This window comes from Sapajus apella, unplaced genomic scaffold (genome assembly GCF_009761245.1).
Source record: "Sapajus apella isolate SASKATOON/1434 unplaced genomic scaffold, GSC_monkey_1.0 scaffold214, whole genome shotgun sequence".
Taxonomy (NCBI): Eukaryota; Metazoa; Chordata; class Mammalia; order Primates; family Cebidae; genus Sapajus; species Sapajus apella.
Window position 1 is genome coordinate 431,089 of NW_022437154.1, and position 143,427 is coordinate 574,515.

Genomic DNA, 143,427 nt, shown 5'->3' on the forward strand with positions numbered 1-143,427 from the left:
CAGGTGTGAGCCACCATGCCCAGCTACTATAGGGTAATTAATGTAAATAAGAGTTGCCGGGCGCAGTGGCTCATGCCTGTAATCTCAGTACTTTGGGAGGCAGAGGCAGGCAGATTACCTGAGGTCAGAAATTCGAGACTATGGCCAACATGGTAAAACCCTGTCTTTAAAAACAAACAAACAAAAATTTATATATATATATATAAGAGTTAAGTTCTTATGGCATATTTCTGGTCATTAAAATATCACCAAACCTCTAAATAAAGACCCAAAAAACTTCTAATATTAAACATCAGAATAAATGGAGCTATACATGAATTTAACAAAGAGTAATAAAAACAAGTAGGTAATTACACCACTTTTGGTGAATCAGTGAGTGACAGCTGTCATAGTTATGGGTTAAATCAAGGAACAGGCCAGGAGCTATGGCTCACGCCTGTAATCTCAACACTTTGGGAGGCCAAGGTGGGTGGATCACCTCAGATCAGGAGTTCAAGACCAACTTGGCCAACATGGTGAAACCCTGTCTCTACTAAAAATACAAAAATTAGCCGGGCGTGGTGGCGCATGCCTATAATCCCAGCTACTTGGGAGGCTGAGGTACAAGAATCGCTTGAACTCGGGAGGTGGAGGCTGCAGTAAGCTGAGATCATGCCACTGCACTCCAGCCTGAGTGACAGAGCAAGACTCAGTCTCAAAAAAATAAATAAAAATAATACATAATAAATTAAAAAATAAAATAAAATCAAGAAACAAACGTTTGCAAAGTAAACATTGTAAGAAGCACCTTCTATCACTATGGAGTTGAAGTTCAAAAAGAATCTCAGATCCAAGAGCTTGCTGAGCACTTTCGTACTGCAGTGTATACAGTTGAACATGTGGATGATCATCACATACTTCATGAATTTTTATTTATTTACTTGTTTTATTTACTTATTTATTTACTTGTTTTATTTATTTATTTACATGTTTGTTTGTTTTATTTACTTATTTATTTATTTTTCCCTGAGGCAGAGTCTTGTTCTGTCACCCAGGCTGGAATGCAGCAGCATGATCTCGGCTCACTGCAACCTCCGCCTCCCGAGTTCAAGCAATTCTCCTGCCTCAGCCTCCCAAGTAGCTGGGATTACAGGTGCTGGCCACCATGCCTGGCTATTTTTTGTATTATTAGTAGAGATGGGGTTTCACCATGTTGGCCAGGCTGGTCTCAAACTCCTGACCTTGTGATCCGCCTGCCTTGGCCTCCCAAAGTGCTGGGATTACACGTGTGAGCCACCGCGCCTGGCCAAATTTTTATTTTAAAATAATATGTATTTATTCATCCATTCATTTTCCAACCTGCTTATTCCAGTTCAGGGTGGCAGGTGGCCAGAATCTATCTTGACCCTCAGGATACAAGGTGGGAACCCGCCCTGGACAGAACACGATCTCATCACAGCGTGTGTGCCCTTCCGCCCCTGCCACACACACACCCACACTCATCCTGAGACAATGTAGACGCGCCAATTCACCTCATGCACACATCTTTGGGATGTGTGAGGAAGCCAGAGTATATGGAGAAAACCCAGGCAGATATATAAGAATGTGCAAACTCCATACAGACAGTGGTGGCACCAGGCGGGAATCCATTTTTTTCTCAACATTTTAATGAAACAAAATTGAACATTGAACAAAATTACATTACTTGAGGACCTGCTGTAATTATACTCATAGAAAGTTGCCAAACAAATACAGAGAGGTCCTATGTACCCCCCACCCAGCTTCGTCTAATGGTCACATTTTACACAGCGGCAGCACACCTTTTAAATGTGAGTTTGGTACTTGGAACCATCTAGAAGATTTGGCGGTTCAGACCTTGCCATTGCAAATCTGCTCCATCCAGTCAACAAAGACCTGGTCTTTCCCTCCTCCAGGACTTTGTTCACTCATTGGTACTGCCCAGAAAGCAGTTTACTGCCCAGAGACTCAGGCTGGCATAAGCCAAAATAGAATTTGCTGGAAAGATAGTTCTGGCTGCACCAGAATCTGTGAGAGGCTGGGGAGCAGAGCAGGAGGCAGAACAAGGACTGGGCATCCAGCACGTCTTGACCACGTGCCCAGGATGCCCCACAGTAGGGAATGAATGCCCCACTCCGCATTCTGTTTCTTCCCCCATCCTTTACCATCTCTTTATGAAGCATTTCCACATCACCCTAGCCAGAAATGGCTTTATCCTCCTCTAGCCCACTCCTGCAGCCCTTCCCAGCTGTAATTTCTTAGGGCCAAGCTCTTGGTCTTTGTATAGTTCGTAATATTTAATTATAGTCCATAAGTATAATTTTTTGGAGCCAAGGTTTTGGTCCGTAATATTTGCTGAAAGTGAGAAATCAACAAGACTGTGAATGAATAAATCCTGCCTCAGCGGGCAGTTAATTTTTTTTAAAACAAATCCTTTGATATTCACACATAAAACAGAATGAGGATAAAACTGGTCTTTTTCGGTTTATTTTTCACTCCTCTTCTTAATGGGAGTGTTAAAGCAGTCAGTAAGTGAAATTAGGCTTTTGAAATCACTGACAAAGCTTTTAAGGAGCCCATGAACTTGCAAATAACAGCTACAGAAGGTTTTAATTAGCATCGTGTGAAACAAAAGTCACTTGACCTCCAGGTGCCCTTCTTTAAAAAGTGAGATAATGAGACTGGTCACCTGCCTCGCTCACCGAGGTACTGTGTTCATTAATGAGACAGGTGGTGGCAAGGTGCTGGCACCCCTTTGGATGAGAGAAGGAAAAAGCTCTCCAAATACAAACTGTCATAATGATGGTTCTAGCCAAAGATCCTGTTACATCTAGACTCCCTCTGGTGACCAATTTAGCGCACTGTATATAATGCATTTTGAATTAATTGGTTTCTACAGCTTCTTAGAAGCCTGGGAGTTGTGGATTGGCTGTGGTTTTTACCTTTGCTAAGACGAGGTGAATGTATTCTCCCCTCAGTGGAAGACAATGAATAGTTGCCCTTGGCATCTCTTCAATGCCAGACTCTCTCCACCTTTACATTGGTGGTTGGCCTGCCTCAATACTTTTTCATCTGGAAACCAGTGCTTTCAGCGCTGCTGAGTAGTTTGGGGAATATCACCATCCCCATCTTCAGATCGCCAAAGGGCAGTTGAATGGAAATAATAGTCGATGCATTCTGTTTGGTCCCTGGAAGCAAAGCCAGGACAGGTGAGCACAGGTTTCAGCTCAACATGAAAGAAAACGTCTTTAGGCTGGGCGTGGTGGCCCACGCCTGTAATCCCAGCACTTTGGGAAGCCAAGGTGGGTGGATCACCTGAGGTCAGGAGTTTGAGACCAGCCTGACCAACATGGAGAAACCCCATCTTATTTAATTAAAAAAAAAAAAAGAAAGAAAGAAAACGTCTTCATAGACAGCCCGTCACAAAATGGAACAGGCATCTTGTGGAGGGGGCAGAAGGAACACTCTTACCAGAGACAGAACCTGTGTGGGTCAGGGGTTTCAATTTGTAGACACCTGAATCTGAATTCACTCCAGCCAATCGTATGGTAACAGAAACAAGTTTATAATGATGAATTGATGCTTAGCATCAATTTCATTCTCCATGTGTGCCTTCCTCCACTGAGGAAGCTGGAAAGCTCAGATCTGTATTCCCCTGTAGCAGGATTTGTGGTGTGATTTGGGCTCAGCTGATCAGATGGGCTTGCATGGAACGTGGAAGTGAGGAGGAGGCCGTACTTCCGCTGGGTCTGCTGATTTTTCAGTGGCCCTTGAGAAATTCCAGTGTCCAGTCACTAGCTTTGTGTGTATTAAGAAGCAGAGCATGAGGCATGAACTAGAATAGTAATAGAATAGTAGAATGGCAGGCACGGAGTGACTTCAGCGAGCAGCAGCGCTCGTGATATCTGCTCATGGTGGTGTCCTGGTTGTGACAATTTGCCAAGCTGAGTCTCACCTGCTGTCTTCTCCTTCACACTTTCTGCTAAGTTGCTTCCTTTCTCCGGGCTTTGTGAGAAACAAACTCACCCGTCCAAACCCAAAGAATGGACCCAGAGACCCGGAGATCAGTGAAAGTGAGACTTTTAATGATGGTCTTGCAAGATTGGGTGTCTGATGGGCAGACACACCCAGCACAGTTTTAACCAGCAATTTATCCCCTAGTGAACAGGTCCCTCCCCGGTTCCTCATAGGCTGAGTACCATGGGGTCACAATCTTCCCAGCTGTCACCTATTGGTCGTTGTGTAGGAGCTTTAGGTGTTTTCTTTAGGGGGGCCTTGCTGCATTTTGTTGCAGCCCACAATGCACTGCAATCCTAGTTAGCTCAGGGGCTCTTTTAATATTTGACTTGGCCAGGCGCAGTGGCTCACACTTGTAATCCCAGCACTTTGGGGGGCCGAGGCAGGTGGATCACTTGAGGCCAGGAGTTCGAGACCAGCCTGGCCAACATGGTAAAGTAAAACCTCATCTCTATGAAAAATACAAAAAAAAAAAAAAATTAACCGATCATGGGTGGTGGGCACCTGTAATCCCAGCTACTCGGGAGGCTGAAGTAGGAGAATTGCTTGAACCCAGGAGACGGAGGTTGTAGTGAGCCAAGATCATGCCACTGCACTCCAGCCTGGGCAACAAGAGCAAAGCTCTGTCTCAAAAAAAAAAACAAAAAAACAACAGTATTTGACTTATGACCTAAGTAGCCGGGCAGGCAGTTAAGAATGGACAAAGCAAGCTATTTTGCAGACTAATAAACTTTCATTTTAGACTGAACTTCTTCCGTTCGGGTGAGGTCAACTAAGTTGGGGTGGGGGCGGAGGGTGGTGCACAACAAGCAGGCATCGGCTATCCGAGCAGGGGCCTCGTATATCCTGTTTCTTATGTGGTTTGCTAACCTAAGCCAATTTAAGGCCCTTTGTCTTGGAAACGGACCACTGTATACATTATTTCCTTCAGGCCTCAGTTGCTTCATTTGATAAAAAGGGGTCAGAACACTGTTGCATTCAAGAATCGGCTCCCAGCTTCCTCCCAGGGCTCACCCCTTACAGGGGAAGACATCTGGGATTCAGAGACAGCCTGCAAAGGTCTCTACCTATTCAGAGCAGCTGTTTTTCCAAGTGGAGTCATACTTCCGAATAATCTCACAAACTGCATGGCAGGGCCACATCTTATATAGGCATGGGTTCTAAAGTCAGCACTTCAAGTAAAAATCCTATTTAGTGGCCGGGCGCAGTGGCTCATGTCTGTAATCCAAGCACTTTGGAGGCCAAGGCGGGTGGATCACCTGAGGTCAGGAGTTCAAGACAAGCCTGACCAACATGGTAAAACCCCGTCTTTAAAAAAATTTTTTTAAAAATCCTATTTAGTAAAAATGACCTTGAAAATCCTCTAGGTTCTCTGTATAGTGCATGACAAAATTATCTTCGAATAAGATCCATATAGCCAGCTTTTCCTCCAGTGTAGACAGATACCAGCTTCTTCATCTGAGTACCAGATACAGTGGTGGGCTTGTGTTTTGGGCTGTTTTGTATGAAAAATAGAAAACGTTCAATGCAGCTGGGTGTGGTGGCTCATGCCTGTAATCCCAGCACTTTGGGAGGCCGAGGCAGGCAGATCACTTGAGGTCAGGAGTTCAAGACCGGCCTGGGCAACATGAAAAAACCCCATCTCTACTAAAAATACAAAAAGTAGCCAGGTGTGGTAGCATACAACTGTAGTCCCAGCTATACGGGAAGCTGAGGTGGGAGGATCGCTTAAACTTGGGAGGTGGAGGTTGCAGTGAGCTGAGATCACACCATTGCACTCTAGCCTGACAGAGTGAGACTCTGTCTCAAAAAAAAAAAAAGTTCAATGCTACAGACATACCTGGTGCTGGGAGATAGATGCTCACATTATGAAAGCTTGAGCTGGGGGGCGGGCTGACACAAGGAGCATGTAGGATGTGTAGGGCAGGGCAGGGCTCTGAAAGCTTGAAGGCCAATAGGCTGGGGGAGGGCCTCAAGAGATGGGGCTCGTGGGAGGCAGTGGTGCTGAAGGGTCCTCAGTAGCCCCGCCAGATCCTTCCAACCCAACCTCCCTTCTGCTCAGCAGTGCCTGGTTTGAAAGGGCCCTTCCATGGGTCTGCCAGAAGAGCTGTGAGGAAGGCTCCAATGGTCGTTATCCGTGTTGAGAGAGAAACAGTGACACTGAGGTGTGGAAGACCGGGAGACCCGGGGAAAAAAGGGTGCAGGGTGATGGATGGGTGGGTTTGCCTAGCTGGAGAGGAAGAGGTGGCATTCTGTCATGGGGGATGAGTGGGGGAGAGAATGGAAATGCAGAAACAGATTCTGATGTGGGGAAGCTCGGGGCCTGCTTTCCCTGGACAGCAGATGACTCACTGAGATGACGCAGAAAATCCAGGAAGGTGAGAGGGCTCAGATATCAAGCTAGAGAGTTTATTTATTTATTTGTTTTGAGACTGAGTCTCCCTCTGTCGCCCACGCTGGAGTGGAATGTCACCATTTCAGCTCACTGCAACCTCTGCCTCCTGGGTTCAAGTGACTCTCATGCCTCAGCCTCCCGAGTAGCTGGGATTACTGGCACCCGCTACCATGCCAGGCTAATTTTTGTATTTTTAGTAGAGACAGGGTTTCATCACGTTGGCCAGGCTAGTCTCGAACTCCTGACCTCAAGTGATCCACCTGACTCAGTCTCCCAAAGTGTTGGGATTACAGGCGTGAGCCATTGCGCCTGGCCGAGCTAGAGTTTAGACTGATGCATGGACTGGGAGTTTTGAACAAGAAAGTGGTTGTCATCAATTTGGTGCCTTGGGAAGCTCAGCTGCGCTGTAATAGGTAGAGTCAGGAGGCCAGGGGAAATCCAGCCCCAGATGAGGTGATGACGAAGGCATGGAAAGGGGAACACAGGAGAGGAATGTGGCATGCTGTGAGCTAAGGGACCTGGGAGCCAAACTTCAATTACTTCCATGAAGTGTATGTTGATCTCCCTCCTTTCTGATTGTCAGGATCAAGTCATTACATTTTCAGAGACAAAGCTTCTTGTTTTAAGAACACACAAAGGTATTCTGGGTCCTAAAACTGTAATCACCAGATGGGTTCTTCCTACGTGCTTCACAGACAAAATTGATTCACCAGGACTCTGGCATTGTAGAGAAAGTTAACTGACATGTGGCTGACCCAGACAGAACTAAAGTTATCACTTTTACACCAGTCTTTCTGAAGGCTCAGAGGCTAGGGTTTTTATGGACAACTTAGTGGGCAGGGGGCTAGGGAATGGGTGTTGCTGATTAGCTGGGGATGAAATCGTAGTGGTGTGGAAAGCAGTCCTTGTTCACAGAGCCCGCCTCTGGGTGGGGCCACAGGACCAATTGAGCCATGAGTCCCAAGTCTAGGTAGGCTCAGTCTGGAAAACATCTCAAAAAAATCTAATCTTAGGTTCTACAATAGTGTTGTTATCTACAGGAGCAATAGGAAAGTCTTGTGACCTCTGGCCACACGACCCCTGGGCATTACTGTTCATGTTTCAGGGATTATAGAAATTATACCTACATTCTAGTAGAGTTCAAGCCCCTCTCATATTCTTATGGCTTTTTTTTTTTTTTTTTTTTTTTTTTTTGAGACAGAATCTTGCTCTCTGACTCAGGCTGGAGTGCAGTGGTGTGATCTTGGCTCACTGCAACCTCTGCCTCCCTGGTTCAAGTGATTCTCCTGCCTCAGCCCACTGAGCAGCTGGGATTACAGGCATGTGCCACCACGCCTGGCTAATTTTTGTGTTTTCAGTAGAGATGGGGTTTCACCATGTTGGCCAGGATAGTCTTGAACTCCTGACCTCAAGCCATCTGCCCACCTCCCCATCTTACCCTTCCAAAGTGCTGGGATTACAGATGTGACGCACTGCACCTAGCCTCTTATGGCTTTTCATTAGTCTGACATAGGCTGTTTTCAGTTTGTGAGTGAGGAGTTAGTTTTAGGGAAGGACTATTATCATCTTTGCTTTCAAGTTAAACTATAAATTCTTCCCCAGGTTAACTTGACTTACACCTAGGAATGACCAAGAACAGCCTGGACGTCAGAAGCAAGATGGAGTCAACTATGTCAGATTTCTCTTAGTCATAATTTTGCAAAGGCAGTTTTAAAACTAAAAGAGACAAAGCACGAGGTTATGTGACACCTGACCCAGGAATGAGACACCTTCCCTAGGGCTGTGGGACTCTCCACTGCATGGATTGGAGGAGCCTCAGCTTGTCTGACTTCTGTTTGAGCAGTTTCCACCATCCCTGCTGCCAGCACCACAGAAACACACTCAATGAGGAAAAACCTTTGCAACTTGAAAATTTAAGTGCTCTCTTAACTGAAGTCACAGAGGTGAATATAACCAGAATCAATAGAGGTGTCTTTGCCTCTGATGTTTCCCACTCCAGGTTCAGAGACAAGTGAGTCTCTCTTTGAGCTTGCCTGCAGGTCACTTGATTCATGTGTTTTTTTCAATAAATACTTATTGAACACTTACCATGCGCCAATTCTCAGGACTGGGGATACAGCAGTGAACAAAACAACCAAGTCCCTGCCCTCATGGAGCCTACGTTCTACCAGGAAATAGACAACAGGTAAATGAGTTAAATGTGTAGCATGTGAGACCATGATAATGAAACGGGATAGTTCCCTTGACCTTGATCCCCTTCGTGGGCAGGAACCGGAGTGGCTTGTTTCACTCAGCCCACCACCGCTGGCCACTCCTCGTGAGAGGGAGCATGCAAGCAAATGAGTGCAGGAACCGGAGGGAATTAATGCTGGAACCGGCCGGTCACTCCTTTCTGGGGAGGAGAAGGCTCTGTGCAGCCTGCAGCAGTGTCTAGTCCGTGCCCTCTGGGCACCCAGGTTCTTGTCCAGCATCCAGGAAGAGTCAGGTCACATGAATGGGTTGAAGGGTAGTATATGCTGAGCATCATATTGGGTGATGGCTCTCAGCAGGATGGGAGTTGGAAAGGGGATGGTGCAGGAAGGTGATCTTTCCCCGAAGCCGCACTATCTGAAGTTAGCTGTGTCAATCTATTGTCTCCGTCACTCAGTTAATGCTTCTCTGCTGGCCGCTCAGCCACTTGTATCCCCAGTGCCCAGCAGCCTGCAACCCCGCCAGTCAGCTGCCTGTGTTGCTCTGCCAGCTGAAGTCTTTTTATGGGCACAGGAAAGAGGCAGGGCAGGTCAAACAAACAACAGTTTTGTGGAAAAAGGGGGTCAGCTGTTTTCACTTGAGGCTGCGGCTCCCGGCTTAAGGGTGGAGTTCAGCTGGGAGCCCAGCCATTCTGTATCAGTAAGTGCTATGGAGAGAAATGAAACAGAACAATGAGTATAAGGGGTGGTGGGGTTTGCCATATATGCTGGGTGTTCAAGGAAGACCTCACCGAGCTGGGCAAATTGGAGCAGAGACCCAGTGAAAGTAAAGGAGCAAGCTATGTGGATACCTGGGAGGAGGTACGTGAAGATGCAGAGGCCTAGAGATTGTGCCTGGTGTTCAAGGAACAGAGAAAAGTAAGGAATGAGACTAATGCGGACTGAGCAAGGGATGTAGGCAATGAGGCCAAAGAGGAGGGGTCAGACCAGGACCTTGGAGGCCATTGTGAGGACTTTGACTTTGACACTGAGTAGGATGCAGTTCTGAGCAGAGAATCACATGATCTGCCTTCCACTTTAACATATCCTCTGGCTGTGGTGCTGAGACTAGTTAGGAGGCTCATCATCCAGAGCAGAGATGATGGTGGTCTGGACCAGGACTGTGTATATATACATATGTTTTTTAGAGATCGGATATTGCTCTGACACCCAGGCTGAAGTGCAGTGGTGCAGTCATAACTCCCTACAGCCTTGAACTCCTGACTCAAGTGATTCACCCACCTCAGCCTCCCAAATAGTAAGGACTACAGGTATGTATCACCACACCTGGCTAATTTTTAAATTTTCTTTATTTTTTGTAGAGATGGAGTCTCACTATGTTGCCCAGGCTGATCTCTAACTCTTGGCCTCAAGTGATCCTCAAGCCTCAGCCTCCTAAGTGCTGGAATTACAGGTGTGAGCTACCATGCCCAGTCCAGGATGATATTTATCAGTGGGGAAGGAGTGGATGTTTGTAGGAGGCAGGCCCAGGGCATCTGAAAAAGTCAGATTTTAGTCTTATGGGCTTTAGATGAACGGTCTCCAAAGCAGATGCTCACCCTCAAGCCTGACCCTTCTGGTCCAGTCCCAGCTCTGAAAGAAGGGTGACTGCAATGTTTTGAGTAGGGTCAGATTCATTTGGAATAGATTTCTAATCTAGTAGAATAGCTGCTTTGAGGCTGGGTATGGGGGCTCACCTCTGAAATCTCAGCACCCTGGGAGGCTGAGGTGGGAGGACTGCTTGAGCCCAGGATTTGAGACCAGTCTAGAAAACAAAATTAGCCAGGCTTGGTGGGATACACCTGGCATGTAGTCCCAGCTACTTGGGAGGCTGAGGTGGGAGGATCTCTTGAGCCTGGGAAGTTAAAACTACAGTGAGCTGAGATAGTGCCGCTGCATTCCAACCTGGGCAACAAAGTAAGATCAAACACTAGAACTTATACCTTCTATCTAATTGTATTTTTGTACCCCTTAACCAACCTCCCTTCATTCATCCCCACCCCTCAACTCTCCCCAGTCTTTGGTAACCCTCATTCTACTTTCTACCTCTGTAAGATCTGCATTTTTGGCTCCTGTGTGTGCATGAGAACTTGCGATATTTGTCTCTCTGTGCATGGCTCTGTGAAAGAAAAATAAAAACTTGGGACCCCCAAATAATGACCTCCAGTTTCATCCATGTTGCTATGAATGATAGGGCTGTATTCTTTTTATGGCTGAATAATACTCTATTGTGTATGTATACGACATCTTCTTTATTCGTTCGTCTGTTGATGGACACTGAAACTGATGCCATCATTTGGCTATTGTGAATGGTGCTGCAATAAACATGAGAGTGAAGACGTCTCATTGAATGATAAATTGATTTCCTTTCTCTTGGGCATATACCCAGCAGTGGGACTGCTGAGTTATATGGTAGTCCTATTTTTAGTTTTTTGAGGAAGCTCTGTATTGTTCTCCATAGTGGTTGTACCTACTTACATTCCCACCAACAGGGTACGGGAGCCCCCATTTCTCCACATCCTCACCAGCAGTTGCTATTTTTTATCTTTTTTTTAATCTTTTTTTTTTTTTTTTTTTTTGAGACAGAGTTTCGCTCTTGTTGCCCAGGCTGGAGTGCAATGTCAGGACCTTGGCTCACCGCAACCTCCACCTCCTGGGTTCAAGCGATTCTCCTTCCTCAGCCTCCCAAGTAGCTGGGATTACAGGCATGCGCCACCACAGCCAGGTAATTCTGTATTTTGAGTAGAGATGGGGTTTCTTCATGCTGGTCAGGCTGGTCTCAAACTCCCAACCTCAGGCGATCTGCCCGCCTTGGCCGCCCAAAGTGCTGGGATTACAGGCGTGAGCCACCGTGCCCAGCCTTTTTTATCGTTTAGATAGGCATTTTAACTTGAGTGAGTTGTTATCGAATTATGGTTTTGATTTGCATTTTCCAGATGATTAGTGACATTGATCATTTTTCATATACTTGTTCTTTTGGGAAATGTTTATCAGATCATTTGCCCATTTTTAATTGAATTATTTGCTTTTTGTTATTGAGCTGAGCTTCTTTTATACCTGGTTATTAAATCCTTATCAGATGGATAGTTTGCAGGTCTTTTCTCCCATTCTGTAGGTTGTCTCTGCATTCTGCTGATCGTTTGCTTTGCTGCATGGAAGCCTTTTAGCTTGATACAATTTCGCATGTCTATTTTCGGTCTGGTTTCCTGTGCTTTTGAGGTCTTATCCAAAAAATATTTCCCGACTAATGTCTTGAAGCATTTCTCCAGTGTTTTCTTCTAGCAGTTTCATAGTTCAGGTCTTACATTTACGTCTTTATTCAATTTTGATTTAATTTTCATGTGAGAGACAGGATCTAGTTTCATTCTTCTGCATATAGATGTCCAGTTTTCACAGCACCATTTGTTGAAGAGACTGTCCTTTCCCCAATGTACACTCTTGGCACTTTATCAAAAATCAGTTGGCTATAAATGTGTAGCCTTTGTCGCAGATGACTTGGCTGTAAACCTGCGGGTTTACAACTATCCGGGTTCTCTACTCTGTTCTATTGGTCTATGCATCTATTTTAATGCCAGGACCATGCTATTTGGGTTACTATAGCTTTGTAGTAATATTTCGCTTCGTCTGTCTGTTTGTTTGTTTTTGAGATGGAGTCTTGCTCTGTCGCCCAGGCTGGAGTGCAGTGGTGCCATCTCTGCTCACTGCAACCTCCACCTCCTGGATTCAAGCAGTTCTCCTGTCTGAGCCTTTCGAGTGGGGATTACAGGCATGCACCACCACGTCTGGCTAGTTTTTGTATTTTTAGTAGAAACAGGGTTTCACCATGTTGGCCAGGTTGGTCTCAAACTCCTGACTTCGGGTGATCCCCCCTGCCTCAGCCTTCCAAAGTGCTGGGATTACAGGCGTGAGCCACCGTGCCTAGCCTGTAATAATATTTTGAAGTCAGGTACTATGATGTGTCCAGCTTTGCTAGGGTAACTTTGGCTGTTTGGGATCTTTTGTGGTTCCATATGAATTTTAGGACTTTTTTTCTATTTCTGTAAAGAATATCATTGATATTTTGGTATGCAGAGATCTTTAAACTAAATTTGTTTTTTGTTTTGTTTTTTTTTTTTTTACTTAAAAAATTTGTTAAAATTTCTTTATACTTTTTTTTAAAACAAAGAGACACGGGGTCCCACAATGTTGCCCTGATTGGTCTCAAACTCTTGGCTCAGCAATCCTCCCGTCTCAGCCTAATTTGTTTTAATTTTGTCTTTTGACACTATAAAATGAGTATTCCAATGAGCTGAACAGAGGAGTTTGGCTTTATGGGCAAAAGAGGGCTGATGACAGAAATGGTGAATAAAGAGCAGATTGGTTGTTTCAAAGTTACCTTCCTTGTAAGATAGAAGCGGAAGGGACTTCTTTTTCACACCAGCTAAAACTGACCTGTTTGGGGATTTGACTCCTTCTCTCGATTTCTTGTAAGGTCAGGTAAACAATTTCATTTAGGCTTGGAGGCATGGAGCTTCAGCGTGAGTGACTCCACCCCACAGTCTGTTGGGCCTAGTGCAGGAGCTCAATCCAAACCAATGACCTCCTTTAAATTTTATTTAACACCATAAAGGGAGTTCATTGGCTCATATAACTGAAGAAAATTCCAAAGGAAGTTCTTGTAGAGAACAGGCAAGGTTGGATTCAGAAGCTGAAAGAATGACACCTGGGATCCAGAATTTCTCTCTTTCTTGTCTATCCCTTCCACAGAGAGAGGCTTTATTCTCCAATACCACACAGTGGAGGCCAGACCTCCAAACTCACCCCTGTGGTGGCAAAATGGCTCCAGCAGTTCCAGATGTCAGAACCTTGCTCTCACAACTTGTTGAGGAAAAAAAAAAAAAAACCCTCCCTTTCTCAGAAGCTCCAACAAGTCTTGCTGTGAGTTGTTGCTTCTAATTAGGTTCCATCCCCAATTTCTGATCCAAATGCTGGATCCATGGTGGACCTGTGGATGGGAGCTGAGGAAGAGCTGACTTGCCCAGGGAGTGTGCAGAGTCATGTGGACAGGAGCCACAGGAAATGCCTATCAAATGTCGACGAAGATCCTGACCACCAAGTTTCTGTGTTCAATCACCACTGCCTCCCAGGAACGTCTTCTCTGACTCCTCAAACACATCGTTACTCGCTGTTTACCTCTCATTGTCCCAACTCCCCAAACTAAGGGACAAACTTTATATCCTGGAGCTAGCTAGCCTTATATCCTGTGTCCCAGCCCTTAGCATAGGGTCTGGCTAAGATCAGCCATCAGATCCATGTGTGTTGCTCCATGGGACTGCCCTTTCTTGGCAGGTGAGCCATTTATGAGCTGCTCAAGTTCCACGTTCCTCTGATTCTGTAAGGGAGCTGCCCTGTTGCCCATGCCGCTGGCTAATGTTTCTGAGAAAACACGAGAACTTCACTTGATACAAGGTGTGACCTGTTTTAGATTTAAGCCAGTTTGAGTTGAATGTTTCTTTTACTTACAGCTGAAAACAACCTGATACCATGCCTTCTAGGGGTGTTTGGGGAATTTTTCTTTTTTTTTTTTGACAGGGTGTCATACTGCTGCCCAGGCTGGAGTGCAGTGGTGTGATCTCAGCTCACTGCAACCTCCATCTCCTACATTCAAGAGATTCTCCCACCTCAGCCTCCCCAGCAGCTGGGACTACAGGTGCACGCCACCACACCTGGCTGATTTTTGGATTTTTTTGTAGAGATGGGATTTTATCAAGTTGACCAGGCTGGTCTTGAACTCCTGACCTCAGGTGATCTGCCTGCCTCAGCTTCCCAAAGTGCTGGGATTACACGTAAGGCACTATGCTCATGAGTTAATGTATGTCACGTATTTAACGAGCTTTTTTATCCCCCTTTTTTGAGATGGGGTCTATGCTGTTACCCAAGTTGGAGTCCAGTGGTGCAATCTTGACTCACTACAACCTCCACTTCCTGGGCTCAAGCAATCCTCCCAGCTCAGCCTCCTGAGTAGCTGGGACCACAGGTGTGCACCACCATGCCCAGCTAATTTTTTGTATTTTTGGTAGAAACAGGGTTTCACCATGTTGCCTGGGCTCATCTCCAACTTCTGGGCTCAGGATCTCTGCCGGCCTTGGCCTCCCAAAGGTGTGAGCCGCTGCCCTCTGCCGTAACAAGGTTTAATCGGTGTTAACTATTATTACTTTTACTATCACTTATACTAACGCTATCTATTTGTAAGCTTCTCAAGGGCAGGTCTTCACCTCCTCACTGTTCTGGTATTAGCACATGATACTCAAACGGTGGTTGAAATAAACCAAAGTGTCCAGGCCACTCGTTTACAAGAGTCAAGTTTCCATCAACAGAATTTTAAAATGTAAGTCATGTTTTCAAAATCAGTAGGCTAGCTTGCTATTTACAGGATTCCTGTAGAAAATTATTTTTGAAAGATTAATCATTTTATAATTCAAATCACTTATGCTTCAGTTGTCTGTTGAACAGATGTGGGACTTCTTCCATGCAGAGTCAGGCTTCTTTCACTCATTTATTCATTCACAGGCTTTCTGGAGCCACTGCCATGTGCCAGGGCCTGTGCTAGGCAGTAGGGAGAGAGAGCAAACACCTGGTGCTTGGGTTCAGAAAGTCAGACAAACACAGAATTACTGCATGGCGAGCTAAATGCTGTGAGAGGGAAGCATGGGTGGCTTTGAGGGCAATAAAGAGGGAGCCCAGGGTAGCGGTGGAGGGGAGTTCATAGGAGCAGAAAAACCTTTAAAAAGAGGAGCTTCTGCCAGGCGCGGTGGCTCACGCCTGTAATCTCAGCACTCTGGGAGGCCGAGGCGGGTGGATCACGAGGTCAAGAGATCGAGACCATCCTGGTCAACATGGTGAAACCCCGTCTCTACTAAAAATACAAAAATTCAGCTGGGCATGGTGGCGCGTGCCTGTAATCCCAGCTACTCAGGAGACTGAGGCAGGAGAATTGCCTGAACCCAGGAGGCGGAGGTTGTGGTGAGCCGAGATCGCGCCATCGCACTCCAGCCTGGGTAACAAGAGCGAAACTCCGTCTCAAGAAAAAAAAAAAAAAAAAGAGGAGCTTCTGCTTCTGATTGACAACTAGAAGTTGGCTGATGAATGCGGCAAGGCTTGAAGGAGAATGAGGCTTATTTTTGGGAAATCAAGGTAGTATGAGTTCTGTTTGGGTTCTGTATTAGGGAAGAATGGGGCTTGGGACAAGAGGTAAGACTGGACAGTAGGCGACGATCAGGCCCCAAAAGGCCTTAAAGCCTGGGCTGGAAAGTTATGATTTCATCTGGAAGGTGGTCAGGGAGACTTTGAAGACTTTAAGCAAACATGATCAAATTTGCCTTTCAAAAAGAATATCCTGGTGGAGCAGGTGTGGTGTCTCATGCCTGTAATCCCAGCACTTTGGGAGGCTGAGGCAGGCGTATCCCTTGAGGCCAGGATTTGGAGACCAGCCTGGCTGACATGGCAAAACTCCATCTCTACTCATCTCTAAAAACACAAAAACATTAGCCAGGGGTGGTGGCAATGTGTCTGTAGTCCCAGCTACTTGGGAGACTGAGGCAGGAGAATCACTTGAACCCAGAAGGGGAGTTTGCAGTGAGGTGAGATCGTGCCATTGCACTCTAGCCTGGGCAACAGAGTGAGACTCCGTCTCAAAAAACAAAAACAAAAAAGAGAGAGAATATCCTGGTGGGGTTGTAAAGCGTGATTAGACCAGTGATGAGAGGGTTGCGGGGGCAAGCCTGAAACAGGGAGACCACTTAGGAAATGACTCTTAGGCTGGACCATATAAAATCACCTCTTCTTGTTGTTGAAAATGATCAAATGCCATCAACCTCCTTCCCAACACAATGGTTCAGATAAGAAGTGATTGGAACCCACACCAAGGCAGCAGTAAAAGAGATAAACCAAGAGACCTCAGGAGCTCTAGTCTGATAGGTTTCTTTGATGAGGGGGCATATGAAAGGGCATATGCCTGAATGTGGAAATATAAAATCACAGGCTATAAAAATAATTCTTGAACCTGGAAAGTTAACTTCAACCAGTGAATTTTGCAGCTGAAGCCTGATAGATTCATTCATTTGGGGATAGCCACACAGCAGATTTGGGGCTGGGCTGGGATTGAAACCCAGATTCCTGACTGCTCTACTGCACTGTCTTCAGTGTACCTTGGGTCTTCTAAGAAGGTATTTACATCCACTTCCTGCCATCACAAACTATCTCAAACTGAGAGACTTGAACAATAGAAGTTGATTGTCTCATGGTTCTGGAGCCTTCTGAGAGCCGTGGGAAGAATCTGCTCCAGGCCTGTCTTCTTGGCTTGTAGACCTGCCATCCCGATCTCTGCCTTCATGATCCTACAGCGTTTCTCTCTGTGCGCCGACGCGTCTTCACATGGCCTTTCCCCTGTGTGTCTGTGTGCCTGTTTCTCTTCTTATGAGAACGCCAGTCAGTGGATTAGACCAACCCTGCTCCAGTATGGTTTCATCTTAACTAACTACATCAACAATGACTGTATTTCCAAGTAAGGTCACAGAGACAGGTATTAGGAATTAAACATATTAACTTCTGGGGGGGACACAATTCAACCCGTAACAGTACATTTGAAATTTATGTTCCCGTGTCATTTTTACTAATGGAATTCTTTCTTTTCCCTTAAAAAAGGGAATTGGGGTCTAAGGAATAGGGTGTTTTCTATTTCCATATCTTAACACAGTTCCAAGGACAGTATTTTGCACTGTAAGCCTGCACCAACATTCTTAATCCCCTGCTGGCAATAGACAGGGACATCAGTGAGCTTGTAATTAATATGTGGGCTGGGTGGGGTGGCTTACTCCTGTAATCCCTGCCCTTTGGTCAGAAGTTCAAGACCAACCCAGCAAACATGGTGAAACCCATTTCTACAACAATACAAAAATTAGCCAAGTGTGGTGGCACACACCTGTAATTCCAGCTACTTGGGAGGCTGAGGCAGGAGAATTGCTTGAACCCAGGAGGTAGAGGTTGCACTGAACTGAGATCACACCACTGCACTCCAGCCTGGGCAACAGAGCAAGACTCCATCTCAAAAACAACAACAACAACAACAACAACAAAAACCTTTTAATGTGTGGTCTACTCTCATGGGTAAAGAGAAAAAAACTCTTATCTATATTCCTCTTGACTGGATGGGCAGAACATACAGTTGCCTTCCTTGGATGAGCAATGGTTCTCTTTGATTTCATATGCCAAGGGCTGTTACCCATCTGCTCTCATCTTACCCACAGTCAGGCTCAGCAGTGGCTACAAAAGTCAGCCACAGAATGGCAGGCAATCCTGTTTATCATGCTTTTGATTCTTGAAGACAGGACATTTATTTTGGAACTATCAATAACTAAACAGACTTTCTCTGTGTAGAACTAAAACACGGCCTCACTGAGAACTTAGCTCCTGAGAGGTCGTACTGAGAAGATTTAGAAAGGCCATAGGAGCCTCCAACTCACCCCCTGTAATAACTGAGACCACGTCTAACCACAGAGGCACGGGTGGGTGAAAACATGAAAACATGGGCTCTAGAGCGTCATGGAGGCCAGGCACAGTGGCTCATGCCTGTAATCCAGTATTTTGGGAGGCCTAGGCGGGAGGATCACTTGAGCCCAGGAGTTCAAGACCAGTCTGGGCAACACAGGGAAACCCTGTCTCTACAAAAAAAATTTAAAAGTCAGGTGTGGTGGCACATGCCTCCAGTTCCAGCTACTTGCAGGGCTGAGACAGGAGGATCACTTGAGGCCACGTGGTCAAGGCTGTAGTCAGCTGTGATTGTGTCATTACACTCTAGCCTCAGCGACAGCAAGACCCTGTCTCAAAAGAAAAAAAAAATAGAGTCTCAAGGATCTCGGCTTAAAACTCTGCTCTGATTGTAGGTTAAGAGTTGGCTCTGTTACCAAAAAAAAAAAGGAGGAACTAAGTAAAGGCAGGTGCCTCCTGATATGATGTACCAAGAAGAACCCAACATGGCTAATGTAGCGTACCTACCAAAAATGCATAATTAAGTTTAATCACGAAGAAACAGCAGGGCCAGCCTAAATTAAAGGACATTCCACAAAACAATGGGCCAATACTCTTCAAAAATGTCAATACCATAAAAGAAAGTGAAATGCAAAGGAACTGTTCCAAATTAGAGAAGACTCAACAGATATGACAACTAAATGCAATGCTTTATCCTGGATAGCGTTTTAGATTGGAAAAGAGTTTCTAGAAAGGACGATATTGGGACAATTGACAAAATTTAAATATGAATTCTAAATTATGCCAATGTTTGAATATGGATTATTCATAAAATTTGATGATTCAAATTCATAAACTTTGGATACGGATTGTATTGATACAATTGATTTTATTATATCAATTACATATCCTGAATTCGAGCATTTTTAGTTGACACACGATAAAGTATTTAGGACTGAAAATTCATAATCTCTAAAATTTACTCTGAAATGGTACAAAAAATTAGAATATGAAATAGCTAGGTGCAGTGGCACACACCTGTAGTCCCAGCTACTCTGGAGGCTGAGGTAGGAGGATTGATTGAGTCCAGGAGTTGGAGGCTACAGTGCACTCTGATCTTACCGTGAATACCTACTGCACTCCAGACTGGGCAATACTGTGTCTAAAAAAAAAAAAAAAAAAAAGAAAGAAAGAATGAGGATCTTATCTCTGCAATAGCAGAGAGGGAGAGAGGGACAGACAAAGCAAATGTGGCAAAACGTTAACAGTAAATAAATCAACCTAGTTAAAGTATATATACAGCGTAAGGGTTATTGCCAAGTTAAAATGAGGAAACTGAGGCCAGTATAAGAAAATTAAATGCCAATTTATTCAGCTCCTGGGCGAGGCTCTATGGTCCGGGAAAGGGGCCAGAGAAGTCGTGCCCAACTTCCCAGGGCATGGGGTTTTCTAGCAAGCGAAGGCGATTTCATTGGTTATGGGGAAACAGGATGTGGACGGGGCAGGCTGCTATTGGTAGGCAGGCGGGACTACTGGTAAGTGGGCTGCCCGGGGATGTATGGGGCAGACTGCTATTGGGCAAGTCTGGCAGGGTCTTCCAGCGGTGGGCTGGATGCCGAGTGCATAGTTTAGTGTTGAGTGCAGACTCGGGTGCAGTGTGCAGAGGTGGGTGTAGGGAAGCTACGCGGTGAAGCCAGATGTTGAGTAATGAGCATGGAATGATGACGGAGTTTTCAGGTGCAGAGAGGGATGGACGTGTTCGAGCTCCTGGCAAGGCAACCGGCCTTACATTCTGACCCTTTTGATGATATGGGACGCCGCTTCTTTCTGGCTACTTCCTGCTGAGTAGGGGCGGAGTGGGGAGGTCAGTTGGCTGGTGCCTCAGTTGGTAGTCGGACATAGGGGTGAAGTAGCATTTGGTTTACGGCCACCCTGGAAATTTCCCTTATGCGAGCCTGTAAAAACCTGAGGAAGAAAGGGGCTAGCATTAGCAAGAGACAAACAATGATGATGGGGATCATAATGGGAGCTAGCCAGGTAAGCATGGGGGATTGCCACCAGTCAAGAGAAGAGGCTGGTGCATTCTGCTGTCTTCGGAGGACTTCTTGGAGGCGATTGAGAGTGTTGACATTTTCCTCTACCAGGCCTGTTTCATTGATGTAATAGCAACTCTGCTCCTGAAGAAACAGGCAGGTACCTCCTTTTTCCACCGTTAACAGGTTCAGGGCCCATCAGTTTTGGAGAGTTACCTGAGCTAGTGACATGATTTGTCGTTGGAGGGAGGCCAGAGAGGTGGCTGATGCCTCAATGGCTGCACGGAGCTTGTCCTCTAGCTGAGCAGCAGAAGTGACACTGTAGCTCATTGCTCCGCTTCCTATTCTAGCAGGTGCTAGAGAGGACGCTAAGGAAAGGCCAACTACTATTGAGAGGAAAAACAGCTCATTTGTTTCAGTGAGCACGTGGAGGTGTGATGAGGGATAGGAGCTCAGCTTGCCCGTATAGTTCTAACTGTGGGACTAGAATAACGGGCACACAGGGGAAGGGGAGGGAGGCATTTATGACTTTGGTTAAGGTCCCATTACACCAAAAGCATCCTCCAGGAGGCGTGTAAAGGGAGGACTTTACCTTTACTGTAATTTGCAGCTGGAGCTGCTGGCCATTCCATAGCAGAGAAAGAGATTTTGAGAGTGCACCTTGAACAGCGGGATACCCGTTAAGGTGGTGTCAGGCCCCGTAGGTGATTGGGACAGATTGAACTCTGTTCGGAGGGGAATTGCGGCTAAGGGGGGATTAGTAAGGGAGGCACATAAAAAGCAATTAGTGAAGTTTCTGGCTTTGGTTGAGCCTAACATGTTAACGCCTTGCTGTACTAGTGTTAACCAAGAGAAAGGTTGAGGAGTGTTGTGTGAAGGCCTGAGTGGGTTCGTTAAGGTGGCCTCATTCTGCAGGGTGGTGTTGCCTAATGAGCTGAGTTGGTCTATTCCTACCGGCACAATGCGGGTATAGGACCGGAATATTGGCCATGTGCCACTGGGGTGGCTACCTGCAAACCTGGTGTATATTTTACCTGCAGTTCCCTTTTCCCAGCGGCTGTCCCAGAGATCGTGGATGATAAGGGACACTTCACCTTGGCTGTTAGCAAAGAGCATTTTACTTTTTGGGGTAGTGTCTGTTCTGAAGGTTGTGTGCATAACACAAGTGGCGTATGGGCATCCACCATAGGTAGTGTTCCACCACTGACAGTAGTCTTTCGTTTGGTCACATAGAAAGCAGAGGCCAAAGTTATTCCAGGAGTTTTTAATACTACTGGCCTTTGATTTTGGGAATTCAAATTTTATGGCTGATTGGCAGCCTGCAGGCTGGCAGTCTGCTTGGGCAAGGTATTGGGTTTTAGTGGTAGGGCCTTCTGTCCAGGATTCCTGAAGGTAGAACCGCCAGACATAGTAGGGGGTGGCCTTAAGAGGGGACACTAGAAGGATTGTTAGGAGGAGAATTTGAAGGGTTTAGGAGTCAACGGGTAGGGGCCATGGGTGAGGCGGAGGCGAGTGGGACCCAAGGGTTTGGATCTCCACTGGTTATTTTGGAGGGGAACATGATACCATAGGGCATGACCCAGGAGTTTGGCGGCAGTGGGGGTGGTTAGGATGATAATGTGGGGTCCCGACCACCTGGGCTGCAGAGATCCTGGCTTGAGCTCCCGGAGGAGAACACTGTCGCCTGGTTGGAGAGGTGCTGCCAGGTAGGGATCCTCTGGTCCCGGAACAACGGGGAGAGTACGATCCGCGTGTTCCCTGAATAAATGACGGAGGAGGGAAAGATAGGGGAGGTAGGACACCAGAAGAGGTGGTTGTACTGGGAGATTATGGGAGACCAGAAAAGGTCGGCCTCACAGCAACTCAAAGGGGCTGAGGCCTGTTTGTCCCCGTCGGGTGGCTCGGACCCGGGCTAGAGCAAGGGGCAGGAGTGTGGGCCAAGGGAGTTTTACCTCCATGGTGAGTTTGGCTAAATGATCCTTGAAGATGCTGTGGGTCCGTTCAACTTTACCCGATGACTGAGGGTGGCAGGGGATGTGGAGTTTCCAAGAGATGTTGAGAGACTTGGTGACCAGCTGGACCACCTGAGCTGTAAATGCTGGACCGTTGTCTGACTGGATGGTTACAGGTAAGCCAAAGCGAGGGATGATTTCTTGAATTAAGAGGGAGGCCACCGTATCCGCGGTTTCCCTGGCGATGGGAAAGGCTTCAATCCATCCAGAAAAGGCATCTACAAAGGTTAGGAGGTAGCGGAGTTTTTTGTGAGTGGGCATATGGTAAAATTAATTTGCCAGTCTGGGGCCGGCAGGTTGCCACGCATCTGGTGGGTGGGAAACTGTGGCTTTAAGCTCCCCTGAGGCGAGACCTTGGAGCAGGTAATTCATGCCTTGTGTACCTGTCCAATTGTTGCAGACCTGGTGAGAAAAAGAGGGGCTGCACAAACCACTGTAGCGCCTTGGGCCCAATATGCAAGGATTGGTGGATTTCAGTGATAATTTTTGGGGCCTGTTCCCATGGAAGGACGATCCTGTTATTTAGGAAGATCCAGCCCTGATTAGACTCAGTTCCTCCTCTTAATATGAGGGCCTATTTTTCTGATGGCGAGTAAACCGGCAGCATGGCCGTGGTGAGGAACAGAACTGGAGTGGGGGCTAGCCTGGTACTGGTTAAGAATTTTGCTGCCGCATCTGCCCTTGCATTGCCCCGAGAAACAGCGTCCTGCTGGGCCTGGTGCCCTCGGCAGTGGATGACAGCAACTTCTCTGGGCAGTGCTAGGGCCTGCAGGAGGTTAGAGATTTGGGTGGCATTGATTATGGGGGACCCTTTTGTAGTAAGGAATCCCTGCTCTTTCCAGAGGGCAGCGTGGCAGTGGGTAATAAGAAAAGCATACTTTGAGTCAGTATAGATATTTGCTTGCTTTCCCTTTGCTAGCGTGAGAGCTCGGGTTAAGGCAATGAGTTCTGCCTTTTGTGATGTGGTTCCATCGGGGAGGCGACGTGCCTCGAGGGTGGCTGAGTCTGTGACTACTGCATAGGCTGCTTTTCGCAGCCCCTCGGCTGTCACTACTGAACTCCATCTACCTAAAAGGTAAGGTCTGGGTTGGATAGGGAAGGTCAGACAGGCCCTCCCGAGGTTTAGCAAATGCATCTATTAGTTCAGGGCAGGAATGAGCCGGGGAGGGGGAGTGAGATGGAAGGGGAAGCAAAGTAGACGGGTTGAGTGGAGAGGTAGGATGAAGGCTGACTGAAGGGTTCTCAATAAGGAGTGGGTGGAACTCCCGTACGCGAGAGGGCCCCAGGTGGGCTAGATTTGTGAGAGAGAAGGTCGGTTAGCCGATGGGGAGAGAACACGGCGATGGACTTGCCCAGGGTAAGCTTTAGGGGTTCCTTGGTAAGTTCTGTTGCTGCTCCCAGGGCTCGCAGGCAAGGCTGCCACCCCTTGACTGTAGGGTCAAGTTGTTTTGATAAATAGGCTACAGGATGATATACGGGACCCAGGGGTTGGGTTAAGACTCCAACCGCGATTCCTTGTTTCTCGTCAGTGAACAAGTGGAAGGGGTGGTTAAGATCTGGCAATTGGAGTGGGGGTGCTGTGGACAAGGCAGTTTGTAGGGTTTTAAAAGCTTGTTTTACAACCCCAGGGTAGGAAAGGGGTCTCGTGGGTGTGTCCTTAGCGGCCACATACAGGGGTTTAGCCAGAGTGGCAAAGTTGGGTATCCAATGATGAAAAAAATCCTGCAAATCCTAGAAAAGAGAGGATTTGGTTGGCAGTGTCTGGGGGCTGCAGTGAAAGATGTGCCTGCCAGTGGTCTGTTGTTAGGCTCTTAGTCTTGGGGGTGAGGTGAACACCCAAATAGACTACAGAGGTGACTGACAACTGCGCTTTGGAGGGGGATACCCGGTACCCCAGAGACCCAAGAAAGTTAAGGACGGCAGCAGTATGCTGCCGAGACATGGAGAGGGAGGGGCTACAAAGTAGCAGCTCATCCACATACTGGAGGAGGACACTGGGCTGAAGGGGGCAAGAGCTGAGGTCAGCCGCTAATGCTTGCCCGAAAATGTGGGGCCTGTCTCTAAAGCCCTGGGGCAGGAGTGTCCAGGTTGTTGCGACAGGTTGGTGTCCAGATCGGTCCAGGTGAAGGCAAAGAGGAAGTAAGACTATGGGTGAAGGGGAATGGTAAAGAAGGCGTCCTTGAGGTCAAGAACCGTAAAATGAGAGGTAGTGGAGGGAATATTGGATAGTAGGGTGTAAGGGTTGGGGACCACTGGGTGGAGAGGTACCACTGCCTCATTGATTAGGCATAGGTCTTGAACTAGGCGGTAGTCGCCGGATGGCTTCTGGGCCAGTAGGATAGGAGTATTACAAGGGGAACTGGTGGGGATAAGGAGTCCCTGGGCCAAAAGTCAAGTGATGATAGGTTTTAGACCCTGGTGGTGGTTCTTTGAGATGGGAAACTGAGGACGGGAGGGAAAATGGGTGGGGTCTTTGAGAAACATTTTAACTGGCGCGTGATGTGTGGCCACTACAGGCTTAGAGGTGTCCCATACCAAGGGGTTAACTACCTCAGGAGGGACAGGGGGTTTAGGCAAGGGGTTAAGACCGGGTGCATTACCAGTTAGGAGTAGCAATAGGAGACGGGTGGATGATGGGGTTGACTGTGGGGGCCTGTGAGTTGGAGGGCGGCCCCTAGAGTTTGGAGGATATCTCGTCCTAGCAGGGGAACTGGGCACGAGGGTATGATTAGAAAGGAGTGGGAGAAGGGGTGTCCCTCAAGGTTACAGGCTAAGGGATGAGTCTGGTTGGGACAGGAGGGCTTTCCATCAATTCCCATGACCGAAACCTGGGAAGGTATGCTAGGTCCTGAGTAGGAAGGCAATATAGAATAGGTAGCCCCCATGTCCACCAAGAAGGAAATGGACTTACCGGCTACCTGCATCTACCTCAGCAAGGGTGATGGGGGTCTCCGAGTCGGGGTCGCGTCAGTCGTCCAGGAGGCCAAGGAGCTCTGAAGGGACTGCTTCCTTCAGACCGGCCTGCCCCTCAAATAGAGGTGCAGGGGGTGGGCCTGAAGTCCGGGACGGGTAGTCTACCTTCCAGCGTCCGGCCTGTTTGCAGGTCGGGCAGGGTCCAGGGAGCGGACGCGGACAGGGGCACTGTCGGGCCCAGTGTCCCTCCTGGCCACATTTGAAACAGGGCCTGGGTGGGACCCTCGAAGCAGTCTGGAAGGGCCTTGAGGGGCCCTTCTGGAGGGCTTTTGATGGGCCCCCTACACCAGATTTTGGTGAGCCACTGGCCTCAGGGCTGCTACGAGAGCTTGGGTTTGGAGGCTTACCTGTTGGTGCAGATGGGCCTGGTGGGTGGCCTCAGCCTTTTCCTCTCAGCCATTAAAAACTTTAAATGCCATGTTTACCAGGTCTCATATAGGAGTTTGGGGGCCCTCCTCAGCTTTCTTTAGTTTTTTCCTAATATCTGGTGCTGACTGAGAGATGAAATGGGCTGCTAGGAGGGTAGCCCCCACTAGAGTCTGGGTCTAGTCGGGTATGAAGGACCATAGCATTAGTTAGCTGGTCAAGGAAGGCAGCTGGGTTTTCAGTAGGACCCTGAGTTATTTCCCGCAGTTTATCATAATTAACTACCTTTTGGGCTGCATTCTGCATGCCCGCTAGGAGGCACTGTAACATTTGGTCTTGGCGATGGTGGCCATCTAGGCCAGTTTGATAATCCCAATTAGGGTCAGCCTCAGGGACCGCCGCCGCACCCACGGGCATTTGATTGTTGGTGAGATGTACCTGATCAGTGTGTGCCCGGGCTGCTGTGAGGATGCAGTTACGCTCATCAGGAGTAAGGGTAGAGGACAGAATTACATAAGTGTCATGCCAGGTTAAGTCATGTGCCTAAGTGAGATAGCGAAATTCCCTGGTGTAAGCAGTAGGATTGGCGGAGAATGACCCTAAGCTTTTTTCAATGGTGGACAAATCAGAGAGGAAGAAGGGAACGTGCACTTGGACAACACCCTCTGCTCCGGCCACCTCGCGGAGAGGACAAAGGAGAGGGGTTTTGTCGTTGGGAGTGCAGCACGAGCGAGTGTGAGCACTAACAGGAGAGGCCATGTTAGAACCCAAAGAGGAGGAGCAGGAGGGGGTTGGTGGCCCGCATAAGGCGGGGGATTAGTAGGTTGGGCAGGGGGTAGGGAGAGCTCTTCCGGCAGATTGGGGTTGCAGAAAGAGGAAGAAGTCGGCGAAGGGGCCTAGGCAGGGTGGGGGTGTTTTTGGCCAGAAGTACCTGGGCAGTATCACAGGAGGAGCAGAGGTCGGGGTGAGGGTGGAGATGCCAGAAAGCCTGAATATAGGGAACCTCCGCCTACTTGCTGTTCCTTTGGCAAAAGTTGTCTAAGTCTGTTAGGACATTAAAGTCAAGTGTGCCCTCAAGAAGCCACTTGGACTGGTTGTCCGGAGGATACTATGGCCAGGCCATGGTGGAGAGGAAAAGTAGCTTTTTCTTTCTTTTTTTTCCTTTTTTTTTTTGAGACGGAGTTTCACTCTTGTTACCCAGGCTGGAGTGCAATGGCGCGATCTCGGCTCACCGCAACCTCCGCCTCCCGGGTTCAGGCAATTCTCCTGCCCCAGCCTCCTGAGTCGCTGGGATTACAGGCACGCGCCACCACGCCCAGCTAATTTTTTGTATTTTTAGTAGAGACGGGGTTTCACCATGTTGACCAGGATGGTCTTGATCTCTTGACCTCGTGATCCACCCGCCTCGGCCTCCCAAAGTGCTGGGATTACAGGCTTGAGCCACCGCGCCCAGCGCTTTTTCTTTCTTATAGAAAGGCCCAGTTTGGGTAGATTTTGGACCCGGCATCCTAGTGGCGACTTGGGGTCTGGGCGAGATTCCTGATTACCCATATTTTGCTTTTTGCAGTTAATTAAGGGTGAGTAGTAGACACGGAAAGGTATCATACCCAACATAGGCAGAAAAACTCTTTTCCTGGTGGGGGAGGGGGTGCTGAGAGAACCTACAGGCTGCAATGACTATAATGAGAAAGAAAATAAAAAGGGACAGGGCTAGAGCTATCTGCCACATGGAAGAATCGGAGGTGAAAGAGACAGAACCAGGAAGTGAGGTTTTAGTGGTAGAAGAAGAGTAGAAGGAAAAAGGAGAACACAGTTATTTATAGAGGCAAGAATTCAGTAAAGGTTCCCTATAGCCAGTGGTCTGTTACCCACTGTAGAATATCTGCTACTTTGAGGGAAGCAGGCCTGAACCACTGTATATCGGCTAGTAGGAGACTAACGAAGCTGGCGAATCTACAGTAAAGACAGAACCACATATAGGATTAATGGACAAAGGGTGGGTGCCCTCCAGATGGGAGACCAGTCTGATGCCTTCCCGGCCACATCCCCAAGGGGATGTTTCAGGGCATCTTGGCTAAGATGTACCCATATAACCCCCAGGCCTGGTCACCCCATAACTTTTGGTCCTGAGGTGAATCACCATTATGCCTTATGATGTCCCCGTGGAACCGCGGGTGGAGGCCCACACAAGCCCCATAGCCATTAAGCCGTGGGACTACACATAAACTCACTCACTCATGCACTCACTCCGGAATAGAAAGAGAAACCAAAAGCACCTAGGCGGGAGCTGGCCTGCCAAAGGGCGAGTTTGAGATTGAGAGCCAGGGGTTTGGTTTTAGTCCTGGGCAGAGCCCGGGCTTGTAAATGGGGCTTCTGATCACCCAAACCTCGGCCACTGCTGTGGAGATGATCGGAAGGGCGGTTCAGCATCCTAGGCCAACCCACCTAACACCGGAGACTACGAGAGGGTTCAGGAAGGTGGGGACGTCTCCCTCAGGTTCCTGGCCCTGAGAAACCCCTTACGGGGAGAAGACAAGAGTGTAGGGACATCTCTGCTATGCTCAGGTCCTCGGAACGAGGCCGGGGCCCTGGGCCCACGGCAAGAGACAAGGAGTCCCCGACGCAGCCACGATTACGGGCGGGGAGTCCACAGAGCAGGCAGCGGGAAAGGCTATGAGCAATAGAAGTCTTACCTCATGGCGGAGTGGCTCCTGGTCCGGCCTCGGGTGGAGGAGTCAGTTTCCCCCAGAAGGGGGTCTTACAACTCCTCCCGGGTGTCGGCACCAAATGTAAGGGTTATTGCCAAGTTAAAAAGAGGAAACCGAGGCCAGTATAAGAAAATCAAATGCCAATTTATTCAGCTCCGGGCGAGGTTCTATGGTCCAGGAAAGGGGCCAGAGAAGTCATGCCCAACTTCCCAGGGTGTGGGGTTTTATAGCGAGCGAAGGTGATTTCATTGGTTATGGGGAAACAGGATGTGGACGGGGCAGGCTGCTATTGGTAGGTGGGCGGGATTACCAGTACGTGGGCCGCCCAGGGACGTACGGGGCAGACTGCTATTGGGCAAGTCTGGCGGGGTCTTCCAGCGGCGGGCTGGGTGCCAAGTGCATGGTTTAGTGTTGAGTACAGACTCGGGAGTGGTGTGCAGAGATGGGTGTGGGGAATCTATGTGGCAAAGCCAGATGTTGAGTAATGAGCATGGAATGATGACGTAGTTTTCAGGCACGGAGACGGATGGGCATGTTTGAGCTCCTGGCGAGGCATCGGCCTTACATACAGTATCTTGCAATTCTTCTATATTCTTTATTTTTTTTTCCAAATAAAATGTTTAATTTAAAAAATAGCGATGGGCTGGGTGCAGTGGCTCATGCTCAGCAGTTTGGGATGCTGAGGTAGGCAAACAGCTTGAGCACAGAAGTCGAGACCAGCCTGGGCAACATAGGAAAACCCTGTCTCTACAAAAAAGACCAAAATGATCTGGGTGTGGTGGTGTGCGCCTGTGGTCCCAGCTACTCAGGGGCTGAGGTGGAGGAATCACTTGAGCCCAGGAGATGGAAGCTGCAGTGAGTTGAGATCACCCCACTGCACTCCAACCTGCGTAACTGCTAAAATCTCACTGCAAACGTAACTTGAAAAAAAAAAATAGGCCAGGTGTAGTGGCTCATGCTTGTAATCCAAGCACTTTGGAGGCCAAGGTGGGCGGATCACCTGAGGTCGGGAGTTCAAGACCAGCCTGACCAACATGGCGAAACCCCATCTTTATTTAAAAAAATGAATAATCCATGTTCAAACACAGACACAATTTACATAAGAAAACATATCTTAAGCTTCCATTTGCATAACATTCAAAATAAAGTGCAGGGGATGAGGAAACGGCAGCTTAGAAGGAAAACAGCTGCGGTTATAAAAAGGCAAGGTCAAGGATCATTGGAAATGTTCCATATCTTGACCATAGTGGTGGTCACGCAAAGCCACACGTGAACTAAATGTGCACCTGCATGCATGCACACACACACACCCTACAAAGGAGTACATGTAGAACTGCCTAAATCTGGGTAAGGTGGAATGATTGTATCAATGTCAATTTCCTCATTTTTATATTGTACTATGCTACATGTGGGAAGATTAGGTGAAAAGTATCTTTATTATTTAGTACAGCTACATGTAAATCTACAATTGTCACAAAATAAAAAGGTTTAACAATAGATAAATTTTATGATATTTGAATTAAACCTCAATTAAAACTGTTAAAGCTGACTGAGATGGTGCATGCCTATAGTCCCAGCTACTCGGGAGGCTGAGGTGGGAGAATCCCTTGAGCTCAGGAATTTGACATCAGCCTAGGCAAAATAACTAGACCTCTGTCTTAAAATAAATAAAACTCTCAAAAAGTAAATAAAACTGTTAAAAAAAAAAAAAGTAATGAGTCCAGCCAGAAGGGAACATATCATGACTGTTCCAAGTTAGTTCTTCTCAGTAGAAGCAGGACACTGAGAAAATGGGTATTTTTGGTTGTCACCATCATGGGGCACTTTTGGTATTTAATGAATGTTAATTTGCCTGCATTCTACAGTACAGAATTACACAACAAAGAATCAAACAAGACCCATACTGTCAGATATTCAAGTACGTTAAACATGCCCAGAAACATAAAAACAATAACAATGACTTTGTTTAAAATTATCTGAGCCTAGAGTTTAACCCCATTTGCAAGTGAAAACAAAAGTAATTTGTGTATGGTTTTAATATATATGCATTTTTTTTTTTTTTTTTTTTTGAGATAGAGTCTCGCTCTGTCACCCAGGCTGGAGTACAGTGGTGCAATCTCAGCCCACTGCAACCTCCGCCTCCCAGATTCAAGCGATTCTCCTGCCTCAGCCTCCTGAATAGCTGGGACTACAGGCACACCCCACCATGCTTGGCTAATTTTTTTTTTTTTTTTTTAAGATGGGGTTTCACCATGATGGCCAGGCTGGTCTTGCACTCCTGACCTCAGGTGATCCACCCACCTCGGCCTCCCAAAGTGCTAGGATTATAGGCGTGAGCCACCGCGCCCGGCCTAATTTTTTTTTTTTTTTAGTAGAGATGTGGTTTCACCATGTTGCCCAGGATGGTCTCAATCTTCTGACCTCATGATCCACCTGCCTCGGCCTCCTAAAGTGCTGGGATTACAGGCGTGAGCCACCACACCTGGCCTATATAGAGAATTTTCTAGGAATACTACTATTGTGTAAAAAAAGCAAAGGTTTTATTTCATTTTGTTTTGAACTTTACCAAGAGTTATTTACCATTTCAGAAAATCTCAATAGTGACAACACTTCCGATATTTGAATCACTCACACATTTTCATTGGTCTTTAGAGGAGACCACTCATGATATATATGTACATTTTATACATATGTGCATTTGCCATATATGCATTCATAATACATATTTATGCATGATATGTATGTATATATTGAATGATTATTTTGCAATGTCAGACATAAATAAAAAGTGTTGGGTGGGTGCAGCGGCTTATGCCTGTAATCCCAGCAGTTTGGGAGGCTGAGGTGGGTGGATCACCTGAGGTCAGGACCAGCCTGGGCAACATAGTGAAACCCCATCTCTACTAAAAATACAAAATTAGCCATGCATGGTGGCACATACCTGTAATCCCAGCTACATGGGAGGCTGAGGCAGAAGAATTGCTTGAACCTGGGAGGCAGGAGTTGCAGTGAGTTGAGATTGTACTACTGCACTCCATCCAGCCTGGGCAACAAAAGCAAAACTCTGCCTAAAAAAAAAAAAAAAGTGTTGACCATATTCAGCTGAATATTATCTTTTTTTGAGACAGGGTCTCATTCTGTCACCCAGGTTGTATCGCAGTGGGTTGTAGAGCAGTGGCACAATCATAGCTCACTGTAATCTTGAATTTCTGAGCTCAACTGATCCTCCTGACTCTGTCTCACGGTAGCTGGTATTACAAGCATGCACCACTACCCCTGGCTAACTCTTCTAAATTTTTGTAGAGACAGGGACTCACTATGTTGCTCAGGTTGGTGTCAAACTCAAGCAATCATGCTGCTTTGGTCTTCCAAAGCACTGGGATTACAAGCCTGAGCTACCAACTGTGCCTGGCCCAGTCAAATATTATAGGTCCTATAAAACCAAACTCATTCATTAGAAGTAGATATAAGCATCTGACGACTCAATTTTGTCATCTAATATAGACATGCCTGTGCACCTACATATTGCAATACATATTATTTTCTAATAAATTACTGTCCTATTTTTCTCCTTTATATTACGGTTAGGTCCTTAAATAGATTATTTTATTGTTGTGCATGTAGATTACCTATGAATTTCATGCTGAGATTGCAAAGGAGACGTTACAAAATATAGCAAGGTGAATAAAGGAAATACTCTGGAATTTGGGTTGACAGCGCTTGGGTCAATGATAAAAAGGAGAGGGTAAAGGAGTCAGGTATAATGTGTTGATTTCTGGCTTAGGCAACCAGGTAGATGCCACTATTCACTGATACAGGCAATACAAAAGGAACAGTGGGTTTAAGGAGGGAAAGGATGAGTTAAATTTTGGTGATTTTTAGTTTGAAGTGGCCGTGGGATGTGGAGGCATCCAATGGGTACTAGGATATACACCTCTGGGTTCAGGAGACAGTCTCAGGTTACAGGCAGACTAGGAAGCATCAACATATTAACTAATAACAAGTTAAAGGAAGGGTGAGATGGACCAGGGAAAATTGAGAGAGGGAGGAGGTACAAGGCCAGAGCACTGGGGCACATTTAATGTTCAATACATTATTTTTTGAGACCGGGTCCCGCTGTGTTGCCGAGGTTGGAGTGCAGTGGTGCCGTCATGGCTTGCCACAGCCTCAGCATCCTGGGCCCAAGTGATCCTCCCAGCTTAGCCTCCTGAGTAGCTGAGGCTACAGGTGCATGCCACCATGCCCAGCTAATTTTTAAATTTTTTTTGTAGAGATGGGGGTCTCACTATGTTGCCCTGTTTGGTCTCGAACTTTTCAGCTCAAGCCATCCTCCCACTTTGGCCTCCTAAAGTGCTGGAATTACAGACATGAGCTACTGTGCCCATCCAGTGCCCAGTACATTTACAAGCTGGGCAGAGGAAGAGGCCTGCAGAGGAGCCTGAGATCAAGCACCCTTAGGAGAAGAAAAAAAGTAGAGTCTGAGGTCACAGAAGCTGATAGAAGAATATTTTTCAACAAGGGGAAAGAACCAGTCAAGATTGAGGTATCTGAGATCAGCAAGTGGAGTCATGGCTGACCTTGGCTAAAGGCATTTCTGGGAATGGAAACCAGACTGGAAGAAGATAAGGAGTGGAAGGGAGAGGGCGAGTATGAGCAACTCTTTCTGTTAAGTTGCTGCCCGCAGGAGATAATGCTGGGCAGGTGGAGCACACAGGGGCCGGAGGAGCTGAGGCGGAGGGATGGAGAGGCTTAAGTGTGTTAACTGCGGCAGAGATGGAAGCTACAGGAGTACAAGAAAAAATTCATTCATTCAACAGTTAGTTGAGCGCTTCCCACGGGCCGGATCAGTGTGGCCGCCCCTATTGAGAACAGGCGTGTGGGCCGCCACGTCTGACAAGTTAAGGTAAGGCTTTACCGTTACGGGAAAGTGGCTCTCCTTCAGCTTTTTCTCCTAGGAGTTCCCATTCCGACCCTGATTCCGAAAGACCCCTTGCGGGACCGCGCACACAGCTGGAACTCACGACCCCAATACAAACCTTCAGGCCACAACTAAGTAACGGACCGCTGCCAAGGCCAAACTAGCGACTCCAACGCCACCGCGTGAGCCTCCCCAGCGCTCCGCCCCCGCTCGCGAGAAAAGCGGCGAGGGCGAGAGAAAGCGCCCTCCGGTTAGCTCCGCCCCTTCTCTTTCTTTGTTTTCCTTCCGAAGGTCTCGCGGGAGTTAGGCGACAAATCCCGCAAGCGCAGACCCGGGGCTGGCTCTGCGGCTCTCGCGATATTTGAGCGAGACTGCTTCCTTCCTTCCTCCCTTGCCAGTCCGCCTGTCTTCCTCCCCCTCTTCCCTGCCCGGCCTCCCCCCTCCTTCCCCCGCTGGCCCCCTCCCCGCAGGGATAATATGGTCTCCGGCGATGGACGCCCCAAAAGCAGGTCAGTTTCGGGCCTCCGAGCTGGGTCTGGCAGCTGGAAACGCGCGCTGCCTAGGCGCCGTGTTCCTTGCTTTTCTTGCCTGGAGTCGCTCGGCAGGCGCCCAGGCCCTCGGGGCTCGGGTTGTGCTCCCCTCGGGGCCTGCCTGCTGGGCCGCCCTTTGAGCCCAGGCCGCGGAAGATGGGATTCCCGGTCCCCACCCTCCCGCGCGACCCCCGCAGGACGGGCCGCCCCACCGCTGGTCTTGACCCGCACCCTTCTTTCTCCCATGGCCGCTGTCTGCTGCCAGCGCCTTCCTGGCCCCCGTCAGCAACACCGGGGCAGGGAGAGGCCCACCATCTTCCTCTGCCCGCCCCCCATTGGGGAGCGATGAGGGCGGGGGCCTGCGTCTCCGTGCTTGGGTCTCACGCAGCTGGATGTTGGTTCCACAGCCCAGCCTCAGGCCCCTCGGTCTCTGTGTGTCTCTGGAAGCCGAAGGAGGGGCAGTTAAGGTTGAACATGGGTCAGTCAGTTCCCCGACCATTTATTGCAGCGCTGTCTCCTCCCCCCGTCCACCTCCCTCTGCAAAAAAAGAGAAAAAAATACTGTTCATTCTGAAAATGGGTTGTGCTTGTGTTTCTCTTTTTGGATGAAAGCCTTAACAATGTTGAGGGTCCTGCCCACCCACCGCTATGAGTCTGCACAAAAGATCTGAAGGTTCTTTTCAACCTCAAGGCTGCCTCCCCGCCACTGCCCCCTAGAATGTTGGGAGCTGAGGCATATTCAAATGAGACCCCTGCGTCTTTGAAGTTCAGCTTCAATTCGTGCAAAACCAGAAGGACTTATATCTTTCGGGGAGAATATGCTAATTTCCTAGATATTCTGTTACTTTAATTTTCTGTACTAAACCCTTGTAAGAACCTGAGAAGTTTTTTGTTTTTGTTTATTGAATACTTCGTAAAAATCCATCTTTTGGTTTTTTTTTTAATCAGTCCTTCTAATGCTAATTTTGGAGTTCCCAAATTCCTGTCTCTGCAGTTTTCAAGACATGTCTTTTCCAAAACGTCCCCGTAGATTATTTAAATCATTTTTAGTGTCTCTTTCCAGGTATTGTGTGTTAAAACATTTCTGGAGTGAATTACCTTACTAGTTTTTATTCGACACATTATGATTTAGAGAGATGCCGTCCAGTGTGGTGGATACTAGCCCTTTGTAACTGTAATAAAAATTAAATAAATTAAAAACTCAGTTCCTCAGGCACCATAGCCATCTTTCAGGTGCTCAAGAGCCACACGTGGCTAATGGCTACTTTACCGGACAGCTCAAACTTAGAACATTTGTACCACTGCAGAAAATTCTGTTAGACAGAGCTAGTTTCCAGGTGTTTTCATTCCAGGTATTGTTGCTGTGTTTAATTAAATTTTTTTTTTTCCAGGATACGCCTTTGAGTACCTTATTGAAACATTAAATGACAGTTCACATAAGAAGTTCTTCAATGTATCTAAACTTGGAGGCACCAAGTATGGTAATGTTGTTTTACATTTTCTTGAGTTTGTTTAGTCTCTAATAATTAAAATGCATTTGTTAAACTGAGCTGAAGAAATTTTAAATTTATTTCTACCGTGTTGTAACCGGTACACCTCCACATACCTATACCATTTTAAAAACTCCTCTTGGGAAGAAGATGTACCTTAACTTCTTATTTTAAAATCGAGTTAATTAAACACTAATTTTTTTCCTAAAAGCAACCAGTAATGCAGTTAAAAAATTTTTTTTTCTTATTTTTGTTGGTGACTGGGGTCTTGCTATGTTACCCAGGCTAGTTTTGAACCCCTGGGCTCATATTATCCTCCTGCCTCTGCCTCCCTAAGTGTTGGGATTATACATGTAAGCTACTGTGCCTGGCCTAATGTGATTTTTAGAAGAACCTGACTGACTTTTGATACACTACACCAATTAAATGTATATTTTACTTTCTCTTTTCTTTTTTTTTTTTTTTTTTTTTTTGAGACAAAGTCTTGCTCTGTTGCCCAGGCTGGAGTGCAGTCTCATACAGCCTTGAACTCCTGGGCTAAAGCAATCCTTGCCTCAGCCTCCCACGTAACTAGGCCTAGAGGTGCATGCCAACACACTTGGCTAATTTTTATATTTTTTGTAAAGGTGGGTTCTGTGTTGCTCAGGTCTCAAACCCTGACCTCAAGCGATCCTTTTGCCTCAACCTTTCAAAGTGTTGGGATTACAGGCATGAGCCACTGTGCCTGGCTTATTTTACTTTCTCAAATGAACAGTGCCCACATCTGTTCTTTTTGCCATCTGTTGATTAGGAATTACCAACAGGACCCACTGACTGAGTTGTTCTGCAGCGTTGGGCATTGTTTGCGCCAACCTGCACACCTACAGTTTTGGCAGACATTCTCATTCACCTGATCGGGGTCAAACCTTTCCCTGTGGTCTCAGAAGAGTGACTGTGACTGACCTGCAGGGCATTGATTGGAAGTTTTGACTTTACTGACAGTTGAGTAACTCTCAATTAGGCCAATAGTTTAGAAGACCGATTATTGTTAATGAACTTTTCTGTGACAATGACATGAAAAGATAAATTGAATGCCACATCTATTGTGGTCAGTTTTGGAAGGAGATTTAACCTTGATTATTCTTGCATTATTAAGATTGTTTTTGTGATTTTTCTGTAGATTTTGAGGAATTTAAATATTCTTGACTGCTATGTGTGATATTTTTTGTGTATTGTGAAATACAGATATTTTGGAGTATCTTAGAGAATCCCCATTTTGGAATTAGGTTGTCATTAAGAAATAGTTTGCCAAAATGAGAGCAATATCCTTTACCTTCCATGTTTAGCTGCAATGATTTGTATTGATATGTTTGTTAAAAGAGGTTGGTCATTTTCTTAATGATGTGTGTCTTTCACATTAAGTTTATCCCTTCACTGATGATGAGTTTGCATTAATTTTGAAAACAGCTAGATTGATTGTTTACAAGAATAGTCTTTTTATTTCACTTTTACTTCTCCAAAATAATCTAATGATCCTGGCTTGTAAGTTTTTTAACTCAAATTCCATAGCTTAATAAATTAAAGGAGCACATACGATGTTTTGAAGATTGAGTGTAAATACTTTGTGTATAATCTGTAGAAATGTGCTTACTTGAAAGGTGATTTATATTTTTCAAATTTAGGGAATCAGTAGGAAACTATCAAAAACAACTGTAAAATGCATTGAAAGGGAACAATTGATATAATATGGAAGTTAAATTTTCTCTGAGAAATAAGCTGTCATGGGCATTTGTGTATAACTTTACAGAGTATGTCCGTACTTAACATTATTCCAGAATTACCAGTTTTTATAACCATGATAAATGTAATAGAATAACTGTGAATATAAAGAATTTCAAAACAGAAAGCTGGTTTTTATTTATGTGCGGTCAGTACCCTGGTTTTTGTTTTTATTTTATTTTATTTTAGTTATTTTTTTGAGACAGGATCTAGCTCTGTCACCCAGGCTGGAGTGCAGCAGTGTGATCTCAGCTTACTGCAACCTCCGCCTCCTGTGTTCAAGCGATTCTCGTGCCTCAGCCTCCCAAGTAGCTGGGACTGCAGGTGTGCATCACCCGCCCAGCTAGTTGTAGAGAAGGGGTTTTACCATGTTGGCCAGGCTGGTCTCAAACTCCTGACCTCAAGTGATCCCACCCACCTCAACCTCCCAAAGTGCTAGAATTATAGTAGTGAGCCACTGTGCCCGGCCCCTCTTGGTTTTTTAATAGAATGATTATTATGAGAAGTAATTAATAATTACTTAAGTAATTTCCTAGTTATTAAGAAGGAGTAAAATTTGGAGAATTGACTTTGAAAGAAAGGAACAACTTAGATAGAAAGTATTTTGCTTGTTTACCCTTAGAACAAAAAATACTTACTGCATTTTTGTAGGGATCAGATTGAATTGCCTCCTAGAAATATGCTTACAAGAGGACATTGCTTTGGTAGTCACCAAGGTTCAGAGCCAGTCTTCTCTGCCCTCATTCCCATTTTGTTGCCTGCCATGTTGAGAGTGACTGCTCTAACGAGTAACAATTAATGAAGAGAATGGCATCTATCCCTCATAAATGTTGCAGAGTAAAGATAATTAAGAAACATTGTTCTAAGCTCCATGCTAACTGTATCAGGGATCCCTACAGCTGCAAGGAACTGAAAACCTGCTGTCCAATGACTTTAAGAAATATGAGTTTATTTTTCTTACATAACAAGATCGACAGACTAGGGCTATGCAGCACCAATTTCAGCAAGGATCAAGGCTTGTCCTGTCTTACCATTTTGTTTTTATTCTTTCGGTTGCATCTCCAGGCATTATGTCCATGCTCCAAGCAGCTGGAGGGGCAAAACAAAAGAAAAAGCCCTCTCCAGGGGCTTTTGCCTCTTTGGCCAGAGTATCAGTGGCCACTCTTATCTTCAGGAAGGCTGAAAGGTGGAGTAATCATGATCTTCTCTTATCCATGAGAGATATGTTCCAAGACCCCCAGTAGACGCCTGAAACTATGGGTAGTACCAAACCGTGTATATATATACTCGTTGGTGTATATGTATTTTCCTATACATACATACCTATGATCAAACTTAATTTATAAATTAGGCACAGTAGAGATTAACAGTAGCTAATAATAAAATAGAACAGTTATAATATCATACTGTAATAAAAGTTACGTGAATGTGGTCTTTTTCTCTCTCTAAATACCTTATTGTGCTGTACTACAGGTAACTGAAACCACAAAAAGCCAAACCACAGATGAGATGAGAGTACTGTATTTTATCTCTACAGCTTTTACAACAGAGAAAGGAAAGGGAGAAGTGGTTGGGAGTGGGTGGTGAGTGAACCAGCCTAGACTGTCTGCCTTACCAACCTGATGCCCTCTCTTCTGACTTTTGATAGAGTTCAACACAGATTATTTGATTTCTGCTTTTTTACTGCCGTTTTATCCTTTTGCTTCCCAAATTTAGACTCAAGGTATCTCTGGGAATGGGCACGTCTTAGACATTGATTACATTTTGATCTTGCATGATTTCGCTAGTGGGAATCTCTTGTCTTTTTGTTTGTTTGTTTTTGAGATAGAATCTCACTGTGTCACCTAGGCTGGAATACAGTGGCGTGATCTTGGCTCACTGCCACCTCTGCCTCCAGGATTCAAGCAATTCTCATGCCTCAGCCTCCCAAGTAGCTGGTACTTACAGGTGTGCACCACCACGTCCAGCTGATGTTTTATTTTTAGCTGAGATGGAGTTTCACTATATTGACCAGGCTGGTCTCAAACTCCTAACCTCAAGCAATCCTCCTGTCTTGGCCCCCCAAAGTGCCGGGATTACAGATATGAACTACTGCACTCAGCCAGTTGTGGGGAATGTTTTTAATATTCTGGAGCTGCCTGTCTGGTGCTCCAATTTGTTAACTAGAAACATCATGTAGTCAAAATCTAGGTAGTCTCAAATGTAGATATTGAGTAACTCCTTAAAAAAAAATTATAAAGCTGGGGGACTCACTGTCATCCTGGTTGGAGTGCTGTGACATGATGATAGCTCACTGCAGCCTCAACTCCTGAGGTCAAGAGATCCTCCTGCCTTACCCTCCCAAGTAGCTGATTTGGGTGACTCTTAAGTAGATTTCTAAATTCAAAACTATCGCTATTTTTACAGAGAGGAGAAATCAGTGTTGTCTAGAGTAGTGAGAGGCTGCTTTCTGAAGGAATTGAGACTTGAATTGCTGTTAAACAGAGGATATGTGTGATGGAGGACAGTCAACACCAGACAATTAGAATGAACAGCATAATGGAAACATGAATGACTATGTTGAATGAAGGGGAAGATAGTGGGGAGACTGGCCTGGCTGGAGTGAAAGGTTGATTTTAGAGAGTACCTATTATTGGCAACAGGGCCTCTGGTGGTGTAAAGACCCCAGATTCCCTTCTTTAAGTCTTCTCATTCACCCTTTCTTTTTTTCTTCCTGTCTGCTTGCTTTTTTAACCACAGTACTGCTTAGTCCTACAATAGAGCTGGGACTTATTGTCCAAATCCTACCTTGCAGCCTTTGAAAGAAAATCTTGTATTTAATTTTTTAGGAGAGTTTTTATTGTTTATAAGAATCACAGGAAGACAAGAACATTGCAGACAGTACAGAAAGTCTCATTTTTATGTGTATACAAAAATACATGCAGATATGCTCCTTTTAATGAAAATAGGGTATATGTTGTTTTGTAACCCTTTTTTCAGTTAATTTATCATGAACATCTTTCCATGTCATTGAATACAGGTGTCCCTTGCTATCTGAATCTATTTGGTTTCTGAGTCAAGGAGCATGAGCTCAGGCAGAAAGGGATACCTGAACTTCTCTACAGCTTCTAATATCTGCACAGTATTGCCTGTATGAATGCATTAAGGTTTAGTTAACAGACCTTTGAATACTGTGGCTGATGGTAACTTTTCTCTATTTACAAATAAAGCTTTGTGCTAATACTTGCATTTTTGTGCAGGCTTGTTATTACATAGAATTGTTGGGCTGAAAGTATGTATTCCCTCCACCCCATCACACGCTTTTATTTTATTTATTTATTTATTTTTGAGATGGAGTCTTGCTCTGTCACCCAGGCTGGAGTGCAGTGGTGCAATCTTAGCTCATTGCAACCTCTGCCTCCTGGGTTCAAGTGATTCTTCTGCCTCAGTCTCCCTAGTAGCTGAGATTACAGGCCTCTGCCATCATACCCTGCTAATTTTTGTATTTTTAGTAGAGACGGGGTTTTGCCATGCCGGCCAGGCTGGTGTTAGAACTCCTGACCTCAGATGATCCACCCGCCTCCGCCTCTCAAAGTTGTGGGATTACAGGTTTGAGCCACCATGCCCTGCCCAGTTGCGGTCTTTACCTTGGACTATAAGGAACAAAAATACTCAAGTAAAAAATATGTTGCAGTTTCCAGACATCCAAAGACAAGAAAGCATAGTCAAGTTTCATGGGAACCAGAATTTCTAAGCCAGAGGCGGTGTTCTGTTTGCCACTTGAAGGCTGCCTGGTTTATTTTCTGTTTCTTTTTGAATATTTATTCTTCCATCTCTACAGCCTACTTTACTCACTCATTTTTGTATAATGCCCGATATGGCCACTGCGGACCATTCTTGTATGTTATGCCTGGATTACCATCCAGTTAAGACTCTCTCTCTAGATGACTCTTGCTTGTTTTGTTTTGTTTTTTCCCTCAGGGTCTTGCTGTTACCCAGACTGGAATGCAGTGGTTCGATCATGGCTCACTGCAGCCTGGACCTCCCAGGCTCAAGTGATCCTCCTATGTCAGTCTCCCAAGTAGTTGGGACTACAGGCACATGCCATCATGCCTGGCTAAATTTTAAATGTTTTGTAGGTACAGGGTCTCCCTATGTTGCCTAGGCTGGTCTTGAATACTCGCCTCAAATGATCCTCCTGCCTCAGTTTCCCAAAGTGCTGGGGTTACAGGTGTATCCATTGTGTCCGGCTCACCTGATGTTTTAACCTGTTTTGACTGCACTTGTCAGGAGTCTATTGCTGGTCCGGTTATCTTGCTGAAAGAGACACAGATCTGTTCATCTTGTCTCTTATGTGGGCTCTTGAAAAGACTGGGTTGGATAAGCAATGAAATTGTTTGTAATTTGTACACATAGTACATAACTTTCTAAGGATTGCCTTTACCTAACATCATTCTACTAGTCCAGGTACAACCGTGTACTCACCAACCCTCCACATTTTACCTTTGCTTTTATTGCCAACTTTACTCTAGATTAGGCCCTTTTGGTTCTAAGGAACAGACACTAGTTCAAGTGAAGAGGGATTTATTGTAATGATACAGCGCTCCCAGGCCAGTGAAATGTGGCTGTCTCTCAAGAAAATTGTGGTGGCCCAGAATTAAGGAAATTCTTTATTGTTTTCACTCAGTACCTTCAGATTTCTGCCCTGTTCCACTCTCTTTCTTCCTCCACCTAACTATACACAAGGCTTCTCAGCCCACTCACTTTGTACATGGCCTCAAATAGCAACTTCAGTCCCTAGTTTAGCTCTTAACACCTTTCCAGTTTAGTGTCTCTGTGTCCTGATTACACAGTTCTGAGAGGTGATTCTAATTGGCCCCAGTGTCTCCTTTTTTACAAGACTTTTGGTCATTAGCCTGCCAGGGGAATGGCTTCTGCTTCGCTGCTGTAGCCAAGGAGGCCACAGGACACTGAGAACAGCCCATTCCATGGGTAGCAGTTTGGACAGGCACCATGAGGGACATCTGCTGTATTATGTTAGCAGATAATGCAGTTTACATGCTTGCCAGTAGTGAATGAGAAGAATATGTGTTTCTGCACCTTCGTCAATAGTAGATATTTCTTGTTTGCTGAACTTCTGTTAGTGAAGTAAGTGAAGAAAAAAAATCTTTTTTCTTCTTTTTTGTTCTACATTAAATTGGGGAGTTTATTTTGAAGAGTTGAAGGAAATAAGGAAATTGACAGGATCTGATTGTGTGGTCAGATCAGACTCTTCGTTCTCTTCAGCAGGCATGTGTAGAGCCCATGATTCTGACTTAGCTAATTTTCCCTATTTCTGTTTTCCTTCCCTTTTTTTTTTTTTTTGAGACAGGGTCTCTCTCTGTTACTCAAGCTGGGATTCAGTGGTGTAGTCATAGCTCATGCATCCTTGACCTCCTGGGCTCAAGAGATCCTCCCACCTCAGCCTCCCACTACAAGCAGGTACCACTATACCTGGCTAGCTTTATTTTCTTTTTTTTTGAGACAGAGTCTCACTCTGTCTCCCAGACTGGAGTTTAGTCTCGGCTTACTGCAACCTCTACCTCCCAGGTTCAAGTGATTCTCCTGGCTCAGCCACCCAAGTAGCCGGGATTACAGGTGTGTGCCACCACACCCTGCTGATTTTTGTATTTTTAGTAGAGATGGGGTTTTACCATGTTGGCCAGGCTGGTCTCAAGCTCTGACCTCAGGTGATGCACTCACCTCGGCCTCTTTTTTTTTTTTAATCTTTTGTAGAGATGGGTGGGCTGACCCACCACGCCCAGCCTTGTTTTTTTCCAGTCTTTTGTAGAGATGGGAGTCTCCTGAGCTCAAGTGGTCTTCCTGCCTTGGCCTCCCAGAGTGCTAGGATTATAGGTGTGAGCCACCATGCCTGGCCCATTATTTTGCTTTTCTTTTTCTCTCAGTTTCTGTTTGTTTCCGTCTGTTTTCTGCCTTATCCCTAAGTCAAGTTCTGTTAGGCATGTCATTTGTGCTTGACTACTCCCTGTGCTACTGGCCAGACTCTAGATTGGTTGTCTGTTGGAAGGCTGGCTCCAGGTCCCAGCCATTCATGCCAGCGTGGCAAGGCTACCCAGAGCCCACCAGCAACTGGTGTAAAAGGAACTCCTTGCAAAGACGGCTGTGATATAGGCATTCTGAGAACCTGACAGTAAACGTGAAAAAAAAAAATCTTATGCAGGAATCCGTTTTTTTTCAGCGTCCTCAGACTCTCAATGGCAATGTATGTATGTATTTATTTGAGACAGTCACTCCGTCACCCCAGCTGGAGTGCAGTGGCGTAATCTCGGGTCACTGTGACCTCTGCCTCCCAAGTTCAAGTGATTCTCTTGCCTCAGTCACTTGAGTAGCTGATGTTACAGGTGTGGGCCACCATGCCCAGCTGATTTTTATATTTTTAGTAGAGATGTGGTTTCACCATGTTGGCCGGGTTGGTCTCGAGCTCCTGGCCTCAAGTGATCTGCCCGCCTCAACCTCCCAAAGTTCTGGGATTACAGGCATGAGCCACTGCACTGGGCCCAATGGCAATATATTTAAAAAGAGGAGAAAAAAAGGTCAGAGTTTGTTTATTTATTTGTTTGAAGAGACGATGTCTTGTTCTGTGGAGGTCAGACTTTCTTTATTGGAAATCAGCCCTATCCCACCTGGTTCTGGTCGGAGACAGAAACACTTCTTTGACTCTAGTCAGACATGGTCATGGGTTAGTCTTGTTGCCGGGTCTGATGGGATTACAGGGCCTTCTAGAACAGCTTCCTAATCTTTTCTCCAGGCTCCTAGCCTTCAGGAGGATTAGCTTTACCCTGTAGCTATGTTAGCTGGTTCCTGCTCTGGTCTCCTAGCCCTCTTTCCCCGTCTAGACTCCAAAGATACAGTCTCTTTGGGGCTTTTGGCAGGCCTAGAGAACCTGTGGCTTCAGAGTCTTTTCCCCTTCCTTCTGACTGATGGGTTTCCCTGTCACATTTAGTTATCCAAAGCCTGCTTACTAGAGTACTGATACTCCCCATGGGTAATTTCTTCACTACTGCTCGAACCTGGAATTTTCCATTTTTACAAATATCAACGCCCTTTTACTTCACTATGCTGCTTTGTGATAAGCAGGGAATATAGTTTTAGATCTACCTTATACAGATAAGGAAACCGAGGTGGAAAATACAAGTAATTTGCCTAAGGTCACAACATATTTTATTATCTTCTGATTTCAAGACCAATGCCTTTTCTCTCCAATACATTCTATTTCCCAGTTGAGTAGTGTAATAATGTGCTAGTATTTGTTGAGTGTGTATTTACTGTATCCAGTTCTATAAGGCCAAGGTTCCGCAATTAATTGCCATTACCTACTAAGTGGTGGGACAGAAGCATGAACAAAAATCTTGATTCCAAAACCTATGCTTGTAAAAACCTAGTACCGCAGGGGTTGCAAGCTCATGCTTATAGGGACCAGGGAGGCAACATAAACAAGTGAAATGCTCTAGTGGGAATTGTGTGGCAAACAGGAAGGCACATATCCTGTATAGAGAGGTAGGTGCTTACAAAGTTCCAGCAGAAGTATAAGGTTGGTATTGTAAAGTTTTCTGATTTTTTTTTTTTTTTTTTTTGACTGGGAGTGGTGGCTCACACTTGTAATCCTAGCACTTTGGGAGGCTATGATGGGAGGATTGCTTGAGGGCAGGAGTTCAAGGCCCGCATGGTCAACATAGTGAGACACCATCTCTTATTACTATTAAAATTTACATTTTTTATATTTTATTGAAAAAAGTTTAAAAACAAAATAGGGAAAAGTTTTCTGATTTTTGCCTTGAGAAGCCAGAAGTTTGGATTTTCATGTGAAAGGTGTTTTAAATGTTGGCAGTTAAATTTAAAATGTTAAAACTCTGCAGAACAAGTAAAACATGTCTGTAGGCTAGCAGACATGAGACAGAGTTTGTGACCTCTGTGGAGAGATACACTGTATTTTCTAATCTTTGCAGCAGCTGTTTAGCCTTGAATAGTAGAACCTGCAGTCTTGGGAGCCTGCATTTGTCTTTCATCAGATGCTTCCCATATACAATAGTGGACCTCAGCGTTTTTTTGTTTTTTTTTCAGAGCCTGAACCACTTATTGGATCTTCCACTAAGTTACTATTCAGAAGGATATTTATTGTTACCAGATTATTTCAGAAGTGTGATAAAACAAATTATTAACCTGTTTAAATTGCCAGCATCCTGGTTCCTCCATGGTGTTTTTGATTACCTATCCTTAAAGGGTTAGCTTTATAGATTCATAGAATTCTAGACATTCCTGATTAGAAGAGGCAGATGTAATTCAGTCAATTTTTTTTATTTGTTGCGGGAGTCTCTCAACACCATTTAATTCATTCAGCTAATATTTCTTGAGGACTTACATATTTCTAGCAAATGAAAGATGGCTAAGATAGTATCTGTGCTAAAGCAAATAACACAGTTTAGTAATGGGGACGTACATGGAAAATATGTGTGAAGTACAGTACTATGTTTGTTGTAGCAATTTGGGTCCATTCAGGAGATAGAAACCACATAGTAGGTTAAACCCCATAGTAGGTTAAACAGAAGAAGCTTACTATACATAATTATTAACTGTAAGAATAATTGTAATATAGGGAAACTGTGTATGGTACTGTAGGTCTAAGGGAGAATACCCAAGGAAGGACAAACTTGGAAGAGGTTCAGAACTCACTGGAGTAGGTGTGGGTTGGGCCACAGATAACAGAGAGGTATGCTGGTTTTGGCCAGGTTGGAGCTGGTCTGGATTGCTGGGTACCCTCTGGAGTACAGGCAGGGGATCTGATGATGAGCAACCAGCAGTGTGGGCGTGCCTTGGGAAGACAAATGCTGTTAGGCGGCAAGAGCCCTTCAGAGCTCACGGGCCATGTGGGGGCTTATAGAAGGAGGGACAGTTCAATGTGTGACCTTCCAGTCAGCTTACAGATGGAGTCCGTGGGCTGTCAGGGCAGTAGGCCTTCTTTACGGGAGTGTCTCAGTCCAGGTACTGGCACAGACAGGAGACCTTAGAGCATATAGCCATAGAGGGACTCCGGCTCCCATGTTGGGAGGGTTGTGGTGATATTAACACGTGTGTGTGTGTGTGTGTGTGTGTGTGTGTGTGTGTGTGTGTATACAATGTAATGGTGTCCACATTTGGAAGTTCTACATAACTTGATAAACTCTTATTTCTCAAAGACCTATAATGTAATGAGCAGACTGGCAGAAGCTTATTTCATTCTAATCTTGCTCTGTTGCCCAGGATGGAGTGTAATGGCGCTATCTCGGCTTACTGCAACATCCACCTCCCAGGCTCAAACAATTCTCCTGCGTCAGCCTCCCAAGTAGCTGGGATTATAGGCATCCACCACCACACCCAGCTAAGTTTTTATATTTTTAGTAGAGGCGGGGATTCACCATGTTGGCCAGTCTGGTCTCAAACCCCTGACCTCAGATGATCCACCCACCTTGGCCTCCCAAAGTGCTGGAATTACAGGCGTGAGCCACTGTGCCGAGCTTTCATTCACTTTTGAGAAACTTTTTGCCAAATACACACATTTGAATAGCTATAGTTCATCACTTCTTTCAAGTAAAAAACAATGTTCTTTGAAAAACAAAAGGCTATTTTAGCCTGCAGCTCAACCGTACAAGAGGTTTTCTTGCAAGCAACTGTTGTACTTTGGTATTGAGCAGAAATACTATACAAATATTTTCATTTTTCTCACACAGAATATTAAGACTTGACCTCCTCAATTGAGATAGTGAACAGTTTTTCTGCTTTGTAGGGACATTTTTAAGTGAAACTGGTATTTTGTGTGATTATAATAAACAATATGAATACTCAGGGTAAGTATCCCTAATCTGAAAATCTGAAATCTGAAACTTTTTGAGCATCAAGCTCAAAGGAAATGCTCATTGGAGCACTCTGGAGTTTTTTTTTTTCTTTCTTTCTTTCTTTCTTTTTTTGTTTAAGATGGAGTTTTACTCTTATTGCCCAGGCTGGAGTGCAATGGCACGGTCTCGGCTCACTGCAACCTCCTCCTCCGGGGTTCAAGCGATTCTCCTGCCTCAGCCTCCCTAGTAGCTGGGACTACAGGTGTGAGCTACCGTACCTGACAGGGTTTCACCGTGTTGACCAGGTTGGTCTCAAACTCCTCTGGTGATCCACTCACCTTGGCCTCCCAAAGTGCTGGGATTATAGGCGTGAGCCACCACACCTGGTGGATTTTGGATTTATGGATTAGGGATACTCAGCCCGAAGTGCAGTTTGGTGGAACCTAAGTGAGAGATGATGTAGTGGTGATTTAGACTAGCTTTTTTTTTTTTTTTGAGACAGAGTTTCACTCTTGTTACCCAGGCTGGAGTGCAATGGCGCGATCTCGGCCCACCGCAACCTCCGCCTCCCGGGTTCAGGCAATTCTCCTGCCTCAGCCTCCTGAGTAGCTGGGATTACAGGCACGCGCCACCATGCCCAGCTGATTTTTTGTATTTTTAGTAGAGATGGGGTTTCACCATGTTGACCAGGATGGTCTCGATCTCTTGACCTCGTGATCCACCCACCTCGGCCTCCCAAAGTACTGGGATTACAGGCGTGAGTCACCGCGCGCGGCCCCTTAGACTAGCTTTAATGGTGATGGTGATAGAAGACAAAAAGATTCGGGAGAGGCATTGGGGAAGGTGCCTCGACCTTTTGGAATAAACATCTGGATGAATGGTGGTGCTATTTACTACACTAGGGGATGGAAGATGAGGTGATGATAAGGGGAAGGGGCAGAGGGGAAATCACCGAGTTCAAGTCTTAGGTACTAGTGAATTTGGGAACATAACCAGTATTAAAGTAACTTTGTTCAGGAGGAATTAGGCATGTGGTTTTGGAGCTTAGAAGACAGACTTGGACTGCAGAAAATATTTTTGAATTATTATTGTAGATGTCGTGAAAATTGAAGCCATAGGAGCAGTGGCACTCCCTGAAGGAAACAGTATAGAGTAAGAAAAAAAAGTGAGCCTCAAAATGAACTCTGAGGAACTCCAATTTAAAGATCAGATAAAGGAGTAGAGGTTAACAAGGAAAATGGGGCTACCCGGAAGTGTTAAGAACTACAAAGGAGGCTTGGCTCAGCCTGGTGGCTCATGCCTGTAATCTCAGAACTTTGGGAGGCTGAAGCGAGACGATCTTTTGGGCCCAGGAGTTCAAGACCAGCATGGGCAACATAGTGGGACCCCATCTCTATTTAAAATAAAAAAAAAACAAACCTATAAAGGATTTAAAATTTTACCTTCCTTGCAAGTTAACAAGTTAGCCTGACATAGTTTCATGTGTGTTGGCAGAAAGGCACCTGACTCTTGGGTCAGGGACGATGGACAAGTTTATTACTCACAGCAAAGCATTATCCTTAATACTGGTATTTCTGTTGGTTTCCCAAGCTCTAGTTTCTGTAGGGTAATGTTTAAGAAGGCCAGGTAACACCTGCATACACAGGGGTTGTGTCACAGAAAAGGAACTATGGTTTAGGAAACCCAAGTCTTTTATAATAGGTAGTAAGCATGCTTGCTCTTTGCTCCAGAGAGACATGCTATTGTATATTCCAAGACTATTCAGTATATAGACATCTCTGAAAAAAAAAGTCTGGAACAAAGGCAGTCATTGCCTCTCTTCACAAGTCTTGAAGAAATGTGAGATGGGAGACATGGAAAATTGTCTTCCAGCAATATGTTAGAAAGAAAACTGGATGATGGTGCTATGGAACTGAGTAGAAAGAGTATTTCAAAAATTAGGTAATTAGCTCTGTTGAATATTGCTACAGGGTTACTGGGACTCTAGCTAGACCTGCTTCATTCGTGTTTAAGGATAGAAATCATATTGATTAGGGCTGAGGTGAAGGGAAGGTAGTAAAGTGGACACTGAAAATACAGAGAATTTGACGAAAGCAGAACTTCTTTTGTCACCTGGGGCTGAGAGCTGTTTAAGTGTTAATGGGAAGAAACCAATTGAATTGCAGACCAGTTTGCAAAAAGAGGAGAGAGGAAATGACTGATGACTCTTGGGTCCTAAAATGGTTAATGGGAATAGGATGCAAAACTCCTATAGAGAAGTTATTTAGTAGGAGGAAGTCTGCAGCTCCCTTAACTGGTGAAGGGGTGAATCCCGAGGCAGCAAGGCTTGTGGGTATAGTAGGAGGAAGTTGAGGTAGGAACTGTTAGTTTCTATTTATCAGTTAGTTGGGAAGTGGGGCTATGTCCTGTAGGAGATAAATAAGGATTAAATTTTAAGGAGAGTGGATGAAAATAAGAATCAATTGATATGGAGTGTGGAAATGTTGGGATTTCTGGGTGAATAGTGAGGACCTGATCGAGATTATAATCATGTATTTACCTTGGTACCAGTTTCTCTGCGTTGACGTTTTAGGAATTTTTTTCCTCATTCTTCCTCCTCTACATAAAACTTAAAATAAAACCACAACAAACTACCATTCATACCCATTAGAATGGGTGTTATATAAAAGATTGGCAATGACAAATGTTGGGGAAGATATGGAGAAATGGGAAGCCTCATACATTGCTAGTGAGAATGTAAAATAGTGCAGCCAGTTTGGGAAACAGTTTGGCAGTTTCTTAAAAAGTTAAACATAAATTTACCATGTGACCCAGTAATTTCATTCGTAAATATCTACACAAGAAAAATGAAAACATTCCATAAAGCTTTTCAAATGATCTGAGCAGCATTATTCATAGCTGAAAATTGAAAACAAACTGAATGCCCTGCAATGGGTAATGAGTAGGCAAAAATTTGATATGCAATGGAATACTATCTGGCAATAAAAAGAAATTGACTATAGGTAACTGCTACAACATGGATGAACTGTAAAAAGCAGGCTCAGTGAAAAAAACACAGACAGGAAACCCAGGTCTTTTATAATGGGTAGTAAGCATGCTTGCTCTTTGCTCCAGAGCAAGATGCTATGAAATGCCCAGGGAAAGCAAAGAGTAGATTGGTGGTTTCTTGAGTTAGAGAGGAAAGGGAGAGGGACTAACAATAGCATGAGAGATCTCTTGGGATGATGAAAATGTTCTAAAACTGATTTATGATATTGATTGTACAACTTGGTAAACTTTCGTTACAAAAATCGCTAAATCATACATTTGGAAAGGGTGAATTATAAGATATATACAATATGCCTCAGTAAACTTACGGTTGATTTGATTTGGTTTATTTATTTATTTAGAGACAGGGTCTTACTCTGTCTGTCGCCCAGGCTGGAGTGCAGTGGCCTGATCACGGCTCACTGCAGCCTTGACCTCCTGGGCTCAAGTGATCCTCCTGCTTCATTCAGCCTCATGAGTAGCTAGGACCACAGGTGCATACCACTGTACCCAGTGAATTTTTCATTTTCTTGTAGAGATGATCTTGTAACGTTACCCAGGTTGTGTGAATTCCTAGGGTCAAGTGATCCTCTTGCCTCAGCCTCCCAAAGTGCTGGGATTACAGGCATGAGCCACTGTGCCCAGCCAGTAAAGTTAGTTTTAGAAAAGAGGGAATAGTTCTTGTGCAGGGAAGTGACTTGGAGTGGACCAGTTTGCAGAGTGCAGGGGTGGGGAAAACAGGATTGGTGTTTTCTTGGGCAAATAGGATAAAAGAATAAAATGGCAATAAATGTAGGGTTTGGGGAAGTGAGAGATTGAACCGCATTGACCCTAACTAAGTAAGGAAAGCATGGATTATCTGGTGCTGACAAGTAAGGAGAAAATCCCCACAGTATTGAAGAACAGATGTGGTGAGAGTGGGGATCAGAGAGGTTCTGAAGTTTAGGGAACTTGCAAGATGGTATAGGTGGAGTATGAGAGTGTATGTAGAGGTGAGATGGGGAGAGTAGGGGGGAAGACAGGGAACAAATGGGCCTTCCTGAACTTTATACCTGTTCGAAAGTGGAGACGTAGAATTAATATTGAAAAACAAACCAAGGCCAGGCATGATGTCTTCTGCTTTTAATCCCAGCAGTTTGGAAGGTCAAGGTTGTAGGAGTGCTTGAGGCCAGGAGTTGGAGACCAGCTTGGGCAGCATAGGGAGATCCCATCTCTATTTAAAAAAAGAAAAAACTGGAGCATGTGTCCATTTTTCACATCTTCTGGTTTACTCTCTATTGTTGTAACTCTTCTACTGGAATTCACTGGCTGCAGTGGTGTGCACCTGTGGTCCTAGCTACTCATGAGGCTGAAGCAGGAGGATCACTTGAGCCCAGGAGGTCAAGGCTGCAGTGAGCCGTGATCAGGCCACTGCACTCCAGAACAGATCTACCTGTAGGTTTAATTTAAGGGTTAACTGGAATAATTTATATAAAGCACCTCTGTATCTGCCCCTTAGTCCTAAATAAACAATTGCAGATGTTATTGTTGGAAAAGTTGAGGAAAAGCATATTTGTTATCTTACTGAATAACAGATTAAACCAAGTGCAACAGTACATAGATTTATGATGGTCAGGTTCTGTAGGTCAGGAATTTGCAGTGGCTTAGTTGAATAGCTCTGGCTCAAGGCCTCACTCACATGGTGCTCCCTGATGATGGAGAGGCTTCAGTTCTTTTCGACATGGGCCTCACCTTAGTACTGCTCAGTAGTCTCATAACAGGCTGCTGGCCTCTCACCGAGTAATCTAAGAGAGGAAGGCTGAAGCCAAAATACTTTCATAGCCTGGCTTTGGAAGGCACACACTGTCATCTCTGCCATACTCTCGTGGTCAGACAAGCAGAACTGATTTCAGTACAGATTATATGAGAGCATGATGACCAGAAGGCAAGTATTAGTGGTATCATCTTGGAGATTGGCTTCCACAGGGAGAAATACGTTTTTTTTTTGCTTTGAGAGAGAGTGGCATATTTATTTGCATCTTTCCTGGCAGTAGGTCTCTAGTCATTACTTTTACAAATTTATACAAATTTGAGATAGTTGGTGCTTCTTCATGACAAAATGTCCAGTTAACATTTGTGAGGCCAGGTGCAGTGGCTCATGCCTGTAATCCCAGTACTTTGGGAAGCCAAGGTGGGAGGATTGCTTGAGCCCAGGAATTTGAGACCACCCTGGGCAACTTGGCGAAACCCCATCTCTACAAAAAAAATTACAAAAATCATCTGGACATGGTGGTGTGCACCTGTAGCTCAGCTACTCTGGAGGCTGAGGTGGGAGGATTGCCTGAGCCCAGGAGGTCAAGGTTGCAGTGAACCATGATCATACCACTGCACTCTAGCTTGGGCGACAGAGCAAGGCCTTGTCTTAAAAATAAAATAAAATAAAATACATTTGTGATTAGTGTTTTCTCATAGCACTCTTACTTGATAACTGCTTTTTAATTTTTAACTAAGAGTTTTTTAAAACCCCACTTGTTTGGTTGTAACCAAAACAGTAGCCTTTTGCCCTGTACCCAATTTCTACTTCCCAGAGAATACTATTCTCAGTTCCCTTGAATGTCTCTTCTTGTAACTTCCTCCATGTTGTTAAATTGCCCTGCTTATACTGCTGTTTCTTGATTGTCCGATTTTAGAGTTTAGTAGTTTTGTAGTGTGAAAATGATAATTTGGCACTTTTGTATATTTATGCGACTCACAATTTTTGGTGGAATCGATGTTCAGTGTTTGTATTATTAGGATTATAAATATTCTTAGTTAATCCGTGTAGTAAATGATGATTGTATCTCATCTCTCATACAACTTTGTTTTTTTCCTGGAATTAATGGATTGTCTTTTTTTTGTTTGTTTAGTTTTTTTAAATGTCCTCATAAATAAATCATCTCTGAACTCTTCAAAAGAATGAAATTCCTCCTCCTGGTATGATCATGTAATCTATCGGCTATTTTCTTTCTTCTGTTGGTGACGTCCTATCTGGACTTTATCTTCTGCTCCACCTGGGAGTGACTGCGTTATAGCTTGCACAGCCATTGTCATAGAAGAGTCTGCTCTCTCTTGTTTTGGAGACTTTGCAAGATTTAGTGGTTTTCTATTTTTTGTTTACTCTCCAGTTTTATAGAGCATATCCTCCACTAGCTTCCTAAGAAAGGATGCCTGAGAAATACATTTTTGAGACTTTGCTTGATTAATTGATAGTTTTCCTGTGTATAAATTTCTTGATTGGAAATTATTTTCATTTGGAATTTTGAAGGCATTGATTGTTCCATTGTCTGCTAGCTTTTAACACTCCTCCTGAGAAATCCCAGGCAATCCTGATTCCTAATCTTTGTTTCTGCTTGGCTTTCCACCCATGTAGACATTTAAGTTTCAGCTGTCTCTCCTTTGTTCTGCTCAATCCATTAGCAGTCATCTGTCTAGTAATACTTCCTGTTTTCCAAAATTTTGTTGGCTTTGCCTCCCTCTGTCTTTTTTTCTAGTGGGTTTATAACTTTTATAAACAAAAAATATTCCTGAGGTTGTTTTTCCATAATAATTATCTAAATAAAAGATTAATCTTGTATATAATTTCTGTGATAATATTTTCCTTCTTATTACTTCCAAATGTTCTATTTAAAAATTTCCCCTGTAATTCCCCTTGGTTTGGGGGGCTTCTTTTGTTTCTGATTGAGGCAAGGATGGAAACTAGTATCAATTAAGTGCCAAGTATTTATTGTAATTTGAGAGCTTTACGTGTACTAACTAGATAGATGAGGTAAGAAAGATACTCTTCACATCTCTGTTAGGTAGCTGACAATTCCATTTTAGTGAGAAAATGTATCAACTTAGTCACTTTCCAAAGGTCATACTTGTAGTAAATAACATACAGACTTTGAATCTAGTATTTCTGTTACTGTAGTCCTTTTTCTACTTTGCTTATAACTTTATCAGTCTTTGTGTGTGAAAATTTTATGTGTGAAAGAGGGAGGTACATAACGCTGAGTGAACCCTAAGGTAAACTGTGGAGTTGGGGTGATTATGATATGTTATGTTGATGTAAGTCAATCAATTATAGTAAATATACAGCTCTGAATATTGATCGTGTGGGAGGCTGTGCATGTGTAGGGTAAGGGACATGTGGGAAATCTCTATACCTTTCTCTCAATTTTGCTGTGAACCTACAACTGCTCTAAAAAAAAAAAAATTAAGTCTCATTATGTTGGCCAGACTAGTCTCAAACGCCTCACCTCAGATGATTCTCCAGCCTCGCCTCCCATAGTGCTAGGATTGTAAGCATGAGCCACTGCTCCCTGCTGGTCATCACACTTTCTCAGCGGTGTTTTCACTGCTTACCCCATCTAAGAGTGCCATTGTCTATCCTGAACCTTGCTCACTTCCCTTATAGCACCTGCTGTTTCTAAATATTTGTTTACTTGTTTGTGGTCCAGATCTCCCGGTAGGCTCCAACTTCGTAAGAGCAGATACCATGTCTCATTTGTTCACCTAGTGCTGGAATGTACTAGAAAAGTCAGTAAATATATTCATTTTAGTGTTGTTTTTTTTAAGACAGGGTCTCATTCCCATCACCCAGGCTGGAGTGCAGTGGCAGGATCAGCGTTGACTTCCCAGGCTCAGGTGATTCTCCCACCTCAGCCTCCCAAGTAGCTGGAGCCACAGGCATGAGTCAGCACGCCTGGCCAGTTTATGGGTTTCCACCTTGTTACCCAGACTACTCTTGATCTCTTGGGCTTAAGCAATCCCCCTGCCTCGGCCTCCCAAAGTGCTGGAATTACAGGTGTGCACCACCATGCCTGGCCAATAGGTATATTCTTAATGGGGGAAAAAAAGTAGGGCAAGAATAGTCTTATCCCCAGCATGTAATTATCAGCCATTTTTCAGCATTTTGCCAATCTTTTGTTTCATATATTCTACCAGTTTTAACCTGTAAATATTCTTCCATATGCATAGCTGATGCATGAAAGGACATTTAAAAAATCGCAGTGCCATTGTTATACCTAACAAAATTAGTAATCTCTTAATATAATCTTTTTTTTTTTTCTTGCTCTGTTGCCCAGGCTGGAGTGCAGTGGCACTGTCTCAGCTCAGAGCAGCCTCTCCCTCCCGGATTCAAGCGATTCTCGAGCCTCAGCCTCCTGAATAGCTTGGATTACAGGCGCATGCCACCACACCTGGCTAATTTTTGTATTTTTAATAGAGACGAAGCTTCACCATGTTGGCCAGGCTGGTCTGGAACTCCTGATCTCAAGTAATCCACCCGCCTCAGCCTCCCAAAGTGTAGGGATTACAGGTGGTGAGTCACTGAATATAATCTGAAACTGTGTTCACATTCGGATTTTTCTGGTTGCCTCAAAAAATACATTTTTACATTTGGTTGGTTCAGACAGTATCCAGATAGGGCCAACACATAGTATTGGGTTATGTCTTTTAAGTTTCTTTTAAAAAGTCTGTAATGGTGTCCTCTCCTTTTTCTATGCCCTTTTTATGTTGAAAAAACTGGATTCTTTATCCTATAGAATGTCCCACATTCTAGATTTGGCTGATAGCTTCTTTGGGGTTTCATTTTACTTTACTACTATCCCCGGTATTTCCTGTTAACTGGAAGTTAGAGCTAGATGTTTAATTAGATTCAGGTTTATTTATATACGTATTTTTGCAAGAACACGTCCTGTTTAGTACATGTAGTTTTTTGTTTCATCAGGAGGCAGATATCTCTAATATCTTATTGGGGCGATGCTAAGTGGGTATGAGTGTTACCAGCTTGCAAGTTTCCCATCCACAAAATCCTAATGATTTTAGCACCCATTTGTGATCCTTCTCTAGATTCATTATTTCATTAGGTGTTGCACATTAGGGATCTTTCAAATAACATAATTTCTTCCACATTTACTAACTGCGATTCTTATATAACAAAGTACTTTCTCTATTTGGTTACCTGAAATAAGGAAAGATAATATTAACTATTGATTTTCCCCCTTTACTTGTCAGTTTTCAGAGTAATGAGTTGATGCCTTAGCAACTTTCATTGGTGATCAATGAAAGGTTTTTTAAGAGTCACTGTGATCTAAGAGCTATTTATATATTTGATGGATTTTGGTGAATCATAGTTATTCCTCATTCTGATGCTCAAATTGACCCATTAGTGTCCCCATTAGTCTTTGATAACCTCTTTGGTTTCAGGCACAAGGTGTCCCAGGCTCATTTTGTACATACCCTTCTCCAGACTACAATCAGCCGTTTTTCTCTGAAAAACTGTTTTGTTGTGTGTGTGTAGGAAATAGTATTTAGAAACAACAAACAGTTGTTAAGGGTTTGTTACTGTTGGGTTGTTATTCTAGGCATTTCCAGTGACAGAGCTAGGAAAAATACCTATTTTTCAGGAAGAGAAAAATAAATCTTGAGTTCCTATCCACGTTTACAATTGAAATGTAAGGACTTTTTTTTTTCTTTTAACTTGGCTACTGTGATTTTTTTTTTCCAGATTTAAAAAATAAGCTTTATTTTAAAAAATTTAACGTGCATTATTGGAAACTGAAACAAGAAATGAGGAACAAAGTCATCCGCAATCATAAGCAGTTTGACATGCCCTTCTAGGTCTTATGTGTATATACATAACATCCAATTTTATGTGATTGAGATCATACAGTGTGTGTTGCGCTTTTTCACATATCGTGAACCTTTATCAGCTCAGAACCCCAAAGCTATCTTCTGCTCTTCAGCTGCCACCTGTTGAATAAGTCCTGATACATGCTATCTAGGTGGGTTAACAGTTCCATGTTCAAGGTGCATCTTTTCTATCAATTATAGCAAGATATTTACAAATTGGCTAACTCACTAGCTCTGCTTTTTATCATACATTGTCAACTCAGGACATCTATAAAGCATAGATGTTGCAAAATAAAGAATGAACTTTGTCCATAATAAACAGATGCTTTACCAAAAATGCACTTAGAGACCTGTGGTTAAAATCTAAAACCTGTCCTCTGGGTATGGAGACGTTAGCAGAGAGCCTCACCCTTCACCCTTTCCCTCTTCTGTCATTTCAGTGACTAAGCACAGTACTACATCTAGCTCTACAAGGTTGGTTAACAATACCACTCCCAGGGGACAGGCCTCCCTGAAAACCAACAAAAGTGTGTTTAAAAATGGATTTTTTACTGCCGCTACTTTTAACATACTTTGAGCATTAGGACTTGTTTATCCTTTAAACAGAGCAGTATTAACTAAATTACACATATAGAACAATGGTTGGACAATCTGAACTAATATAACTCACAGGAACGGAAGTCCTCGCTGCCCCCTTCCCCGCCCCACCCCACCCCACCCACTTAGCATTTTCTCCAAGACTTCAGCTTTAACAATTCCATTCCCAAACTGCAAACGTTCTTGTGAAATAACAACAACAAAAAACTACATAGTGTTACTTTAGCTCTCATTAGCTACTTTGATTTTATACTTGTATACTCTTAAATTAAACCACAGTAACAAAAAGTACTTATTTGCTTGCTGCTTATTACACAAATCACAGCCTCATAATAGCAGCACTAATGACTGAATATACTTTTCTTTCTTTGTGATTCTTTTTGTACTTAGTACCAATAATGTACTCCTGATAAGGAGGTACAGTTGAAATACTGTGTGAGATATATGCTTATCTTTTCAGTTTATCCTATCGTTGTTGCTTTTTATTGAAATATACATGCTAATATATTTTAAAAATTATGTATCGTAATATACAGTTGGTGGTCTTAGGTTTGATTATTTTAAAATGATATATTATTGATATATTTTTAAACTCCCTTTCTTACAGGGAAGTTAGTGTATTATAAATACTGTTCTGCCATGCTTTTTCTCTTACATTCTGGAGCTCACTCTTTATCAGCATGTAACTCTTCATTCCTTTAAACAGTTGCATGGTTAGCCATCATGTGGATTACAGTGATTTATTCAACTAACTGTGTATTAATTCAGCCTTCTCTTTAAATCCTAAATAAACACTTTTGTGTGGCACAACCTGGTGTGAGAATTAAATATGACTGAATATTTAAAAATATTGAAATCACTTTCTGAGTTGTGTCCTTAAGGTAATTAATGAATCAGTTTTTGTGAAATGAATTTTACTTACCCAAGCATTCCAATTTACTTTTAAACTTCAGTCGTTTTTATGGAAATATTTTAAATTTATTACAGACTTTTATGCAGTTTAATCATTTTCTTTTTGCCATACTAGAGGATGTCGACATTATTGAATTGAATTCTGATATTCTGTGCCCTTTAGTTTTTCTGTGAATTCCTCGAATGTCAGTATTTCTCATGGTTACAGTATGATATTCCTAAATTAATGCAGCTCTTGTGTGAAGGTTTCTCTCTCTGCTTTTTTCAGGGCTTTGAGCTTATGTATAGGAAAGTCAATTAGAAAAATTGTGCCTAATTAGAAAAATTAGAAAAATTTACCTGATGTTAACATGAATGGTGTCATCCTCTAGTTTGTTAGACTAAAAATGAATAGTTGAAGTTGAGAAGACAGTACATCTTTGTCTTTATCTGACTTTTTACAATGGCATGTTTTCATAATATATAGGTGTGACTGCTTGCTTGTTAATAGTAATATTTTCTTGAATCAGATGCTCTGCCTTACTCAATACGGGTTCTGCTGGAAGCTGCTGTACGAAATTGTGATGGCTTTTTCATGAAGAAGGAAGATGTTATGAACATTTTAGACTGGAAAACCAAACAAAGCAATGTTGAAGTGCCCTTTTTCCCTGCCCGTGTTCTTCTTCAAGATTTTACGTGAGTAATGAGTTTATTTTTTGTGAACAAATTCTCAGTGTGTTTCCTTTTTAAAATTCAGACTCCTTGGTTGGGGGAGTTGTTCACAACTGTAATCTCAGCACTTTGGAAGGCCAAGGCAGGAAGATCACTTGAGCCCGGGGGTTTGCAATCAGTATGGGCAAGTATGTACAAAAATAAAAAAATTTAAAAAATTAGCCAAATATGGTGGTGCATGCCTGTAGTCCCAGCTACTCTGGAGGCTGAGGTGGGAAGATCACTTGAGCACAGTAAGTTGAGGCAGCAGTGAGCCGTGGTCACACCACTGCACTCCAGCCTGGGGTGACAGTGCAAGACCCTGTCTCTAAAAATAAAAACTAAGAATTCAGACTCCCTTTTGGAGGGCTGTGTTTTTTAATTTTAAGGTTAGTTTATAAACTTAAATTTTGCCCTTTCTAAACTGAAGCAATTCATTAAAAATTAGATACCTGTTTTACATATCATTTATTCAAAAACTGCTTTTGCTTAACTACCTTCTTATGAGCTCTACATAACCGACAAGTTTCTCAAAAATGGAAACTTGATTTTATTTTGAGGTAGAGTCTCACTCTGTCACCTCAGCCAGAGTGCAGTGATGCCGTGGTAGTTCACTGCAGCCTCAACCTCCTGGGCTCAAGCAATCCTTCTGCCTCTGCCTCCCAAAGCTCTGGGATTACAGGCGTGAGCCACTCTGCCCAGCCATAAAAACTTGACTTTTTGATTATCTATCTCAACCCACCTATTTCTTTCTAAGTCTTTTTTGTCATAGTAAATGGCAGCATACACTCCCATTTGTTTAGGCTTCAAACCTAGGAGTTAGCCTTGATTTTTCTGTTTCTTTAGTACCCTCTAAGCAGTCTATCAGCAAGCTCTGTCAGTGCTACCTTTGAAGTATATCTCGTGTCCAATTATGACACAATCGTAGTTCACTGCAGCATCGACCTCCTGGGCTCAAGCTGTTATTGTATGCAGCTCTTATAGTACTTATGATACTATTCTGTAATCATTACTTTATCTTCTCTAAAAGTTTTCTGAGAACCAGAACTATGTTACTTGGCCTTGTACCATTGGCGTCTAGCACATTGAAGGCATTTGATAAATGCTTGTTATATTGTTGGCTGGATAGATGGGTGGATGAATGTAAAATGGCAAAAGCTACTATGGATAGTTTGGGGGGAACACGAAGGTACTGGGGGAGAGGGGCTGGAGCTGGGGAAAGGGGAGGGTGCATCAAAAAAAAACACAAGGCAGAAGAGAGTTCCACAGACACTTTCCTTGAAGTTCACTTATGCCTTCAAAAATTCTCTCTTATTTTTGGCACCTTTGCCCGAGTAATTCAGTTCTCAGATAATGTTTAATGTTAATTCTCGTTAAACCAGGATAACTCCTAACTTTAGATAATAAGTACGTTATGAAAAACGAATGTAAACTAGACAGGGATACTTTTTAAATATGAAAATGAAAAAGTACATATTATTTTTTAAGTATGTATAAAAAACAATTCGAATTATAATTTAACCATTCCTTATTTTTTAGTGGAATACCGGCAATGGTGGATTTTGCTGCTATGAGGGAGGCAGTGAAAACTCTTGGAGGTGATCCTAAGAAAGTCCATCCTGCTTGTCCAACAGATCTGACAGTTGACCATTCTTTACAAATTGACTTCAGTAAATGGTACTTCAATACAGATGTTTATAGACAGCCATGCAAGTTGATTGGCTGGAAATGTGTCATGTAGAGGAAAAGGATTAGAGATGATTTATGGCAGAGAAAAGCATGCAACTTTAGTGTTGGCTAGTATGTAAAAGGGACAACTGGTAAAAAGTTTATGGAATGGTGGCTTGTTTTGTATTTAGTCTGTTTAAAGTTATTTTCATATTTGTGTATTTCTGCTGCCATTTTAGAACCTGCCTTTTGGAGCGAACCTCTGAATTCAGGCTTTGTTTCCTCTTTGTTTTTTAACCTACAGTACTTGTCTTTCAGAAAGAATCCAAAGATGTGAGCCATGAATGTTTTTAATTATTTGATGATTAAAAACTTTGAGCTCACTAAAGCTGTATTTTCCTTCCACTGAAATAAGTTTCCTGTATTTATAAGGCTCCTTTGACCAAGACCAAACTAGAGAAGACATATTCCTGTTGCCATAAATTAACTTTTTAAAAACATTCCCTACAGTAGCGGAATAAGACTGCAATTTTTTATAGCCCGTGGGAGAGATTTTGCCCTCTAGATAAACTGTAGCTCTAAATTTCTTTTAAGTTGTTAGGGGGGGAAAAAGTCTTATTTCAGTACTTGCTAGAAGTTATTTAAATTGGTAGAGTATATGAAAATGGTTTTACTGGACGCTTAGAATTATGTTTTCATTTCTTACCTGTTTTTCTTTTTTTCATAATCTGAGATTTGCCTTTGAAACCTGAGTCAAATGATATATTAGCATTCAAACATCATTTACTTCCATATAGCATTCCTAGTGTGCATTTTTTTAAGTGTGCATTTTTAAAAATTTCTGTCACTTTTAAATGGCTTTATTTTGTTTTCTTTTTGGAATGACAGTGCAATACAGAATGCGCCAAACCCTGGAGGTGGTGACCTGCAGAAAGCAGGAAAGCTCTCTCCACTTAAAGTGCAGCCTAAGAAGCTTCCCTGCAGAGGCCAGACTACCTGCCGAGGATCTTGTGATTCTGGAGAACTAGGCCGAAACTCAGGAACATTTTCTTCACAGATTGAGAATACACCCATCCTGTGTCCTTTTCATTTGCAACCAGTGCCTGAGTATGAGATTGTTTTTCTTAATGTTGATTAATATCAGGTTATTTTGCAGTTAAGAAAATCACGTACATTCTCCTTCCCACTCAATTGCTATTATGTTACCTTCACACTATGTACTGGAATTGAATTTATTTTTATATGTATTTCCTGTTATTCTAAAAGAAGTAAATTTAGTGAACATGATGATCTCCAAGTATCATTCTCTCTTTCTGTTACTAACAAAGCAAACCTTTCTTAAGATTTATCTGTAAATATAATTCATCTTTTTGACGATTATAAGCAGAAAAATGGGGTTTCATTTTAGTACATTTGTACCATTCATTAATACTAATGACTAATACTCATTAGTCATTCTCTGTTTATAGTTTTAGCATTTTTTTTTCCCTACTAGGGGTTTCTTATCTTATTGTATTTAGAGCGCTATGTTGGCCCGGCGTAGTGGCTCACACCTGTAATCCTAGCACTTTGGGAGGCCAGAGCAGGTGGATCACTTGAGCTTAGGAGTTTGAGACCAGCCTGGGCAACATGGTGAAACCCCATCTCCACAAAAACTTACCCGGGTGTGATGTCATGCACCTGTGGTCCCAGCTGCTCAGGAGGCTGAGGCAGGAGAATCTCTTGAACCTAGGAGGTGGAGGGTTGCAGTGAGCCAAGATCACGCCACTGTACTGCAGCATGGGCATGGCAGAGTGAGACTCTTGAGAAAAGAGTTCTGTCCTAGGATTTGGCTAGATTTCCTAATAGGTAAATTTTTTAAAATAAGAAAAAGAGTTCTATGGCCAGGTGCAGTGACACATTCCTGTAATTTCAGAACTTTGGGAGGCTGAGGCAGGCAGATCACCTGAGGCCAGGAGTTCCAGACCAGCTTGGCAAACATGACGAAACACCATCTCTGCTAAAAACACAAAATTAGCCAGGCATGCTGGCAGGGACCTGTAATCTCAGATACTCTAGAGGGTGAGGCATGAGAATTGCTTGTACCAGGAGGCAGAGATCATAGTGAGCTGAGATCACACACACCGCACTCCAGCCTGGGTGACAGAGCAAGACTCTAGAAAGAAAGAAAAGAAAAGAGTTCTATGGCTTCTTGAAAAATATACTATAAAGTTTCCAAAGTCTTATTTTTATTTATTTATTTTTAGAGACAGGGTCTTACTATGTTGTTGCCCATGCTGGTCTCAAACTCTTGGGCTCAAGTCATCTGCCTGCCTTGGCCTTCCAAAGTGGGGTTTGGTTTGGTTTAGTTTGGTTTGGCTTTGAGACAGAGTCTCATTCTGTTACCTGGGCTGGAGTGCAATGGCATGATCATGGCTCACCACAGTCTTGACCTCTTGGACTTAGGTGATCCTTCCACCTCAGCTTCCCAAGTAGCTGGAACCTCAGGCATGCATTACCATGCCTGGCTAATTTTCTGTGTAGACAAGCGGTGTCACTATGTTGCCCAGACTGGTGTTGAACTCCTGGCCTCAAGTGATACTTCTGCCTTGACTGTCCAAAGTGCTGGGATTATAGGCATGAGCCACTGTGCCCAGCCATATTTTTTTTTTTTTTTTTTTTGAGATAGGGGTCTCTCTTTGTCACCCAGGCTGGGAGTGCAGTGGCATCATCTATAGCCCACTGCAGCCTCCAACTCCTGGGCTTAAATGATCCTCCTACCTTAGCCTCCAGAGTAGCTGGTACTACAGGCACACACTACCATGTCTGACTAATTTTATCTTCCTTTTTTGAGGGTAGAGATGGGATCTCACTATGCTGCTCAGGCTGGTCTTAAACAGACCTCACTCATGCAGTCCTCCCACTTTGGCCTCCCAAAGTGCTGGGACTGCAAGCATGAGGCACTCCACCTGGTCCTTTTAAAAATGTATTTACTTACACTTTAGTTTTTAAAAAGTTTAACACATTTAGGATTTAGAGTAGCTAAGAGTAATGGCCATTGAGTTATCCTAAGTACCAAGTAATATGTTAATTCCTTTGTCCCTGCCTGGATCTTCCAAGATCTGCCTACTTCTAAAAATTTGGGGCTATAATTTTAAGAGCACACTTAAAATTTGTGTGCTCTTTCTAAGGATTCAGTATAATCTGTGAGTCTTTTGCCATAACATTTTGGCAGTTTATGTAATTGTTCCTGTTGCCTAGTTGTCCTGGTTGTTAGGGAGCATGCTGACTTTTGAGATTAACACCTCTTATACATAAATTAATTTTCTGAAAAGGAAGATGTATTGATTCAAAATCATTGATGTCTTTAGCTTTTGTTTATAACTGGCAGATTGTAAGTGCTTTGTGCTATGTTTTTATTTCTAAAAATCTAATCTGGTGTAACATTTCCCCATAATTTTGACTCTTAAAGCATTAAGATCAGTTATATAGTAGTCCCTGGCTATGTGATGATAGTGACTCATTGGTGTCCTTTAATGTGTCAGTGAAGTATTAATTATAGATTGAAGTCAGGTTATGAGCCAATAAATGTTTGTATGGCACTTTGTTGCCATAAGTGCCGTTGAAGGGTAAAATAATTGGAGTGGTTCAGAAAGCTGTGTTCCCCGAGGCCCTGAGAAAAATTTCACTAAGATGTGCTTGGCTTCAAAAGATCACTCAACCATGAATTATTAAAGCAATCTTTGTTTTAAAAAAAAAAAAAGAGTAAAGTGATCTTTGTTTAAAAAAAAAAAAAAGTTGGCCAGGCGTGGTGGCTTAAGCCTGTAATCCCAGCACTTTGGGAGGCTTAAGTGGACAGATCACCTGAGGTCAGGAGTTCGAGACCAGCCTAACACGGAGAAACCCCGTCTCTATTAAAAATACAAAACTAGCTGGCTGTGGTGGTACATGCCTGTAATCCCAGCTACTTGGGGAGGCTGAGGCAGGAGAATCACTTGAACCCGGGAGGCAGAGGTTGCGGTAAGCTAAGATCGCACCATTGCACTCCATCCTGGGCAGCAAGAGTGAAACTCCCATCTAAAAATAATTTTCTAAAAATGTTACTGCTTAGAGGTTATTTTTGTCACTTAGTTTAAATAATTCATGTTGTTTGTCAATGCTGCATAGCAGTAATCAGCGCCCATCTCCCTAGTTTAACTGGCACAAGAGCCTAGTGGGGAGGAAAGTACATGCTTGTTGTTGAAGAAGCTACTACCTTCCTCTTTTCTTGCAGTAGATAACCCAACGGAGTATATTTTTATTATCATTTAAGTATAGTTTGAGACATTGCTGTAATGTGGCTTTCTTACACTCAGTAAAATAAAATTCATTTTATAGCTTTGTAGTATGTTATTTAAAGCATAACTTCTTTGTTGAAAAAATAATTCTGAAAAGTCTAGTAAATGGTTCTTCCAAGGATTTTAAGAATATATTTGTATATATATTTATGCCTAAGAATGATGGCTTAGAAACAAGGCAAGTCTTTTTTGTAATACATACATTTAATGCCAGCTCTTCTTCCTTTTAGACCTGAAACAGTGTTAAAAAATCAAGAAGTAGAATTCGGCAGAAATCGAGAGAGGCTTCAGTTTTTTAAGGTATAAATGATTCAAGGAAATTTTTGTATTGTAATATATAAAATAGTGATAGGTACAATTTTTGTATCTTTAGTAGTTGTTTGTTTGTTTGTTTGTTTTGAGACAGAGTCTTGCTCTGTCACCCAGGCTGGAGTCCAGTGGTATGATGTCAGCTCACTGCAACCTCGGCCTCCTGAGTTCAAGCAATTCTCTTTTTTCAGTCTCCCAAGTAACTGGGATTACAGGCACACACCACCAAACCTGGCTAATTTTTGTATTTTTAGTAGAGACGGGTTTTCACCTTTTGACCAGGCTGGTCTCAAACTCCTGGCCTCAGGTGATCCACCCGCCTCAGCCTCCCAAACTACTGGGTTTATAGGCGTGAGCCACAGTGCCTGGGCTATTTATTTATTTGAGGAAGAGTCAATGCTATTGCCCAGGCTGGAGTGTGATGAGCTTGGTTCACTGCAACCTCCGTTTCCTGGGTTCAAGCGATTCTCATGATGCCTCAGCCTCCTGAGTAGCTGGCATTTCAGGTGTGCACCACTGCCCGGCTATTTTTTGTATTTTTAGTAGAGACGGGGTTTTGCCATGTTGGCCAGGCTGGTCTCAAGCTCTTGGCCTCAAGCAGTCTGCCCGCCTCGGCCTCCCAAAGTGTAGTGATCACAGGCATGAGCCCTCTGCCTGGCCACTTTAGTCATTTCTGAAGGCCAAAGGCTTTAGAAATGCTTTTGTTCTTCAAATGAAATCTTACTGGAAACCTCATTGTATAAAGAAAGATGAAAACAGTGGCTCTAGTTTAGGAGAGACAGCTTGGAGGGAGGGTCTTGTACATTGAGCCTTTCTTTCTTTCTTCCCATTCCTGAGAATCTTTGGAACACAGCTGAATACTGACATTTGTCTGGACTTCTTAAACATTTTTATTTGACCTAAATTAATTTTGTCTTAATAAAAAATATATTTAGGTTCAGTATCTGTATATTTGTTACAAATATACAGTCCATGATACAAACTTTGTACATATCATATTGAACATTAATCAGAATATTTTTAGTGTTAATATTATAGCTTGATTGTGAGCACAAATTCATATACTAACATTTGTATTTCTTAAACAAAATATAGTGGAGTTCAAGAGTTTTTAAGAATGTGGCAGTAATCCCTCCTGGAACTGGAATGGCTCATCAAATTAACTTAGAATATTTGTCAAGAGTGGTTTTTGAAGAAAAGGACCTCCTCTTCCCAGACAGTGTAGTCGGCACAGATTCACATATAACGATGGTGAATGGTTTAGGGATTCTGGGGTGGGGTAAGTAAATGACTAAATATATTTCATTTCTTTGGGGGTAAGGATGTCACGAACATTTTAAAAAAACATATTATTGGGTTTCTATAGCCTCTTTGAGGCTCTGTTTTTTTTCATCTGTAGTAGCAATAGCAACAACAAAATCTTAATCGAGAGTTTGTGATACTGTTGTAAAAGAGGATTTATGAAAAGAAATTTACACAATGCCTGGCACAGCACTACCATTTGTGAAGTAATTGAATAAGGATGATGATATGTCTGCAAAGGTTACTTCTTTGTTTAAGGCACTTCTGTGGCTTCTCCTGGTCTTCTTTATAAGTCTAAATTTCTTGCCATTTTATACAAGGCTCTTCACAACATCTGGTGTTCTTTAGCCATTCATACATGCCCATCTTAGAGACTAGTCATTTCTTTACTTGTGTGGGCTGTCTCTTTTCATTTTTTTGGAGACAGAATCTTGCTCTGTTGCCGACGGTGGAGTGCAGTAGCTCAATCTTGGCCCAGTGCAACCTCTACCTCCTGGATTCAAGTGATTCCTGTGCCTCAGCCTCCCAGGTAGCTGGGACTACAGGCATGTACCACCACGCCCAGCTAATTTTTATATTCTTAGTAGAGATGGGGTCTCACCCTGTTGGCCTGGCTGGTCTGGAACTCCTGGCCGCAAGTGATTCACCTGTCTAAAAGTGCTGGTAATCCCAGGCACAGCTAGCTGTGCTCTTTTACACCTTGACTTTGCATAGGCTATTTCCTCTGGCAGAATGCATTCTGCCGACCGTTCCTTTTTGTTGAAATGTGGCTACTTTTAACTCATCCAAGACTGACCTCAGTTATCTTCTGAAAGCCTTAACTCCCCTTGCTGCAGTGTACCTCACTTTGTACTCACTCTTGCACAGGGTGTTATAATTGTTGGTTTTTTTGTCTTTTTCATTAGACTGAACTTGTTGAGGTTGGCAGGGACTAGGTTCTGTTTATATCTGTATCTTTACTATAGTACAGGGCCTAGCATAATGAATACTCAAACTAATATTTTACCTTGAATATACTTAAAACCAATATTGGCCAGGTGAGGTGGCTCACACCTGTAATCTCAGCATTTTGGGAGGCTGACACAAGCAGATCACGAGGTCAGGAGTTCGAGACTATCTTGGCCAACATGGTGAAACCCGGTCTCTACTAAATACAAAAAATTAGCCGGGCGTGGTGGCATGCGCCTGTAGTCCCAGCTACTCAGAAGGCTGAGGCAGGGGAATCACTTGAACTCAGGAGGTGGACGTTGCAATGAGCCAAGATCGTGCCACTGCACTCCAGCCTGGCAACAGACAGAGCAAGACTCCATCTCAAAAAACAAAACAAACAGTATTTTACCATGAATATAAAGTTAAAATAATAGTTTTTCAACCATGTGTGTGGAGTCATTCTTTTGGGAAGGTTTTGGGTTCAGTGTCCACATTAATAGCAATAGAGCAACTCTGTAAGGTACTGTGTAAGAAAAGCTCATGGAACACCTAGACATTCAGATGTTACAGAGATAAATTATTTTTAAATATACTGTGCTAATATACCTGTCTTTATTATGTTAGGGGTTGGAGGCATTGAAACAGAAGCAGTTATGCTTGGTCTGCCAGTTTCTCTTACTTTACCAGAGGTTGTTGGATGTGAGTTAACTGGGTCATCAAACCCTTTTGTTACATCCATAGATGTTGTTCTTGGCATTACAAAGGTAAGTTAAAGTAGGCGTAGCTCTATGACCTAGTGAACGTTATTTTTATATAAATGGAAGAGCCCTATGAGAGCAGGGATTTGGGTTCATTACTTCATCCTCAGGTCTCTGACATTAGCCACGTCATCCTGGTTATCATAGTAATAACAACAAACATAGCATTTACTTTGTACTAGTAAATCGAAGAAATCTGTTGTGTTCACTTCTGTTAGCTCATTTATTCCTCGTAACAAGCCTGTGAGATGGGTACTATTACTATCCTGTGAGAAAACTAAGGTACAGTAAGGTTTAGTGGCTTAACAAAGGGTCAGAGGGCTGAGGAGCACAAAGATTCTAACCCAGGCAGTCAGATTATTGAGTTCATTCTCTTAACCATTATATCTTATTAGTGCCTTGTTGCCTTAATAAATAGTTGTTGACTACATGATTTTTTTCTTTTTTCTACATGAATTTAAAAAAATGTTTAACAAAAGTTGATTGTATCTTCTTTAATTGAATTATTTGCCCATTAGAAACTGTGACTCTACCAAGTAATGCTTTCAAAAATGTGGACTGTAGAAATGTGATATATCAGATTTTTCTGTTGCTATTTTAACATTTCTCTGGATTATATAAAAACCTTTTCTCGTAATTTTTAAAATTCTGGCTGCAGGCCTTTAATACATACACTGAGCTTCCGAAGCATATTAATACATAGGCTCATGGGTTTCCTAGTGAACAATAATTTGTAACTCTTCTTCCTAAATGTCTGGCTTTTACTAACTTTACTTTAGTGATTAAGTCCTATTTTGTTAAATGAGTGTACCTGGAAAATGTTCCACGTATAATCCCAATTCAGATCCCAATCTCAGCATTTTTGGTTAGATTATTAATATGAAGGCTTTCAGGATACTCCACAGGGTAAGGAAATGATAATGCCTCCCTTTCAGCATTTAGTATTGATCCTTCTTCCCTAATTAGAAAAGAATTTGGCATCTTGTAAGGAAACGACAATGCCTCCCTCTCAGCAGTTGGTATTGATCCTTCTTCCCTAATTAGAAAAGAATTTGGCATCTTAGAGAAATTATCGATTCAGTATATGGAACCAAAAGATCAAGAAGTAAATTGGGAATTGCAGGATTATTCCTAAAGGAAAATAAGTATCCCATTATGTTTTTAGAGTAATCAGTTCTTTACTAGACATCCTGAAATGAATGCTGCTTTTTTGCTTTGCTGGCTGTTTTTTCCTAACACTGTTACTATGTGTTTTTGACAGTTTATTGCTAAAAAAGTTAGTCTATTATGTATGTTTACATTTATTGAATATTTTACTTTTTTTGAGATCCTTTTCTATTTGTGATCCTTATAAGAGTAATCATGTAATTTTTTTTTATGAAAGCAGCATTTGGTTTGTAATAGCTAATCTGCGTTTCTTTCATCCTAAAAAATATAACCATAAATGTAAGGAAACATCTTTACATTTTAAAGTTTGAGTTTCTGTATCTATAAAAAAAGAGTTTAGGCTTAATATTACTCATAGATTGAGGATAGTTTCACTCCTAGTCCCCTCCGTACTTACTGTCCCTATACCAATCTGAGACCATTTTACAATTTAGAAAAGACAGTAGCTGGTTGGGTTACTTGATAGTATAATAACCAAGAAAAATAATTTTAGAAGGAATTAAGTTTGAAACTGCATGTGAACAAATTCTACCAAAATGGAATTTGTGTGTAGTTAAAGATGCTGTAAACATTTTGGCCAGTAGTTATAATTTGAAAAATTTTTATAGCCAGTATATAATTTTTTTATTTAAATATACAGCTTCATCTGTCTACTAGTGTTTCATTAAGTCTACAATGCAGTCAGTGGTTAGCGAACACCACTGTTTTATGCACTGCTAAGAAAGAATAAGAGGCTGCGCACAGTGGCTCACACCTGTAATCCCAGCAGTTTAGGAGGCCAAGGCAGGAACATCACTTGACGCCAGAAGTTCAAGACCAGCCTGGTCAACATTGTAAGACCCTGTCTCTACAAAAAAAAAATTTAAACATTAGCTGGGTGTGGTGGCATATGCCTTTAGTTCCAGCTACAAGGAGGCTGAGGTTGGAGGATTGCTAGAGCTGAGGTGTTAGAAGCTGTAGTGAGCTGTGATCACATCACTGCACTCCAGCCTGGGCAACAGAGTGAGACCCTGTTTCTAAAATAAAGAAAAGGGGCTGCCAGCTAAACAGACACAGTATTGAGTTGATTTACAAGACGTGAAAATGTTAATCATAGCCACCTTGAGTTTTCAGGCCTTTTCTACCCTGATTAACAGTGACATTGAACCATTCTTCTGTTGACTCCTTATCTTAAATACCCACAAAACCAGAATGAGTTGATGTTTCATAAGAACAATGAAGGATCGCATTCCTTTACCATTGCTAGCACTGGTTAGAAATTGTATTTTATAGTTTTCAGATAATCTTTGCTAATTTTGTGTATATTTCTGTGTATCCCTTATATAGCACCTCAGGCAAGTAGGAGTGGCTGGGAAGTTTGTTGAGTTTTTTGGAAGTGGAGTTTCACAATTATCTATAGCTGATCGAACTACAATAGCAAACATGTGTCCGGAATATGGTGCTATCCTCAGCTTTTTCCCTGTGGACAATGTGACATTAAAACATTTAGAACATACAGGTAAGAAGATAAAAGATCATTAGAATAAACGTGTTACATTTCCAATGTGTTTGATAATATTTTATAAATTACTACGTTATACATGTTATTTAGTATTCACAAAATCATTACATTTTGTTGAAACAACGGCTGTCAAGTAAACATCAGATGTCTTTAAAGAGTGTTGTGTCCTCAAACCCTAGTTCTCTGTGACCCATTGAAAGCAGTTTAAAGGAATTATTCAAACCATTGATCCTAACCTGACTGTTTCCCCATAATGATGGATAACTCCACCTCCCCTTAGGGGTCAGAGGTTGCAGTTTAATGGAAGTCAGCCTTAAACATATTCATAGCACTTCCCTTCTACAACCAAGAGTAGAGGACCTATCAGACAAAGGGGTTTGGGAATCAGTTTTCTATCTAAAGAACCAGAAGCACAAAATTTTGCAGAAAACAGCATAGGACCACGGGTTCTAAATCTTTTTGTAACCTGATTAGGAATTTTGACTACTCATCTGTTGACTGTTTAGATTGAAATAGAAGGTACCTACTAAACAGGATATAACAGGATATGTTAATATTTCATAACGCTGCTATTTAAAAAGTAAGATCTTTTTAATCTCTAGTGGAGATCATTGTTGAGTTGCTCATTTCTAAGTTTAGATATATGTTTGGAGGATATATTCTAGTATTCTTCATTGTGGGGGCAGATTATTATGTTAGTGAATCAAACAGCAAAATTGATGAATGAGCCCCCCAAAAATGCAAAACTTCTGCATTTGAGTTGGTAGAACTTTCAAAGTAGAAATGATTAGAAGTGCCTCATTTCTTACATGTTAATCTTGAGTTAAGGTTTTAATGATCCTATGTAACAAATTATCCTAAAAGTTAGTGGCTTGCACGAGCAATAATATAGCTCATGGTTTCAGTGGGTCAGTAATTCAGACAGGACACAGTGGGGACAGCTCATCTCTGTTTCATGTCTTGGGCCTCAGCTGCAAGATTTGAAAGGCAGGGCCTGGAATCGTGAAGGCTTGTTCTGCTTGCATGTCTGACAGCAAGTTATGAGCTGTCAGCTGGGGACTTCGGTAAGGCTATCAAGCAAAACACCCTCCTGTGGTTTCTCTGGGTAGTCTGGGCTTTCTCACGTGGTACAGTCTCAAGGGTTAGGAGAAAGAGAAATGTAAATGAATATGTAAATACTATGTGCTTATCACTGGAATTCAGTACCCTTACCCCCAAAGATTTTAAAATTCCTTACTGAAGTCAGGCCCAGTATCTCACACCTAGCACTTTGGGAGGTTGGGGCAGGAGGATTGCATGAGAATCTCATGAGCCCAGGAGTTTGAGATATAGCAAGACCCTCATCTCTAGAAGAAAATTAAAAACTAGCCAGGTGTGGCAGTACACACTTGCAGTCGAAGCTACTTGGGAGGCTAAGGCGGGAGAATGACTTGAACCTAAGAGTTCAAAGCTTCAGTGAGCTATGATGGCACCACTGTACTCCAGCCTTGGTGACAGTAGTGAGACCCTGTTTCTAAAAATAATAAATTTATTGGCAGGGTGTGGTGGCTCATACCCAAAATCCCGGCCCTTTAGGAGGCCAAGGCAGGAGGATCACTTGAGGCTATCCTAGTCAGAACAACAAGATCCTCATCTGTACAAAACATTTTTTAAAAAGATTAACCAGGCACAGGGGTGTTCCCCTATAGTCCCAGCTGCTTGGGAAGCTGACATGAGAGGATTGCTTGAGCTCAGGAGGTCAAGGCTGCAGTGAGTTGTGATTGCAGCACTGCTCCAGCCTGGGCAACAGAGTGAAACCTAGTCTGAAAAAAATAATAAGTAAATAAATTTCTCACTGCATTTTGTTGTTGTTTTGTTCATCTTCGTTTTAGGTTTTAGCAAAGCCAAACTCAAGTCAATGGAAACATACCTTAAAGCTGTGAAATTGTTTCGAAATGACCAGAATTCTTCAGGAGAACCTGAATACTCCCAGGTATTTGCAGAATAACCCACCTAGTAAAGAGTGTAAATTGTGGGCCCAGTATGGTATAATCCCAGTGCTTTAGAAAGCCAGGGTGGGTTGATTGAGGTCAGGAGTTTGAGGCCAGCCTGGGCAACATGGTAAAGTCCTATCTCTGCAAAACAATGTAAACATTAGCTGGGCATGGCTTGTGCCTGTAAGTGCCAGCTACTAGGGATGCTGAGGTGGGAGGATCACTTGAACCTGGGAGGCGGAAGTTGCAGTGAGCTGAGATCATGCCACTGTACTCCAGCCTAGGTGACAGAGTGAGACTTGTGTCAAAAAGAAGAAAAAGTAAATTCCATAGTACCTGACCACCTGGATCTGAATCCCAGCTCTAAGATGTGTTAGCTGTATAAACTTGGGCAATTTATTTAGCCTTTCTGCCTCAGTTTTCTCACCTCTTAGATACGACAGTACTATCTGCCTTTCAGGATTCTTAGATAGATTAAATACAAATTCACAGAATAGTTCCAGACACATAGTAAGTGCTCAATAAAGGGTAGCTAATCTTTTTGTTGTGCTTTTTGAGACAGGGTCCAGCTCTCTCACCAGGCTAGAGTGCAGTGGCACAATCATGACTCACTGCAGCCTCAACCTCTGGGCTCAAGCAGTCCTCCCACCTTGGCCTCCCAAAGTGCTAAGATTACAGGCATGAGCTACCACCATGCCTAGTCCCCTTTTTGTTTTAATGCTATTATTATTATTTGATGTTATTATTTTTCAAGATACTTGGCAGGGCCTCATTTTACTGCCCAGGCTGGTCTCAAACCCCTGGCTTCCAGGGATCCTCTGGCTTTGGCCTCCGAAAGTGCTGGGATTACAGGCATGAGCCACTGGGCCTGGCTAAAGGGGTAGCTATTATTATTACTATTTAAGTAATGTTACTGTAGCCCATTGCTTTTATTTTATTCATTAATTTTAAATAGAGTTTTATTGTGAATTTTGTAATATTTTATGAGGCCTAGTTGTAGTTTGGAGGATTTTTTTTTTTTTATTTTTTTTTTTTGAGATGGAGTCTCGCTCCTGTTACCCACGCTGCAGTGCAATGGCGCGATCTCGGCTCACCGCAACCTCCGTCTCCTGGGTTCAGGCAATTCTCCTGCCTCACCCTCCTGAGTAGCTGGGATTACAGGCACGCACCACCATGCCCAGCTAATTTTTTGTATTTTTAGTAGAGACGGGGTTTCACCATGTTGACCAGGATGGTCTCGATCTCTTGACCTCGTGATCCACCCGCCTCGGCCTCCCAAAGTGCTGGGATTACAGGCTTGAGCCACCGCGCCCGGCCGGGATTTTTTTCATAGAGGGTTTTGCCATGTTCCCCAGGCTGGTCGTCTTTTTTAATTTAAGTTCTGGGGTACGTGTGCAGATCATGCAGGATTGTTACATAGGTATACACATGCCATGGTGGTTTGCTGCATCCATCCTCCCGTCATCTACATTAGGTATTTCTTCTAATGTTACCCCTTCCCAATCCTCCCACCCCCTGCTATCCCTCCCCTAGCTCCTCCATCCCCCAACAGGCCCCAGTGTGTGATGTTCCCCTTCCTGGGTCCACGTGTTCTCATTGTTAACACCCACTTATGAGTGAGAACATGCCGTTTTGGTTTTCTGTTCTTGTGTCAGTTTGCTGACAATGATGGTTTCCAGTTTCATCCATGTCCCTGCAAAGGACATGAATTCATCATTTTCTATGGCTGCATAGTATTCCATGGTATATATGTGCCACGTTTTCTTTATCTAGTCTATCATTGATGGGCATTTGGGTTGGTTCCAAGTCTTTGCTCTTGTGAACAGTGCCACAGTAAACATACATGTGCATGTGTCTTTATAATAGAATGATTTATAATCCTTTGGGTATATACCCAGTAATGGGATTGCTGGGTCAAATGTTATTTCTAGTTCTAGATCCTTGAGGATTCATCACACTGTCTTCCACACTGGTTGAACTAATTTACACTCCCACCAACAGTGTAACCACCAACAGTGTAAAAGCATTTCTGTTTCTCCACATCCTATCCAGCATCTGTTGTCTTCAGATTTTAGTGATTGCCATTCTAACTGACGTGAGATGGTATCTCATTGTGGTTTTGATTTGCATTTCTCTAATGACCAGTGATGATAAGCATTTTTTCATATGTTTGTTGGCCACATAAATGTCTTCTTTTGAAAAGTACCTGTTCATATCCTTTGACCACTTTTTGATGGGGTTGTTTGTTGTTTTCTTGTAAATTTGTTTAAGTTCTTTGTAGATGCTGGATATTAGCCCTTTGTCAGATGGGTAGATTGCAAAAATGTTTTCCCATTCTGTTGGTTGCCAGTTCACTCTAATGATAGATTCTTTAGCTGTGCAGAAGCTCTTAAGTTTAATTAGATCCTGTTTGTCTATTTTGGCTTTTGTTGTTATGCCCGGGCTGGTCTTAAACTTATGGCTTTAAGCAATTCCTCCTGCCTTGGCCTCCCAAATTGCTGGGATTACAGATGTGAACCACCCACGCCCAGCCTATGAAGTCCAATTTTTTAGTGTTTAAAGTGATCATAGTGACTCTTAATTCTTTGCTCTAATTTATTTCTACTTTATGATAAGAGTAATATCTTCCTCCAGAATAATCAGTTTTGATGTTACCTGCATCTGGTTTACTTGTATATTTTGCAAAATTCCATTATTAATGATATACGCCATTATGCAGTCTTACATGTTAAAGATATTTTACAATCTAAGTAAATAATTACCTGAAATTAGCCAGGAGTAGTGGCATGCTCCTGTGGTTCCAGATACTCAGGAGGCTGAGTAGGGACGATTGCTTAAGCCCAGGAGGTCAAGGCTACAGTGAGTCATGATCGTGCCACTGCACTCTAGCCTGGGTGACAGAGTGAGACCCTGTCATATTATCTGTTGGAAATTTATATCAAAATAGGTAGAATTCACTTCCAGGGAAGTCTTAATTTTAATAAAATTCATTTTCTAGGAGGGTGTCAGTGATCTCTAACAACATGGTATCACGGGTTTGGTTAACCGTTAAGCTATTTTTTGTGAGGAAATCTATTGTCTTGCCCATCTTCACTTTTTCTCATAGCATGCTCCTGTCTGGCATTATTTATTTTTTGGTATACTGTTTGTCTAGAATACAAGTAAGCTCCCTGTCTAAAATACAAGTAAACTCCATGAGGACAGGAACTTTGGCTTGGTATTATATCCCCGGCTTCTAGAAAAATGCCTGATACACAGTAGATGTTCACTAAACGTGTTAGGTGAATAAATAAATACATATAACCATATTGAAGGGCCAGCATAGGACCCATAGAAATTGAATTTGTATGCTACATTGGGCAAATCTTTTTACTTCTGATCATTTTTAAATCACTTTCACCTTTATTTGTTAAATCTAGTGCTTTGTCCACTTTTTTTCCTTGTTCACTTTTTTTTTTTTTTTTGAGACAGCGTCTTGCTCTGTCGCCCAGGCTGGAGTACAGTGGCATGATCCCTGCTCACTGCAACCTCTGCCTCCTGGGTTCAAGCAGTTCCCTGCCTCAGCCTCCTGAGTAGCTGAAATTATAAGCATATAGCACCATGCCTGGCTAATTTTTGTATTTTTAGTAGAGATGGAGTTTCACCATCTTGGCCAGGCTGGTCTTGAACTCCTGACCTCGTGATCCACCTGCCTCGGCCTCCCAAAGTGCTGGGATTACAGGTATGAGCCACCACGCCTGGCCTCTTTTTCACATTTTTTAAAATACATAAATGGAAAGAATAAGAAAAATGGGAAAACTTGGTTGGTAGAATAAAATGGAATAAATGTGCCTGTTAAAAATCCTTGGCCAGGTGCAGCGACTCATGCCCATAATCCCAGCACTTTGGGAGGCCAAGGCGGGCAGATCACCTGAGGTCAGGAGTTCAAGACCAGCCTGGGCAAGATGGTGAAACCCTTTCTCTAGTAAAAATACACACACACACACACACACACACACACACAATCCAGATGTTGTAGTGTGTGCCTGTAATCCTAGCTACTCAGGAGGCTGAGGCATGAGAATTGCTTGAACCCAGGAGGCAGAGATTGCAGTGAGCTGAGATGATACCGGTGCACTTGAGCCTGGGCAACAGAGAGAGACACTGTCTTTAAAAAAGAAAAAAAAAATCCTCACCAGGCCAAGTGTGGTGGCTCATGCATGTAATTACAACCCTTTGGGAGGCCAAGGTAAGAGGATTACATAAAGGCCAGAAGTTCAAGACCAGCATCATAAACAAGGACGCATCCCTACAATAAAAGGATGGATGGCTTGAGTCCATGAGTTTGAAGCTGCAGTGAGCTGTGAGCATCACTGCACTCCAGCCTTGAGGGATAGCAAGACCTGCCCAGGCTGGAGTGCAGTGGTGCAATCTCGGCTCACTGCAACCTCCACTTCCCCACCTCAGGCGGTTCTCCTGCCTCAGCCTCCTGAGTAGTTGGGATTACAGGGCCGCACTACCATGCCCGGCTATGTTGTGTATTTTTAGTAGAGATGGGGTTTCACCATGTTGGCCAGCTGGTCTCAAACTCCTGACCTCAGGTGTTCTACCTACCTCAGCATTCCAGAGTGCTGGGATTACAGGCATGAACCACTGCACCTGGCCGAAGACCCTGTCTCTAAAGAAAAAGTGAAAATAAACCTGACTGTATAAAGAAATAAAACTAAAATCGTTAGGATATTGATTTCAAGAGAAACTTCTTAAATGCATAATTATGGGCAATGAGCAGGATCACCTGAATCCATTAAATGAAAGTATAAGTAAGCCAGGTGTGGTTGCTTATGCATGTAATCCCAGCACTTTGGGAGGCTGCGGTGGAGGATTGCTTGAGCTCAGGACCAACCTAGGCAACCTAGTGAGACCTTGTCTCTACTAAAATTCTATTAGCTAGGCGTAGTGGTGCATGCCTGTAGTCCCAGCTACTTGGGGTGGAAGATCGCTCGAGCCCAGAAGTTTGAGGCTGTAGTTAGCCCTGATTGTGCCAGTGTGCTCCAGCCTGGGCAACAGAGAACCTTTCTCAATAGAAGTAATAATAAATAAGTGTAAGTTGGTTGGATCAGTCAGAATAAACATGGATATAAAATAATGATGAAAGCCATGATGAAAAGTTTCAAATTGGTTATATTCACATAAATGCATGAAGGAAATGGTAGAAGTACCAGAAGAAATAAATAGAAATCTAGTTGGGAAGTGGAATTTTTAACAAAATACCATACAGTTTCCTAACCAAGGAATAATAGCCTGGGCTGTAGCAGGCTGGGCAGTGAAACCCTCTGCAACTCTGCTGTGTCCCTTCAGCACCCTCTAGTGACCAGTCTTCATATTGTGTGCTGACAATGGAGAAATGTTTCCTAACCGTTGACCTCTGTGATCACAGAGCTGGCAAAGGAGGGTGGATTTGGAGCTCAGGGGCAATAAGTTGATAGCTGACACAGGCATCTATCTTGTCATTGGACATCTGTTAAGACAGTGTTTATCTTTGTGGGAAGACACACTTGGAAAACCACAGATTTTATATATACAGTACAGTTACTGTTGTAGTAGTTTAACTGCATGCTGATCTAGTCTTTTAGCAAATTTTCATGTTTCATACATTTAAATGGGCTTGTTTTTTTGTTTTTGAGACAAGAGTCTCGCTGTTGCCCAGGCTGGAGTGCAGTGGCGCGATCTTGGATCACTGCAACCTCCACCTCCTGGGTTCAAGTGATTGTCCTGTCTCAGCCTCCTGAGTGGCTGGAACTGCAGACGCATGCCACCACACCCGGCTAATTTTTTGTATTTTTAGTAGAGATGGGGTTTCATCATGTTAACCAGGATGGTCTCAATCCCCTGATCTCAAGATTCGCCCGCCTCTGCCTCCCAGAATGCTGGGATTACAGGCGTGAGCCACTGTGTCTGGCCATGGGCTTGTTTTAAGATCTTCATTTCTTGGGGTTGAGTTGATGTGTTACACCATTAAAATAAATTGCATTAAAATAAATATGAGTATACTCATTCTGCTTTAGAAAGTAATGCTTGAGGTTGGGCGCGGTGGCCCACGCCTGTTATCCCAGCACTTTGGGAGGCCAGTTTGGGCAGATCACAAGATCAAGAGATTGAGACCATCCTAGCCAACATGGTGAAACTCCGTCTCTACTAAAAGTAGAAAAATCAGGGCCGGGCGCGGTGGCTCAAGCATGTAATCCCAGCAGTTTGGGAGGCCGAGGCAGGTGGATCACGAGGTCAAGAGATCGAGACCATCCTGGTCAACATGGTGAAACCCCGTCTCTACTAAAAATACAAAAAATTAGCTGGGCATGGTGGTGCGTGCCTGTAATCCCAGCTACTCAGGAGGCTGAGGCAGGAGAATTGCCTGAACCCAGGAGGCGGAGGTTGCAGTGAGCCGAGATCGCGCCATTGCACTCCAGCCTGGGGAACAAGAGTAAAACTCCCCCTCAAAAAAAAAAAAAAAAAGAAAAAAGAAAAATCAGCCAGGCATGGTGGTGCGTGCCTGTAGTTCAGCTACTCGAGAGGCTGAGACAGGAGAATCGCTTGAACCCGGGAGGTGGAGGTTGCAGTGAGCCAAGATTGTGCCACTGCACTTTAGCCTGGCGACAGAGTGAGACTCTGTCTCAAAAACAAAACAAAACAAAAGTAATGCTTGAATTGGAATCTATAGTAAGGAAATTTCTTGTTCTTTCTCTTTCTCATTTCCTAGGTGATCCAGATAAATCTGAATTCAATAGTTCCATCTGTTAGTGGTCCAAAAAGACCTCAGGATAGAGTTGCTGTGACAGATATGAAAAGTGATTTCCAGGCTTGCTTAAATGAAAAGGTAGGTTTCTTTATTGTTACCCATGTTTGTCAACATGCTTTGTGCTAAGTCGTAAAGAACTAACAAAGTGATCCATAAACTCAGTTCACTGCTGTGCGTTATATATTAGAGTACACACCAGCAGCCCCCTTATTTTTCTTCTGACTGATGTGCAAGTCAGTCATTTGGTAAGCTTACTCCCATTTCCATTGTGAGGATCAGAGATTGATTGTGTCTATTTAAATTCAAATTATATAAAATTTAAAATTGAGTTTCTTAGTCACAGTAATCTCATTTTTAAATGTTGAATAGCTACATATGGCTCTTGGATTGATGAACAGCATAGATAAATGAATATTTACATCTTCACAGAAACTTTTTTTTTTTTTGAGACTGAGTTTCACCCTGTTGCCCAGGCTGGAGTGCAGTGGTGCAATCTCAGCTCACTGCAACCTCCTCCTCCCGGGCTCAAGCGATTCTCCTGCCTAGTATTTGGCTTTCCTTTTAGAGCTTTTCTTTTTATGATTTCTTGACTTTTTGTTCAAAGTTTAAACTTGTATAAAAACAAAATAGTCTACTGAATTGCCATATACCTGTCACTTAACTCAATAATTACCAACTTATAGCCAATCTCATTTCATCTATACTGCACTCACACACATAGGATCCCTTTGGAGCAAATCTTCAGGGTCATTTTAACAAAAAAAGTTAGTGCCATCTCTTGAGAATTACTGTAAGCAGGGGTGATGGAGAACAACAAAGCCAAATAAGATCTGGATTGTGGGTGGTCGGCTGGCCTCGCTTAGTAGATAAAAGTTTTGCTTCAGAACATCACCAGACTCCTGTCGTGCTTATGCAGATTCATGCTTCAGCTGAATTACAACTACTGAATGTTATGGGCCTTCAGCATCACTCACAAACAGGATTTTTAAATGTTAAATCATCAAATGTCAGGTGTCTGCAATGTTTTCTATCAGTCTTTTATTCTGTACATACCCAGAATATTTAGTTTATATTTTTGTGGAAATTTATGTAGGTTGGATTTAAAGGCTTCCAAATTGCAGCTGAAAAACAAAAGGATATTGTCTCCATTCATTATGAAGGAAGTGAATATAAGCTGTCTCATGGATCAGTGGTCATTGCTGCAGTTATCAGTTGTACCAATAATTGCAATCCATCTGTCATGCTTGCTGCAGGTAGGTTGTGGTTTATGGCCATACATTTTTTTTTTTCCCAAAATTATTGTTAGCTTTTCTGTTATATTAACTTTTTGTTTCTTAGATATGCATGAATATCGGTGTCTACATTTGATATTGAGAGACTTTCTGATATCTTAATTAGGTCTTAAGGAGCCTGAGTTTAATTTATGTTATTAATTTTGTTTTTATTACACAGAAAGTAAATTTACTGTTTACTATAACTTACCTATCAATTAATTTTAGGTTGTATTTGCTTCTCTTGTTATTTAGAAGTATAGTTAATTAGCAGGTATTTCCTGATTATCTAGAAATTAGCCATAACAGTGTGGTAGATTTCATTAAAAATTATAAAGGTAGTGAAAGATCATTGTCTTGGCAAGGATTGTAAGTGAAATCAATTCGTATACCCATTGGAACAATTCCTTAGTTGTATAAAACGATGCATAATGTGTTATATTGCCCTTAGCATATTGTGATTATGACTTAAAAAATGGTTCGGTTTAGAAAAAAAAAGAAAAAGAGAAGAAAGAGAAAAAAATATTTTGTTAATATCTACTTAAACGTGCATCGTTTGTTTCCATTTGTGTGAATGTCATCTGCCTATATCTTAATAATTTTGAACATGAAGACTAGTATATTTACTGCAATTTTAAATTTGTCATAAATGAAGCAAATTAGTAGAATAAAGTAGACAAAATAATGACAATAAGTTTATAAATTCAGACTTTTTCTCTAATCTGAATTGGCGATGAAATCTGTTAAATTATTTCTCACCTTCTTCTTCGAGTGAGAGAGGGAAAGAAACATTGCCATAATAAATCATTGTTTGTTGACTGTGCAGGTCTTTTGGCTAAAAAGGCTGTGGAAGCTGGTCTGCATGTTAAACCTTACATAAGAACAAGTTTATCTCCAGGCAGTGGGATGGTTACACATTACCTCAGTTCAAGTGGAGTATTACCATATCTCAGCAAGCTTGGGTAAGTGGCAGCTGTCTCTCTATACTGATGTTGATGTTCAGTAGGTACTGAAGCTGCTTGTTTGGGCCTTTCATATACAAAGAGAAGGCAGAAAAAATATGCTTTAGTTTTACTTGCTACCTTGCCATTACCATACAATTTTCGAAGGCTTATCACTCAGGAAACACTTACTGGGCATATCAACTGAGCAAAACACCACGTTGGATACGTAGAAGTAGGAGATGTGGTCTTAGCTTCAGGGTACTTAGTTGGAAAGACAAGACAAACAAGTACAACCAAGTAACAGTCGCAGTGTAAGAAACAGTACCAAGTATACACAATTTCTGTGAGCTGCACAGGTCAGTTCCGAAAAGAAAGAAATCTTATCGTTTACATTTATTAGCTGAAAATTGTCTTAATTTTAGTTTTATGAGGTTATTGGATCTATAACACATAAGTTTAAATTGTCCCTGAACTTTGGAGAAAGTAACGTGTTTTTAATGTAATCAGAAACAATTGATGCTAGTTGTGTGGGGATTTTTTTGTTTTTGAGACAGTGTCTTGCTCTGTTGCCCACACTGGAGTGCAGTGGTGCAATCACAGCTCATTGCAGCCTCAACCTCCTAGGCTCAAACAGTCCTCCTGCCTCAGCCTCCTAAGTAGCTGGGACCACAGGTGTGTACCACCACACCCAGCTAATTTTTGTATTTTTAGTAGAGACAGTTTCTCCGTGTTGGCCAGGCTCGTCTCAGACGCCTTGCCTCAAGTGATCCACTCGTCTCAAGCCCTGCAAAATCTTGTGATTACAGGCCTGAGCTACCACACCCAGGCTAGTTAGGTTTTCAGTGTGTATTTTGGAATATATGAGTCATCAATTCCTGTGCAAAACTGATGAATTTTAGATTTTTTGCTCTTAGAATATTATCTGTAAGTAATTTAGAGGATTATAGCTGTAATCTTTTAGTTATATCATCTTGGATTTATTGTCAGGGACTCTTCTTGGGTTTAATTGGTTGATAATTGAGGCATTACTCCTATCAGAGTGCCCAATTATAATACCTCTTTTGGGACCTTTGGTCAGGTTATTATAGCCAGGTCCTCTGATACTTTACATTTTAAACCCCTTGGATGGAAGTATACTATCAATTGTTTTAAAAGGTCATGTTATATTCCTAGCAAGTAGTATTTGAGAAGTTTTCTTGTACAGTGATAAGTGCTGTTAAGGCTCTTCAAAGGTTTACCTTCACTATAAATAGCATGCCTGAGAGTTAGACTTGATTGCTCAGAATGTTGTGAAAGGAATATATTGATGGAGTTTAATCCATGTGTCATGAATAGTCTTTTAAGTAATCTTATTACAGAGGTGGAAATAGAAGATAAAACTTGTCCTTTCTCTATAAATGTTGTGTTGTGCTATTGAATCACTTTTTTTTTTTTTTTTAAATGCAGATTTGAAATAGTTGGCTATGGATGTTCAACATGTGTGGGAAATACAGCACCCTTATCAGAAGCAGTTTTGAATGCAGTAAAACAGGTAAAATGTTTGGATTGGCAAGATACCTAAGTGATTTTCTTAACGTTTTGTTATTAAATTATAGAAAGTATATATTGATGTCTTTGTGTTTCTGTATACTCTGTACTTCTTGGCAATAATAACCTGTGAATCTTTAAATGATTCAAAGACTCATTTGTAGGGCCTTGAAATAATTCCTTAATAATGTGAGGAATTGATTGAGTTTATTCACAAGTTGGATAGTTCTATATTTAAAAATTAGTAATATGTTTCTTGGTTAAGCTTGCCCTCAGACCTTAATATTTAAGATTGCTTACATATGATTATCCAGATTTGTACCATCTTTAGAATTGAATATATTTGTGTGTGTGTGTTTCTTTTTTTTCAGGGTGATTTGGTTACCTGTGGAATTTTATCTGGAAACAAAAATTTTGAAGGTCGTCTTTGTGATTGTGTTCGTGCCAATTATCTTGCCTCTCCACCCTTAGTGGTAGCTTATGCCATAGCAGGCACAGTGAATATAGATTTCCAGACAGAACCTTTAGGTATCTTTTTCTTTATGTCTATGTATACCTACACATACTTTTTTCCACCGAAGTTGTTATATTTGTTAAATGTTTCTTAGACCATCTGTTCTTTGAATTATTTCAGGAAAATTTATGATAATGTATAGTTATTAATTTCTGTGTTTACAAGAAGAAAATAAAATGTGCAGGTAATTAGTTCTTCCAGCCGCTTAAACCTGTAGCACCCTGTTGAATCTTTTACTTGGTTTCCATGATATGTCTTTGAAAAGGTATGAACATTTTCAGAGAGTTGTTTTTTTACTGAGTATCATGTTCAAAAATTTTAACCAGGTACTGACCCTACTGGCAAGAACATTTACCTGAATGATATTTGGCCTAGTCGAGAAGAAGTTCATCGGGTTGAGGAAGAACATGTTATACTATCCATGTTTAAAGCATTAAAAGAGAAAATAGAGGTAAGAGTCTTAGGTGTTTCTTAAATAGTTTAATCAATTTGCAGTGTTCTTATTTCATATATCTTATCTTCTGAATAGAATAAAAATTTACATGATTTTGAATGCAGTTTTTAATGTGTAATCGTTTGTATCTGGAATCTATAATTAACAAGAAAATTGCTTAGAGTTATCAGAATTGATTGGGTGTTGATTGAATGATCCATGCAGCAAACCACTGTAGCACATGTTTACCTATGTAACAAATCTGCACATCCTACACATGTACCCCAGAAGTTAAAATAAAAGTTTAGGGGGAAAAGAAAGAATTGATTAGGTGTTTGAATACATCAGTGAACAAAACACAAAATTTCCCTGGGGAGAGGCAAATAAACTTCAAGAATAATTAAATTATACAATGTTTGTTATTTTTTATTATTTATTTTTTGGGAGATGGCACACTACTCTGTCACCCAGCCTGGAGTACAGTGGCCTGAACCAGCTCACTGCAGCCTCAACCTCCTGTGCTTAAGCAATCCTGCTGCCTCAGCCTCCCAAGTAGCTGGGACCACAGGTGCTCGCCACCAACCCCAGCTGATTTTTTTATTTTTTGTAATATAAAAAATAAAAATGCTCAGGCTGGTCTCAAACTCCTGGACTCAAGTGATCCACCCACCTCAGCCTCCCAAAGTGTTGAGATTACAGGCATGAGCCACTGCGCCTGGTCTGAGTAATGGTGACATGTTTGCCTGTAGTTTGAAGGCTTTGGTGTGGAACAAATATATGTTGAAGAAGCGGAAGGTTTTCTCCATTATAATATTCTTAGATGTTAACAGCATACCTCATGCATCCTTAGTCCCTCTTTAATAACATATAGAGATCTTTCTAAATTCTTTACTCTTGTGGACTCTGTAAAGTCTTTATGTTCAGATTATATTGAAACGTGCCTCTTAGAGTGTTCATGAAGATCTGGTATGCTAGAATTTGAGGAGCAAATTTTTAATCATTCTGTCCAAAATACGTGATGATTTTTTTTTTAGAATACACTGTTCTGGCTGGGCGCGGTGGCTCACACTTATAATCCCAACACTCTGGGAGGCCAAGGTGAGAGTATTGCGTGAGCTCAGGAGTTTGATACTAGCCTGTGCAAAAATAAAAATTTTTAATTTAAAAAAAATAAGAGTACACTTTAATTTTCCTTCCAGGTGGTTAAGACCTATTTTGTTGTTGTCCTGACTTATTTTATTCCCTTGATCATTTTCATACACCTCTTTTTCTGAGTCCTTTTATCTTTGCTTTGGTTCATCAACCAAAACTATATTCACAGATGGGGAATAAACGGTGGAATTCCTTAGAAGCACCGGATTCAGTTTTGTTTCCTTGGGACTTAAAGTCTACTTATATCAGATGCCCTTCATTTTTTGATAAACTTGTAAGTACTATTTCACCATTTGATCTTTTAAAGATTATTATAAACTAAGAAGTTTTATAAAGAGTTAATGCCTTGAACTTTTACCTTCTAGACCAAAGAGCCAGTTGCACTTCAGCCTATTGAAAATGCCCATGTCTTATTATATTTGGGAGACTCTGTCACAACAGATCATATATCACCTGCAGGAAGTATCGCTAGGAATAGTGCTGCCGCTAAGTATTTGACGAACAGAGGGTATGTGTACATGGCTTTAGAATGTTTTTGTTTTTTCTTGTTTCTTACTAAGAGGCTTCTATTGGTCACGTTCATTTTTTCATTAAATACACATTATCGTAGGTATCTGACTGCCAGTGTGTTTGTCGTAAGCAAGAATGGAGAATGGCGGGGGAACCTGTTGCACCTGTCTTTGCTTGTAACTTTAGAAAATGAAATTGAAATTTTAAATTGAGTCCTTATAGTCTAAATAAACAACTGATTGGAAATAAGATTTTTTGTTTTCAGTGCTACTTTATTGAAAAGTCAGCTTTGTTTGACCTACCAAATGAAGTCTGCTCATTTGGTTAAAACCAACCTCCCATTATTGGAGTAAGGAATTTAAGTGTGTATTTTATGGGCTATAAAATGTATATGTGTGAGGCTGGGAATGATGCGTATCAAATCAAAAGACAATGAATTTTCTGCTTCATGAGCCTAAAATTTTATAGGAACAATAAATGTAAAGGCCATTTATATTGGAGATATAAATTTAAAACTGATAAGATTTTATTTCATTTCTACATTAATCACATAGAGTTGCTCTGTTATCAAAGCACTGTTTTGACAACAGAGACAAAGTTTTGCTAAAAGCAGAATTTGTAATACTGCTACCTGCTTAGCTTATTGGATGGATGCTTGTTTGATGCTGGAGTAATTAAAATGACAAGCTTTTTCATTGAAATGTTTTTTGTTTTGTTTTGTTTTTGAGATAGTCTTGCTCTGTCGCCCAGACTGGAGTGCAGTCGTGCAATCTCAGCTCACTGCTACCTCTGCATCTCAGGTTCAAGCGATTCTCCCATCTTAGCCTCCCACCTAGCTGGGATTACAGGCACGCGCCATGAGGCCTGGCAAATTTTTGTATTTTTGGTAGAGATGGGGTTTCACCATGTTGGCCAGGCTGGTGTCAAACTCCTGACCAAGTGATCTACCCACCTTGGCCTCCCAAAGTGCTGGGATTCCAGGCATGAGCCACCGTGCCCAGCCAAAATGTCATATAAATATCAATACAACATAGCTTGTCTTGACGTGATAATACTGCATAGCTTTCATTATAAAGTGGTGAGAAATAAGTTTTCTTTCCCATAAATGTTTTTTGTTGTGATTTCCATCTTGGTCATAATTGTGACATACTTCCAAAAAAAACCAATCAACATTTCTCTCAAATGTACAATTTTTGTAATTATTATGCTTTCTGGTATGTATTTCTTAGCACATTTAATCCAGCAGTCCTCATCAATTAGAATTTTCTAAAAATAAAGACACTCAAACCTCCTACCACTTCTATCCTGAAGTAAGAAATGTAAAGGTACAAATTTAGAGTATTGTTGCCTCTGCATAAAAAACCAAATCAGAGGCTGAAAAGAGTCGCTCATTGACTGTTGAGATACTTAGTTTCAGTTATTTTTCCCTAAAAAGTTATATATAGTTACTAATCCAGTAGCAATGAACACCCTTAGCACCCAGATTATGATTTCTAAATATTGTTTCCCAGTACTGTGAACCAGTGCTTCATGAAGAAATTATTGATTCCAGAGCTGGAACTGGAAAATGTACATGATTTTACCAAAAATCACCAAGATTACCAAAAACAAGGGAGCTGTCAGAGACCACTAGGCTTCTGTCAAAAGATCTCAGGGCCAGGACCAGCTCATTAGTTTGAAAACTGGTAAATAATCAATTCTTTAAGCAGCGTTTCTTACATGGAATGTATTTCAGCATAACCAAATCACTGATGAAGGAAAGTTTGTCTTTTGTTTCTGGGTTTTTTTTGGATTTTTTTTTTTTTTTTTTTGAACCTCGCTCTGTTGCCAGGCTGGAGTGCAGTGGCGCAATCTTGGCTCACCGCAATCTCTGCCTCATGGGTTCAAGCAATTCTGCCTCAGCCTCCCCTGTAGCTGGGACTACAGGCACGTGCCACCAGGCGCAGCTAACTTTTGTATTTTTAGTAGAGACGGGGTTTCACCATGTTGGCCAGGAGGGTCTCAAACTCTTGACCTCACGATCCGCCCATGTTGGCCCCTGAAAGTGCTGGCGTTATAGGCATGAGCTAAGGCGTCTGGCCTGTTCGTTTGTTTCTAGAGACAGGGTCTTACTCTTGCCCAGGGTGGAGGGCAGTGGCAGTTGGCCCTCTTCTGCCTGGAACTCCTGGGCTCAAGCAGTTTTCCTGTCTCATCCTCCTGAGTAGCTTGGGACTACAGGCTCACACCATCATGCCTTGATAATGTTTAAATTTTTTGTAGAGATGAGGCCTCCCATTGTTGCACAGGCTGGTCTCCAACTCACCGGCTCGAGCAGTTCTCCTGCTTTGGCCTCCCAAAGTGCTGGTACTGTAGGCATGAGCCACCATGCCTGCCAGAAAGTTTTTCTTTAAGTTTTCTAGCTAAAAAATGAAGAAGGAATGATTGAATTGTAGTATCGCTATTTTACAGTCTCTAATAAAATAAGCAATCTAGACCACAATGAGCAATCACTGGTAACATTCCAGAAAAAGACAATTGGCTATCTTGTGTCTCCTAATAGAAGTAGGTATGACCTATGAAGCATTGTTGCCCAAAATTAAAAACTCAAATCTTGTCAAGCCACTGGATCTGACATGTGGTTTACAAGAACAGAAGGTAGAATAACATGTTAAATGATCCATAGAGAAGCAGTCAACACAATCTGGGTACAGAAAACTATCTATACAAGTGATGCCATTTCTTCAGATAGAGCACAAGCAGGAAGAAGGAGAGGGAACATATGTCACCAATTCTCAGTGTAGATGTGGCATTGGTTCCAGGACCACCCATGCATACCCAGTTCCACAGATACTGAATTCCTACAGTAAATCCTGCAGAAGCCACATGTATGAAAAGTCATATGTGCAGTTTTCTGCATCCTGTGATGAATACTATGTTTTCTGTCAGCGTTTGGTAGAAAAAAATCCATGGATAAGTGAACCCACACAACAAAAATTTATGTTGTTTAAAGGTCAACTGTAGATTAAAAGACTTGAAGTCAACTGAACGCATTAATGAACTGCATTTGAATCAACCAACTTATAAAAAAATAGTTTGGAAATAATCAGTGACATTTGAATATTGACTATCTCATGTTAAGAAATTATTGTGGGGTTTTTTTTGGTATAAAGATTTTTAAGAGTCTACATCTTTTAGTGAAATACTGAAATGTATGCTTTTAAAATATATCTCGGTTTAGCTTCAGAATAATCTAATGGGGTTGACTGTAGCAAAGAATCCGTAAGATACAGCTTGGTGATAGGTGCGTGGACATTCATGGTTTTGGTTTAATTCGTGTTTGAAATTTTCCATGATAAAAAAATATTTTTTAACAAGTTTTACAACTCAATAATACGTGATTATTCTCCATATGTAATGAAAACTGACTTTCATTACTTTCTTGTAGCCTTACCCCTCGTGAATTCAACTCTTACGGAGCTCGAAGAGGTAATGATGCTGTAATGACAAGAGGCACTTTTGCAAATATCAAGCTTTTTAATAAGTTTATTGGAAAACCAGCTCCCAAAACAATTCATTTTCCATCAGGACAGACGGTGAGGATGTACACAAAGTATTTAGACAGTTTCTAACTGGATCAAAATTTGTATTAAAGATTTTTTTGTTTGTTTTAATCTACAGCTAGATGTATTTGAGGCTGCAGAGCTGTACCAGAAAGAAGGTATCCCACTGATTATTTTAGCAGGAAAGAAATATGGTTCCGGAAACTCTAGAGACTGGGCTGCCAAAGGACCATATTTACTGGTATTAAATCTTAACATTTATCATTTTAAGCTTCAAAGAGTGTTAAATGTTCCCTTTTGTCAGTAACATCCTGTCAAAGCTTACTTGGATTTGGATTTTTTATAGTTATTTAAACCTTATAGGTATAGAGTTTCTTTTTTTTGTGTGTGTGTGATCTTAGGTAATATTTTGTACTAATCTAGTTAGTATCATTTTAATACTCTGAGTTTAGTTAAACCTACATCAGTCTTAATGAAGAAGTCAGTATAGTAGAAGGAAAGGAAATTCTGGTTTGGTTTGGTTTGGTTTTTTTGAGATGGAATCTCGCTCCGTTACCCAGGCTGGCGTGCAGTGACATGACCTCAGCTCACTGTAACCTCTGCCTCCCAGGTTCAAGTGATTCTCCTGCCTCAGCCTCCTGAGTAGCTGGGATTACAGCTGCTCGCCACCACGCCTGGCTAATTTTTGTATTTTTAGTAGAGAAGGGGTTTTACCGTGTTGGTCAGGCTGGTCTTGAACTCCTGACCTCATGATCCGACCACCTCAGCCTCCCAAAATACTGGGATTACAGGTGTGAGCCACCACACTCAGCAGAAATTGTTTTAAACTATTGTTTTATAGTAATTATTTATACCTATTGATCATATTTTTTTTGGTTTTGAGACTGGGTCTCTGTCACCCAGACTGAGTGTGGGGGCTCGATCACTGCCACTGCCGTCATGACTCCCAAGTGCATCAGTTCTCCCACCTTAGCCTCCTGAGTACCTGGAATTACAGCCATCAGTCACCACACGTGGCCAGTTTTTGTATTATTTGTAGAGTTGGGATCTCCCTATGTTGCTCAGGCTGGTATTGAACTCCTTGATCCTCCCACTGCAGCCTCCCAAGGTGCTGGGATTACAGGCTTGAGCCACTGTGCCTGGTCCCCACTGTTAGTTTTACTTGCCTTCTTTTGATTTAATTTTCCCCAATTTGCCCCATCGGCACATAAGAGACTCAGAAGTAGTGGGCCAAGTTTCACCTTTTTTTCCCCCTAAATAGGAGATTGTGGTGCCTGGCTGTCTGCCAGGAGAACAGTTCTCCTGAGGCTGTTTCCTTGTTGCAGAGCAAATAGGCCATCTGCTGGGAAGAATAGTCATGTGACATGTGCTTTCTGCTATTTCATACTCACAAGTGCTTCTTTACAATTGTAGTTGTAAAAAGGCTGGCTGCAACACAGATGTCATGCAGACCTCATTCTTATTTTAATCTGTAATTTCTCCTTTAAAATGTAAATACTCTGAGGGGTATGGGAATAAACCAAAATCTCATCCTTCCAATATACTAATTACAAGTATTATTTATGAGTATTAATGGTAGGTATAGGTTCCTTTTATCCTGGAAATTGTCTTAGTCTTTGTTTCTGATGTTGGAAGCTTTCCGCATATGGCAGGTGATGCGTGGCTGTCCATTTGTTAGACATTCAAAAAACTGATTACAAGCTGTGGATGGGAGCTGGATTTGTCAGTGGACCTTACTGTAGGAGGTGATTGGTAGATAAGCCACCTTTTTCATTAAGAGATTCTGTATGTCATTATCTGTATTTTCTCTGAGGCCGCTCAGCTTCTTCAAGGAGAGAGACTCATTCAGGATGTAGACTTCTACTTAGTCCTCTGTTTTCAGTCTTGTATTCTCAAGCTTCCCCTATGCCCAGTGATTGTCAGTCTAGAGAACGTATTCTCTTTGTTATTTCTGCTATCACAAAAAATAAGTAAAAAAAAAAAAAAAATTTAAAAAGGGGTGATGGCACTCCCAAGGAATAAAAGTCGATTCTTAGGTGGTAAAAAAAAGTTTTACTTTTTACATATAAAGTACAGGCAAATATAGAGTACATAAAAAGATACACGGCATCTTAGTGGTATTAAAATTTTGGAGAGAAGAGGGGTGAACAGGAAGACACAATTATGGAAAAAAGTCTGAAAAGGCTTTTTAGGTAGACAGTGGAGAAAAAAGTTGAAAAACAGAAATCTAGAGCCTTTGGCTCATTTTTTCCAGAGAATAAACCTCTATTCTTCTGGAGTGGGGATTGAGCTGGATCTTACTGCTTTATGTGGCCTTATAACCTGTATCCCCCAGTATTCTGAGACCCTCCTACCTCTGAGTTTCAGTCCTTTTCCTGGGTCCTGTGTTGCACATTAACTCAGACCTTATTGGCGTCACTCCCTAATTTCATTTCATCATTCTCTAGTTTCAACACTGTAATCCAAATCAGTTACCTATCTCTGTCTTCTAAATATTCATAGAATTCATTCTGTTCCCTTTGTTGCTCTGGGCTTATAGCCTCTTTATTATTATTGTTATTTATTTATATATTTTGGAGACATGGTCTCATTCTGTTGCCCAGGCTGGAATGCAATGGCATGATCTCACCTCCCTGCAGCCTCCACCTACCAAGCTCAAGCAATTCTCCTGCCTCAGCCTTCCCAGTAACTGGGATTATAGATTATTTTTCTGAATTTCTGAATTTTTATGGAGCTCCCTAAATTATTTTGACACCCACCCCCGCCCGCCCCGCCGCCACCACGTCCAGCTAATTTTTGTGTTTTTAGTAGAGTCTGGGTTTCACCATGTTGGCCAGGCTAGTTTCAAACTCCTGGCCTCAAGTGATCTGCCTACCTTGGCCTTCCAAAGTGCTGGGATTGCAGGTATGACACACTGCATCCAGCCTATTCTTGTTATTTTTTATTTTATTTATTTATTTATTTCTATTTTTTTGTAGAGACAGGGTCTCAGTATATTTCCCAGGCTGATCTCAAACTCCCAGCCTCAGCCTCCAAAGTGTTGGGATTATAACCATATAAGCCACTGCACCTGGCCCCATATACCTTCTTTATTCGTTTATTTCAGTTTCATTTCAAGAGTGTTGAATGTTTGATCTGCTGTGTTTAAGTCCTATTTTGGGATCAAAGGAGCCGGCCCATTTATAGAGCTCTTATGATGTGGTAAGCAGTGGTAGTACCTAATCCTAGAGCAGCGGAGGGGGTCAGAATAATTTAGGGCGCTCCATAAAAATTCAGAAATTCAGAAAAATAATCTATAAAAAGCTTCTGTAAATACTTTGATAGCACATTGATTCAATATGAGGTATTAGACTAAAAGTGTTTAGAGAAAGGCCAGAGTAGATTTTTCTCCCCCTTTAAATGTTCAGTAAATAACTTTCAGAAGGAAAGTTATGAAGGAAATAAAATGCACATTTGTTACAGGGTGTGAAAGCTGTTTTGGCTGAAAGTTATGAAAAAATACACAAAGATCATTTGATTGGAATTGGCATAGCTCCACTTCAGTTCCTTCCAGGAGAAAACGCAGATTCCTTGGGCCTCTCCGGTAGAGAAACATTTTCTTTAACATTTCCTGAAGAACTGGCTCCCGGAATTACATTGAATATACAGGTATCTCTAAAATTTTCAAATATGATTATGCACTCTACTCAGATGTTTATGAATTAAGAATCAATTGCTGTAAATTATATACTAATGTCACTTAAAGAATGTTAAGTTGCTATTTAAAATGACTTTCCTTCATAATTAGATCTATGTTAATCATAGTTGGTGTTCTCTGAGGAAAAGTGGAAAGAACTGGATGCTTACACCAGAAAAAAGTACATGGAGGGGAATCTTGACTTCCACTTAACAAGTGTCAGCTTCCTTTTCATGGTTTTCAGTTTTTGCTGGCCTGATCTAATTTTAACCCAGGCATATATACCACTCCAAAGAGAAGGCAAAGTTGAACTTACAAGGGTAGAGCAGCACAGACTTCACAACTAAGAAAAAAAGGGAAACGAGTAGGAGTTATTGATTACATGCAATGAATATTTGGTGTAAAATGAATGTGAGTAGTGAGTATAACTTCCCCAATTAATAAGTCAATCTAACTGCAACTGTTTTTCTACTTAGCTGTGAAGCCCATGGTCAGGTATCTCAGGTGTTTTTCAGGCAATCAGAATATAGGAAATTAGAACCAGGAGAAATCAGACAGAATATGTGGCAAGTATAGTCATTGAATGGGAAGACAGATGGTCTTAACCATCAAGTAGCACCTGGAAGATTTACTTGCTCACATAAGATGTTTTTGTTTCTTTAAAGACGAGCACTGGAAAAGTATTCAGCGTGATTGCTTCGTTTGAAAATGATGTGGAAATAACATTATACAAACACGGAGGATTATTAAACTTTGTGGCACGAAAATCCTCATAGTATCTACTTACCATGGATACCTTTCATAACTAGTAACTGCAAAGCCTTTTGTGCTGGACCCAGGAATCCTTACCATGGAGCTACAGATAGTCCCATTATACTCACTTCTCTCATCCATGGATGTACATGATGATGAATCAACGTAGTGACTGAAATGAAATCTTCTTGATTTTAAATAATTTACGAATGGTGCTATTAACATTGCTAAAATCAACGTGTGAAGTGTGTTGTGGAAGAGACCTGTAAGTATGGGGGGGGATATTTTATCAGACCATTTTGTAAATAAAGGCAGAATTTGTGTTGAAGATTCTTATATGAATAACCTTCCTGGAGTTGTTTAGTTTTGCACCTATAAAACTGTGTACTACTGTTTGTTGGTTTAAGAGTAGCAGATTGAAATATAAGAAGCCAGATTAGACTCTAAAATTGTGGTCATTGGACTCTGATTTGTAAGTGGACCTTTAAAGTATATTAATTCCTTTTCAGTACTGAGCTGGACACATTTGGCATTCTGTTTGTCATATACCAGGTTTATCCTTAGTTTAACTGCAAGGGATAGAACCTTCCCCAGGTTACAATCATTCTGTCCAATCCAGCCAAGGTTCCTTCCACATGAGAAGATGGACCATGGCAAAATACAACTGATTGTGTGGCACTATGTATTAGTAGTGGAAATATGTATCACATATGATGCAGCCTTTAATTTTTCAGCAGTTTGCCGCTGTGACTATCTGGCAAGCCCCAGATGGCATTATATTAATTGGATTAGATTATTTTGCTCACCTATGTAATACTGTAACTTCTTACAACCTAGTATTTTCAGTATCATTAACCAAAATTTCACACTCATAGTTCCTAAAGAGAATGTTATTTAATCATTAAACTCTGAACTGGTTTCTTGTAGGCATTTAAATTATCTACCCTTAATTATATGGGTGGTCAACCCTATGCATTTCTTAAGTGTTGCTATTTCTTGATTATTTAAATTGATTTCCTGTCATTTTGAATCATTTATCACCTGCGATGCATGACTCTATTAATTTTGTTATGTTACTGTTTTAACCAAAGCTGACTGTAAGGATAAAACACTTAAATTGTTGCTGAGTACCGTATATCCTCAATATGCATGTCTGCCCATCACATCAACTGTTCTGTCAACAAGATGTTTGGTAATTTTTTTATTTTTTTTTTTTTGAGACAGAGTCTTGTTTTGTCACCAGGCGCCAGGCTGGAGTGCAGTGGTGCGATCTCGGCTCACCACAGCCTCCGATTCCGAGTTCAAGCTGTTCTCCTGCCTCAGCCTCCTGAGTAGCTGGGATTACAGGTGCAAACTGCCATGCCCAGCTAATTTTTGTATTTTTTAGTAGAGACGGTGTTTCACCATGTTGGCCAGGATGGTCTCGATCTCTTGACCTCGTGATCCACCCACCTCAGCCTTCCAAAGTGCTGGGATTACAGGCATGAGCCACTGTGCCCGGCTGGCAATTTTTTTTAAAAGGTTGGAAAATTAATTATGGAAGGTTGTATACCGTTTTTTTTTTTTTAAACCTAGCAGGCCAAAGGTTAATTGTAGTGATTTGTTTTTCACATGGAGATCTTTCTATGACCTAGTTAAGTTACGGCAATTCAGAATTAATTCACGTTACATAAAGAATTACTTCTTTTAAGCAAATGCTGAAACTACCAAACCAGTGGATGAAGACCGCTGAGAACTTTGCACATAATCATACAATCTTTTGAAAATATTTTGCAAATATGTGTTTAGACAATAAGATGGACTCGAATTTGACAAAATGATGTATTTAAATTTTTTATAAGTATTTTCTTTGTTACTTTCAAATTATATTGTGTTCTTGATATATGCTGTATATTTGTCATTGCATGTGTTTTTAATTTACATGAAAACATGAGTTAGGAGAAATTACAAGTTGAATGATAAAATACCTGTATGAGCTCTTAAGAAATAGTAATTCCAGATTGTGTAGGGGAAACAAATCTATGTTGTTTTGAAAGCATACTTTGTATAAGTTATGGGCAGAGGCACAGGCATCCTCAGCAGCTGATTTGGGAGATGATGGTAAAGCTAGCTAACTATGAATTCCATATTGACATATCCAGTCCACCTAGTCCAGTAATAATACAAGCAAATCTTGTATTTCAGGAACAAATCAAGGTTCTCTTAATTTTTTGGCTTGTATACAATGAGGTGAAACTTGATAACATGGTTTTAAATTAAGGAGGAGAGTCGTGGATGTGTGTTTTGATGTGTTTACCTTATAATTTTGCCTCTAGCCATATGCTATGTTTGCAAAATGTGGTATCCGTTAGTTTTCATCGTCTATATCTTCTTTGTTGACTATATCTGGGTAATTTTGTGTTACCCAAAAAATAAGGAAGCATAATGTGAGACACACAAGAAAAGAAAATCAATGTTGTGAGCTTAAAGTACAATTTCAAAGGTCATTACCAACGCATTTTTTATACTTTAAGAACATTATGCTACATATTGCCATCTTCATATTTTGCTACTCTTATACAATGAAATCAGTGAAAATGTTCCGCCACTGAATTGCCATTGTTATATCTAAAAAGTTTCTAAGATGACAGTTGTCACTGTTTTCTCCATGCTGACATTTGAAAGAAGATACTGGAAGGTCCTAGAATCTCTCTAGCCAGATTGCTCAGTTTTTCCTTGGTAATCAAACAGCAGTTGTATTAAAGGAAAGTAAAGCTAAGACCTAAATCAGAATCATAGTTGCCTGCATATATGGTAACAATGTTGTATGCATTTGCTTTCTCAGTGATGAGTAAGAGGATGAGGAGAAATTATTTGACTGACATTTTCCTGTGGTTGAATAGAAGACACCTTTCTTTTGTCTTTAGGTTTAGGAGAAGATACTAAGATACTGGATGTTTATTCTGTCTTAGTCTGATTGGAGTAATAAGAGAGAAGAAGAGGATGAACTTTGGCTTTTTCAGTGTTTTTTCCCCTAAAGGGTGATACTGCTGATGTTTCTATCAATTTTACACATAATATGTGGCTATGAAACCATATATCTCACTTAAGTAACTAAAAATCATTGTTTATTATTTAAAGCCAACAAAACAGTATAACAGTTTTAAGTTCAATAATGTTAAGTATTGTATAGAAATATATTGGAGGCAAAGTTCAGTTGATGACAATTGTGTATATGTTACTGATGCTGTAAATTATTTTTAATAAAGAAAATTGTATTATCACATTTGATTCTTGTTATATTTTGTAGTAGTGCGGGACAGGTGGAGGTGATTCACTCCTGTAATCCCAACACTTTGGGAAGTGAAGGCAGGAGGATCACTTGAAGTCAGGAATTTGACCCCACCCTGGAAAACATAGCAAGACCATATCTCCAAAAAAAAAATAGCGTGGTGTGGTGGTGTGCACCTGTAGTCCCAGCTACTTGGGAGGCTGAGGCAGGAGGATTGCTTGAGCCTAGTTTGAGGCTGCAGTGAGCTATGATTAGGCCACTGCTCTCCATCCTGGGTGACACAGCAAGGTCTTGTCGTGTGTTGTCACCATGAATTTTGTGTTTACGTGGTGTTAGCACTGAATTGTAAGCATTTTTTTTTTTTTTTCAGTATTTCCCTATCATTCTATTTATATGATCCGTGAAAGGATCACATTTTATTACCAATATTGGTAACTTGTGTTTTCTTATTTTTCTTGATCAGTCTTTCTGAGGGGTTAGAAATTGAATTAATTTTTTAAAGAGCCATTTTTTTTTTGAGATGGAGTCTCTGTCGCCAGGCTAGAGTGCAGCTGCACAATCTCGGCTCACTGCAACCTCCGCCTCCCAGGTTCAAGCGATTCTCCTACCTAAGCCTCCTGAGTAGTCTCAGCTACTCAGGCACGTGCCACCACACCCAGCTAACTTTTGCATTTTTAGTAGAAACGTGGTTTCACCATGTTGGCCAGGGTGGTCTCGATCTCTTGACCTTGTGATCTGCCTGTCTCGGCCTCCAAAAGTGCTGGGATTACAGGCGTGAGCCAGTGCACATGGCCAGAGAGCCAGTTTTTTTACATTACTTATTTTCTCCATTGTTTTCTGGTTTTGGGTTTTTTGTTTTTTTGAGATGGAGTCTCGCTCTGTTGCCCAGACTGGAGTACAGTGGTGCAATCTCGGCTTACTGCAACCTCCACCTCCCGGATTCAACTGATTCTCCTGCTTCAGCCTCCTGGATAGCCGGATTACAGGTGGGCGCCACCATGCCTGGCTAATATTTAGTTTTGTATTTTAGTAGAGACAGAGTTTCACCATGTTGGCCAGGCTGGTCTCAAACTCCTGACCTCAGGTGATTGGCCCTCCCCAGCCTCCTAAAGTGCTGGGGTTACAGGCGTGAGCCGCCACCAGCCTAGCCTGTTTCCTGTTTTATTGGTTTCTGCTCTTAAATATTTTCTTTGTTACTTAATTTCCTCCTTTCCCCCCAGCTTTGTAAAACTTTTTCTCCAATGTAAATGTAAATATTTAAATTTCCCTCTAAGCACTGCTTTAGCTGTAGCCCACTGTGGAGACTAAAGCCAACTTTGAACATTTTAAACAACTTGTAATATATAAAGGAAGCATCGTAAAGTTGCTGAGCCATTGTTTTATAATATAAAATCATCTCTATAATCTCAGTGTAAACTGTTCATTTTGTTTCACTCCAGTTTATCAGAGGTTTTTTTTTTTTTTAATTATAAAAATAGAGGTGGGGTCTCACTGTGTCGCCCAGGCTGGCCTTGAACACCTGGCCTCAATCAGTCCTCCCATCTCAGCCACCCAGACTGCTGGGATTACAGGCCTGAGCCACCGTGACCAGCCACTGAGCTGTCTTTGAGAGCCACTACTTAAAGTGGTCCAGTAGCCAACTGAAGAAGCATTAATACATTGTACTAAATAAATAAATGACTTTTTATTCCCTTTAGAGACGGATCTCACTATGTTGCCTAGGCTGTCCTCGAACTCCTGGGCTCAAGCACTTTTCCTGCCTGAGCCACCTGTAATAGCTGGGACTACAGACGTGAAGGCAACACCATGCCCAGCCTAAAATGACATATCTTGTACATTGGTGGAACTTTTAAAAATCGTGATAGCCAACGTTGGCATTATCGAGAGGAAAACAAGATTTGGCGACACGTATTAAGAGGCTTAGGCCGGGTGCAGTGGCTCATGCCTGTAATCCCAAGACTTGGCAAGGCTGAGGATCACTTAACCCAGGAGTTCAATACCAGCCTGGAAAGCATGGCGAAACCCATCTCTGCAAAAAATTAGCCGGGCGTTGTGGCGCATGCCTGTAGTCCCAGCTACTTGTGAAACAGGTGGGCGGATCCCTTGACCCCAAGAGGCAGAGGCTGCAGTGAGCCGAGATGATGCCACTGCATTCCTGGGCGACAGACTGAGACCCTGTCTTAAAAAAGCTTTAAAGGTGTTTATTCTCTTATACTTAGTAGTATGACGCTGAGCAGTTTAAACACGTCATTTAAAATTTACAAAAGATTTACGTATGAGGATATTTTTAAAAACAAGAAAATGCTCACTTAAAGTGAAAAAGGCGATTTACAAAGTACTTTTTGTTTTCTTTTTTGAGACGGAGTCTTGCTCTGTCGTCCAGGCTAGAGTGCAGTGGTGCAACCTCAGCTCTCTGCAACCTCTGCCTCCCAGGTTCAGTCAATTCTCCTGCCTCAGCCTCCTAGTAGCTAGGATTACAGGACTCACCACCACCCTCGGCTAATTTTTGTGTTTTTAGTAGCGTTGGGGTTTCACCATGTTGTCCAGGCGGCTCTCAAACTCCTGAGCTCAAGTAATCTGCCCCCATTGGCCTCCCAAAAAGCTGAGATGGTAGGGTGAGCCACCTCGCCCTACCAAATACAGTATTTCTAAAGAATTCAGGGAGCGTAAACAGGCACATTCCAAAAAGGGCAGTTGTGGATCCAGTAGCCGTGCCTCCAGTTATCACAATTTCCAGATTCAGTCTTAATTCCCATTCCCTGATGCAAGAGAAGTAGAAAAACACAGACCCGTAGAGGTGGAATGAGAGGCGGAAGTAATTGAGAAGCCGCTCGAGGGAAAAAGCACGCAGAGAGGCCTAAGGGAGCCGGATTCCAATTCTGATTACAGAAAATCCAAGTTGAAATCACTCTTTGACAATCTAAATGAATCAGATATTATGTTCCCCTGGGGTTGGGAGAAACAGTCCTGCTTTTTGGTGATTAGAAGTGAAGTTGGTAAGAACTGTATCTAAAGCAGGGGAAGAAGCCTCCCTCAGTAGGTGGTTGATACGAGTTTGGGAGTCATCCAAGTCAATCAGGGTGACTGTAGATAACCCGAGTGTGTGATATCCTGACAGAAAACAAAGGGTGGATGTGCATCGGCAAAAGCAAAATACAGACTAAGTTGCAGGCATGAGTGGACCAGTGCCCAGGACTCTCTTCCAGTAGCCTCCAGTAGATAGAGTGCTCCTACTTAGCGGGGAAGTCCTGCTTGGCTGGAGAAGGGCATCAAGTTGTATATCAGGGCCTCATGCCCTTGACAGTTAAGATCATCCAACTAACCTGGCTGTTACCGCATGAATCTCGTATAGCCTTCTGAAAATCATGGGGTCTCTGCGGACTTTACCGCAGAAAGAGAACCCACTGACTGCACTACCTACATAAAGAGTTTGACCCCATCACCAGTTATATTTCTCAGTGTAAATGAATCATTCATTCACAGGAGACCCGAACCGTGGTGACCCCAGCCCCCTGGAAAGTCTGTTGGAGGGGGCGGCTTCACTCTCCCTACACATCTATTATGTTGAATTAACTGGTTTAGGAAGAGAGGAGAAAACTAGTGCTGTGGCAAGAGTCTAAACAGAGCAGGGTGACCAGCGTCTGTTGAGGCTCTATGACCGCTAGGTTTCTCGTTTCCTGTCAGTACAAGGAGCTAGTATACCTACTGGATAAATAAGACCGTTCGGGGTTTTTGTTCTGTTTTGTTTTTTTGAGACGGAATCTCACTTTGTTACCTAGGCTAGAGTGCAGTGGCGCAGTCTGCTGACTGCAACCTCAGGACCGTTGCAGTTCCTAGGGGTGGGATGGGGTCGAGTCTCCCTGGGGCCACGTTTTCCAAAGGTGGCCTCCAGGATACATGCATCCAGCAGAAGGAGGGAAGGCTGGGAAACAAAAACGTGGATGTAGCTGAGCAGCTGTCAGTGTTACCACCACCTCTACGTGGACCCTGGGGAACTCCGAGGTGCCACTCAAGAGCCGGAAGCCCGCCCACTCGGGGGTGGGGCTGCAACCCAGAGAGCCAATCTGGAATAAGAAGCCAAGTTCCTGAAAACGTAGCCGGATTCTGACTGGAATACTTACCGTGAGAAGGCGGGGCAGGGTTACAGAAAGCCAATCAGAAACCCGATCTCGGAATTCCTGTTCGCAGCCTCCGAGGCGGGGCCGGGAAGAGGCCTGGTCTCCCGGCCGCGCCCCGCCTTCCCGTAGTCTGCGCTGACTGGGCGGCGGGGGACCCGGAGGAGCCAATCAGAAGTCAGGCTCGCGGGACTCGGAGGAGGGGCGTGGGCCCCGGGCCCTGCTCTATCTCGAGTGCAGGGCAGGGGCCGCAGTGCCTGGCTGCTGCAGAGCGGGATCCACCCCAGGACGTCGGGTCGCTGCCGGTGAGACGAGGAAGGGGGAGCAGAGACGAGCCCGCGGCCCCGCGGCGGGGATCGGGGGCGCCCTCGAGGGCAGGGAGGCTCGCTGCAGGTGTGGAGCCTGGAGTCCTGTGCCTCAGGCTCCCCCAGCTCCCCTCAGCTCGCTGCGGCCGTGACGGGCAAGCCACCCTCCTCCCCGGACCTCACCTGTACCAGGAGGGCAGGGCTGGGACCCCAGAATGAAGGCGTGGCACGGAGAGGCTGTCGAGGCCAGCCCCGCCCGGCAGATGTCTCCTGGGAGCAGTCTCAGCTCCACAGGACCTCAAGATAACGCTGCGAACCTGACTCACGCGCCCCCCTCCTCTCTTTCCTGCCTCTAGGTTCAGCAGTCCCTCCGCAGCCCGCTCACCCACCACTCTTTCCCCTTCGCCCACCGGGAAGGTGCATTAAAAGCACCTAGTAATGCACCGCTGTCTTTGCAAAACTGCGGATGCTAGATTCCCCGCCTTTCTGTTTGGTGATCCCCTTGGGATCCCCTTTCTGTTTCGTGAACCGCCCCGTGGGTCTGTGGAGTGAAGGTCACCCTTGGTTCATCATTTAATATTAAATAAGGGACTAGCTTAGGGGCTGAGAATACGGAGATTGACTGGGTATAATCCCTTGGAGGGACACAGCAAAAGGGAATGTAGGAGAAGAAAGGTGAAGTTGGAAGGCATGCTAAGGTAGAATTTACCAGACTTTATTACACATTGGGAGTGAGGGACAGGAAAGAATCAGGAATGACTCCTGTTTCTTGTCTGGTATACCTTGCACAAAGTACAGAGTCTAAGGTCCAGTCCCCCTGGCTGTAGGACAAAGGTGGTGAGATTCTTGTGCAGACACTTGGAGTTGCAAAACACTTGCTTCCTGCGGGCTTTTTTTAGGAGCTAAAATACTGTTGGCTGGATATACAGACCAACGACCTATAGGACCTGAATTCCTCCTCTCCCTTTGAATGAAGTAGGAAAAAAAATTAATTTTTTAAAATGCGTGAGTGGACAACATAGTGAGACACTGTCTCTTTAAAGAAAGAAAAAGAAAAAAAGGACAGGCACGATGGCTTGCACCTGTAATCCTAGCACTTTGGGAGACCAAGGTAGGAGGATTGCTTGAGCCCAGAAGTTTGGGACCAGCCTTGGCAACATAGCAGGATCCTGTCTCTTCAAAAAGTTAAAAAAAAAAAAAAAAAAAAACCCAGGCATGGTGGCACCTGCCTGCAGTCCCAGGTACTTGGGAAGCTGAGGTGGGAGGATCCCTTGAGCCTAGGAGTTGGAAGCTGCAGTGAGCCATGATGAGGCCACTGTACTCCAGCCTGGGTGACAGAGTGACACACCCTGTCTAAAAAAAAAAAAAGAATCCCCTTTATACAGAGGAGACGTTTGATGAAGAAGACAGACATGTCTGATAAACATATTTTTTCTTTGTTTTTATTTCAGGAGTTGACTTGATCTGTGCTATTAGTTCTATGATTTGGAGTCCTTGTTTAAAGAAAAAAAGGCAAACTTAAAGAACTTTAGAGGCACGGAATACTAGAGCTAGAGGGGACTTGTGGTAATCATCTAGTGCAACTTGGTTTTAGAGGAGACATGACTAGTCCGCAAGTTTCAGAGGTTAGGTAGTGGAGCTGGGACTAAAATATGTCCTATTTCTCCCAACACAACTTTTTATCACGTAAGTCTCTTTGGATGGCCAGCCCTAACAACCTTCCTGTTACACAGCTGTGGAAAACAGAGCTCTCCAAACAGGAGCTTAACAAGTCAAAGATTTTATGGGAACATCTGGACTAGAAAGGAAATTGGTTTTCACCCGTTGCCTCTAAGTTTCCTTCCAACTTTAAGAACTTACAATTCATGTCAAATTCGGAATTGTTCTGACATCTTTAACGCTTTGGGACTTGAAAATGACTCCAGGATTTCATCTTGGAGTTAATGCTTCAATTCATATTACATTCTGAATACTTGCCATATATGAGTTTACATATCTCCAGAAGAAATGTTCAAATTCCAGCCAGCACAGTGGCTCACGCCTGTAATCCCAACTCTGGGAGGCCGAGGTGGGTGGATCACAAGGTCAAGATACCCAGACCATCCTGGCCAACATGGCGAAACTCCGTCTCTATTAGTAAAAAATACAAAAATTAGCTGGATGTGGTGGTGCGCTCCTGTAGTCCCAGCTACTTGGGAGGCTGAGGCAGGAGAATCACTTAAACCTGGGAGGCAGAGGTTGCAGTGAGCCGAGATCACCATGGCACTTCAGCCTGGTGACAGAGCAAGTCTCTGTCTCAAAAAAAAAAAAAAAAAAAAAAAAAAAGATAAATTCCTTGTAAAGTTTCAAGCCTAATAAATACAGTGTGATAGGATATGTTGGTTCCCAGAAGTTTCAAGTGCAAAGATTGTTTTGAAACTCCATTTAGGCTTTGTCACAATATCTTCAGTGAACAAAATCAGAATGGCTCAACTTGCTCTGAAAGCAAATGCCTGGTTAGAAAGTAAACAGGAAATGTGATTGTCAAGAATGCACTGACTTGTAATAACAGGTAATGGAAACCGACCAGTGACACAGCTATGCAAGTTTAGAGGCTGGAGCAATCACTTTGGGTAGGAGGATCAGGGAAGGCCCATGTGAGGGGGAAGTGGTTAGCATTTGAGGTTTACCTTTCCCTTATTTTCTTTATCTTTCTTTTTTTTTTTTTTTTTTTTTTTTGAGATTGAGTTTCACTCTTTCACCCATGCTGGAGTAGTAAAGTAATGCAGTCTTGTCTCACTGCAGCCTCCACCCTGTACCACTTCCCAAGCCCCCCCACACCATTTCCAGTGATTCTCTTGCCTTAGCCTCCTGAGTAGCTGGGATTACAGGCACCTGCCACCACACCCAGCTAATTTTTTTTTTTAATTTTTAGTAGAAATGGGGTTTTGCCATGTTGGCCAGGCTGGTCTCAAACTCCTGACCTCAGGTGATCCATCCACCTCGGCCTCCCAAAGTGATGGAATTATAGGCATGAGCCACTATGCTTGACCTACCCTTAACTTGAGTCGTTAGGCTATAGTCCTGGGACTGAGGCAGGGAGGGGGTCATACATTACTGGTGTATCTCCCTGAAAGTTATCCCCTTTCCCTCACTGGAATTAGGTGGGTTTTTGCTGTGACAGAGCCAAAGAAATTAGGCATTAACAGGCATATGGTCTGATTTTTGGGAGTTCTAAGAAAGTCCTAAGATTCACCTCCCTTGTTCTAGCCAATTTCTCAGAAGGGTTCTTTCTTTTTAAAAGGTAAGTTGATATTCACAGATCTTACTAGTTCATTTAAGTTTTGACAAATGTAAGCCATGTAACCAAAGCCTAATCAAAAGATAGAAAACTTGCCTCTCAGAAAGTTCTCTCATGTCCCTTCTCCGTCAGAAGGAACAGATCTTCCATTTTCCACAAAAGCTAACCATTCATTCCTTCATTCATTTCTAGTAGAGAAGGGATCTCGTTATATTGCCCAGACAAGTCTTGAACTCCTGGCCTTGAGCAATTCTCCCACCGTGGCCTCCCAAAGTGCTGGCTAGGATTACAGGTATGAGCCACTGTGCCCAGCCTATAGATTCTTTTTATATAATACTGCGTCTCCTGAACAGCAATCAAAACATACCCTACAATGCAATTCACCCTCAAGATGTTATCAATTATTTACAACTCAGTATGAAAGAACGATTAGAACAAAACTATTTTGGGAAAACAAAATGAGATTGTAAGGACCTTAAATATTTGGGTTCTTGAAGGATGTTCAGAAACGCTACATTCTCTTTCGTATGTACCTGGATGCTCAGGAAATACACCACATATGGGTAGCACAGGGTGGAATTACCACGTGAAAGAAAACAGTCTCCTCCCTCCCCTATGTATCCAAATCATACTTGAAAATTCAAGGCCCAGTGTGGTGGCTCATGCCTGTAATCCTAGCACTTTGGGAGGCTGAGGCGGGCAGATCGCTTGAGCTCAGAAGTTTAAGACCAGCCTGGTCAACATGATGAAAGCCTGTCTCTGCAAAAAATACAAAAAATTAGCTTGGTGTGGTGGCCTGCTCTTGTATTCCCAGCTACCCAGGAGGCTGAGGTTCAGGATCGCTGAGCCTGGTGGTTGAGGTGGCAGTGAGCCATGATCACACTACTGCACTCCAGTCTAGGTGGCAGAGCAAGACCTGGCTTCAAAAAAAAGAAATTCAACTCAGGCCAGGTCCAGTGGCTCACACCTGTAATCCTAACACTTTGGGAGGCTGAAGTGGGAATATCGCTTGAGGCCAGGAGTTCGAGACCAAGCTGGGCAAAAAAGTGAGACCCCCCGATCTCTATCTTTAAAAAAAAAAAAAAAAATCAAATCTGCCTTCTCAAGGATGTCTTTCCTTAGGCTGTAGTAATTTCTCTCCCTCTCTGTCACAATTTTGGCAGATATTAATTTCATCGGTCACAAACTCAAATGTAACTTTATTTGTAACTGACCTTAATTTTAAGCCCCTAGTCCTCTTAGCAGTGGGAAGCATATTCTTTATGCTTTTTTACAATTTAATGTAAACTCGGTCACTTCAGTGTTAATTCAGTCGTTTCAGGTTAATACAGTTAATAGAGGTTTTCACTGGTTCTGTGGCCTTAATCTCCTCCAGTGACTCATACAATACTTTGCTCATGCATCTCCATTTTTATCTTTGAAATATATGTTATAAATTAGATGATGATCCTTATAATTTAACCAAACTGTGACTATAAAAGATCACTGTATTTATTGTTTAACCTAAAATGGTAGGAATATAGTCAAAAGGACATAATCATGGATTAGAAGTCTGGAGAGCTGAATTGTTTTTTTGTGTGTGTGACGGAGTCTCACTCTGTTGCCCAGGCTGGAGTGTGCTGGTGTGATCTCAGCTCACTGCAACCTCTGCCTTCCAGGTTCAAGTGATTCTCCTGCCTCAGCCTCCCGATTAGCTACGATTACAGGTGCCCACCACCAGGCCTGGCCAATTTTTGTATTATTAGTAGAGACGAGGTTTCACCACGTTGGCCAGGCTGGTCTCGAACTCCTTTCTCCAGGCGATCTGCCTGCCTCCGCCTCCCAACGTGCTGCGATTACAGGCTTGAACCACCATGCGCAGCCCAAGAGCTGAATTCTTACTGTGACTTAATATGTAACTTTGGGCAAGTCACTTAACTTCTCAGGACCAAATTTTCCCCTATAAAATTGATGATGAGGAGGAGAGGTTGTATGAGGTGATACCAAGTGCTTTCCTGGTCTGCGTTTAGGAGGTGAGTTTAATAATTTGTCCTATAAGAATTTGTATTCACTTGCCAAAACACCTTTTTTTTTTTTTTTTGAGACAGAGTTTGGCTCTTGTTGGCCAGGCTGGAGTGCAATGGCATGATCTAGGCTCACCACAACCTCCACCTCCCGGGTTTCAAGCAGTTCTCCTGCCTCAACCTCCTGCGTAGCTGAAATTACAGCATGCACCACCATGCCGGCTAATTTTGTATTTTTAGTAGAGATGGGGGTTTTTCTATATTGGTCTCGAATTAGCAAGTTTAGGTGATCCACCCAGCTTGGCCTCCCAAAGTGCTGGGATTACAGGCGTGAGCCACCGTCCCCAGCCCAAAACATCTACTTCTTGATCTCATTCACTGATTTGATTTTTTTTTAACTTTATGAGTACAACTGAATAATCAAAAGAAGTACAGAATCCATAGAAACATTATTGGTCTGCCTTGAGAAAAATCATTTAAATAAATATATTCATCCTATATCCCCTTTCTGTTTGTTGCTTTTTGTTCCCCTAGACATAATGTCAAGTGGAAATGATCTGCAGTCAGAGGCTCTTAGTAAACCCACTTTCAGTGAGGAACAAGCTTCTGCGCTAGTGGAGTCAGTGTTCGGGCTGAAAGTTTCCAAGGTCCAGCCACTTCCTGGCTATGACGACCAAAACTTTCATGTCTACGTCACAAAAACCAAAGACGGCCCAACTGAATACGTCCTCAAAATAAGCAACACCGAGACTAGCAAGAATCCAGACCTGATTGAAGTGCAGAATCACATTGTCATGTTTCTGAAAGCAGCTGGATTTCCAACAGCCTCTGTGTGTCGCACTAAAGGAGACAACACAACTTCGCTTGTGTCTGTAGGTAAGCAACGACCGATTGCTGATCATCTCCTGTCCGTACACCACTGCATTTGGCCACAAGTAGAACCATGGAGAGCAGCTTCATAATTCCAAGTGTAGATGTGGTTATTATTTTTTTTAGCAACCTCAATAGTACACCTTTAGAGGTGTTGAGTTTTTCAGTATGAGGAGAAGCCACAGCAGTGAGTATTGGTTAGAGCCCAGTTTTAAGTTTTCTGTTCAGAAAGGCCCTGACAGTCACTAAGGGGACCTGTGGAAATCAGGGGAACATTTTTTGTTTTGCTTTTTGTCTGTTTTGTTGGTGGTGGTTTTGGGGGTTTTCTTTTTGTTTTTTGTTTGTTTGTTTATTTTTTGAGACAGCTTCTCACTCTATCACCGAGACTGGAGTGCAGTGGCGCAGTTACAGCTCACTGCAGCCTTGACCTCCTGGGCTCAGGTGATCCTCCCACTTCAGCCTCCTGAGTAGCTGGGACTACAGGCACATGACACCATGCCCAGCTAATTTTGTAGTGTTTTTGTAGAGACGGAGTTTTGCCATGTTTCTCCGGCTGGTCTTGAACTCCTGCCCTCAAGTGATCTGCCTGCTTTCCAAAGTGCTGGGATTACAGGCATGAGTCACTATTCCTGGCCTGTTTTTATTTAAAAATAAATAAATAAATAAATAAATAAATAAAAATAATAAAATATATTTATTACTTAGAGAAGCTATACATTCTGGTGCTGTGGTATAGTAAAAATGGCATAATACTGGAAATCAAGAATTTTAGATTTTAGCTTTGTCATTACTGTATATGTGACCTTCAACACACAGACCACTTAAATCCCTAAGGCCGCCAGTCCACATCTGTGAGACAGTCCCTTTCACCTTTAAATACCAAAATGCTAAGATGTGCCGAATTCAGCTCTTTAAAACGGCAGGCTAAAATCAATTTCTTCAAGTTTTGTAAAGGTTTGAATCTTGATTTTCTTTTTCTGTCCTCATTGTTCACCATTCTTTCTTAATTTGCATTGCCCCAAACACCTGAGGCTCATTTCGGTCCCTGAGACGTAGTTATTGTCCTGTGTTGCAAACACAGGCTGTCCCAGAATTTACCTCTGAAGAAGCCTGATTCTGGAAGTCATTGATTTGTACCTCACCTCTGTCAACTGTGAACTTATAAAAGAGTATGTATTTTTGCATTCACCTACCACAGTAGGTAATTTTTGTGTAGAGCTAAGGCCAGCAGAGTTAGGGCTATAATTTTGTTGGTATGTAAATGGCCAATTCCAGCGTTCTTCAGGTTTGTGTATCCCACCTTCTCACTTGATCTGCTCAACTCTGCCTCATAGAATCCTGCCAAGTTGTTTCAGGTTAGCACATTTTTTTGCTTTGTTTTTTAATTTCTGTTCTTTTTTTTTTTTTTTTTTTGAGACGGAGTTTCACTCTTGTTACCCAGGCTGGAGTGCAATGGCGCGATCTCAGCTCACTGCAACCTCCGTCTCCTGGGTTCAGGCAATTCTCCTGCCTCAGCCTCCCGAGTAGCTGGGATTACAGGCACGTGCCACCATGCCCAGCTAATTTTTTGTAGTTTTAGTAGAGACGGGGTTTCACCGTGTTGACCAGGATGGTCTCGATCTCTTGACCTCGTGATCCACCCGCCTCGGCCTCCCAAAGTGCTGGGATTACAGGCTTGAGCCACCGCGCCTGGCCCTTAATTTCTGTTCTTTTCAGTAATACTTGCAAAGGCAGAATAGCTTCTAATTCTATTACATCTAATTATCTACCTATCTATATATATTTAGAATAATTGACAGGATATTTCATTTCATCCATTTAGATAGTGGCTCTGAAATCAAAAACTACTTGGTGAGGCTGCTGACTTACCTCCCAGGAAGACCCATCGCTGAGATTCCCATCAGCCCCCAGCTATTGTATGAAATTGGAAAGCTAGCTGCCAACTTGGATAAGACACTGGAGGTAAGATTTGGGGTTTTATTTTATTCTAAGGGATATTGGTTTGTTTGTTATTTTATTTGTAAAATAAACTAAGAATCAGATTCTCTTTTTATGTATGGTGTTCTACCTAAGGTACATTATGAAGGGAATGGAGAGGGAATGGAGTTCTAGAATGCATAAATTTTATGACAATAAGGCTAACTTCTGCCTAACTCTTACTGGTGTGGGCTGGGTGCAATGGTCCACACCTGTAATCTCAGCACTTTGGGAGGCTGAAGCAGAGGGATCACTTGAGGCCAGGAGTTTGAGACCAGCCTGGCCAACATAGTGAAACCTTGCCTCTTCTAAAAACTACAGTAATTTAGGGCATGGTGATGTATGCCTGTAGTCTCAGTTACTCGGGAGACTGAGGCAGGAGAATCGTTTGAGCCCAGGAGGTAGAGGTTGCAGTGAACCGAGATCACACCACTACACTCCAGTCTGCACAACAGAGCAACACTGTCTCCAAAATTTTTTTAAATTAAAAAATAAATATATCTTACTAGTGTATTGGGAAGATTACCTAAATTTTTAGAAATTCATCCTATTCTTTATGCTGCTCACTGAAAACAGTCAATATTCACCAATGGAAACCTGAAGATTTCATCCAGACAGAGTATAATCAGCTGGAGCTCCATATGAAGCAATAGCTAAGTTGCAAATGAATTAATAAAGTGCATCAAGGATGTTTTTGTCCTATAGAAACAATATAATGTATGACAGGCACCTTTTAGACCTGCCCATAAAACATCTTCATTTATTCAATAAATATTGTGAGTACCTTTAATGTTATTTTTTAAATCATAGGAAAAAGGAGATGTATTTACTATTTATTAAGTGGAAATGGATCATCATAAAGGTCTTCGCTGTCATCTTCACTTTGAGTGGGCTGAGGAGGAGGAAGAGAAGGGGTTGGTCTTTTATTTATTTATTTATTTATTTTTGAGACAGGGTCTCACTCTGTCTCCCAGGCTGGAGTGCAGTGGTGCAGTCACAGCTTAATGCAGACTTAACTTCTCAGGCTTAACCAATCCTCCCGCCTCAGCCTCCCAGGTAGCGGGGACTACAGGAGAGTACCACCACACCTACCTAATTTTTGTATTTTTTGTAGAGACAGAGCTTTACCATGTTGCCCAGGCTGGTCTCAAACTCTTGAGCTCAAGCAATCTTCCTGCCTTCGCCTCCCAAAGTGCTGGGACTACAGGTATGAGCTACCCCATGTCTAGCCAGGGGTTTGGTCTTTGTATTGGGCCATTCTCACACTGCTATAAAGAAATACCTGAGGCTGGGCACAGTGGCTCATGCCTGTCATCCCAGCACTTTGGGAGGCTGAGATGGGTGGATCACCTGAGGTCAGGAGTTCGAGACCAGCCTGACCAACAAGGAGAAACCACATCTCTACTAAAAATACAAAATGAGCTGGGCATGGTGGCGCATGCCTGTAATCCCAGCTAACTCTGGAGGCTGAGGCAGGAGAATTGCTTGATTCTGGGGGGCAGAGGTTGTGGCGAGTGGCAATCACACCATTGCACTCCAGCCTGGGCAACAAGAGCGAAACTGCATCTAAAAAAAAAAAAAAAAAGAAAAAGAAAAGAAATACCTGACACTGGTCGTCATTTATAAAGTAAAGAGGTTTAGGTCAGGTGTGGTGGCTCACGCCTGTAATCCCTGCACTTTGGGAGGCCAAAGCAGGAGGATAACTTGAGGCCAGGAGTTTGGGACCAGCCTAGGTAACATGGTGAAACCTTGTCTTTACTAAAAATACAAAAAATTATCTTGGTGTGGCAGTGCTTGCCACTTGGGAGGCTGAGGTGGGAGGGAGGATCACCTGAGCCCAGGAGGTTGAGGCTGCAGTGAGTTGTCGTCACGCCACTGCACTCCAGCTTGGGTGACAGGGCAAGACTCTGTCTCAAAAAAAAAGAAAGGAAAGAAGAAAGACATTGCTCCACTTTTGCTTGCATTATTTCTCTTTTCTTTCCTTAATTTTCCAGACAGCATTTCCATCGGTTGCCCAGGCTGGAGTGCAGTGGCATGACCTCTGCTTCCTCGGGCTCACTGCTTGCATGCATTCTTTCGTTTTTTTGTTTTTTTTTTTTGAGTCGGGAGTTTCGCTCTTGTTACCCAGGCTGGAGTGCAATGGCGCAATCTCGGCTCACCACAACTTCCGCCTCCTGGGTTCAGGCAATTCTCCTGCCTCAGCCTCCTGAGTAGCTGGGACTACAGGCACGCGCCACCATGCCCAGCTAATTTTTTGTAGTTTTAGTAGAGATGGGGTTTCACCATGTTGACCAGGATGGTCTCCATCTCTTGACCTCGTGACCCACCCACCTCGGCCTCCCAAAGTGCTGGGATTACAGGCTTGAGCCACCGCGCCCGGCCTGCTTGCGTTATTTCTAACAGGAAATCTGCCATCAGATTGTTCCTCTGAATATAATAGATCTTTTGTATGTGTGTGGCTGCTTTTAAGACTTTCTCTTTTGAGGCTGGGTGCAGTGGTTCATGCCTGTAATTCCAGCACTTTGGAAGGCTGAGATGGGCAGATCACTTGAGGTCAGGAGTTCCAGAGCAGCCTGGCCAACATGAAAAACCCTGTCTCTACTAAAATACAAAAATTAGCTGGGCATGGTGGTGCACGCCTGTAGTCCCAGCCCAGGCAGGAGAATCACTTGAACTCAGGAGGCGGAGGTTGCAGTGAGCCGAGATCGCACCATGGCACTCCAATCTGGTCAACAGAAAGACTCCATCTCAAAAAAAAAAAAAAAAAAATCTGTTTATCTCTAGTTTTGAGCAGTTGATAAGGCGTGACTTTGTACAGTTTTCTTCATGTTTCTTATGCTTGGGATTCCTGGGATTCCTTGAGTGGATGTAGTGAAATTACCAGGAAGCAATTTGATCCTTTGGGGTCGTGCTTTTACTACTTGATAGATGGGACCGAGGATCAATTTACTACTGATCCAAATCCTTCAGTGTCTTGTGAACTGTAAGGTTTTCCAGTGTGGATGGTAGGAACAGGCGCTTTTCCTGGCCCTGTGCATGCCATGTACTCTTGCCCCTAATCCTTTCAGGCGGTTCTCTCCCCAGTTTTGAGTAGTTTCCCCACATTTACACATGGATCATACACAATCTGCTAAATTCTCAAGGGGGACGTAACGCAGCTCTTCCATCTCTGGTAATCTGCCATGCAAACTCAAGCTGCCATGGTCTCCTGGGACTCTCAGCTCTACCTCCTCAACTCAGTCCTCTGAGCACCACCTAGGTCTTCCCTCTTTGTACTGCATCCTCTGTCAAGGCAGTGAGCTTGGGTGAACTCCCCTTGTTTATTTTATTTTATCTTATTTTTTGAGACAAGGTCTTACTCTGTCGCCCGGGCTGGAGTGCAGTGGCGCCGTCTCAGCCCATCGCAACCTCTACCTCCCAGGCCCAAGTGATTCTCCTGCCTCAGCCTCCTGCGTAGCTAGGATAACAGGCACGCCCCACCACCGCACAGCTAAATTTTTTTGTATTTTTAGTAGAGACAGGGTTTTACCACGTTGGCCAGGCTGGTCTTGAACTCCTGACCTCAAATGATCCACCCGCCTCGGCCTCCCAAAGTGCTGGGGTTATGGCACGAGCCACTGCACCTGGGCCCCTTGTTTGTTTTCATTTTCTCAGGGATCACTGTTTTTCATTCCCCAACATCTAATAACTTGAAAACCAGTGTTTAATATATTTTGTCCACTGTTTTTGCTTTTTCTGGCAGGAGGGTCAACCTCCCATTACACCCCTCTTGGCCAAAAACTGAAGATCATCTTGCAGTGTAAATAGTATTCATTTACCCTTAGATCCTCAAATAGAAATCCTGTAACCTTTTTTTCTGATTAAAAAATCCTTCTGTGGTTCATTATTTAAAGAAAACCAGATAAAAATACAAAGAAAAATGAAGTTGCCAATCATCTCATCCTCCAGGGATGACATTCTCTGACCCATTTAGCCATGTGCCATACGATTCTACAGCCCAGGGACATACTTGGTGCTCAGCAAATGTTTATAAACCCACAGACCTTTTCCTATACTTACAATAATCACCATTTTATATTTTACTCTGTTCATTTATTCAACAAATATTTATTGAGCTTCTGCAAGGGTTTGGGTGGTAAACATATTAAGCATTTCAGCTGAAATAGTTTTCAATTAAGTTTGAGCAAATTCTTTTATGGATTTGCGTTAAAATGTCCGTTTGTTCATATTAATATAATTCGGATTTAAATAGTTACAATTAAATTTATTTTTGGGAAATTTTCTTCACATATTAATTTTATTTATTTATTTTTGAGATGGAGTCTCACTCTGTTGGCAGCTGGAGTGCAGTGGTGCGATCTCAGCTCACTGCAACCTCTGCCTCATGGGTTCAAGCGATTCTCCTGCCTCAGCCTCCCGAGTAGCTGGGACTACAGGTGCACGCCACCATGCCCAGCTAATTATTTTTGTATTTTTAGTAGAGACGGGGTTTCACCATGTTGGCCAGGATGGTGTCGATCTTATGACCTTGTGGTCTGCCTGCCTTAGCCTCCCAAAGTGCTGGGATTACAGGCATGAGCCACTGTGCCTGGCCCACATGTTAATTTTATTTAGAAAAACCTTTGAACTGGGCCAGGTGCGGGGGCTCATGCCTATAATCCCAGCACTTTGAGAGGCCAAGGTGGGCAGATCACATGCAGTTAGGAGTTTGAGACCAGCCTAGTCAACATAGTGAAACCCCATCTCTACTAAAAATACAAAAATTATCAGGGCGTGGTGGCAGTCACCTGCAATCCCAGCTACTTGGGAGGCTAAGGCAAGAAGAATCACTTGAACCCAGGAGGCGGAGGTTGCAGTGAGGCAAGATCATGCCACTGCATCCAGCCTGGGCAAAAGAGCAAGACTCCATCTCAAAACAAACAAACAAACAACAACAAAAACTTGGACGTGACTGTAGTGCTCAGTAAACTCCGTCTACCTTAAACCTACTAAATGAGCTGTTTAAATTACTGTCTGTTACATAAAGTTTTCCTTTACCAGCCACCTTTCCTTCTGCCCTGTGGGCTTCATTCATATGCTATGGCCACTGAACTTTCAACTTTTCCTGCTATATTCTGAAAAGGAATACCGTTTTCAGAGGGAAGTAGCACCACATCATTGCTGATGGTGAGTCGGTTCTGCTGTGCATTTAGCCATCGGCTGTTCTGCTATGCAATTTATTTTAAGTTGTCTTACAGAGGACAAGGGCGCTCTAGAGGGAACCAAGCATTCTTCCCTTGGTATCACAATGCATTTTATCATTGCATTATTCCTGTTGCTCATCCCCTCACCCAGTCTCACCCGACGCCTTTGCAGGAGCTAAGTTCTCAGTTTTTCTCTGAGTACTAAGAACTGTAGAGTCTATAAAAGATAACATGCCAGTATAGTATTTTAGTCATGTAGGCAGGACCAAAGCTGTGGCTGCTCTGCTGGGGACATGGTTGGGCCATTGAAGCTTCCGGCATTTGGTCAGGCAGGCCTGTGGGATCCAAAGTAAGCAGGAGTTCTGGGGATTGTAGGGGCCAGAACCGAGGAGTTCACAGTGGAGGGACCAACTCATACTGGAATGTGGTTGTTTGGTCTGCAGATGGGCTGGATGTCAATCTCAGGAGATTTCATTAATTATAAAAAAGAAAAATATATCGGACAGGCTTATGAGTATGACTGTGGTCAAAGCTTTGTACCGGAGAAAACAAGATGCATGGGAAATGGAAGCCAGAGAGCATGGGGTAGAGAATGAAGAAGCTATTAGGTTGGTGCAAAAGTAATTGCGGTGTTGCCATTACTTTTAATTCCAACACCGCAATTACTTTTGCACTAACCTAATAAGAAGAGGAGGGCTAAGATACGCTAATAAAGAGTGCTGATGAGGTTCTCAAGAATTAAGGTTGGTGTAGCAAGGAGCCAAGTGGACAGAAAGGCTAGAGGAGCTGGGGCGCAGTGGCTCACGCCTGTAATCTCAGCACTTTGGGAGGCCGAGGTGGGTGGATCACAAGGTCAAGAGATCGAGACCATCCTGGCCAACATGGTGAAACCCCCTCTCTACTAAAAATACAAACATTAGCTGGGCGTGGCGGCATGCGCTTGTAGTCCCAGCTACTCGGGAGGCTGAGGCAGGAGAATTGCTTGAACCCGGGAGCAGTAAGCCGAGATTGCGCCACTGCACTCCAGCCTGGTGCCTGGCAACAGAGTGAGACTCTGTCCCCCCCCCCCCAAAAAAAAGGCCAGAGGAGTCCGGCAGATCAAGGACAACACTGATTTTAACAAACATGTAGTGAGCCCCTATATGTATGAAGTTTTCATTTCATGTCTTAGTTAATCCACAACTGATTGTAAAGTTGGTAACTGATAGCTTGACTTTGCTCCTAAGGAAATCAAGATCTGGTATATTAAGTGGTAGAGCCAGTTGAAACCTACATCTGTCTGACTCAACCCCAGTATTCTTCTCAGTACCTGATACTAGAGCTAAGAAGTCTGTGGCTGCATGGAACAATCGTGCCGCTATTCCAGAAGCTGACTCAGAGCCTTCCCTGAGTAGACTGTCGCTTCACTGGAAACCCAACTGAAATGTCATATTTTACTTTCTGTGTTGCCCAGGGTACTCTGGAATTCCTGAGCTCAAGTGATCCTCTATCTGCAGCCTCCCAACTAGTTGGGATTATAGACATGAGCCGTAACACCCAGCTATTTTACTTTCTTTAAAAATAAAAGCAGGCCGGGCACAGTGGCTCACACCTGTAATCCCAGCACTTTGGAAGGCCCAGGCAGGTGGATCACCAGGTCAGAAGTTCAAGACCAGACTATGGCCAACATAGTGAAACCCCGTCTCTACAAAAAATACAAAAAATTAGCTGGGTGTGGTGTCAGGTACCTGTAATCCCAGCTACTCAGGAGGCTGAGGCAGGAGAATCACTTGAACCTGGGAGGCAGAGGTTGCTGTGAGCTGAGATCACGCCACTGCACTCCAGCCCAGCAACAGTGTGAGACTCCATCTCAAAAAAAAAAAAAAAAAAGTAATAAATATGCATAATTAAACTTTCAGACAGCACTGAAAGGTATAAAATTAATAGTTTTTCTCTCCACCATTATCTCCAATCCTTCACAATGCCACTTCCCAAAAGTAACAGCTCCTAACAGTGTATTTTCCGTGCTTACTACGCAGAGTGTTTTTGTGATCTGCATTGGTACTTAATACACAGGATGTAAAAGGTAGAAAAGAGAAGACTCCAGTTCCAGACCAGCCTGGCCACCATGGTGAAATTCCATCTCTACTAAAAAAAATTTTTTTTAATTAGCTGGGCATGGTAGTTCACACCTGTAACCCCAGCTACTCAGGAGGCTGAGGCAGGAGAATCGCTTGAACCTGGGAGACGGAGGTTGCAATGAGCTGAGATCATGCCATTGTACTCCAGCCTGGGTAACAGAGTGATATTCCACCTCAAAAAAAAAAAAGAGAGGTAAGGCTCCAAAGCCAGGTGGAGTGGCTCACACCTGTAATCTCAACACTTTGAGAGGTTGAAGGGGTGGATCACTTGAGGCCAGGAGTTCAAGACTAGCCTGGCCAACATGATGAAACCCCGTCTCTACTGAAAATACTAAAAAATTAACTGGGCATGGTGACACATGCCTGAGATTTCAGCTACTTGGGAGGCTGAGGCATGAGAATCACTTAAACCCGGGTGGCAGAGGTTGCAGTGAGCTATTATGCATCTGCACTCCAGCCTGGGCAACAGACTTAGACTCTGAGGGAGAGGACTACAAGGGAGCAGGAGTGCTATCCTCAAAAATGTGGAGGACTAATCCAGTTCCAGATGGCCCCAGAGGTCACAGCTGGAACCAGTGGCATGGATACTATTAGAGAGGCAGAGGCAGATTTTAACTCCACAAAAGGAAAAACACAAAGCCATCTCCATGAGGGTAAAAAGTACCTCCCATGGGAAGTGTGTTAGTCCATTCTCGAATTGCTATAAAGAAATACCTGGGGGGGGGGAAAAAAGCAATACCTGAGACTGGGTAATTTATAAAGAAAATAGGTTTAATTGGCTTATGGTTCTGCAGGCTATACAGGTAGCATAGTGACTTCTGCTTCTGAGGAGGCTTCAGGAAGCTTCCAATCATGGCGGAAGGCAAAGTGGGAGCAGGTGTCTTACACGGCAGGGGCAGGAGCAAGAGAGAGCAAGGTGGGTGTGCCGCACACTTTTAAACAACAGATTTCATGAGAACACACTCACTGTCACGAGAGCAGCCTCAGGAGGATGGGGCTAAACCATTCATGAGACACCATCCCCATGAGCCAATCACCTCCTACCAGGCCCCACCTCCAATACTGGGGATTCCAGTTTGGCATGAGATTTGGTGGGGACACAGAGCCAAACCATATCATTCCACCCTTGGCCTCCCAAATGTCGTGTCCTCCTCACCGTGCAAAATACAATCATCCTTTCTCAATAGTCCCTCCAAATTTTAACTCATTCTAACATTAACTCAAAAGCCCACAGTCCAAAATCTCATCTGAGACAAGGCAAGTCCCTTCTGCCTATGAGCCTATAAAATCAAAAACAAGTTGCTTACTTCTAAGATAAAATGGGAGTATAGGCATTAGGTATACACTCCTATTCCAAAAGGGAAAAATCAGCCAAAAGGAAGGGACTGCAGGCCTCATGCAAGTCCAGAACCCAGCAGGGCAGTCATTAAATCTTAAAGCTCCAAAATAATCTCCTTTGACTCCGTGTCCCACATCCAAGGCACACTGATGCAAGGGGTGGGCTCCCAAGGCCTGGGGCAGGCCCAACCCTGTTGCCTTGCAAGGTTCAGCCCCTGTGGCTGCTCTCAAGGGCTGGTATTGAGTGGCTGTGGCTTTTCCAGGAGTAGGGTGCAAACTTAGTGCATCTACCGTTCTGAGGACTAGAGGATGATGGCCCTCTTCTCACAACTTCACTAGGCAGTGCCCCAGTGGGGACTCTGTGTAGGGGCTTCAAGCCCACATTTCTCCTCTGCACTGTTCTAGTAGAAGTTCTCCATGAGGGCTCCACCCTTACAGCAGGTTTCTGCTTGAGCATCCAGGCTTTCTGTACATCCTCTGAAATCTAGGCAGAGGCTCCTAAGCCTCAACTTTTAAACTCTGTGCACCCACAGGCTTAACACCACGTGGAAGTCACCAAGGCTTCTAAGCTTGCACTTTCTAAAGAAGTGGTCCAAGCTGTACTTGTACCATAACCCTTCGATCCATGGCTGGAGGTGGCACAACTGAAATGCGGGGAGCAATATTCCAAGGTTGTGTAGGGCAGCAGAGTCCTGGGCGTGGCCCATAAAACCATCCTGTCCTCCTAGCCCTCCAGGACATAAGTCTCTGAAAGGACTTCAAGACATTTTCCCCATTGTCTTGGCTATTAGCACTTGGCTCCTTTTTACTTATGCAAATTTCTGCAGCCTTCTTGAGGTCAGGAGTTCGAGATCAGCCTGGCCAATGTGGTAAAACCCATCTCTACTAAAATTACAAAAATTAGCCAGGCGTGGTGGCAGGTGCCTATAATCCCAGCTACTCGGGAGGCTGAGGCAGGAATATCACTTGAACCTGGGAGGCAGAGGTTGCAGTGAGCCAAGATCGTACCACTGCACTCCAGCCTGGGCAACAGAGAGAGACTGTATCGCAAAAAACAAAACAAAACAAAAAACCCAGATCTCAGAAGAACTCACTCCCTATCACAAGAACAGCACAAGAAGAGAGTGCTAAGCCATTCATAAGAAACCACCCCTATGATGCAATCACCTCCCACCAGGCCCCACCTCTGATACTGGGGCTTACAGTTCAACATGAGATTTGGTGGGGACACATACCCAAACCATATCAGCAAGTATTTAAACAGGATACATGACCGTTTAGCAAGAAAATGCTACTTTTTTTTTTTTTTTTTTTTTTGAGACGGAGTTTCGCTCTTGTTACCCAGGCTGGAGTGCAATGGCGCGATCTCAGCTCACCGCAACGGAGTCTCCTGGGTTCAGGCAATTCTCCTGCCTCAGCCTCCTGAGTACCTGGGATTATAGGCACGCACCACCATGCCCAGCTGATTTTTTGTATTTTCAGTAGAGACGGGGTTTCACCATGTTGACCAGGATGGTCTCGATCTCTTGACCTCGTGATCCACCCGCCTCGGCCTCCCAAAGTGCTGGGATTACAGGCTTGAGCCACCGCGCCCGGCCAATGCTACTGTTAAGAGAAGTGTCAGGGGAAGGTTCTCAAACTCCTGGTCATAATAGTGAGTACTGAAATCCATTTAGATGAACTTTTAAAATAAATAGAATATATTTATTTATTTTATTATTTATTTATTTATTGAGACAGAATCTCACTGTGTCACCCACGCTGCAGTGCAGTGGTGCAATGTCTGCTCACTGCAGCCTCTGCCTCCCAGGTTCAAGCGATTCTTCTGCCTCAGGCTCCCAAGTAGCTGGGCCTACAGGCACCCACCATCGTGCCCAGCTAATTTTGTGTATTATTAGTAGAGATGGGGTTTCACCACATTGGCCAGTCTGGTCTCGAACTCCTGGCCTCAAATGATCCACCCACCTCAGCCTCCCAAAGTGCTGGGATTACAGGCGTGAGCCACTGTGCCCAGCCAGAATATAATTTTAAAAACATCAGAATATGTCACATGTAATAGTCTAAGGATTGTTTACTGGGACTTTTTTCTTTATATGTGTGTGTGCCTGTATACTGGGGTTATGAGGTAAAATATAATTCTTACTGCAAGTCATGGTCAAAAAAAGTTTGAAACATATTTCACTGGATGAGCATCAAGGCACCTTCCAGCACCCACTCTGTGAAGGAGGTCCGAACTGTGAGTCAGATCTAAGTCCTCCCTCAGCCTTGTAATAGCAAGTCGTTATCCCTCTGCGAACCTCAGTTTCCCCATTCATGCAATGATAGTGAAAATTATTTACAACTTTAGATAGAGTGGTCAAACTCTAAAGGCCTTCTAATTCCAGAATTTTGTGTTCTAAGAACATCCTTTAATTCAGTAAATACTGCTCGAGCAGGGCTTTCAATGTACCAGGCACTGTTCTAGGTGTGGGGATACAGGAGTGAACAAAACAGACAAAAAGCAGCACTATCCCTCATGGAGCTTATATTCTAATGAGAGTAGACAGTAAAATAAGTTGAACTATGACAAATATTAGCAAAACATTACCATAGCAAAAGTGATAAGAAGAAAAACTGGCCAGGCATGGTGGCTCACGCCTATAATCCCAGCACTTTGGGAGGCCGAGGCGGGTGGATCACGAGGTCAAGAGATCGAGACCATCCTGGTCAACATGGTGAAACCCCGTCTCTACTAAAAATACAAAAATTAGCTGGGCATGGTGGCGTATGCTTGTAGTCCCAGCTACTTGGGAGGCTGAGGCAGGAGAGTTGCTTGAACTCAGGAGGCGGAGGTTGCGGTGAGCCGAGATCGCGCCATTGCACTCCAGCCTGGGTAACATGAGCGAAACTCCGTCCCAAAAAAAAAGAAGAAGAAAAACTCAGCAGAGACAACAGATACAAAATCTCGGAGAGAGAGAGGGATGAAATTCTAGATGGTGGTCAGGACATTCTCACAGAGAAGGTGTTTTTTGAGTAAAGAGCTGGCAAAAATGATGGCATTAACCATGTGGAAGTCTGGCCAAGGGCATCCCCAGAAAAGGAAACAGCAAAAGCAAAAGGCTGTGAGGTGGGAACATGCCTGGCATGTTCCTAGAACAGCAGGGAGGCCAGGGTAGTTGGAGTAGGGGGGCAAAGGCAGTAGAAGATGAAGTCAGAGAGGTAACTAGGGGCATGGGTGAGAACAGAGTTCTTTAGAGCTGCCTCCCATTTCTTTTGTAAGCTGTGGGCAATAATGCCTATCTTCACATAATTATGAGGATAAGTGAGCTGGGAATGTGCTCCCAAAACTGAGAGATCCTGCGCAGCTATGAAGGGCTTACTATTTTGTGAATTAAAGTAAATGGGCAAGTCAATGACCGTGAGAGAATGCCAGCTCTCTCTCTCAGAGACTCCCTGGCCATTGTAGAGCAAGTCTTCTTCTGAAACAGCAGATCTCTTGTGATAGTGAGTTCTACAGGATCTGGTTGATTAAAAATGCGCAGCACTGGCTGGGTGCAGTGTCTCACGCCTATAATCCCAGCACTTTGGAAGGCCCAGCCGGGTGGATCACCTGAAGTCAGAAGATAGAGGCCAGCCTGGCCAACATGGTGAAACCCTATTTCTACTAAAAATACACAAAAAAGTTATCCAGGCATAGTGATGCCTGCCTGCGATCCCAGCTACTCAGGAGGCTGAGGCAGGAGAATCACTTGAACCCAGGAGGTGGAGGTTGTGGTGAGCCAAGATCACACCACTGCACTCCAGCCTGGGCAACAGAGCAAGACTCCATCTCAAAAATAAAAATAAAATAAATGTGCAGTACCTCTCACCTCTCTCAGCAGCGGTTGCTCTGTCAAGAGACTAAGAATATCTTGCTTTCAATTTAGAAATTCCATCACCCAAAGCTAAGTAGTCTTCATCGGGAGAACTTCATCTGGAATCTGAAAAATGTTCCTCTTCTGGAGAAATACCTGTATGCCCTGGGCCAGAATCGAAACCGAGAGATTGTTGAGCAGGTCATTCATCTGTTCAAGGAGGAAGTAATGAGCAAATTAAGTCATTTTCGAGAATGTGAGTAATTCTCCCAATTAAATATTTTTCTTGATATTTAAATTGTTAAATTTCACATCATCAGAAAAGTATAGAGGTGCAGTTTAGCTTTATCAAATCTTAAAATTTTGCCATATTTGCTCCTATTGCTTTTTAAAGAATAATATTTTTACTTTCCTCAAAATTGCTACATTGAAGGCTCCTCTAAACTTTACATGAGTCTACCTCTCTTCTTCCCATGAAATTTGCACGCTACCTATGTATGATTTATAAATTAGGTATAGCAGGGGTTTGTGTTTTTCAAACCTTCCATCAATGGTATCACAGTGTATTATTATTCTGCAACCTGCTTTTTTATTCAACATGTTTTGCAGATTGATCCATATGAATATTTGTGGTTTTAGTTTATTAGCTTAACTATTAAATAGTATTCCATAGTATGAATATGCCATAATTTATTAGCACGTACTACAATTTTTTTGTCTATTCTCGTTAATGGAATTTTAGGTTGCTTCCCATTTCTTTGCTACATAAATGATGCTGCAGTGAACACTCTAGTACAAGGGTCCCCAAACCCCAGGAACTGGGCCACACAGCAGGAGGTGAGCAGCTGGCAAGCTTTACCGCCCGACTTTAGCCTCCTGTCACATCAGCAGCAGCATTAGATTTTCATGGGAGCACAAACCCTACTGTGACCAGCACATGCAAGGGATCTCAGTGAGAATCTAATGCCTGATGATCTGAGGTAGAATAGTTTTATCCCAAAACCATCCTTCCCCCGTCTCCTGTTCATGGAAAATTGTCTTCCATGAAACCAGTCCCTGGTGTCAAAAAGGTTGGGAACCGCTGCTCTAGTATACCTCTCCCTGTGTATACAGACAAGGGTTTCTCTAGGGTATACATCTAGATATTACCAGCCTTTTCATCCAGCATTAAGTACTGGTCAAAGGCAGGGAGCTGGCTGGGCACAGCGGTTCATGCCTATAATCCCAGCACTTTGGGAGGCCAAGGCGGATGGATCACTTGAGGTCAGGAGTTTGAGACCAGCCTGGCCAATGTGATGAAACCTCATCTGTATTAAAAATACAAAAACTAGCTGGACAGGGTGGTGCATGCCTGTAATCTCAGCTACTTGGGAGGCTGAGACAGAAGAATCCCTTGAACCTTGGAGGTGGAGTTTACAGTGAGCCGAGATTGTGCCACTGCACTCCAGCCTGGGCAACAGAGCAAAATCCGTCTGAAAAAAAAAAAAAAGGGCAAGGAACTGAAGGGCATTTCTAGCAAGGCCTAAGATAGGCCTCAGTATTTACTTACTTTGTGTAAACACAATGTAAGGTGTAGTGTGAAAAGAGGTGATTTTTTTCCCCTTCAAAGCTGTTTTTCCCCCAGTCGTCTTCATCTCATTAAAATGGTATCCACCATTTGCCTAATTAATCTAGACAAAAAGTTAGGAGTCATCAGGCTCCACTTTGTTCATTCTCTCACATCACAAATCCAATCAAATTCTATCCATTCTTACTTCATAGGAGATCCTATGATCTGGATGATTGCAGCGGCCGTGTAACTCCCTGTTCCTACTCTGCCTCTCCACAGTATATATTCACTTGTCTTCCGTTTTTTGTTTTTTGTTTTTTTTTTTAATCTCAATACTACTTTTGTAAGTTCTTCATGTCATTGCATATGGCTAGAGTTGGTTAACTTTTACTTTAATTTCTTTCTTTTTAATAAAGACGGGGTTTCACCATGTTGGTCAGGCTGGTCTTGAACTCCCAACCTCAGGTGATCTGCCCGCCTTGGCTGCCAAAGTGCTTGGATTACAGGCATGAGCCATTACGCCCGGCCTAGTTGGTTAACTTTTATAACTTTAAAATATTGTATTCACAAATATATCACATATTATTCTACTCTTAAAAGATACTTGGGTTGTTTCTTATTTGGGGCTATTGAGAACAGTGGTGCCATGAACATGCTTGAGTGTCCGTACACACATTCATTAGTCTTTGAGTGTTTACCTCGGGGTAAGATTGCTAGGTCATAGCACATGTCCATATTCAGCTTCACTGGATAATACCAACATTTTCAAAAGTGGTTCTGTGAATTTATACTACAGCTAGCAGAGGGTAAAAGTTTTTATTGTTCTACACCCTGGTGTTGTCAAACTTCTAAAATTTTCTCAATCTGATTTGTACATACTAGTTTATTATTACATCATGGTTTTAAAATACATCTCCCTAGCTGGGCACGGTGGCTCATGCCTGTATTCCCAGCACTTTGGAAGGCTGAGGCAGGCAGATCAGCTGAGATCAGGAGTTCAAGACCAGCCTGACCAACGTGGTGAAACTCGTCTCTACTAAAAATACAAAAATTAGCCAAGCATGGTGGCTAACGCCTGTAATACCAGCTACTCAGGAGGCTGAGGCAGGAGAATCGCTTGAACCCAGGACGCAGAGGTTGCAGTGAGCCGAGATCCTGCCATTGCACTCCAGCCTGAGCAACAAGAGCGAAACTTCGTCTTAAAAAAAAATACATTTCCCTATTTACTGGCCATTTGACATATATTCTTGAGGAGTGCCAAATCAAGTCTTTGGCCTGTTTTTCTACTGAAATTATTTTTTTCTCATTGATTTGTAGAAGTGCTAAATATATTCTGGATATGAGTCCTTTGCTAGTTATATGTGTTACAAACATTCTGTCCCATTCTGTGGCTTATCTTTTCATGGTATGGTATCTTTGGATGCATAATTTTAAATGTTTTTTTTCTTTTTGGGGCAAAGTCTTGCCCTGTCACCCAGGCTGGAGTGCAGTGGTGCGATCACAGCTCACTGCTGCAACCTCCACCTCCTGGGCCCGAGCGATCCTCCCATCTCAGCCTCCCAAGCAGCTGGGACTACCGCCATGCACCATCATGCATGGCGAATATTTTTATTTTTGTAGAGACAGCGTCTCTCTATGTTGTTCAGACTGCTCTCAAACTCCTGGGCTCAAGCAATCCTGCTGCCTTGGCTTCCCAAAGCACTGAGATTACATGAGCAACCACACCAAGCCCCTGTTATTTTTTACAGCTTTATTAAGATGTAATTCACACACCATGAAATTCACCCTCCCTCCCTCCCTCTCTCTCTCCTCTCTCTCTTTGTTTCACTGGAGTCTCACTCTGTCACCCCGGCTGGAGTGCAGTGGTGCAATCTCTGCTCACTGCAACCTTTCCTTCCTGGGTTCAAATGATTCTGCTGCCTCAGCCACCCGAGTAGCTGTGACCACAGGCGTGTGCCACCACGCCTGGCTACTTTTTTTGTACTATTACTCATGGGTATTTAGAAGTATAAATCCTGTTCCCCAAAATATGATGAACTTTTTTGGTTATATTTTATTGTTGATTTCTACTGTAATTACATTGTGATCAGAGAATGTACTTGCTGTCCAGTAGGATTTTCTTCAATGAAGGAAATGTTCAGTACCTGCATTGTTCAATTCAATAGCTCCTATGTGGCTATGAGCATTTGAAATGTGGCTAGTGCTACTACAGAATAGCACTTTCAATTTTATTTAATCTTACTAATTTTTTTTTTTTTTTTTTTTTTTTTTTTTGTAGCTGACTACAGGCATGCATCTCTATGCCCAGCAAATGTTTTATGTTTTTGTAGAGATGACGTCTCACTATGTTGCCCAGGCTTGTCTCAAACTCCTGGCTGCAAGCGATCTTCCCACATCAGCCTCTGAAAGTGCTGGGATTACAGGCACAAGCCAATGCATTCAGCTTGAATCCTTTTTTTTTTTTTTCTTTTTTTTTAAAGACAGAGTCTCACTCTGTTGCCCGGGCTGGAGTGCAGTGGCATGATCTCCGCTCACTGCAACCTCCGCCTCCCGGGTTCAAGTGATTCCTATGCCTCAGCCTCCCTAGTAGCTGGGATTATAGGCATGAGCCACTGTGCGCAGCCAAATTTTGCCTTATATATTTTTGAATCAATTGTATAATATATCCTAATTTCAGAAATACGTAGCTTAAAATCTATGATGTACAATAATATTGTTTATATGTGCCACTTACTCTGCTACATTGCTTAAGCATGATTTACACACTCCTAAATCATGTAGAAGTCAGCCTTATATTTAAAAGTTAAAATTAGATACCTTATATCGTGTGTGACTCAGGACTTCACTGCTCATGGATACTTACATCTCCTACTAATCCTGAGTTGGTGGCTTAAATCAGTGCTTCTTAGACTATCTATGATAAAAGATAAGTGTAGGGTTTTCCCCCCAACCCATTACAGTCTGGCATATGGTCCTGCTGTGCATGATTAGCTTACAGTTTGTGTCACATGCAGCTAACCACAGGAGTTTGACAAAAGTTGAACTCCTGTATGCTTTGTTCAATGAGACAAGGCCACTGATCACACTCTTGGATGTCATATCACCGTAAAATTTTCTAAACACCCTTCACTCTGTTCTTATGTCATGCAGATTAGTAATATTTTGTAGAGCAGCACTGGCCACAGACGCCAGCAGTCAGTACTTTGCGTAGTACTGACTTAAAATATTACCACTTATTTCAATAACTAAAAAACAGGAAATTTAGAATTACCATGTTGTCAGGAAGTTTTGTTTAAAATCCTAGGTGAGGCCGGTCACGGCGGCTCAGGCCTGTAATCCCAGCACTTTGGGAGCCTGAGGCGGGTAGATCATTTGAGGTCAGGAGTTCAAGACCAGCCTGGCCAACATGGTGAAACTCCGTCTCTACTAAAAATACAAAAATCAGCTGGGTGTGGTGGGTACCCGCCTGTAATCCAGCTACTCAGGAAGCTGAGGCAGGGGAATTGCTTGAACCCAGGGGACGGAGGTTGCAGTGAGCCAAGGCTGTGCCACAGTACTCCAGCTGGGCAACAGAGTGAGACTCTGTATCAAAAAAATAAAAATTAAAAAAATAAAACAGCCGGGCACGGTGGCTCACGCCTGTAATCCCAGCACTTTGGGAGGCCAAGGCGGGTGGATCACGAGGTCAAGAGATCGAGACCATCCTGGTCAACATGGTGAAACTCCGTCTCTACTAAAACTACAAAAAATTAGCTGGGCATGGTGGCACATGCCTGTAATCCCAGCTACTCAGGAGGCTGAGGCAGGAGAATTGCCTGAACCCAGGAGGCGGAGGTTGTGGTAAGCCGAGATCGCGCCATTGCACTCCAGCCTGGGTAACAAGAGCGAAACTCTGTTTCAAAAAAATAAATAAATAAATAAATAAATAAATAAAATAAAATAAAATCCTAGATGAAAATAAAGGCAAATCTGGTCCATTCTAGGACTCTTTGCTTCTTCTAATAATATGAATATGTTTCTATTCTTTTTAAACATTTCTGGATGTGAGCAGTTCTTTTCCCTTTCCTCTTCTAATAGCCAAAATCAGGTTATTTGCAGTGACTGCAGTCTACATCTTCTGGCCTTGTACTGATGAGAAGCAAAACCAAAACAATCCCAAATTAACTGCTTTTATTCTTTTCAGAGGAAATTATTTTATTTCAAGAAAAATTGGGCCTGGCCCTTTATCTCTGACTGCCCTTTATCTCTGACTGCTTATCATATCATCTGAACGTTTTTGCCTGTGAAAGAGAAGTGGAAAGGGAATGAACTGGGATAGTCAATAACTGTTTTTACACGGTTTTCTACTTTCAGGTATCAATCACGGAGATCTCAATGACCACAATATTTTAACGGAGTCCTGCAAGTCAGCCTCTGGAGATGCTGAATATCAGGTGTCTGGGATTTTAGACTTTGATGACATGAGCTACGGCTACTATGTGTTTGAAGTGGCAATTACCATCATGTACATGATGATTGAAAGCAAGAGTCCTATACAAGTAGGAGGTCACGTCCTTGCAGGGTTTGAAAGCGTCACCCCACTGACAGCTGTAGAGAGGAGTGCTTTGTTTTTACTTGTATGCAGTCGTTTTTGTCAGTCGCTTGTCATGGCCGCATACTCTTGCCAGCTACACCCAGAGAACAAAGACTATCTCATGGTTACTGCAAAAACTGGCTGGAAACACTTACAGCAAATGTTTGACATGGGTCAGAAAGCTGTAGAAGCAATCTGGTTTGAAACTGCCAAATCCTATGAATCTGGGATCTCCATGTGACTGAGATCTCCATGTGACTAAAAGTTCACTCGAAGTCAGGTCATTAAAATAGGACCAAATCAAATGTTAGGAAGGATTTTGCTGCATAGTTAAAAATCAGTTGACGGAATGGATCCGTTCTGACTAAGGCGCATGAAATCCCTTAGATCTTCAAGCAATCTAATGACGGTTTTTTAAAACTCACCAAAGTACCACGAGCAAGCATATTTTTCTGAGAGTCTCACTTGCCGTGTCTATAAAACATGTATAATGATACCATTTTGAATCAGATTATCTTGCAAGATCTGCTCCGGCCCTGAGATTAATGACTTTTTTAAACTTTAAAAATGATATATATTTGTAGATAGATTTAGTGACATACTTTAAATATCCGGACGTAACATACTGATCTAACTAACATACTGCCAGTTCTATGAAACCTCCTCTCATCTCTCCTTTCTCTGGAATCCCAGTGCACTGTGTCTTTTTCACGGCCCATCGCTTTGTATAATGGATCGTGGTTGTGCAGTCATCTCGCCCGAGAGCTGTCTGAGGGCAGAGACCACGTACAACTTCCTTTTGTCTCCTCATCCCTTCTTATCACACCTGTCACTATAGTGCCTTTCCCACAGAGCTCTTTAAAAATATCTGAAAATAAATGTGTGCTAGAAGAAAGGATGGAGAAGGCACACACTAAGATGCTGTAGGAGAAAGCACAGACAGCATTCTTAGAGACAATTTCTAACTTGTTTGAGAGGGTAGTTGAAAGTGGAACTCCAGAGGTAGGTGCCAGAAGACCCTGGAACGGCAAGGAAGCAAATAATGACATCCAGGCAAGGCCACTAATCCCGGAGCTACCTAAATATAATGGTTACTTTCAGACTGATACTAGGAACCTCCTTAAGCATAGATTTTTAAATTCTCTGTTATTTGCTTATTTTTGTATGACTGTGAAGTAGATTGGGTAGACTGAAGCTCACTGTATACTTGGCTCAAGTTATTTCACTGTGTTTCCTTCACTGATTTCTCTTCATGTCTCCTTTAGCATGATTTAGTAAATGGCTGTTTACTATTCTTTTTTTTTTTTTTTTTTTTTGAGATGGAGACTCGCTCTGTTGCCCAGGGTGGAATATAGTGGCATGATCTTGGCTCACTACAACCTCTGCGTCCCGGGTTCAAGTGATTCTCCTGCATCGGCCTCCCGAGTAGCTGGGATTACAGGTACCCACCACCACGCCTGGCTAATGTTTGTACTTTTAGTAGAGATGGGATTTCACCATGTTGGTCAGGCTGGTCTCAAACTCCTGACCTTGTGATCCACCTGCCTTGGCCTCCCAAAGTGCTGGGATTACAGGCGTGAGCTACCGTGCCCGGCTGGAACCGGGCTTCCTACCTAGTCTTCCCAAACTAGATGTTTCTCTAAATTGTCTTATACGGTTCATTTTTCACTTCTTTGTCCCTCATTTTCATTTCTTTTTTTTTTTTTTTTTTTTTTTTTTGAGGCAGGGTTTCACTGCAGCCTCAACCTCCTGGGCTCAGTTGATCCTCCCACCTCAGCCTCTCTGGTGGCTGGGACTTCAGGCATGTGCCACCATGCCTGGCTAATTCTTTAACTTTTTGTGGAGATTGGGGTTACACCTATCTCACAGAATGAACTGAGTTTATTGTGAAGATTTCACAAGAGAATACTGCCAAGTGCTTAACGCAGTGCATGGCACAGAGTTAGGGCTCAGTAAACATTTACTCAATAATGAAGCATACTCCAGGTTACCCAAACTCAGAATATTAGAGTAATTTTTTGCTTGCCTTTCTTACATTCAGTGAGCCTTACTGATTTTTAGAATCATCAAATTTTAGAACTCTGTCTTTCCTGGATTTTTTTTGTTTTGGGTTTTTTGGTTTGCTTTTTTGAGACGGGTTTGCTGTCACCCAGGCTGGAGTGCAGTGGTATGATCACAGCTCACTGCAACCTCTATGTCCTGGGCTCAAGCAATCCTCCCACCTCAGCCTCTTGAGTAGCTGGGACTACAGGCATGTGCCACCATGCCTGGCTAATTTTTTTTGTAGAGATAGGGTCTCACTATGTTGCCCAGGCTGGTCTCAAACCCCCGAACTCAAGCAATCTTCCTGCCTTGGCCTCCCTAAACGCTAGGATTACAGGCGTGAGCTACTGTACCTGGCCTGTGTTGTTTTTAACAATATATGATAAAAGCCAACGTTTACTCGGCACTGAAGTATTTTACCCACATTAGTTCACTTAATTTTTACAACAAACCCATGAAAGAAGTGCTGTTACAATTAATCCGGATTTTCAGATAAGGAAATAATAGCTGAAAAAGTAAAAATAATTTGCTCAAAGAGAGCCAGGGCTTAAATCAGGTCTTTCTGATGCAGATCATGCTCTTCACCACCACAAAGTTCCATGCTACTTTCTCACCCTTTCCTGTCCCTGCCACACACACACACACACACACAGTGGGAGGAACAAATGAGATCATTCACATGAAAGCACTTTCATTTCTCAGGTTTAAGGGATTGTGGTTTTTATCTAGGTTGACCATTCAAGCTAAAAACTGGATACCAGAAAAATGGACTGAAGCTCGGGTTTCATTTCCAGACCAGTGTTCATCCTCGAAATTGATGAAACTCTATAGATTTCCCTCTTGATTGCCCCTGCTCACATGGATATTCCCAATGCAAATACTGCTAACCATGGTTTTGATGTTTACATGCTGCCTTACATTGATATTTTACTATTCGGTGTTTGTTCTAACTTGTGTCCAATCAATCAATTTCATGTGGTTTATATAAACTCTTTGGTGGCTGTGATGGTTCATTTTAGGTGTCAACTTGCCTGATTAAGGGAAACGGAGATAGGTAGTTACAGTATTATTCCTGAGCATGTCTGTGCAGAAGTTTCCAGAAGAGACTGGCATTTCAATCAGTAGCTGAGTAGGGAAGATCCCCCTCACCAATGTGGGTGGACACCATCCAATCTGTTGAGGGCCTGGATAAAAAAAAAAAAAAAAAAAAACACGAAAGATGGATTCAGTCTCTCCCGGGACAGCCATCTTCTCTTGCCCTCAGATATCAAAACTCCAGGCTCTTGGCCTTCAAACTCCGGGACTTAACCAGCGGCCCCTCAGGTTCTCAGGTAGTCAGCCTCAGTCTGAGAGTTACACCATCCACTCCTCTGGTTCTCAAGCCTTTAGACTCAGACTGAAACACGTCACTGGCCTCACTGGTTCTTCAGCTTACAGGCAGCATATCTTGGGACATCTGAGCCTCCATAACTTATTTCCATAATAAATCCCCTCCTGTTTATCTACCTATCCATCCATCGATCCCACTGATTCCGTTTCTCTGGAAAACCCCAAGACAATGCATACATTAAATATTTCTTTTACTTTACCTTCAGGACCTAGCACCATGCCCCTAGAAGACCCAGTAAAGATCTGTTGAATAAACTGTAAGAATGAACACAGCACTGCAAGTGCCAGGAACTGGTCCTCCCAAACAACGTGGACAAAACCCAGTTCCAGATTCGGGAAGTGATACCATATGTCTGGCAAAGACTCTTTACTCTTGCAAGTGTCTTCTTCTGGCTACAACAGAACTTTACTTTCTAGTGTTCTTAGTCTCCCTAACTTCTGCACTTCATGTTATAAGGCAGATAAAAACTCTGGTTACTCATGCCTATAATCCCAGCACTTTGGGAGGCCAAGGTAGGTGGATCACGAGGTCAAGAGATTGAGACTATCCTGGCCAACATGGTGAAACCCTGTGTCTACTAAAAATACAAAAATTAGCCAAGCGTCGTGGTGTGCCTGTAGTCCCAGCTACTCAGGAGGCTAAGGCAGGAGAATCGCTTGAACCCGCAAGGCAGAGGTTGCAGTGAGCCGAGATCATGCCACTGCACTCCAGCCTGGCAACAGAGTGAAACTCCGTCTCAAAGAAAAAAGAAACAAACAAAAAAACTCTCATTACATATATTGCTGTGTGATGACAAAAAAATTTGTGGCTTAAATTTCAATCATTATTGAATGATTATAGGCTGGGCGCAGTGGCTCATGCCTATAATCCCAGCACTTTGGGAGGACAAGGTGGGCAGATCACCTGAGGTCAGGAGTTCAAGACCAACCTGTCTAAAATGGTAAAACCCCATCTCTACTAAAAGTACAAAAATTAGCTGGGCGTGGTGGCGGGCACCTGTAATCCCAGCTACTTGGGAGGCTGAGGCAGGAGAATCACTTGAACCCAGGAGGTGGAGGTTGCAGTGAGCAGAGATTGCTCCAGCCTGGGGGACAGGGTGAGACTCCATCTCCAAAAAAAAAAAAAAGCTTCAATAATTTTATTAGTTTATGGTTTCTGGCAGTCATGAATTCAGACAGGCCCTGTGACAGTTTGTCTCTGCTCCCCAATGCTGGGGCCTCCACTGGGAAGACTTGAAGGCTGGGAGAGATTTCATGCCTGGGAGAGACTCAATCACTGTGTAACCGAACACTCACTTCTTACAGAGTCCAGTTAACAAGGGTGAGGTCTGGTAGAGAGATAGAACTTATTAACAAAAACTAGTGAAGGCAAAGCAGTCGGATTCTATCCAAATTAACAGCTTCTGTTTTTAGGGAGAAGGCAGGGGTTTAAAAAGAGAAAACTTGATAAGGAAGGCATGCAGAATTGGGCTGAGTACAGTGTCTGTGTGTCTCGTTCTGGTGGCTATCTTGGGGCCTGGTCCACCTGGACCCCGGGCTTACGTCATTTCAACAATGGCCAGGTTGTTAACTGGCTGCCTTGCAGTAATCTCTGGAACTTTGCAGCTGGGTCTCCAGGCTTGGTCTGTGTGTCTCAGGACTGACTCCTGGGACCTCTAAGACACATAATTAGATACTAGTAGACAGATAAATGTGAAGGGAGTATATACGATAAGAAAGGGAGCGATGGAGTTAGTAAAAGGCTTCTGCAGTTTGCTTCAAGGTTATATCTTTAAACCAAAGGAAAAAGGGAATTTTTTTTAATGCAGTTTGAAGCTAAGCTGCCTGGTTACAACAGGGTACTGGAATCATCTGGAGGAATCTTCCCTCACCTATGTGGCAGGTGACGCTGGGACTTCATCTAGGCTGTTGGCCAAACACCTCTCCATGTGGTCTTTGCTTCCCCACAGCAAAGTGCCAGGGTCCCAAGAACGACCATCCCAAGAGGACAAGACAGAACCACATCACCTTTTGTGACTTGCTCTTTGAAGTCACATGATACCACTTCCTGTAGGGCTGATGGCCCACAGGGTCGTGGGGTGTCCCTTATGCTGTGCTGAGGCGTAGGATCCGAGAAATAAAGAGACAGGACACAGAAGTACAAGGAAAATGCAGCTGGGCTCGAGGGGCCACGCCACCTATGAGCAGAGTCAGGTGAGGCCCTGAATGTCCAGAAGCATGAGTATCTATTGTGTATAGGTTAGGGGGCAGGGCAGTGAGTGAAATCATCTTTAAGGACAGTGATAGGGTCATGAGCAATAAAACAAGAGATCCACCCCCATTAGGTCGCCTAGGCTGGGAGGTGGACAGTGTGCAGCAAGGGGTCCATTCCCATTAGGTCATCGAGGCAAGGGCAGTGTACAGTAAGGGGTCCACCACCATTAGGTCACCAAGGCATGGAGGTGGGCCATGCTCAGTGAAGAGCGTGCAGTGTGCAATACCTCTATCTATGGGCAAGCTACTAAGATTTACAGGAGGATGCTTTAAGTCACACAGCAGTGACAGAGCTGTCAGGGTCTACGCCACCTGCTGGCAGCTTCCAATGAGTTCTATAGGGGAATGCTTTTTGAGCAGCACAGTGACAAGAGCTGATAAAGTTCACAGTCACAAAGGTGGATTGCCGTTCTGAGGGCAGCCTTCCACAAGAACTGGAGCAAGGTCCTGCAACTCCTTTATCAGGAGGAGTGGCTCTTGCCCCAAGCCTCCCATACAGCAGGTATCTTTACGATACAGAACGCTGCCGCCTGGGCCATGGATTCTTGTCCTGGTGTAACTGTTTTCCCTTAAATCATGCTCTGCACTGTGTCTGCTCTAGGCATTCCTCCGATTATAAGCTGCTTATTCCTTAATTCATGCTCTGTACTACATCTACTCTAGGCATTCCTCAGATTATGAACTAAGATATAGTTTTATATATATATATGGAAATACCTGAGTGGTAACACTATAAATTGAGATATTCTCCAGATCTTTTTTATTTTTATTTATTTTTATTTTTTTGTTTTAAAAAGACGGGGTTTCACCATGTTGGTCAGGCTGGTCTTGAACTCCCAACCTCAGGTGATCCGCCCGCCTTGGCCTCCAAAGTGCTTGGATTACAGGCGTGAGCCACCACGCCCGGCCAATATTTTCCAGATCTTAATTGTGCCAGGATTCTGCTTAGCTCTCCTTCCCCAGTGCCTACATTGGGGGTTACCTACAACTTCCATTGTAGTCACAGGCTCACCCAGATTCAGAATAAGGGGACACAGAACCTCCCAATGAGAACCATCAGTGGCACATTCTAAGGGGAACATGTGGGATGAGAAACGTTGAGGGCTCAGTATCCAAAAACATCACTTTAATCCTCTCTTCCCATTAGTGACCAAAACAAATTCTGGCATTGAAGGCACTCTGCACTTTGGCCCCAAATACCTTCCCTTCTTTACCTCCTGTATTATTTCCTCCATTCAGGTCAGAGGGAACTACTCAGTCACCCACACTTGTCAGACTCATTCTTCTTTTGCCCTTTTTCTCAACTAATCCCTCTTCTTTACACCTGAGAAATTCTACCTCTCACTTAAAAGTTACTGTTCACTGCTGGGCGCAGTGGCTCACACCTGTAACCCCAGCACTTTGGGAGGCCGAAGTGGGTGGATCACCTGAGGTCAGGAGTTCAAGACCAAACATAAGCCGGGTGTGGTGGTGGGCACCTGTGATCCCAGCTACTCAGGTGGCTGAGGCAGGAGAATTGCTTGAACCAGGGAGGCGGAGATTGCAGTGAGCCAAGATTGTGCCACTGCACTCCAGCCTGTGTAACAAAGCAAGACTCCGTCCCAAAAAAAAAAAAAAAAAAAAAAAAAGTTACTGTTCGCTGAATTATGCAGAATGAACTAAGGTGGCAGGCAGGGGCCCTCAGAGATGCCATAAGTTACACCACCTGAGGATGCTTTCAGAGCACCACCTGCATGTGGCTCTGCCACCTTGCCTTGGCTCACTTCCCTGTGTGCTTGGAAAGCAGAGAGGATAGGCAAGATCTCAAAATGTAACTTACTTCTAAGCTATCTCCTTTCCAAAGCCCAGATCCCCCAACAATTTTGCACCCAACATGAAGAGGACAGATTCTGCCCAAAGGGCTGCTTTCTGGGAGAGGTTGTAGGCAGATGACTTGATACGAACCCAAATCTACTCAACCTTCTAGCCTGAAAAAACCTAAACATGAAAAGTAGATAGTTTACATAGGGACAGAGGCTGAATGAGCAAAACGGTGGAGTGACGGGTAATGAACACATAAACAAGCACGACAGCTTCAGTAAAGAAGATAAAATGCTGCGAGTATGTGCTGATGGTAGGGTACCGCTTTAACTACGCTCCTCAGAGAAATCCTTTCTGACTGGTGAAAAGCAGAGAGAGACCAAGGTGAAAATTCTCCCCAAAGTGTGAACCTGATTATAATTTTTCTAAATTTAATTTTTAGAGCTAGAGTCTTTATCTCTCACCCAGGCTGGAGTGCAGCGGTGCAATCATACCTCATTGCAGCCTCAAACTCCTAGCCTCAAGCCAGCCTCCTGCCTCAGCCTCCCAAAGCGGTAGAGTTACAGGTGTGAGTCACCGTGCTGACCGTCATCATCATTTTTTTTTTCTTTTGAGACGGAATCTCACTCTTTTCTCCAGCCCAGGTTGGAGAAAAGTGGCTTACTCTCAGCTCACTGCAACCTCCACCTCCCGAATTCAAGCGATTCTTGTGCCTCAGCCTCCTGAGTAGCTGGGATTACAGGCGCCTGCCACCAAGCCCAGCTAATTTTTGTATTTTTAGTAGAGTCGGGGTTTCATCATATTGACCAGACTGGTCTCGAACTCCCGACCTAAGGTGATCCACTCACCTTGGCCTCCCAAAGTGCTGGGATTACAGGCGTGAGCCACCCCGCCCAGCCTTCATCATAATTTATGTCCAAAAATGTATGCATCAGCAGTAACAGTGGAAGCCAGAATGAAAAAGGGAGATGATGAGACGGGTAAAGTCTGAAGTGGTTGGAACCGTTTTGGGAAACAGGACAGGAATGACAGCAATTAAGAGGCAGGTCCACACTGAACAGTCAAGAGAAAGTGAAAGTAGAGCCCCAAGAGTAGAAGGAAATTAGCTATACAGCAATTCCACTCTGGTTGGCTACGGTCCTAGTGCCCTCCTCACCATGGCACAGCAACTCCTCCACCTGCTGAGGACTCCAGCGCCCTCGAGCCCCCACCCCCGCACCCCAGCTCCCACGAGGGCCAAGAGTTCTCGCTCCGCCCCGCAAGGAGGACTTCCGCGTCCTCCGCCGGCCCGCCCCCTCCCCGGAGGTTCTGCGCATGTGCGGGGGCCATATTAGCAGCGGATACTCTGGCAGCGCTGGTGATTTTTCTCCCGCGGAGTTAAGGGCTCCGTGGACGTCACAAGTCTTCAGGGTCTTCCCTCTGGTGAGCCTTTGCCCCCTGGGGGCCCGCGGAAGCCTGGCCGCTCGCTCCTCGGGCGGGGCTCGTGAACGGCAAGCCCGTCGGTCTCGGCTGCAGCCGCCGCCAGGAGCCGTGGGCACGATGACTCTGCACCGCCTCCTCGGGGACTGACTGGCCCCCGCCGGCCGCCGTCGGGGGCTTCCCGGTGCCGAATCTGGACGCTGGGCCCGGCGAGGGGGCGGGCTGAGGGCGGGGGTCTGTGGGCAGGACCGAGGGGTCTGGGCGGCGTCCGGCCCCGGGAGTTCGGTAGGTGAAAGTTAGCGCTCCCGGTGCCGTTGAACTCACGATCGTGCTGTGCCAGCGTCCGGCGTGGAGACAGCAGAAAGTGGCGCTTGCGCTCGCATCCGAAACCCCCGCGAGTGTCTGTGTCCTCCCTGCTTCTCTGCTCTGGGCCATCCTTCCTTTGCACCTTCCTATTGCAGCTGTCTCAGCCAGTTCGCTGCCCTCGGCCTCACCAGCCTGGTGATCATTTAAAATGCCAATCAGTTCCTGTGTCCCTTGGGAATCATTCAGAGGAGCCCCTTGACTGAGAGATGAAACTCAGTTTTCACGTGGGCACCTGGGCTCTCCAGGATTTGATTCCAGCTTGCCTTTCCAGCCTTCGTTTCCTGTATTCCAGTATTTGGGAATGTGGACTTTGGACTGAGGCTTTTCTACCAGATAGCGCTGCGCACCCAGTGCTGTCTTTTGCACGAATGGTACTCATGTTGCCCCAGATAACCGCCTTCAGCCCCAAGTTCAGGACCCAGATCACTCTCTGGAGAAGGCCTAAGCCTCTTCACTTGGCATTCAAGGCTCCGCGTGATTTGGATACTCGCTTAGCTCTTATATGTATATATTTTCAAAGATCAGCAGTTTGTCTCATGCCCACTAAGTTATCCTGCCTCAGTACCCTTTGTTCATACTTTCTGCGCCGTCTGGAATGCCCTTCGCCTCTTTCATCCCCTGTTCTTTCTCTTAGACCCAAGGGTTCTTGGCCTTTTTTGTGCCTCTCCTGTCTCTTGATTTACTTTCATTTTCTGTAGCGGCTTCTCAAAAAATGCTTTCTTGATTTTTCTTCATCCCTTTTCCCACCCTACCCTCGGTTCCTCTTTCCACATTATAATCTATGTCTGCCTCTGTCACCTAACTGCCAGTATTAGCTCTTCATGACAAGAATTTGTTTTACACATTTTGGTATTCCAGCATCTACCATAATGCCTGACACTTAGCTGAATAAAGGGAGTAAATAAAACAGATTTGTAAAGTCAGCAAATGCTTTTTAATTTGTGAATCTTATTTTAATGATGATCCGATTTTCTTTTTACAGGAACTAGATAAAGTTCAGAAAACATGGTGAGTTAATGCCAATAAACTGTTGCCTGATGAATAGTATTGTACGCAGCTTACAGACTTGTGTGGGAAAATTGAAATGCAAGGAAAGCAGTGGGATGGCGCCTTCTTTCTTGTCAGTTTCCTCTCACCCATTGAACTTTGTATGCCAGGATAGGTTCTGTAAGATGATTTGTAGGCTTGCAGGAGCTGGTTTACTTTCAGTGGATAGGAATCACTTGTGTGTTTTTCCTTGCAGTCTCGAAGATATGACTCCAGGACCACTATATTTTCTCCAGAAGGTAAAATGGAAATTGTTTAATCTGCCTCAAGTTAAAAAAAAAAATATGTTAGACTTTTAGAAAAAAAAAAAATGTACAAACTTTTTGTAGTTGCAAAGTTCCTCCCTTTTGTTCTTTGAAGCAATTATGGTCACCAGATTGATTATACCCTAGAAGAGTAAAAGTGGGACTTTTGTTTCTAGCTTGCTTCATTGCTGATTTCTTTTGGGCCAGTGATTGGAGAGCACAGAGGAGAGTCTTGGCTTCTCACTCCTTTTGTTTTGTAGGTCGCTTATACCAAGTTGAATATGCCATGGAAGCGATTGGACATGCAGGCACCTGTTTGGGAATTCTAGCAAATGATGGTGTTTTGCTTGCAGCAGAGAGACGCAACATCCACAAGCTTCTTGATGAAGTCTTTTTTTCTGAAAAAATTTATAAACTCAATGAGTAAGTGAGATTTTAGGAAAGAGTTTTAAAAAATATCTCACTCACATAAGTGGGAGCTATGTAATTTGGGAGGGCTGTTCCCTGTGATGTGGTAGAATTGAAGTTGTGCCTTTATTTTGCTTGAAACCTCTTTGAGGCCTGGTACCAGGTGTTACTCCTTTTAAGTGCAGAGCAAACACTAAGTGGAGAAACCAGCATTGTGTAATGATAAGTGCACAGACTTAGTCACAGAGTTTTGGGTTCAAGTCCAGGCTTCACCCATACAGGCTATGTGACCTTGCACCAATTATTTAATTTCTTTCCTTTTTTTTTTTTTTAACACGGGGTTTCACCATATTGGTCAGGCTGGTCTTGAACTCCCGACCTCAGGTGATCTGCCTGCCTTGGCCTCCAAAGTGCTTGGATTACAGGCGTGAGACACCACGCCCAGCCCAATTATTTAATTTGTTTGGGCCCCAGAGCCTCCTAAAGTGGTTGTGGCAGTTTAATGAAATAAAATGAATGAAATACAATAGTATAGTGTTTGACATATAGTAGGTCCTCAAAGTATTGTTTAGAATACCTATGCAGAGTCTGGGTGCTGTGGCTCAAGCCTGTAATCCAAGCACTTTGGAGGCCAAGGCGGTCGGATCACTTGAGGTTGGGAGTTCAAGACCAGCCTGACCAATATGGGGAAAACCCCCCTTTAAAAAAAAAAAAAAAAAAAAAAAGTAGAATAGCTACAGAAGATTTTGTTGCTCTATACTGAATCTTACTAAAGAACAAGCCTCCTGGAGGTCTGGGAAGAATTTAGCTAAGCCTTGTACACTTTGTGAGAATTTTGTTATATTTGGATTTGCAGAACTTTGCAGCTCATGGAGAGCTGGCTGTGCTAATAAGAGCCTTTCCCTTCAGTGGTGGGCTTGGTAAATGCCAATTATCAGGGCCTTTTGATACACTTGTTCAAAGTGGTGTCACCCCTCCACAGAGCCTCTGATGGGCCCACTCAACAGCTGGCAGGCAGGGCTAGGCATAGTCACAGCGCAAGTCTCAGCTGTAAGAAAGCCAGGGCAGCCCTCAGGAAATGAGCCAAAAAAAAGGGAAATATGGCTGGGCATGGTGGCTCACACCTGTAATCCAAGCACTTTGGAGGCCAAGGCGGGCAGATCACCTGAGGTCGGGAGTTCAGGACCAGCCTGACCAACATGGTGAAACCCCGTCTTAAAAAAAAAGGGGGGGAAATACACCTCTAATAGGTGCATAGCCCTGTGCTTCCTAGGCAGGCTTTAAACCCTCCTGTCATTGTCCCCTGTTACCTCCTTCCAGCAGGCCTTAGGGAATGAATACTACTCAAGAGCAGTCTATCGAGCAAAATCTTTTTTTTTTCCCCGAGACACATTCTTGCTCTGTCACCCAGGGTGGAATATGGTGATGCCACCTCGGCTCACTGCAACCTCTGGAGTTCAAGAACAGCCTGGGCAACATGGCAAAATCTCATCTTAACAAAAAATAAAAAACTAACTGGGTGTGGCGGTGCACACCTATAGTCCCAGCTACTTGGGAGGCTGAGATGGGAGGATCACTTTAGCCCGGGAGGCAGAGGTTGCAGTGAGCCGAGATGGCATCACCATATGCCACCCTGGGTGACAGAGCAAGAATTTGTCTCAGGGAAAAAAAAAGATTTTGCTAGACAGACTGCTCTTGGGCAGTATTCATTCCCTAAGGCCTGCTGGAAGGAGGTAACAGGGGACAATGACAGGAGGGTTTAAAGCCTGCCTAGGAAGCACAGGGCAACCATGTTGCCCAGGCTGTTCTTGAACTCCTGGGCACAAGCCCTCTGTTTACCTCGGCCTCCCAAAGTGCTGGGATGACAGGTGTGAGCCATTGTGGTCGGCCTGTCTTTATTCTTTGTTGCTAAATCTTGAGATTTACTTTAGCGTCTTGGCGTTGATTCTGTTACCCCATTTACTGGGTGGTAATGATAAATCTATTAAAGAAATTAAGGGTGCATTGGTTAATCATTCACGTTGAATGACATCAAGTAAATGTCTCCTACAAAAATAAAACTTGTAGGACTTTTCTGAAGGAAGTAGCCACCGTGAAGCAAGTGTAGTAAATATCTAATAGAACTCTGTGCTTTTTAAATACTTGTAGCGCTCCTCACAAATGTCTTGCCTGCTTACAGATCACTATCTTTTTTTCTTTAAGGGACATGGCTTGCAGTGTGGCAGGCATAACTTCTGATGCTAATGTTCTGACTAATGAACTAAGGCTCATTGCTCAAAGGTATGGTCATAAATAGCATAACTGATGATAAAAATCAGTTTTGATGTTTCTAAGGAGAGCTCACTTTTGCAAAGAGTAAAGTCATTAAAAATATCTTAATTGAAAATTACAGATTTTTTTTTCAACCAAACTTAACAAAATGTTATTTACTATGAGAATATTCGGATGTTGACTTGTTAGAGTCTGTCTGTGCTTTAGAGAAAACTAATGTGCCAATCTCTTTATCCTAGGTATTTATTACAGTATCAGGAGCCAATACCTTGTGAGCAATTGGTTACAGCACTGTGTGACATCAAACAAGCTTATACACAATTTGGAGGTACTTAATTTTTTTGAAAATTTTATTCCAAAAAGTTAAGACATTTTATGACTTATAACATTTTTGAGGTAGTAAAAAATTGAAAAATAGACCCTTTTGTTTTAAATTAAGTTTTTTAAATTGGCAAATAATAATTGTATATATTCATAGGGTACATAATGTTTCACTACATACAGTGATCAGGTCAGGATAATTGGCACATTCATCATCTCAAACACTTCGTTCTGTTGGGAGCCTTCCACATCCTTCTGGCTATTCAAAACTAGCATGTTACAGTTAACTATATTAATCGTACAGTGGTGTAGAACACTAGAAATCCCTACGTTCTTATTTCATGAGTGAACCTGTTTCCTCCACCATGTAAATTACCATCGTTTTATTAACAGGGTATGTAAAGTCCGAGATAACATTTTTAAATCTGGAAGCTAACTGCTGTTTCCATAATAATGAAATTCAGCCCTGGTCCTCTGTGTATTCCCTCTCCTGGCTGTGTCCAAATCATAGAAACAAAAGTGGAATTGGTAATAGAGCAAAACAGTTTATGAATGCTTGAGTTCACAGAGAAGGGCTTAGCTACATTCACTGAGCTCAAGTAACTATAGTGATACTAAATTTAGATTATTGATATATTTGGCTTTTTTTCTTTGTTAAAGGAAAACGTCCCTTTGGTGTTTCATTGCTCTACATTGGCTGGGATAAGCACTATGGTTTTCAGCTCTATCAGAGTGACCCCAGTGGAAATTACGGGGGATGGAAGGCCACATGCATTGGAAATAATAGCGCTGTGAGTATTTTTGTTGTGCTATAAAATCTAGCAGAAGGTCTAATAACTGCCGTAATTTTGCAGTGGTGATGAATGTAAACAATATTTTATGATAGCTACAACAGCCTTAATGTGATGTGGAAATATTTGTGATTTCTGTTGGTGACAGAATTGCCAGTATAGCTAATGTACTGGGGTTTGTTAACTACATTAATAATTAAATGCCAATTTTCATTTAAGAGTTGTGAAATTAGAAGTTGTAATTTTGTTTCACAGCCTAGTTTACAGATCCCCTGAATTCTATGACAGACCCCTTGGGAGACTGAGGTACTTTATAGAGCATCAGTACCCACTCCTCTCACCTCGTACCGTGTGTGCCTTGCCTGTCATCACAATTCTTTATATGGGCCAGGCATGGTGGCTCATGCCTGTAACCCCAACACTTTAGGAGGCTGAGGCAGGTAAATGGCTTGAGCCCAGGAATTTGAGACCAGCCTGGGCAACATGGCAAAACCCCATCTCTACAAAAAAAAACAAAAATTAGCTGGGTGCTGTGGCATGTGCTACAGCCAGGTAATCCTAGCTACCCGGGAGGCCAAGGTGGGAGGAGGACCACCTGAGCCTGGGGAGGCTGAGGATACAGTGAGCTGAGATCACACCACTGCACTCCAGCCTGGGTAACAGAGTGAGCCCCTGATTTTTTAAAAAAAAAAAAAAAAAAAAAAAAAAGTTGTAATGCCAATCATAATTTAGGCTGCTTACGGTGGCTTCCGCCTGTAATCCCAGCACTTTGGGAGGTCAGGAGTTCGAGGCCAGCCTGACCAACACAGAGAAACCCCGTTTCTGCTAAAGATACAAAATTAGCTGGGTGTAGTGGCACGTGCCTGTAATCCCAGCTACTCGGGAGGCTGAGGGAGGAGAATTGCTTGAACCTAGGAGGCGTAGGTTGCAGTGAGCTGAGATGGCGCTATTGCACTCCAGCCTGAGCAACAAGAGTGAAACTCCATCTCAAATGATAATCATTA

General features: G+C 43.1%; 3 protein-coding genes and 3 long non-coding RNA genes across 8 annotated transcripts in view; 4 read left to right on the plus strand and 2 right to left on the minus strand.

The window, feature by feature from the left end:
- Positions 1-33,496: 33,496 nt before the first annotated feature.
- IREB2 (iron responsive element binding protein 2) lies at positions 33,497-94,788 on the plus strand. Its single transcript, XM_032270671.1, has 22 exons — positions 33,497-33,660; positions 35,072-35,161; positions 58,455-58,620; positions 60,175-60,312; positions 61,192-61,410; positions 64,850-64,919; positions 66,024-66,207; positions 67,785-67,924; positions 70,412-70,583; positions 72,458-72,558; positions 79,296-79,412; positions 80,428-80,587; positions 81,432-81,567; positions 82,996-83,080; positions 83,448-83,604; positions 83,917-84,041; positions 85,345-85,449; positions 85,541-85,683; positions 89,110-89,257; positions 89,343-89,465; positions 92,687-92,872; positions 93,566-94,788. Exons 1-22 carry the CDS (start codon positions 33,642-33,644, stop codon positions 93,674-93,676), a joined length of 2,895 nt encoding a protein of 964 aa, XP_032126562.1. The 5' UTR covers positions 33,497-33,641; the 3' UTR covers positions 93,677-94,788.
- Positions 37,278-54,116, minus strand: LOC116544366. Its single transcript, XR_004265899.1, has 2 exons — positions 54,060-54,116; positions 37,278-37,327 (listed from the first exon to the last, which is right to left on the minus strand). It is a non-coding gene; the product is annotated as an uncharacterized LOC116544366 (long non-coding RNA).
- On the plus strand, positions 37,335-41,746 carry LOC116544365. Its single transcript, XR_004265898.1, has 3 exons — positions 37,335-38,651; positions 41,047-41,053; positions 41,737-41,746. It is a non-coding gene; the product is annotated as an uncharacterized LOC116544365 (long non-coding RNA).
- Positions 94,789-101,236: 6,448 nt separating the features above from the next.
- On the plus strand, positions 101,237-128,472 carry HYKK (hydroxylysine kinase). The gene is made up of 5 exons (XM_032270679.1): positions 101,237-101,344; positions 107,162-107,503; positions 109,320-109,459; positions 122,021-122,204; positions 127,851-128,472. The coding sequence occupies exons 2-5, from the start codon at positions 107,167-107,169 to the stop codon at positions 128,309-128,311; spliced, it is 1,122 nt and encodes a 373-aa protein (XP_032126570.1). The 5' UTR covers positions 101,237-101,344; positions 107,162-107,166; the 3' UTR covers positions 128,312-128,472.
- A 2,053-nt stretch (positions 128,473-130,525) lies between these two features.
- Positions 130,526-133,744, minus strand: LOC116544371. Its single transcript, XR_004265900.1, has 2 exons — positions 133,374-133,744; positions 130,526-131,297 (listed from the first exon to the last, which is right to left on the minus strand). It is a non-coding gene; the product is annotated as an uncharacterized LOC116544371 (long non-coding RNA).
- A 3,003-nt stretch (positions 133,745-136,747) lies between these two features.
- Positions 136,748-143,427, plus strand: part of PSMA4 (proteasome 20S subunit alpha 4) — a 9,705-nt gene continuing 3,025 nt past the window's right edge. Inside the window, exons 1-7 of one of the 3 annotated variants that reach the window (XM_032270680.1) lie at positions 136,854-136,977; positions 138,323-138,348; positions 138,584-138,626; positions 138,893-139,055; positions 141,243-141,320; positions 141,551-141,639; positions 142,293-142,423. In XM_032270680.1, the coding sequence (XP_032126571.1) occupies positions 138,346-138,348; positions 138,584-138,626; positions 138,893-139,055; positions 141,243-141,320; positions 141,551-141,639; positions 142,293-142,423 (507 nt within the window). In that variant the 5' untranslated portion in view covers positions 136,854-136,977; positions 138,323-138,345. Of the gene's footprint in view, positions 136,978-137,130; positions 137,260-138,322; positions 138,349-138,583; positions 138,627-138,892; positions 139,056-141,242; positions 141,321-141,550; positions 141,640-142,292; positions 142,424-143,427 lie in introns of those variants that run through there. The other 2 variants (XM_032270681.1, XM_032270682.1) reach the window with 2 other exon arrangements.

What these genes read in the sequence shown, in the direction of transcription:
- IREB2 (XM_032270671.1), top strand. An exon ending in AGGCTTGCTTAAATGAAAAG is followed by an intron (nt 79,413 to 80,427) that starts GTAGGTTTCTTT and finishes AAATTTATGTAG; the next exon opens with GTTGGATTTAAAGGCTTCCA. An exon ending in AAGTATTTGACGAACAGAGG is followed by an intron (nt 85,684 to 89,109) that starts GTATGTGTACAT and finishes ACTTTCTTGTAG; the next exon opens with CCTTACCCCTCGTGAATTCA.
- HYKK (XM_032270679.1), top strand. Translation starts at nt 107,167, where the DNA reads ATGTCAAGTGGAAATGATCTGCAGTCAGAGGCTCTTAGTAAACCCACT. An exon ending in ACTTGGATAAGACACTGGAG is followed by an intron (nt 109,460 to 122,020) that starts GTAAGATTTGGG and finishes CTTTCAATTTAG; the next exon opens with AAATTCCATCACCCAAAGCT. An exon ending in ATTAAGTCATTTTCGAGAAT is followed by an intron (nt 122,205 to 127,850) that starts GTGAGTAATTCT and finishes TTCTACTTTCAG; the next exon opens with GTATCAATCACGGAGATCTC.